The following is a 144,179-nucleotide window of genomic DNA, read 5'->3' on the forward strand; positions in this document are numbered from 1 at the left end:
GTAAACTGTGTGCTTTGGTGTTTTGTCCCACATCCCTTGGCAGCTATAGAATGGGGAGGAGGAAAAGTGAGAGTATCTCAGATTTGATGAGTGGAAATCTGGCCACTCAGGAGGTAGATTATGAGTGAGTAATTCTAAGGTTCAGGGGAAAACCCTGCTAAAGTCCTTTCTGATAGGTCCAGGCTGGGAAGGGAGCAGAGGAAGCCTGAAGGACACTGATGGATGAGGACACAAGAGAAGGATCTAGAGAATGGAGGCCCAGAGGAGGTGAGGACAGTTTTAGTAGGAATTAGAGAGCTGTAGGGTGAGAAATAAAGGAGGTTTAGGTCAGAAAAAGATTTTTCCACTTGAGTACCTTGGTGATAGAATAGTGCCCAGTGCTGAGCATATCAATAATTCTTTGTGAATTGGTTATTTACTGCATACTTGCTATCTGGAGGAAACATTAGTTGCTCTGAGCTTCAGCACAGCAGTCTCTCTATTTCATTTCCTTCTTCTTTACTTTTCTTTTTTTTTTAAATTTTATTTGTTTGTTTTGTTTGTTTGTTTGTTTGTTTTAAGTAGGCTCCATGCCCAGCTTGCCTTGAACTCATGACCCTGAGATCAAGACCTGAGCTGAGATCCAGAGTCAGAAGCTTAACCTACAGAGCCACCCAGATTCCCCTCAATTTCTTCTCTAAAAAGTGGGAATAACCAGCCTTGCAGAAGGATTATCATACATTTTATTTCATGATTTTTATTTTTTTGGCATCACAATCTCTTTATTATGTTTTCTACTATGCCCAGCCTCTGGGAGCATGAGCTCCTTCAGGAGTGAAGGCTGAGCCATGGGAAGGAGCATGCAGCTGTAGGGATGGGAAGACAAGAGCTGGGGATGTTCTCTTCAGCTTTTTGTCAAGTTACCTGCTACAGAAAAGACATGAGGGACCAGAGGGCATTGTATCCTCCAGGTAGTTGAGTGTTCCCAGAGCCCCCCTCTTCTCCGGCCCGCATAATCCTGAGTTTGGCTAGGAGACGGATCAGATCTGGACCATCTCTTCAAGAAGGCTAAACCTGAAGGCCTTTGTTTCATATGGCTTGGGAAAGGTACTGCTGCTTATACTTTGATGCCAACCCACGCTACACAAACTGGAACGTGATTGGGCTTCTTAACCACTGGCCCAGACCAGATGTGACACCCTCTCCTCAATCTGGGTCATCAGAACCCAAAGGGAGGAGGGTTTTTCTTAGTGCTAGCTGGGTCTAGTGGAAATTCCATCACCTGTTTATCTTCTTTCCTTTCAAGGTAGTCGGCAGGAAAGCAACTGTGGAGGAAATGCCCAGTCCCACCTCACCCTGGGGGCTGATTTTACAGCCCATTAATATTTTGATGCATTAATATTTTCCATTCTCCATCCATTCATCTTGCATTTTAAGAAAAGGTTCATATGAGGCGCTCATCAATTTACAAAAATCTCCAAGGATTTTGTCTAAAATCTTCGTAGTCGTTGAATCCTGCTTCTTCAAGTGCTTGCCCAGAGTTCCTTGAATGTCTGCTTTCAGACTGAGCTTTTGGTGTACAGCAGATAATGCTGCTGCTCCCTGAGGGTGGCCCAACCCCCCTCCTGTCAGTCAGCCATGACTTATATTTTCCTCAGTGAGCCAGCTGCTGCCTCTGCAGCAGCCTGTGGGGTGTTTCTCCAGAGTGGCGATTGTCATCAGCGGTGCTGTGGCTTGGCCATTGTCAGTGCCAACTGTGGTTGCATCAGCTCTCCTTTTCCATAAGGCATGCAGGCTGGCTTGGTGCTTTACCAAACTGCAGCGGGCTTTGTGAGTTCCTGTCAGCATTTCTTCCCTGTTGCCTTCCTGGTCTCAGTTGTTTCTAGGAGGGAGAAGAACTTTCTCACTGAGTCATCACTCACTGGCTGTGGTGTGGGGTATTAGAACAGCTTTTAACTTCTTGTTAATTCGTGATCCCTACTTTACACACACACCCCCACCTGGAGCTCTGAGGGTGTCTTGAGGGAGGAGATTCATAGGAAGGAATTGATTTAATGGGATATTTGATTTAATGGGACATAATTCTTCCCAGCCCAGTCTTTCTGAACCCCTGTTGGTGGGGAAGGATCCGTTCACACAGGGCCATCTCACTGGGACTTGCTCCGAGGTCTATGTAACTGCAAAAAATGCAGGAAATCAATGATGGGATTGCATTCATTCTCCAAAAAGTGCTTATTTGTGACTGGCCTACTTAGGAAAATGGAGTGGAAAAGGAAGGAAAGTTTTGATGCAGAAAGAAAAATTAGGTAGTAAAAGGTAGAAATAGAGGACCACAGTGGAAGATCAAGCAGATGGGTCATGTTGGCTCTAAAATGGTCCAGGGTGGTGCTCTTCCTTATTCTGCCCTGGATATTCCATTTTTGCTGATATTTCTAAGTCATAAATCGAAGGGATGTATTTGAAGAATTCTGCCAGTATGTGAGCATTGGGAAAACCCTCAGGATGGGGTAGGGCCTGCTGGTGCTAGAGGTGGGCAGGGCGTGAGGGGAACAGCAGAGACAGGGGTTGGATGGAGTAGCCACGCCCATGAAGCACAGGGTCTCTCCTTTTTTTTTTTTTTTTAAATTTAAATTTATTTTTTATCTTGAAGTACATTAAACAACAAATATATTAAAAATATATTTCTGAGAAATAATTCTCAGAAATAATTTCTGAAAAATCAGAAAAAAATGGGAAAATGCCTTTATGTATTAATACTTTATTTTTTTAAATTAATTTATTTATTTTCAACATAACAGTATTCATTATTTTTTCACCACACCCAGTGCTCCGTGCAATCCATGCCCTCTATAATACCCACCACCTGGTACCCCAACCCCCCCCCACCACCACTTCAAACCCCTCAGATTGTTTTTCAGAGTCCATAGTCTCTCATGATTCACCTCCCCTTCCAATTTACCCCAACTCCCTTCTCCTAACACCCCATGTCCTCCATGCTATTTGTTATGCTCCACAAATAAGTGAAACTATATGATAATTGACTCTCTCTGCTTGACTTATTTCACTCAGCATAATCTCTTCCAGTCCCATCCATGTTGCTACAGAAGTTGGGTATTCATCCTTTCTGATGGAGGCATAATACTCCATAGTGTATATGAACCACATTTTCTTTATCTATTCGTCCGTTGAAGGACATCTTGGTTCTTTCCATAGTTTGGTGACCGTGGCCATTGCTGCTATAAACATTGGGGTACAGATGGCCCTTCTTTTCACGACATCTGTATTTTTGGGGTAAATAGGGTCTCTCCTTTTTAAAAGAAACTTCAGAGTTTGGCCTGTAAAGGACAGTGCAATGCGTCACTTCTGCCCAGCTGGAGTGGGAAATTGCTACTTTTTGTTCTTTCAGGATTCCAAAAGTCTATAGGAGATGAGCAGATCTTTCTTTACCCACCCCCCCTTTTTTTAACGTCGCAGTTAACAAAACCTTCCCCATCCCCCCTTAGGAGGATCAACTCTTTTTTTTCCCCCTCATTGGGTCCACAATCATCCTGAGCATTGTCAAGGTACTTTTCAGATGAGAAAGCTGTGTATTGCCTAAATCTTTCCCCAGAGGTCAGCTTTTCCCAGACCAATTCCTGATCAACCGCTTCATAGTTTGAGTAGGTGGGGCATCGCCTTTGCGCATATGCGAACATTTGACATGGCTGTTTACCTAAAGGGCCCTCTCTTTGGAGCCCCTGAAGGACTATTCCTCCTTGCTCTGTGTCAGAGTATTTGGGCTGTGACTATGCAGCATGCTAATCTCTAGACATCCATGGTTTTATTCAATTTTTACATCCCTACGAAGTAGGCATGATCATTAATCTAATTTTATAGAGGAATAAAATGAAATCAGAAGGGTTGCATCAGGCGACCCCAAGTAATGCAGTTTCAGATTTGAACTCAAGTCAGGATTTGAACTCAATTCTGTCCTACTCCAAATCCTAAATGTCTAACCAGTCTGCTGGGAACTCTCAGTCAGTGCCCCTGTCTCCCCTAAGTTCTACCTGAGCTTTGGTGCATGGGGCTTTCTTTTTCCAGGAAGAAGGATCATGGTCTATTTTAGACTGCAGCAGTGGGGGGGTGGCGGGGGGTGAGGGAAAGCGGGGGGTGGGGGGGTGGGGGGGGATGCATGCACTGATTGGCTGAGGACTGTGTACCTACCCAGTCCTGAATCAAACCAACTGGCAGAGAGTGAGTGAGATTATTAATAAGGTCATTTTTGCCCTAACAGCATGATCCTTTCATTATGTTCAAGGGCGAAGGTGAAGTGGATGAGTAGGAGACATCCAACAATACCCAATACAGTCAGTATTTCCTCCCTTGGTGTCTTTTTTTTTTTTTTATTTTTTTTATTTAAGATTTTGTTTCTTTATTTGACAGAAAGAGAGATCACAAGTAGGCAGGCAAACAGGCAGAGAGAGGGGAAAGCAGGCTCCCCGCTGAGCAGCAAGCCCCACGTGGGGCTAGATCCCAGGACTCTGGGATCATGATCTGAGCTGAAGGCAGAGGCTTTAACCCACTGAGCCACCCTGGCACTTCCAGACCTCCTATCTTAATGGGACAGGATGAAAGCAAATTCAGCTTCTAGTAGGAAGCTTGTCATTTCTTCATTGTTCTCTTTGATTTGAGGAGTTTAATATCCTGCTTTTCCTCCACCCCCCAATCAGAGTCTATTTAGTGAGACAGGATGCTCGGACCAACTAAGAGACACTTCCTTTAGATGCAGTTCTAATTAGAGTTGCTGCTTCTGAGAAACACTTTCATTCCCTGAGTTATACATTCCTTTGGTTTATTTTCCACTTGTTTAAGAGTGCATAGTCTCAGATTCTGAGGGTGGGTAAGGAAGAGAAAGAGCATTTGAAAATGAGAATGTGAAGGAAGATGGGAGTCTTTTTATAAGAAACCAAGTGGAGTGATGACTGCCTGTGTCTGAAAATATAATTATCCTCTTTTGTTTGCTTGATAGAGTTTTGATAGATAGAATCTTGACAGCTCTATTATGAAATGTTAAAATGTAATTTAGGTTAAAAAAATCTTAATTAACTTAAATTATAGTCTGAAGTCATATTCCAGGCTTTGATCCTTTTATCGTGTGTGACCCAGCAGGGGCTGCAGGTGCAGCTAACCCAGCTGCCGTGTTTGCATAAAAGAAAGAAATTGTTAGTTGGCTCACTGGACGCCCCGGGGGGTTGAGGGTACATATGGATGCCCGGAGGGAAACCAGTGGGATTTGCTTCCTGTTCAGAAATTCCTGGCTGAGGCTTTTAAATTTAGAGCCGAGGGGGCATTGTGTATACTTCCACCCATTAGAGAAGAAAGCCCAAGCTCCTTAGGGTGACATTAAGGCTCTTCAGGACATGGCCTTCAACACCTCCTTGGGCTTAGGGAGATGTATGATGAAATGGGGAGAGCGTGGGCTTCAGAGTTGTAGGTGCAGACTTTTACCTCTGCTGCGGCTTGCTGAGTGTTCGAGGATTAACTCTTTAAGGGCTCTGAGTGTCAGTTTCCTCAGTGTGCTACAAAAGCCAAGAAGTCACACTGACCTTTCTTGTGAGGTCATATGATCCCATCACCCTTCCATACCTGCTGTACCCTTCCTCTTCCTCCCCCCCCTTCCATATATATATGTATTTAGAGAGAGGGAGAGGGAGAGAAGGGGAGAGGGAGAGAGAGAATCTTAAGCAGGCTTCATGCTCTGTGCAGAGCCCAATGCTGGGCTCGGTCTTATGACCCTGAAATCATGACCTGAGCGAAAATCAAGAGTAAGACGCTTAACCCACTGAGCCACCCAGGTGCCCCTTCCTTTCCTTATATCCTGCTACTTTTACTTCACATGGCCTTTCTCCCTCATACCTCCTGCCATCAAGCAGACTGAACATTCATGGGGTGGAGGCTGGATGTCTTCCTTGCTGCCCAGCCCCCCCTCCCCCACCCCCTGCCCTTCATCTCTGCCCTTAGTAGAATAATTTGTAACATGGTACATAGTTAAGTCCTGGATACAACTTTGCTAAGATGAATGTTTATTAACAGTTTTCATTGTCCATTTGGCTTTCTTAACAAATAGCCATTAAAAAAATGAAAAACTTTGGTGAGTCGGAAGGAGAGAGGGTAGATGAAGGTGAGAAATAGCTTTGTCGCAAAGGCACTAGATTTGAAAACCCCGAGTTCAACTCCTGGTGAACTGCTGACCTTGGGCAAGTTACTATTCTGTGTCTCAGCCTCCTTTGTAAAATGGAGATGGAAATAGGACCCACTTCATTGAGTTGTTGTGAGGAGAAAATAAGATAATGAATATAACACATACTTAAGAACTTAAGGTAGGTACTTTATTAGTGTGAACTGTTAATTGTTTTCTTAGCAGATTAGTTCTGCAAGGTAAGAACTCCACACTTTTTTTCTTTTTTTTAAAGATTTTATATATTTATTTGACAGACAGAGATCACAAGTAGTCAGAGAGGCAGGCAGAGAGAGAGAGAGAGAGAGAAAGAGGAAGCAGGCTCCCTGCTGAGCAGAGAGCCCGATGTGGGGCTTGATCCCAGGACCCTGGGATCATGATCTGAGCTGAAAGCAGAGGCTTTAACCCACTGAGCCACCCAGGTGCCCTAAGAACTCCACACTTAAGACCTTCAGAGAAGGTCTTATTCTTTCAGGAAATGAAAACTGAGCACGAGTAGAGAAAGGCTTTCTGCTCACGTTGCCAAGGTGGGAGATCAAGAGATACTTCCATAGCATGTTTCCCTTAGACAGTCTGAGCATGACGGGGGGCAGGGGGATGGTGGGCTGTGAATACTGTGCCCCAGCCCAGTCACACTGCCTGTTTCACCATGTCAGGAAGCTGCCAATGTCGCCTTTAACATTTTCAGAAGGTACCCATCATGAGGACTAAATCCTACATTGATTTTATGAGTCAGTAATAACATTTGCTAAAAATAATAATAAGTCAGTAATAACATTTGTCAAGCCCTTATGACACATCTACTGAGTATTTTTATGTAAGTAATTAATTTAATACTCACAGCAATCCCCTAAAGTAGTTCCTATGAGTATTGCCGCCTCACAGAGGAGGAAACTAATGCATGGGCGGTCAAGTCAGCTGTCTAAGGTGAGATGGGTAGGGGTGATAGAGACAGGGCGTGCACCCAGGCTGGTTCACCCTGGACCCCAGGCCCTTCACCCCTGCCCCTACTGCCTCTCCCTACTCCTGATAGCTGTACTCTACGGTCTGGCATGAGCCCACAGAACCCACCTGATTGCCCTTTCCCACGTGGGGGCTCTTCTCTTTGGTTTATTGACTCGATATCTGACCCTTTATTGAATGGTGATAAAAGGGAATGCATTTTGAACTTTAATGCCAAACAATAGCCTTTAATGTGCTATTATTTCAAAGGGGGAATCATGATTTAAAAGGGGCTTAGTGAAGTTCAATGAATTCACTTGTCCGATAGGTGACTCTCCTAAGGTTTGGGGTGAGTTGAAGAGACCTGAACACAAGCCACAGAGACCATTGTGATGCCTTGACTAGGGGCCTGCAGCAAGGGTCCAGTGTGAAGGCTGATGGAAAGGCCCAGCTGCAAAAATGGGTAGATACACATTTCCTTTCTCCCATCTCCTCATGCTCTTCCTACCCTGGGACCCTCCCCTGGCTCTCCAATACCACCCCCCCCAACCCCTGCAAGAAAATGAGAACTAGTTTTTCAGTAAACATTGCACATGCTTATTGTGACCCCCAGGGTGGGAATCAAGTTTTGGAGGAAGCAAGAGAACATGTGACTTTTATTATTCTTCAGAGCATCTTGGATTCCATTCTCTTGTCTCTGAGGAAACACTGATGGTGCTCTAGGCTGTCTCTTGTGCCTGGGGGTGCCACGGGGCGGTGGCGGTGGGGGGCATTCACTGCCTCAGGGGAAATCTCAAGAGACTGTTTCTCCTGTTTGGTTCCAGCTTTTCTTGAAATAGAGATTCTAAGTGAGGCTTAGAGGATCATTTATACAAGGTTCTTTCTTTTTGAACCTGATGGTTTAACTAAATCTGCTTTGGGGCAAGGTTTTTTTTGTTTTGTTTTGTTTTTTTTTTTTTTTTTAACTTCACTTCTTTCTGTGAACAGTTGTTTACCATGCAAAATCCCCATGTATAAACAGGAGGGGTGTTAATAATGCTTCAGAAGTTATTGTGAAAAATGACTTGGCCTCAGGCATCTGTATATAACGTGTTAGGACACACAGTAGAGTTACTCAGCCAAGGTACCAGCAGGACCTAAGGGAGTTGAGGCACCCTACCGGCCTCTGCCCCCTGCCTGTCCCAAAGCCTCCTTGTTTCCTTCCTGCTGACATGTTGGGTAATAAATATGAGAGCGTACTGAGAGGTCAGCTCTGAGAAGCGAGGTTCTGTGTAAGGCTGCATATGTAGTACTCCAGACTTGGAGCTGTTAATGTCAACAGGCATATCAGTGCTTGAAAGGCGAACAACGAAAACTATGAGCTGAAGAAAGACTCAAACAAGATGAGACAGGCCTCAGACAAATTATTCATAATTCCATTCTGATTCAGAGCAGGAGTTAAAAAGGCCTGTAAACCCCACACTGCAACTGGTTAAGTGAGCATGGTTTGTTGCCTGGTTTCCTCCGGTGAGGACAGGCCAAAGGCAGAGGCCCTTTGGGAGGGAGATCACTGCAGATAAAAATGATCCTTCGAGGCCAAATGGTCTTTTGGCGGAGCGTCTCAGAGATTTGGTAACCACGGTTAGACCATAACCAAGGAAAAGGCTAAGGAAATTCTCAGCCACAGGCCACCCCAATCAACTTTGCCCACCCACTGCAGATTGTCTCTGGAAAACGTAGCCCATTTTTTTTCTGGGTGATGAACTGTCAACTTCCAAATTACCTAGGCCACTTATTAAAATGCACGTTTCAGGTCTCTCCCCAGACCCTGTGATTCAGAGACTGTGTCCGTACAGCTGGGGAATCTGCTCTTCTAGAAACTATGCCAGATGTCTCCTCATACTTAAAAGTTTCAAAACCACTGCTGAAGCCTAATAGGCAGATACTTTCCTGGGCTCTGTCTTACTTTCACCTTTTCTTTAATTCAGGACCAGGAGGATCTGCTATGGTCTGGATTGGACATAAATTGGCAAGGACTAGAGGGATACATCTCAGTAGACTTGCCCAGTGGTTAGAACCAAGAGTTAGCAAGCATTTACTAAGCATTCTGTCATAGAAGGGGTGTTCAGTATTTGTTGTGTTTGTTGATCTGCTGTGATGTTACCAGTGAGATCTCCTCAGGTCATGTGGCAGCTTCTTGCTCTCAAAAAACTTTCACACTGGTTGAGATGTTAAGGCCGACACTGATGAAACATTTGTGAATTCTGTGAAGTAATATGTAATTTAGTACTAGATTGCTGGGTGCAAAAAGTGAAATGTTAGAGAAAAACAGGCTGGCATAGGCTAGGGAAGGCTCACAGAGGAGGTTGGATATAAGTGGGATTGTGAAGAATTGGTAGATTTGGGGCCTGAAAAAGAAGATAGGAAGTTCCTGGCAGAGGAACATGGTGTCTGGAAGCCCAGAGTAGAAGAAGCCTTGGGGGCTAGTGGCCCAGTAGGAAGATCAGGATGGCTTCAGGGAAGGGATGTACTGGGAAGGACGTGAGACTCGCTGGTCACAGAGGTCCTGAGAAGCCAAGTAAGGGAATGTAGATAAGAAAATGGAGTTACTGATGGCATTGAAGGCTGTTGAGGAGGAAAGGTAACACTATTTCCTGGGCACAGCAGGGCCAGGAGAGTTGTTACCATTTCTGGGGTGCCCAGAGCTAGGTGTCACTTGCATGCCAAAGGGGAAAATGGTGAGAAGTCAGCTGCATCTGGGGAGACTCCGTTTCGAGGCTGCATTTCAGATGTAAGGCCGAGGGCAGATGAGGCCACCCAGGGCAGTTCTGGGTCTGGCGGGGAAAGGGGTACCACGTCAGTCCAAGATGGCTGGAGGCAGAGATGGAGTTGAGTCAAGGTCACAGAGTGTGGAATCTACAGTAGACTGGGCCAGGGCTTCACAGGCAAGGCAGAAGGCCAAAGCAGACACTGAAGCTAGCAACTAAGGAAAAACTTAGCCCAGCAGAATCTGTGGAATTAGTCTGGTTATCCACGGTAAAATGGGGCTCATGGGATATGTTCTTTGGAAATCCTAAGAAAAAGTCAGTGTTGAGCCTTAAAGGGCCATCCCACACTGCATGGGCACGGGCTGGGGCCAGCTTCACCCCGATGTGGCTTACATTTAGGATCGGTTTTCCTTTGTGTGGCATGCTGGCCTCCATCCCGGAGTCTGCCCAGAGCTGCAGTATGAGAGGGTACTAGGCTGTAGTTGTGTCTGGCTGATTCTAGGAAGCCCTGATGCCCCGTTTTCTGGGGATGCTCATCAATCAGCAAATTTGTACTTTGAGGAAATTCATGTCCCAGAAGCAGAGAATGTTCAAATACTAAGGGAGATTTTAGACTGTAGCTCAAGGGGACCAAAGAGATTTTGTCGCCTGTGCCAACTCCAGTTACGGGACAGTGGCTGCCTGGAGTGCTGGGTGTAGTCTGGGTTGTGCAGGAAAGAAGGACTGACTGATCAAGGATGTTTGCCTTGAATGTTGGAGGGGTGAGTACACAAGGGCACCTGTGCCTTCTTTTTGCCATGCTTGATTTGGTCCTGACTTCCCTACCTGCTCCTCTGTGGGGGTACTCAAGCCCACAGATGTGAGATGTGTGACCCACAGCGCTTCCAGCACTGGGCCAGAGGTCGTCCAACTCCTAGTCTGGTGTGTTTCCCTCTGGATCACACAGCCTTCCTACCCTCCTACTCGCCGTGGGGTTGTCAGGCTGACTTTGTTTTCCCAGTCCCACCCTTGGCTTTTACCAGACTGTGTTAGGAACTTGGCCACGGAACTCATTTGCACAATGGCTAAACTTGTTTCACATGTGATCCGAACTCTTGGGGAGGGATTCTAGGAAGAGGAATTGCAGATTGGTTCAGGATTCCCAAGGGCTGGGCAATGCAAGTGGGAAGGGGGCCGGCAAGGAGCCGCCGGAGGGAGAAGTACGATGAAGGAGGAAGGAGAGCAGATTGCCCTTACTGTCAAGGGGTTGAAGGTCTAGCACTGAGTTGGAGAGTGGGAGGTGGTCACGGGGTGGGGAGGAGGGAACTCGATGCTTCTTGAACAACCACAGACAGAGGTAACAGGGTCCTGGAAACGTGGGCAGTGACCTTGTGGACAGGACACAGTGAACGTTAGCCAAAAAGCCCACTGGCCATCCAGTGTTTCGCCCTCACAGCCACCCTGGCTGTGTGTATGATTAGCCCACATTTTACAGAAATAGGAAGTGAGTCGGGTCTCGGATTGGTGAACTCACACGTGCACATCAGCAAGAGGCTAATCACGTGACAGATGCTTTCTCTTTCCCAGGTAGGGAGAATGCCTCCTTAGGGGCACCTGGTATTTAGGAGACAGAAAAGGGTTATCTCTTTCTGCTTCTTACCCTGCTCCCGGATGAAAAGCCATCTGCTTCTAGCGTATCCCACATAAGCCCAGCCTTATTCCTAACCCTAGAGTAGAGGCCAGCTCTGTGTGTTGTTTGCTCCTGTGTCGTGTGTGTGTTTTATCGTGGAGTTAACTTCAGAGGAAAAGGCTGTGTTTGGAACTTTATAACTGCCTCTGTCCCTTTTCCTCATCAACCTCTTCTCTCCCCTGCCCTGCTTTTTGCTAAAACGATCAGTGATAAACTGCTTAAAAAACGTTTGGCCTGCTGAGTCCAGACTGCCCTCAGTTGCATGTGGTGTTTGGAGAAATAAAATGTTATTTTCTGCACTTCAAAGAGGCTTTCAGCACATGCCCAGGCAGGGCCTCTGGCTGGGCCGAACTCAGCTTGAATGCTGGCTGCACTGGGCTAATAACAGGGTAACATGGCTCCTGTCTCACTACCAACTTCAGAAATTAAACCGGCACTTCTGGGGTCTGGCTGGAAACCATTAGCTCCTTCCCCGGCCAGGCAGGGTCTGTGTCCTCTGAGACCATCTGTGGAGCTAGTGTGGCCACTTCTGGGCACCGATAGCCAATCGACAGGTTTAAGTCCCCCATTGCTGTGAGCATTGGCTGCTGGTATTAAAGCCACAACCTAGAGGAGGCCGGTGAATTTCCCCACATCTCTAGTCTCACAACTACCCTCCAGGAGCCCACCTTATCTGTGGTTTTGCCCTCCTCCACTTCACTTACCCGCAGTCAACCGCAGTGTGGAAGTAGTGTGTGTTGTCCCCAGGCCTGTGGTGGGCCCCAGCGAAGGATGTCCTAAGGCCTGTGTCACTCCCCTCACTGCATCTCACGGCGCAGACATTTCATCACTTCTTTCATCATCATTTCTCATCACAAAAAGAAGATTGAGTCCAGTGCCGTGAGATCATTTGAGGGAGAGAGAGAGAGACAACATTTCACCTAACTTTTATTACTGTATATTGTTGTAACTGTTCTACTTTATTATTGTTGTTGTTAATCTCTCTGCCTAATTTGTCAATTCAATTTTGGTATCTATAGGTACAGGAAAAACCATAGAATTCAAAACTATCCGTGGTTTCAGGCATCCATGGTGGGGTAGGGGGTTCTTAGAATGCCGCTGATAAGGGGCAAGACCACAGTCTGTACCAACTAAATTTACTCCAATAGTCTTACAACCATGCTGGGGAGCGTGGAAGGTCCATCAAGCTCATTTAACCTGAGAAAACCAGGACATAGACTTATTAAGATTTAAGGTTACATTGAAACCCTAACTTTTTTTTCCTATTTATTTATTTACTTATTTGGTTTTTAAATTTTATTTTATTTTCCAGTTTTTCTGAGATATAATCAACATATAACATTGTAGAAGTTTAAGGTATACAACATAATGATTTGCTTTATGTCTATACTTCAAAAATGTTCCCTATGCTAGGTTTCCTGAACATCTCTCACCTCACATAGTTAAAACTTTCTTTATTGTTGAGATGAGAACTTTTAAGATCTACTCTATTAGCAACTTTCAAAAGATACAATGCAGTATTAATAATTATAGTCACTGTGCTGTATCTTCATGTACATGATATCTTCATGACTTTTTTATTTTATAACTGGAAGTTTGTACCTTTTGATCCCCTTCACCCATTTTGTCCACCTCCTCCAATCCCCACCTTTGGTAACCACCAATCTGTTCTGTTTCTAGGAGTTTAGGGTTTTTTAAGATTCCACATGGACGTGAGATCATATAGTATTTGTCTCTCTCTGTCTGACTTATTTTACTGAAGCCCTAACATTTGAAAATGGAAACCCATCCTCTATATATCTGTAGAAATAATTATTTAAGTGAATTAAAAATAATCAGATGCTATTTTAATTATACTGCTCCTTTCTGAGGAGAGATGATTCTAATGCAAGTGAAAAAAATCTTAATACTTTCCTGATTTTTTGGGGGGAGAAAAAAAGCAAACTGAAATCAAGCAAAACCACTTAACCACATAATATATCAACAGTTTCTACTGTTTTGCTTAAAAGTCTTTTCAAGTGTTACATATTTTTAACTTTTGAAAAACTAAATGCTGAATTCTTTGCTATTATGATTTTATGAATCTCATATATACATTTATTAAAATATAAGTTCATAGCAAAAACCTGGAAATTACTCTAAGAGCAGAAAACAAACGTCATCCTCTAGTAAAAATTAGAATTAACTGTTTGCATTGCTATACTTCCTTTCATTCTATTTTTCTATGCCTACATAGGTTTCTTTGAAACAAATTAACACTTTGCTCTATGTACTTTGGAGCCCTAGTTTTTTTCCCTTCACCTTATATCACCCTATTTCTGTAACATTAAGATTAAAATACATTATTTTTAATGATTGCATAATAATTCACCGTTCCCTTCTCAATACTTTTTTTTTTTTTTAATTTAGCTGCTGGGATATCTCTCTCATTCTCTCTTTGTTCTCTTCCTTAGCATCTTCTAAATCTCTTTTGTGGAACCTCTCCAATTTCCAACAGTGGGAGGTGCCCCAGGACTCAGTCCTAAGGCCTCAGGATGCTTGTCTTCTCCAGGTGTATTCACTTGCCAAGTGATTCCATCAATTACCATGGCCTCAAATACCATCCATCTACTGCCAACTCCCCAATTCTATCTTCAGAGCTACTCACCCCAAATCCTGCCTATCTGCCATCTCTGTGGCATCTCTATGACTCATGGATGTATTAAAGTTAATAGGTCCAAGTTAAACTCCTAACTAACCTGCATCCCAGATTCCCATCTCAGCAAATGGCGACTCTATCCTTGACCTACACAGATCTTCAATCTTGTCTGAAGCTTTCTTTGACTTTTAAAAAAAAAAAATTTAGGGCCCCTGGGTAGCTCAGTGGGTTACGCCGCTGCCTTCGGCCCAGGTCATGATCTCAGGGTCCTCGGATCGAGTCCCGCATCGGGCTCTCTGCTTGGCAGGGAGCCTGCTTCCCTTCCTCTCTCTCTGCCTACCTCTCTGCTTACTTGTGATCTCTCTCTGTCAAATAAATACATAAAATCTTTAAAAAAAATTTTTTTTAAGAATTTTTTAATTTTTAAAAAAGATTTTATTTATTTGAGAGAGAGGGAGAGAGCATGAGCAGGGGCAGGGGCAGAGAGAAAGGAAAAAGCAGACTCCCCACTGGGCATGGAGTCTGAAATGGAGCTCTATCTCAGGACCTGGAAATCATGACCTGAGCTGAAGTCAGTCACTTAACCGACTGAGCTATCCAGGTGCCCCTCTTTTTTAAAATTTATTTTTGAGAGAGAGAGCACATGCATGAACTGGGGGGAGGGGCAGAGGAAGAGGGAGAGAATCCTCAAGGAGACTCCCTCCTGAGCATGAAGCCCAACATGGGGCTTGATCTCACGACCCTGAGATGACAGCCCTGAGATCATGACCTGAACTGAAACCAGGGATTAGACCCTTAATGGACTTTTCCCACCAGGCGCCTCTCTTTGACTTTTTCATATCGCATATCCAGTCCTTCAGCAAAACCTACCAGCTCTGCCTCTCGACTGTGCTAGAACTTAGAACCTAAAAGAACTCACCTCTCTATCTCATCTTCATTGCAACCATCCTGGCCCAAACCACCTTCATCTTCTGGTGGGATGATTTCCATAGCTACTGAATGGGCCTTCATCCCGATTCCTTTCTGGCCCCATGACAGTTTATGCTCAGCAGAGTAACTAGATAATCACTGTTCTATCCCAAACCCTCAAAAATATTCCAATTGCTCTGCTAGTAAAAGCCCTCAGGCACCATCACTGCCTTTACACCCACCCCTCTGACCAGCATCCACTTTCTCTAGGCACATACGCATCCAGTTTGCTCTCCCTTTGGAGGTTTGCCTGTCTGTGTCCTAACTTGATAGGCTCTCCCCCAGAGATCTGCTTGTCTGGTTCCTCCTTGTTTCAAGTTTCTGTTCAAATACCATCTTAGCTGTGGTTCTCCCTGAGTAATCTTTATAAAAAGCTAGCTCCCCACCCAATACTCCCTCTCCACACTCTTACTTATTTTTATCTTTCTCTGTGTATGTAGCATGTGTATTAGTTTCCTAGGGCTGCCATAACAAAGTCCCACAAATTGGGAGGTTTGAAACGCATAAAGGTATTCTCTTCCAGTTCTAGAGGCTAGAAGTCTAGAATCAAGGTGTTGGCGGGGTCACTTCCTTCTGAGGGTTCTGAGGGAGAATCTGTTCCATGCCTGTCTTGGATTCTGGTGACATCCGGCGATCCTTGCTATTCCATAGATGTGGACACGTCACTCAATCTCTGGCTCCATCTTTACATGGCTGTCTTCCCTCTGTGTCTCTCTCCTATGTCATAAAAGGAGACCAGTCACATTAGATTAAGGCGCACTGTATTCTGCACAACCTCAATTCAATTTAACTAATCCATGTGCAATTACCTTGTGTCCAAGTAAGGTCACATTCTGAGTTAGGACTTGAACACAAAATAACCCTTAATAGCATACAATATATTTACTTGCTTATTTGATTAGTGTTTATTTTATTAGATTATTTGGGGGTCTTTAACCTCTCTTACTGGACATTTAGGTTGTTTCTGATTTGGAGCTATTATAAACAATACCATAACATATCTTCAAGCATACATTTTATTTCCTCTCATGCTGGTATTTTCTTTTCCTTAGGGCAAATTCTTAAGAGTCAAAGACCCTCAAAGAGCCAAAAAGATTAAATATTTTTATAATGTTTGATATTTCATTTGAACCACATGAGCTGAAGGGAATATTCCTACATTTTTGAAGACCATTCATAGACACATCCACCTTTTACAAAAATGGCCTTCCAACTTTTTGCCATTGGTATAGTCACTATTTAGTTCCTATTCTCTCAGGGAGTAGAATTTCCTATTAACTGGTTCCTACCTACTGGACCTGAGCCAGATTCAGAAGCTGAAGGCAATGCTGTATGGGCTTGGTGTAAGGGAACTAATCACGCTTGGGAAGGTGGGAGGGATTGTATCCATTAAATTCCTCCAACCCATGCAGTGCTACATGACCCAGTCAGGTCCCCCATTTAAACAATATATACATATAAGGGGATCAAAGAAAAGCCACTCAGCTTAAAGCTATGATCTTGTCTAGAGTAAGCGTGGGCAAATGGCCCTGATTGTTTATGAAGTTTGTGGGATGTTGCAGTCGGTCAGCAGAGACCCCTGTGTATCTATGTGGCTGATGGGCAATTCTCTCTTTTCCTGAAACTTCCCATGGTACTCTTTAATAAATCTTTATATCTGCTAGTAATTTGTGCACATATCCTGCTGGGAAGCCTAAAGAGAACTTGACTAGCAAAGCCAGGACAATGTTGCTTTATAGAAGGATGTACCCCTTGACAATCTCACCAGTAGCTATGCCTATAAGCAGCTGGGTCACTGTAACCTTACCAGTTTTGGAGTTTGTCCTGATAACCTTTTTCTGGGTATTCAGTTCAACAGCAATAAAGTGGTAGCTCAGTGTCAGTTTGCTTAATGACTGTTTCAAAAAACTCAGTGCTTAAATGGTCCTCACCTACCATGAATAAAGTTCACACTAACAAACTGAAGATTAGTTGTTAACTGTTGTTTGCCAAAATAATATTCTTCATTCACTGGGAATTTATCTAACATTGATCTCAAATTATTTACCAGTGAAATTGCAGCTTTGACAGAATTTGAGGATCCAGATTGCCAACTTGAATCTGTCATTTGATTTCTCTTGTTGTTAACTGTATGAGCTGTGGCCAACTTGAACTCTTTGATGGTCCCATGTCATATCGACCCCTATGGAGAAAACAGTAATTATCAGTTAAATAAATAAAACAATTAAGAACAGAACACTGGTACCTCTAGTAGGCACAATTTTGAGATGAGCACAGTGAGTCACACTCTTGCATAATTTCTCTCCTATTGAGTGCCAGTGGAGCCTATGAGTTGCTTTTAACAAATAAGATATGGTAAAGGTAATGGGATAGTCACCCCTGTGCTTATGTTATTGTTAAGTGGTGGCCCTTCTGGCCTTGAAGAAGTAAGCCATCACGTGGTAGTGAACTGTGGACAGCCTGTAGAGGCTGAGAGTGGCCCCTAGGTGAGAGCTAGCAAGAAAACCATGACCTCAGGTTTGCATCTACAAGGAACTGAATTTTGCTCAAAACCATGTGAGCAGGGGAAAAGGCCCCCACGTTCCAGAAAAGAATGCAGTGGGGCTGACACCTAGATTGCAGTTCTTAAAGATCCTGAGCCTATCTCCTGACCTGTAGAAACTAAGATCATAAATGGATGTGGCTTTAGCTGCAAAGCTGGGAGTAATTTGTTACTCAGCAACAGAGAATTAACATGGTCTCCTTATCAGGGTAGTATAAGAGAGTGGGTTTAAATCTCAGCTCTGCTATTTATTAGCTGTACAGCCTTGGCAAATTTTAACCCTTCTGAGACTGTTACCTTAACTATTAAGATAGTCCCTGTTTCAGTGTGTGGAGGATTGAATGAAATAATGCATATAATTTACTTAGCATGGTATATGACCCTAGTAGATTCCCAGTAAATGTTTTTCATTGCTAGCAGAGGTGGGACATTTTTAGTTCCATAATGTTAAACATTTTCATCATATCTTTTCTCCATATACCCCATGTTTTGATGATTTTTGTCTTCATTTTAACTGAATTTATTAAGTAATAATTCATTTTCTCATCTATTTCTTTCTTTCTTTTTTTTTTTTTTTAAAGATTTTATTTATTTATTTGCAGAGATCAAAGTAAGCAGAGAGGCAGGCAGAGAGAGAGAGGAGGAAGCAGGCTCCCTTGCTGAGCAGAGAGCCTGATGTGGGGCTCAATCCCAGGACCCTGGGATCAGGACCTGAGCCGAAGGCAGAGGCTTTAACCCACGGAGCCACCCAGGTGCCCCTTCTTATCTATTTCTAATTAATTAGCTATGCAGAGCTTCTAATTGGCTTAAAATAGCAACAGAACAATTATAGTTAATACAATTTGGCTAAAAGCAAAGATGTTTGATGTTATAGTTAATGCACTTTCCATTAGCCTTTGAAATATTGGAAAAGAATGGTTGAACCTTATTAGACTACCAGATTTGGAACCACAAAGTTAGTTGAGTGATGGGAAGTAGACATTGAGTGATTTTCTGTAGTTAAACAAAGGTAATCATGACTTTCCTTTATATGCCACCATCTTTGCTCAGGTAATGTTGGATGGGTGGGATTGGCTGAGAAGAAAACCAAGTTCAAGTGAAAGAAAAATATGCCAAGATATGAAGAGAAAGATATTGGATACAATATTAAAATTACTTTAGGCACTTAATTCTTGGAAATTAGCTTAAGAATGACTAAAGTTTTAGGAATTGTGCCATGTCAACATTCGAGTTGTGGTACAGTGAATAAACATATTGTATGGACATTCTGCATTTATATTTAAATGCTCTAATTTATGTTGTGTATAGCAATATTTGAAGTATGATCACTACTCTTTTATTAGTGCTTTATTTCCTCTTTGAATTTTACAAAAACCCTGCATTTCATTTATTACTGGTATGAGGCCTAATATATTCAGTTTTTAGCTGAACACTTTAAAAGAGGATTACAGACTTGATAGGAAATTGTATGTATTTAGTAGAATTTTCCTTTATGCAAGTTTACCAAAAATTCTGATAAACAAGAACTTGCAGTGTCATGATAAACTGTTTCATCTAGCCCTAAAGTATATTGATTTTTTTAAATGCAGAAAACAAAAATAAAGCTTAAGAAGTACATTTGAAAAGTTAAGATTAAATAAATAGCATTTTCCAGTGTATATTCTGCACATACCTGAAAAACATAAGTTCTATGAGACAAGACACACTCACACACACACACACACACACACACACACACACACTCACAATGTATGCAACAGGCACACAATACACACATCACCCCACAGTGTATGCACAAAACACACAAATGACAACCCATATTATCATGTTAAGGACTCTGAGAAGTCCCACCATAGAGAACTTTTGAACTTGGTTTAATCATATTTTTCTGAAATTAAGCTCAGAATCCTTCCTCCCCCTTCCCTCAAGTGATTTTGATTTCTGGTGACAATGCTTTCTGGAACACAGTTTGTGAATAACTGCACTAGGAGAGTTTCCCCAAGGAGTTAGCTATTATGTAGAAAAAGTATAAGGTGCCCTGAATATTTATGGGTACTTTTTTTTTTTAAAGATTTTATTTATTTTTTTGACACAGAGAGAGAGAGGGAACAAAGCAGGGGGAGTGGGAGAGGGAGAAGCAGGCTTCCTGTAGAGCAGGGAGCCCGAGGAGGGGCTCAATCCCAGGACCCTGGGAATCATGACCTGAGCCGAAGGCAGATGCTAACGACTGAGCCACCAGGTACCCTTTATGGGTATACTTTTTAACCATTAAAATAACTCACAAATGAGAATGAACACCTCCAAACTATGTAAAGAACATTGAGGATTGTGGAGGGTACTGAAAACCCATTACTTCCTCTGGGGTCCAGGTTCTTTCTTTTATGTACAGATGAAGCCTGGTTGAGCTGCATTGCCATTCACTGTTCACATGGGGAGAGAGGACCTGTTGAACATAAAGGTGGTCACCTTCCTGCAGACTGGGTCCGTTACCCCAGGGTGGAAGTCTCCCTCCCTTGCCCTATCAGCAGCCTTTGACTTGACAGCATGAGGTAGAGCAGTAGGCTCTTTGCATTCCTGATCAGAGGCTCAGGATCCAAAGGCAGCTCCTATCAGCTTTACCCCACCCTGTTTATTTCATGGAGAAAGACAGAGGAATACATTTCAATGTTTCAAGAATATACAGTAGGACTTGGTGAGTGCTTATTCTGAAGATTAAGAAGGTTTTATCTTCATAAGGAAGCTCTGACATTTGCTGTCAGGATGCCAGACCACAATTCTACATAAGCTTTCCTTAAGGTTCAACTGACAGTTTCTCAGGCACTGGGAACATTTATTGCCAAAATGAGAATGAAAGGCTTGCACGGTCTGAGGCAGTGATGTGTTATATTCTGGATAAAATCCCGATTTTCCACAGAGTGACTTAAATGCTATTAGATAAATAGAATATTCTGGCAACTGCCCAATAGACCCTCGATTAGTAAATTACCTGTTTAGTAAGGTACCAAGCAATGAAAGAATTCACTAAAAATTATTTTGCATCATTCACTTCACTCAGAATTTGAATACATATAAGATATTTTGCTGTATACTCTGCCTTTCTATGTGCTCCATCAGTAGAAAGTAAATATATGATACCCTCATTCTTCCAAAATAATTTCCACTCATTGGAGGTCCTATTTGATGGGCACTGCAGACGGAACATGCAACAGAGTCAACCTGTCTACTTTCTTAAGCCCACAAGCCTAAACAGGCTGGGAAGTGGCAAGTAGCCATAAATGAGGTGGGTTTCATGGGCATTTTTCCTCCCCGTGGGAATTTTTTGAATGTTAAAGGATAACATTCTCTTTAGAAATTAGTTTTTGATAAATAAAAAGTATTGCCCTATCACCAATGCTGAGAGCTTTTCTCCAGTCTCTTTAAGCCTTTTTTAGCATACTGTCTTGCATTGAAATACCAGAACTGGTGATTTGAGATACACACGTATGGTTCAGGAAACCGCCATGCTCATAGGATATTTCTGCCCTACCAGGAGTTTGGATACAGGAGCTTCTTTAGTTTTTATTCCTGAGATTGTTTCTAGAGAATTTGATCATTTCCAGAGCCTCCATCTAGGTGCTGGGATTCAGAGGGCTGCCTCCTGATCATTAGAGAATGTATTACAATGGTGAATTTTATGCGTCAACTTGGCTAGCCCATGATACCCACATATTTGGTCAACCATCATTCTAGATGTCTTTGTGAAGTTATTGTTAGTTGGTATTAACATTTCAGTGCAGAGACTTTGGCTAAAGCAGATGGCTTTCTAGAATGGGAGTGGGCCTCATTCAATCACTTAAAGACCTTAAGAGAAAAAGACTGATCTGCCCAGAAGGAAGGAGAATTCTGCAACATTTGCATTTTCCTGGCTCTGGAGCCTGCCAGCCTACCCTGCAGATTTGGGGCTAGCCAACCTCCATAATTATAGGAACACATCTCTTAAAATAAATCTTTCTCTCCATATATGTACCAACCCTATTGGTTCTGTTTCTTTGGAGAACCCTGACTAACACATGGGTGGGTCCTTTACTATGCCCCATGGTCAAACTCATGAGCTGCTTCATAAAAGCAATCTGCAATGGCAGGCAAGACTTTTGGCAATTTGTCTTGGTCTCCAGATTCGGCTTTGATCTTTTCCTGGATCTTTCCCTCTTGGCTCCTTTCTGGAAATCCTTGTACTGGCCGTCATACTGGCTCCTTATACAGCTGACTCTTTGCCTTTTGAGTAACAAAATAGGATCCCTTATGTGCATGAATCCCTTTGGCATTTTTCTCTCCAGCTAAAAGTATATGTTGTGTGCTCCTAACTTTGTGTAATTTAGAACTCTCTTCAGAATTTTAACAGTAAACACATCCGAGTTCTAATATAATACAAGGTTAATCGGTTATTTATTCTCAAAGAGCATTTCCTTGCACCTGCCCTATTCAAGTCACATAGAGATTAGCCTGTTCTAGTATAGTGTCTTTTTATGTAATTTTGTATATTTCTGCTCATCACTTTCCACTAGATCCTATGCTGGAGGATAAACCCCAAAAGCACAGTGTCATTTGTGTAAATGCAATGTTATATGTCGATGGTCTAGCTCTGAATGGTGGTGACGTAAGTGCTGTAGTTATGATGCTCATGTTTGCTGAGTGACTATTATGTGAACCAACAACCTTAACTGATGGAGGTGCTCTTATCAGCCCCATTTTGCAGATGAGGATATTGAAATGCACATAAGGGCACGGTACCTAGCAAATAATCCTTGAGACTGTTCGACTGTACTTGTTAGGAGCTGTTCAGTCTTAAACTTTTCTGGCTGATTCTCTTTTCTGAGGTCAATTCTAGTGTCTGACATTTGTCATGATTCCCTTTTTTCCCCTACCCTTCCCTTCCACAAGTGACCCCTGTTTTGCTTTGCTTCTGTGTCCTGTCCCTTTTCCAGCGGCCCTTAGGAAACATCCCAAGGGCTGTAGCTGCTCCTTCAGAGAGCTCATTCACTTCCTTCTCAGTTTCTTGGTCTGACCTGTTCCCCAAGACCGAGGGTTCTGGATAGTTGAGGTTTTCTCCTCATACAAAGAAGTACATGGACTCCTCTTGTCCAACATGTTCCTAAGATGATATATTACATACCTTGTTCTTGAACTAAAGTCCACGTTTGCAGACTTCATGTAAGTATCACTTCAATGAACTTATGACAAGTCCTCAATGGTTCTGGTTAATTTCTTTCTTAACTTTGAAAGGACAGTCTTCTCTTGCTGTGATACATTGAAAAATATTCCTGAAGCCAAAAGAGTCTTTTCCATACTTATCTCTTTGGAGCAGAGTTTGATTTCCCATTTAACATGTCCCTTCCTTTCGTGCCAAAGCATACTTGTGCTCTGTGTGTCCTTATGTCCTCTTATATAGCAGAAGCCCATCATACCTGGAACCCATGGCATCATCACTGGGAAGCAGCTTTAAACATAGTTGGCTGTTACAATCCAGTACATTAATTCCTGTTAGAATTGCAAGGGTTGAATCCTGCTAGAGCTGAGCAGCCAGGGTGCTCATGGCCAGGAGGCAGGAGTGGGCAGGGAAGAGGGGATGCACTGGGAGCTCTGAGACCCAAGAAATCCTAGAGTCAGAAATAGGCAGTTGCTCCTGACGGCCACTGACATGGACCGTGGAAAGGAGGGCAAGTTGGAAGCATGACAGCGGGGCAGGGAGCCAGAATTTGAAGTGCCAGGGACATAAGTAGAGAACTGAGAAAAGGCTGGATTTGGGTTCTGATCCTAGACTGAGAAGACACAGAATTCTGAGGCCCCTAAGCACCAGCACTGGTGTTTCCTCAGAGAGCTACAGCTCTTCTGAAGTGACAGGAAGGCTCCCATTCTCTGGGGATTCAAGGGTCCAATCATACTGGAGCTTAGACATCGGAGATCTGCATACCAATGGGGACATCCTTGATAGTATATTCATGCTCCTTTCTAGAGAAGGAATTTGAATGTTCCTGAAACACTGAGTTGAACTGAAGAGAAGGTGGGTGAGCGGGAGGAACCAAGGGAGAGAGAGACTGAAAGAGATTCAGAGAAGGCTGTAGTTGAGGTTGAGGCAACCTATCTCCGAAATTCATATTTTAAAATTTAGGCATTTGTTGATGGGCTTCTCTTCGATCATGACATTCCACTTGGGAAAGGAAAGGGCTCTGTTTTATGAGTCAGAAATTTCAATTCGACCATCTCATTTGTTATTCCTCTCACAGCAGAGGAAATCTAAGTAAATTGTGTAAGCAGAATAATTACACTTCCTATTTTGGGGCAGTACGTTTGCCAATTCTTTCTCAATAGCACTAGAACAAATTCAGTGAGAACTCATTGTGTGGTGCGAGGGCTGGGAGTGGTTAGCCTAACGTGAAGCATAGATCTACATGGATTGGAAAAGAGGCCACTCGGGTCCACGGAGGAGAGAGAGATACAGATCTAGAGAAGATAATTTTTGAAGCATCTTTAAAGATATTATTCCAACATAATCCATAAACATAATTATAGCATCCCCCACCTATTTTGCAGGTGTGTATCATTCTGAACCCCTCTTGAGAAGAATCACCTCCTTGAGAGGATAGCTCTCATTTACCTCCAGTGTGGCTGGGATTCCCACACACCAACCTACACAGTTGGAGGCCCATGGGAGATGTACATCCCTTCACTTGGTTGCCTCTCAAAAACTCTCATTCATTTTCAGTTTCCCTGAAACAGCACACATGCATTCCCTCCTTGTGCTCAGGCCCCCAGAACCCCGTCTCAGGGCAACAGACTTTCTGGAACTTTTCCCGAGACATGGCACCTCTATCTGAACGCCCTGTGGCCCGAGTTCTGGTAAACAACGAAAGGCATGTGTGGACTTGCGAGCACAGGAAGATTTTTGACTTTGTGCTTTTTGTCAGTGGGAAGCCCGGGAGGCTGGCCCTGTTTCAGCCTCTAGATCTCTCTTTTTATGATGATAATGATAATCACAGAGTCATAATATTGGCCACCCCGCAGGCACTCAGAGGCAGCCAGCCTGATGCTCTGATGTTCCTTTGCCTTTCATTATAAAAGGGCATGTAGAGACACATAGACTTGGTCAAGATGATTTTGAAAGGATCTTTGAATTTAATTAAATAATATTTAATAATAATATAGTTTGTTCATTTGCAGAGTGTAATGCGACATGGAAAGGACTTTCACACGTATTATGCCACGCACTACCTGAAACATTAGACCTGTCTTCGTGATCACACAAGTATTAAAGCAAATTCCTTTTTCCCTTTGGGGAGGATGACGGAAACTGCATATTTGCCCTTGACTCTTTTGCATATGCAGTCCTATTTTTATGCTTTTCATTATAGATTAAATCCTTTCTTAATCTAGTGGCTCTTAAAAGTCCCTTGTACTTGTCCTTCTACAGCCTTGTGCTTAAGCCAAATTTGGATTCAGGGCCATGTTTTTGTTAATTTCCTTTGTAAGAGGATGTGTTGTTAGCAATCTGTGCAGCTCGTTCTTTAGTTTGACTTGCTGCTAGTAAGCTTGCAGAGCTAGAGCAAAGGGCAGGTGGGCTGGCTTGCAGGATAATATTTCCTCTTCTTTTCTGCAGCAGCTTACCTCTGAAACAGTCTCCCAAAGGACTATTTGATGAAATTTTGACATTTGGAAAACGTAAATACACTTTGTAAAATGGTATGGATGAGCAGAGAGTTTTCTGAATGAATGTGTGAAAGGGAAAAAAAAAAAACATTGAAATGGGAGCTTGGTCCCTAAACTCCAGTTGAAGACCAACACCTCTCTTTGTCCCCAGAGCCTCCAAAATACTGGGATGGGCTTCATACCAAAAGTCTCTCAGAGGGCTATGCCATGAGTCTAGGCAAGCAAAATGAGGGATAAAATGTAGAATATTACTGGGGCACCTGGGTGGCTCAGTGGGTTAAGCCTCTGTCTTAGGCTCAGGTCATGATCCCAGGGTCCTGAGATCGAGCCCTGCATCGGGCTCTCTGCTCAGGGGGGAGCCTTCTTCCCCCACCCCCCGCCTCCACCTGGCTCTCTGCCTACTTGTGACCTCTGTCTGTCAAATAAATAAATACAATCTTTTAAAAAATGTAGAATATTACCAAAGCACCCTTTTTATTGAGTCTAACAGACATACAAAAAGTGGATACTTGTGTATGTGTGTGCATGCACACACACCTATTTCCTAGCTGTGCTCACAGAAAAGGCCTGGAAACCGTGATCATGGAGTAAATGAGGCTCTCTAGAGCCCAGATCGTAGTCTTGAAATGTCATTTCCCCCAAAGGAATCTAGAGAAATAGCTAATTCCAGGTTTGAGTGGGAAATGAATAACATATGTCTGGAACATACTAGAGGGCGTCATACTAGAGGGTGGAGAAGCCATTAAAGACCACCAGGATTAGGTAACTCCGGAGCCAACTTTGAAGAGGCTGCTGGTGACCTAGAAGGGGGAAATTTGAGCTTTAAAAAGGATAATAAATTTTAATCATTTGGAACCCATTAAATAACTTTGTTTAGTTTGTTGTTTGTTTTAAAGATTTACTTAGTTGTTTTAGAGAGAGAGAGAACCCACATGAGTGGGGTAAGAGGCAGAGGGAGAGAATATCCAGACAAACGCCTGCTCAGCAGGGAGCCCAATGTGGGACTCAGTCTCATGAGCCTGAGATCATGACCTGAGCCAAAACCAAGTCAGATGCTTAACTGACTGAGCCACCTGGCCTCCTCGAAATCATCAGATAGGTTTAAATCCATGGCTTCATAAAGATAGTTTAAAAATTTATCCCTTTTATAGTATGATGGAAAACCAACTATTTTTGTGAAAATGGTAGATGAAGGGAATCATTTATTCTGCTTTTCCTAGGTGAAATGTATCACCGAGTAACCAAATACTAGATGAAGGAAAGCTATATTTATAAAAGTGTTCCAACAGATGGCTTAATGGTAGAAAACAAAGGTTAGAATATTCTAGAAGTAGAATATTACCATTCTGCAAACGCCTCTGAATTATTAGAACATGAACAGCCGCTGCCATCCCAAAGAGACACACAGACATCAAATTGAGGAGAGAACAAATCAACACCAAACTCTTGCAAAAGATCAGACCAAGGACTGAATCTTCTCTGAATCCAATTGCCCATCTGTAGGACAGGGGGACATGGGGAACTAACTCATGCATGTACAATCAGCAAAGTCCTGAAGGTAGGAGGTCCACAGGTCAAATTTCCAGAGAAGTTGTAGGCAAAAGAAAGGGGTGGAGGAAGGAACCTGTAAAAGATAAAAGATTTCAAAGACACATGAAATTTACAAATGGCTGATGCTAGACTCTAGTATGTAGGGATGCAGGCTTACATGATGGACCTGCAAAGTAACACAAGGATATGATTCCAATCAAAGTCAGGTATGTTTGTGAAGAGGAAGGCACAGGACACATTGAGGGGCTTTAGACATGGCAAGCAAAGCTCTACTTCTTGACTTGGGGATGGCGGTTGCTAAGGTGTTCGTTCACCTTATACCAATTCATTAAGCCCTGCGTACACTTTGTGCAGTTTTTTTTTTTTTTGAATCTGTGTTCTATTGTCTAATGGGGAAGGTTGAAAGAGAAAAGAATCAGAATAGGAGTTTTCAAATTTACATTATGTGAAGGCCATAAAGGGCTCTGATGGTCAAGAGCAGTTTGTGTCAAGACATGGTATAATGCACTGATAATGAGCGTGAGGTCTGGAGACACCCCAGCAAGAACCAAATCCCAGCCCGGCCACATAGCAGCTGTGTTATCCTGAGCAAGTTACTCAGCTCCTCTGAGTCTCAGTTTTCTCATCTGTAAAATGGATGACAGTATAGTTTCTACCTCAGAGTGTCATTGTGAGGTTAAAATGAGACGATCCATTTGACTATTTGGAATATTGCCAGGCATATAGTAAGAGCTCAATACCTGTATTATTTATTTTTATTGTTTCAAAGATTTTATTAATTTATTTATTTGATGGAAAGAGACACAATGAGAGGGGGAACACATGTAGAGGGAGTGGGAGAGGGAGAAAGAGGCTTCCTGCAGAGCAGGGAGCCTGATGCAGGGCTCCATCCCAGGACCCTGGGATCATGACCTGAGCCAAAGGCAGATGCTTAATGACTGAGCCACCCAGGCGTCCCTCCATTCTGTAGTTAAAGAACCTCAAGGAGGCATCTGGCAAGACAAGGAAGGACAAATCCCAAGCGGGCAGTCAGAGTGTGTTCAGTGAGGAGAGAAGGGTTGGGGGAGGGGTTCTTATTTGCCACCGGCTCCCCAGAGTCTCGAACAGTGTATGTCACCACATAAGCATGTACTAGACGTTTGTTGAAAAGATGAATGAAATAACTTGCAGAACACAATTTAGAAAGTGCCGTTCAAATGTCTGCCTTTTGCTTGAAGAGTCTGAAACGTGCAGGGCTTTGTTTCTGCCTTCCCCTGCCTTGCTGCTCTTCTTTCCTGTTGCCCCATTTCAGTGTCCATGGCTTTGGGTGAGCCAGTCAGTCTAAACGGAGTATCTCTTCATAAAATGTGTATATCGCATTTGTCTTTGCTTCAGAAAGCTCCATGGTGACCCAGCCGTGTGCCTGCCAGCGATCTTGCTGTCCCTTGGAGCTCCTTCCTGTCCTGCAGACGTGTCCATCTTGCCCCGTCTTCCTCTGGTGCCCTTCTTGTCATCGTTCCTGTAGCTGGCTCCTTGCCGTCTGATGACCCACTGCAACAAAGCCTTCTGAAGCAGCCTCTCACAGGTAAATCTCTCAAGCTAAATCCTCTTATTTTTCTTCAAAGCACTTACACATATGGACTTGTGAATAAATATTTGTGGAATTCTTGCAGGAGTTAATGGCCGTTTCAACAAATAAGTAGATACAGGCATGGAAGCATGGGTGTGAGTTGACCTGTTCATTGTCTCTGCCCTAACTTTCATGAAGGTACTATGACTGTTAAGCTTGCTAATTTTTAGTTCTTGGTGGGTGCTCAAGCGACTCGTAGTCCTAGTGGCTTTAATTCTTTACATTGGTTTGGATATTACATGTGCCTTGTTCTCAATCATTATAGAAGTTTTAAGAAGATACTTAGAGGTATAAAATGGCCTGTTTTCCAAACTGTTCACTTCGTTTGACATAGATTTTTTTTGGGTTATTTGCTTTTTTTTTTTTTTTTTAAGATTTTATTTATTTACTTGACAGAGAGAGATCACAAGCAGGCAGAGAGAGAGGAGGAAGCAGGCTCCCCACTGAACAGAGAGCCTGACGTGGGGCTCGATCCCAGGATCCTGGGATCATGACCTGAGCTGAAGGCCGAGGTTTTAACCCACTGAGCCACCCAGGCGCCCCGGTTATTTGCTTTTTTAATTGAAGATCAGTTGACATACAATATTATATTAGTCTCAGGTGTATAATACAGTGATCTGACAATTCTGTACATTACCCAGTGCTCACCACAATAAATGTAGTCATCATCTGCCAACTTGGTCTCTCTTAACAATCCTGGCTAGAATAGTAAAGATTAGTCACCTTTATTTTTTTTTTATTTTTAAAAAAATTTTATTTATTTATTTGACAGAGAGATAAATAGCACAAGTAGGCAGAGCAGCAGGCAGAGGGAGAGGGAGAAGCAGGCTCCCTGCTCAGCAGGGAGCCTGATGTGGGGCTCGATACTAGGACTCTGGGATCAGGACCTGAGCTGAAGTCAGCTGCTTAATGACTGAGCCACCCAGGCACCCTGATTAGTCACCTTTAATAAAAATTTTAAAAAGAAATGCTGATTCAAAGATGTACATGCACCCCAATGTTTATAGTAGCATTATCAACAATAGCCAAACTATGGAAAAAGCCCAGATGTTCATTAGCAGATGAATGGATGAGGAAGTTGTGATATATATATATATAAATGTCACACACACACACACACACACACACACACACACACAGAGGAATATTACTCAGCCATTACAAAGAATGAAATCTTGCCTTTTGCAACAACATGGATGGAGCTACAGAGTATTAGGCTAAGTGAAATAAGTCAGTTACAGAAAAGCAAATACCCTTTGACTTCACTCATATGTGGAATTCAAGAAACGAAACAGATGAACATAGAGGAAGAGAAAAAAAGAGAGAGAGAGAGAGAGGCAAGCCATAAAAGACTCTTAACTACAGGGAACAAACTGAGGGTTGCTGGAGGGGAGTTAGGTGGGGGATGGGCTAGATGGGTGATGGGCATTAAGCAGGTCACTTGTTGGGATGGGTGCTGGGTATCACATGTAAGTGATGGGAATCACTAAATTGTATTCCCAAAACGAATATTACACTCTATGTTAACCAATTGGAATTTAAAGAAAAACTTGAAACAAACAAGAAGAACTACTCTGTGAATGAACAAATAAACAAGTGCATAATATGGTAGCCTCAGGCTGAGAACTGGGGTAGAAGGTTCTACAAGATGAAGGATCAGAATCTCATTGAGAAGATACAGCAAGAAGATGGGGAATCCAGGGCCAGGAATATGTGGTTTTAGTGAAGGGTCTGCCTACAGCAAGGCGGACCACCTCATGCAGAGTTGGACTGGAGGGCAGGGCTTAGGAACAGGGACTGAGGGTAATGCCGAGTACTGGGGCCCGGGGATGGTAAGCCGGATTGCTGGGCCCAGTGGGTGCCCAGTAGGCAGTCCCTGAGTCACTGACTCCAAGGGGCGTCTCTGGATTTCTGAGAGTGACTAACATCTAGGCTCCCCCAGGACATTAGCATGGCCTGCCTCTGCCAGGTGCTTTAGGTTTCGGGGGGGGGGGTGTCTACTTACAGAGTATAGCTTAGAAAGGCTTGAATTTGAGACTTCATCCTGCCCCTTCATAGCTGTGTGACCTTGGACAAGTTCTTAGCTTTTCTGAGACTTAGATTCATCCTCTATAAAATGAAGATGAAAATACCTACTTTCTGTGGTTTTTGAAGATGAAATGGCATAACGTGAAGTGCCTCATTGGGTAGCACTTCGACCGGGCTGCAGGTCACCTGACTGTTGGAGACTCTGACTCAGTAAGTCGAGGGTGGGTTCCTAGCATCCATGGTGTTAGAGAGCTTACAGGTGGGGGTGCCTGGGTGGCTCAGTTGGTTAAGCATCAGACTCCTGGTTTTGGCTCAGGTCAGGATATCAGGGTCGTGAGATGGAGCCCCGTGTGGGGCCCCACTCTCAGTGTGCAATCAGCTGGAGATTCTCTCTCTTCCTCTCCCTCTGTCCCAGCTCCCACCTCCCTGCTCATGCACTCTCTCTCATAAAACAAAACAAAACAAAACAAAACTTGCTGGTGATTATGAAACTCAAGCTGAGTTAAGCACGATTGGATTGGTGTACTACCTTGTCTTCTCATTCTTTCTCCCTTTTTTCTTTGTATTCAGTGTGGGTATTAAGGGACTCAGTCAGGAGATGGTTAGGGGAGCAGAGGCATGAAAAACAAGGCTGAGAGTGTTGATGTTGGACATCGATCCCAGCAAATGGCTAAATGAAAGTCACAAAACTAAGGCCTTGGTGCTAATTTGTCAGCTTTAAACGAACAACAAATGCAAACATGTGAAAGATGGTTCTGCTGGGGACTTCATTTGCATGAAGTAATGTTCCATTCACTTTTCTGGTTTTTCTGTATTTTAAATATTTTAAAATGGCTTTCTGCTGGAGAGCTTTAGACATTCTCAAATAAAGTACAACCCTTCTAAAAAAAAAGTGGCGGAGTGGTTTAAGTTACCTGTGCATGAAAACTTATTAAGTGCCTACTGGAGTAAAGACCATGGAGATATGATTGATTTCATTAAATATTTATTGAGCACAGCTCTAGGTGTTAGAATGTATCAGTAAAATCAGTGGGTTGAAGCCTCTGTCTTCGGCTCTGGTCATGATCCCGGGATCCTGGGATCGAGCCCTGCATCGAGGGTCTCTCTTCAGCAGGGAGCCTGCTTCCCCTCTCTCCCTGCCTGCTTCTCTGCCTACTTGTGAGCTCTCTTTCTGTGTTCCAAATAAATAAATAAAATCTTAAAAAAAAATCCCTAACTTCTTTGAGCCCACATCCCAATGGGAAAAGATAAGCAGTAAAAACTAAACATAGTAAATAAGTCATAAAATGTTAGAATATGATAAAATGCTATTTAAACATATTTTATATGAGACAGTGAAGGAGACGCATTGAGCAAGTGCTTGAAGAAGGTGCAGGAGTTTTACTGGGTGGGTATCTGGGTCAGGAACATTCCAGGCAGAGGGACCAGCCAGTGCAAGAGCCCTGAGGCACACCGGGTGTATCTGAAGAACCACAAAGAGACCAGGGTGGTCTCAGTGCAGTAAGAGAGATTGAGTAATGCGGGATGAGGTCGAAGGGAAAATGGCCAGTTATGTCAGGTCTTGAAGGACATTTCTGGACTTTGAGACTGAGAGCCACTGGGGGATCAGGCTGGTTAGGATAGGACCTCTATTGTAACAGCATCACTTTGGTTGCGGCATTGAGAATGGACTGTAGGAAAGGAGGAGACAAGTGAGGAGGCTTCTGTAAGAATCCAGGGGAGACTCTTGGCACTTGGGACTAAAATGGTGGCAGTAGAAATGGTGAGAAGTGGATATATTCTGGAGGAAAATCCAGCAGGCTTTCCTGGACAGGCTGAATTGGGTGTAGGAGAAAGAGTAGAATTATCAACTCCAAGGTTTTTGTTAAATTTTGTTTTTTGAGTTTGTTGTTGTGCTTTGGTTTTTGTTTATTTTTGCCTGAGAGACTGAAAAGACTACAGTCAGTTGTAAGATGGGAAGACTGTGGGTGAAGCTAGTTTGGAAAGGAATATTGAAGTTGGCTTTGGGTCATTTGAGTCTGTCCCCCCATGTGGAGATGTCCAAGAGGCCTTGGACTCGGAGTTAGCAGGAGTCTCTGGGATGGAAGGGCACATGTGGGCAGTTGTCAGCGTATGGGGGTGTTTAATGCCAGGCACTGGTTGGGGTGGCTGGGGAGTGCAAAATGGACAAAGTGCATGGACTGAGCTCTGGGGCTCCCCAAGAGGTCTGGGAAACAAGGAGGAGCCAGCAAAGGAGAACAATGAGGAAGGGCTGGCGAGGTGAGAGGCACTGGGCCAGGTGTTGCTTGTGGGTCCGAGTAGAGGACTGAGAAGTAGCCCCTGGGTTTCCTGATGGGGAGGCCATGAATTACCCCGACTGGGGCAGTCTGCTGTGTGGAGGTTAAAGCCAGCTTGGAGACAGAATAGAGGAATGGTGGAGAGCTGAGGAGGAGAATGAAGTCCAGAGAAGGTTTTTGTTGCTTTTTCTTATTCAATGGGATTGATTATAGTATTTTGTTGTGATGTGTGTGTTGTTTGAAGGATAAGGAAAGGAAGGATTCTTGATGCCAAAGAGTGGGGTTGGGGTGTGGGAGGAGTTGCTGGAGCAATGCCCTTGAGTAGGTGGGAAGGGAAAGATTGAGAGCACGGCTGGGAGGTGGGTGCAAGGATGGGCCATCCCTGAATTGGGTGTGAAGGCAGCACCCATGCACACTGGTGCCAGTGAGGGGGTAGTGGGTGAGTCTGTGGATTCTTTTTTTCTGATGGCTTCAGTTTTCTCAGTGAAATCGATGGGAAGGTCATCACCTGAAATTGACGATGGCAGAGCAGTTCATCTGAACTTGCAGTGGGATCCGTGAGTGTGGCTGAGCTTTTTCCCAGTCTTGTTTAGCTGTTCAGGTGCAGGCAATTTCTGGATTTAACTAGGGCTGAGGTCTTGCCAAGTGATGAAGCTAGAGGGGACAAGGGAGGCCTTATGATCATTGATCAGGTAATTGAAGCAGGTGAAAAAGGGAAGAGGGCAAGGAATGGCGAGAGGTGGTGGGATCCATGGATCTGTGGTCCCAATGGCTGAAGTCCTGTTGTAGTTGGGGCACCCAGCAGAATGAACTGGAGGATTACGGGGTGAGTGGTCAAAGGGTGAATGGCAGTGAGCATGTGGGTGGTGGGGGGCGGGGGTTCACCACCATCCGTGGCTGGACCACCTTTTTTTATTCCTCCCTGCAGTTAGATATAGCCAGTGACTACTTCTGGCCGATGGAATGGAGGTGGAAGTGATGCCCTGTTTCCAGGTCTGGCCTACAAATCCCCCCTCCCGCCCCCACCATGCAATTCCCATACCCTCCCTCGGTTCTGACAGGCAGCTGGATGCTGAGAATGCAGGCAAGGACTGTGAGTTCCTGGGGCGTGGCTGCCCCTCACGTGAAAGTCTCTCCATTCGACCCCAATAGAGTGATAGACCATGAGCCAAAAACTTATTTTGTTTGATTTTGTGATAGTTAGGGTGGGATCAGTGCTTTGTAAACTAAATCAGAGACATTGAAATTACTGGTTTGGGAGGGTATGTCCTTGGGTGTGGTTGACCGAGGGGAGAGGTCAAACAAGATGTGGCGGGGGGGGGAGTTCAAGTGACTGAGAGGACAGATGGTTGCAGGCTCCATCTGTGTGTGTTGAAATCACCAAGAAGAGGGAGGGAAGTGGTACAGGAGGACTGTGAGCAGGAGGAACCCGGAGGGGCCACAGCAACAAGGTGAGGCAGTGAGGGCTAGAAGGGGATTGCATTAGAGAGAACGCTGGGGAGTTTTAGCAAGGAGGGAGGCCGGTGGTATCATGGCAATATTTGGGTAGGGGGACAGGGAGGACACCCATTCCAGCTCCAGGCACAGGGCTTGGAAGCATGAGGGGCAAACAGGACTGCTACATGAGACCCCACAGGGGAGGCGTGCTCGCATGCAGGAGCCCTAGGGGGAAGGGACATTCGGAATCAATTTTGCAAAAGAAGGACTGTGGAGCCAGAAGGCTCACTGGAGGGCCTTGTGATTGAGAGATGGAGACAGAATGGGGGATGAGTAGAATCTTCTGGGGAGTAGAAAATCGGAGACGTGGGCCCACCAGGGAGCCAGCTTCTGTGGCCACAGACACAGTCAGGGATAAAGAACATGATGTGAGTATTCCTGCGGGATCCAAGTGAGGCAGTGGTGGCTGGTGGCAAAGGGGCTGGAGAGCATGGAGCAATTTGGGCTTCCTGGGACTCCCATCTTAACCCCTGTTGGTGGATGCCTAGAGGTCCAGAGAAACATGGAGTTAATCCTCCTCAAACACCCATCTCCAAGTCTGTAGCCTCCACCTCCAGACCTGAGGCCCGAAGGAAGAAGGCCTTGGGGAGTTCAGTCTCATGGATGGGATAAAGATGCACTCTCTCCCAGGATACTCATAGTAATAGAGAGAGGACATAGGTGTTCACGTCACTGTGCTTCAATGGGCAAATCAGAGCAAATGTCATTTAAAAGGTTGCTCTGTGCACATTGCAGAAAAGAGTCAATACGCTGCCCACTTCCTTGTGTGGTTGGGCAACTGTGCACAAGCACCACCCACCCAGGTGAAACTTAGTTAATTCCCTAAGCCCTGATGCCTTGTTTCTCGAAAGAAGGGTGGGCATCACTTGGCCACCAGCCAGCTGCCGCAGCCTCATCTGAACACCAGTTAGAAACGCAGGATTCTGCCCCACCCCAGACCTGCGGAATCCTTATCTGCCATTGGCACCAGATTCCCCAGTGATTCACAGGCACTTTCAAGTCTAGCAGTGCTGTGAATGCATTCCTTGTTATTAGTAGGAACAAAGCAGGTGCTTCCATGAAGAAAAAGGTAAGTGTAAGAAGCAGCCCCAGGAAAGATTACATGTTACTCATCAACTTTAAAATCCCAACTTCACTGCATCTTTTCCCCAACCCTGGCAGTGTATTGGATTCATGTGAACTTCATTAAAAAATAAAACAAACAAAGTTCTTACTTGCATGGCTGGAAAAACATTTCATTGTTTCTTTAGGGAGAGATAGATCAGCACAGACAAAGTTGATTATACAGAATCAGGAAAAAAACAACTCTGAACTTTTAACCTGCACGAGTAGTCATGAGAGTCTTAGAATCATAGAATTCCAGAACATGGAGCTGTAGCTCTCCATGTTGGCTGTTGATTAGCATCACCTTGGGAGCTTTCAAAAAAATAAAAAACACCCATTTGTGAGCCCCAAACCCAGGTATATTGATTTGAGTGTTCTCGAGTTTTAAAAGCTCTGAGTGATCCTAATGCAAGAAGAGTTGACCTGATGGTAGAAATAAAATTAAGTATGTAATTTTTAGTGATCTATTAGCCAAATTAAAAAGGTAGAAACTAGTGTAATTAATGTTAGTCATATGACGTACTTAACTCAATATGTTCAAAATGTTATTTCAACACATAAGCAATGGGAAAAAATAATGATGAGATATTTTATATTCTTTTTTTTAAGTAAAGCTTCAAAATCTGTTGTGGGTTTTACATGTATAGCACATCTCCACTTGGGTTAGGCATGTTTCAAAAACTCAGTAGATACCTGTGGCTAATGGTATTGTGTTGGACAGGGAAGCTTCAAGGAGTAACTGGTCATACCAGACGGCGAAAGATAGGTTTCCACGTCTTTCCATTTGGTTCTTCCAACCAAATACTGTCCATGTAAAGTAGAAGAGATGGTTTAGGAGACAATGGGGGTAGAATCCACATTATTTCCTATTTGCAAACAACCTCTAAAAGATTACTTTGGAAGTCCAATGAAGAAGTAGGTTTCTGAAGTTTGCAAAATTTCTTCCAAAAAGGGAACTGTTGTCTGGGATTGAAGTGATGTAGGCATATCCTTCCATTATGTGGTAGAGAGACACAGGGATACCGTGCTGAGTGTCTCAGCACCTTATGATAGTAGAAAGTATTGGACTTCTACCAGGTTTGATCTAGGAAAAGATAAGAGGGCAGTCATTGGCTACATTCCCTTTTTTCTCTCCTGGAATTAACCAGTATGATGTATAAGCATCTTTTGGGATTCTGGCGTCTGCATAGCTGAGTCAGTGCTAGAATCAGGGATGTGAAAGGATAAAATTTTATGGCTTGGTCTTCCTGGTCCAGTCCTCCTTCTCGTCTTAGAAAAACAAGTGTCCAGGTACCTGGGTGGCTCAGTCGGTTGAGTGCTGCCTTCGGCTCATGATCCCGGAGTCATAAGATTGAGCCCTGCATCAGGCTCCCTCCCTGCTCAACCGGGAGTCTGCTTCTCTCTCTCTCTCACTCGCCTTGCTCATGCTCTCTCTCTCTCTTAAATAAATAAATGAAATCTTTAAAAAAGACAGACAGGCAGACAGACAGACAAATAAACAAGTGTCTCGAACAGATCTCCCAAACTAGATGCTGGGTATAACAGAGATCTTCTTCCTAGTTAACATTAGATTGGATTCTCAGGATCTGATTTTTACCACAGGCTTTTTCCCCCCTTAAGAAATTAGAGGAATCACTTAGTCAATGGCTTGTGTTAAACTGTAACCAGGTCATGTAGCTCTTCTGAGCCTGAGGCAAATAAAGGGAAAAATCTTAGTGCCATGTGCTGAGAACTAGGTTAAACACATTTCCCAGGACAGATTGCAGAAGAGTTGACTAGTGCCGACAGTAGCAGTGGTGTGCACAGCCACCCGGGAGGGATGATTTCCTTCCCAACCTCCTCCTGTCCAAGTGCCTGTCCTCCTGTTAAGGCTCTTTGTCATTTTCACCAAAATGTCTTTGCTTGCACTAAAGCTATTCCTTTCCAAAGGAAAGGTTTAACCAAAGGAATGGTTTAACCAAAGAAAACACTGAGATGGGCAAGTTATCTTTTAACTTCTCCAGACACTCCGTTTTGTGCCCCTCCCTCACCTTTCCCAGCAACACCCCCTTCCATCCTGAAGGGCCTGGTGTGTGTCTCTGTTGTCGAAATCCTCAGGAGAGTCATGAACTGATTCACGCCATGGAGTAACCTGTTTACATCAAGGTGAAACATAGCGTTCCTTCTCTTCCCGTGCTTTTGTGGACAAAGAAACAAAGCACTACCAGGAGATAGTGGGCATCAGCTAGGTGGCCCGGGATTTTTAAAAGGTGGATGGAAAATTAGAATAAGTAGGCCCCTAAAATAGCACTTTGTAAGCTGTAGGGATTCTCCAGATTGAGGAAAGGATGAAGTTGGAGAACCCTTAAGGGGATTAAGCATGAACCTGCAATAATGATAGCCTGCCACCAGGGGGCACTTTGGCACCTTGGTTGTGTAGTAAAACTATGGCGTTTACCATAGAAAATAAGGTAATTTTTACGTCTTTAAAAATGCAGAATTTAAAAATTATTGCCAAAATTAGGTTTAAAGATGATTCATATGAGTAAGATATTAAACAAATCAAAGTCTAAGAAAAAACGTACTACCTGTCTCACCACTCTGTTACTGCTTTCTCCATTCAGGGTAAATCTGTTCATACCCACGCCCAACCACCCCCAGTGTCAAGATTACATTTCTTCTGACTCACACGGATTTCTATTTGGGAACCATACCCTTTTATTAGGATAAAGGAGAACAGTTAAAGGGGATTTTCACAGTTCAATAGCCCAACCGTATTCTGTAACTTTCTCTTTTCCTTTTCTACTGCTATGTGGGATGGAAGGAGCAGCTCTCTGGGTTAAAATATGGGGATTACTTTGTGAATTTGACTATGGAGAATAGTTACATGATATACTGGGGTTTTTTGTTGTTGTTGTTTTGATGAGATAATCTTAGCTGATATTTTCAAGATGTTGTTAGGGATTCGAAGGTCAAATTACTCTGAAGTCACCCATTAAGAAATGTCTGACACTGACAAAATGTGTGTGATTTAATCTGTCTAAAACCCCAGTGGTTCCCTTTGCTTAAAGAGGAGTATAAACGCTGTCTAATGTGAATGAGTATAGGATACACATAGTGGATTAACTTGAATTAATGCTGAAAGGTAGGCTGAAGACATAAATCTGAGTGTTTGACTCAGGAAGTTGCACTTAATGGGTAGCTGTAGGGAGCCATTGAAGGTTAGTTGCCTTTTGGGAAAATGGAAAGGACGGGAGGAGCCCCAAGGCTTGGTGAAAGTGGAACCTATAGGAGCATGTAGCAGATCAAATGTGGAGACTAAGGATGAAAGAGGAGTTAAAGATGATTCGGGTTTGAGGACGGGAGGAAGATAATGACCTGAAAGAATAGGGAGGCCGAAAGTTGTTGGGGAGAAATATAATAAACTTGATCTTGAACATGAAGAGTTTGAGTACAAAAAAATGCACTGAAGCACTTTCAAGAGTATACAGCACTATGTTCATATAATAAAACAGTAACAATTATACCATTGGTTGAACATGGGGTGTTCATGAATATGAACATGAATGTGAACGTGAACATGAACATGAACATGAAAAAAAATGAACGTTTTACAGGTGTTTTTTCGGAGACAGGCTGGGCCTTCATTGTCATGAAAATGATCTTTAACTCCAGGACTAGGCCCTGGGCTTATGCATCAGTTGGGACTCATGAGAAACAGCACCAAGAAAGTAGCAAAGGACACATAGGACCTCATGCAACAGGAAGTCACTCCAGGTAGTACAGCAGCTTGGATGTGTTGACCTGGATTCTTTGTTGGACAAGGGCATGGACTTTCAAATAGTATTGGCTGAATGCAAACTCAGATCCCACAACTTAACTAGCTGGGTTGTCTTGGCCAACTTAATCTGTGTACACTTCAGCTCCCCCGTCTTTAAAAGAGGTCTGTCAAAAGTATCTGCTCATAGAGTTGTTGTGAGGTTTAAGTGAGATCATACTTGAAAGTACACAGAACAACACCTGAAATACAACATAATGAAAAAACGAATGATGTTGCCAAATGCTATAGATGACTCCATGCTGATGGTGAGGAAAAAAAAAAACCATTCATCGCCTTTGGCAAAGGGAGGTTAAGTAATGATATTTGGCGGGGTAGGGAGAGTTTTCTTAGAGTGGTGGGGGAGCACAAAGTTTGTCCTCAGAATGTTAAATTTCAATCACAGCACATAGCAGTAATAGCAGTATCAACAGAATAGTAACTCCCCTGTATGTCTTTCAAAGTGGTCTTTCTCATGTACATGAATAAAGTCCAATATAGTAATAATATGCAAAAGAGTAGATGTTTAAATTTATAACATGAAGTGGCATGTTTGTTTTTTCTCAGAAGGAAATTTAACAGTATAATTTATAAAAATGAAATAATCTAATACCCATGTCTATATGGAGTACTATATTACCACACCTAAGAATTGCATTGGTGAACACTTAAAAATATTTTCTCAATGCACAGCTTCTAAAACACTGTGTACCCTGCTTTAATATTCTCTACTATAACACTTTTTCTAGGACTCATACAAGATCTAGATCAGTAATTTAATTACATTTCTCACAGATGCTTTTTCAAAGATTCTCCTGAGTCTTTAAATCAAGTTGGCTGAATATTAGTATCAAAATTTGGTTTCTTGAAGTATGATGGTTTTCTAGGCTTACTTCATTTAGAAGATGTAAAATTAGAAAAATAATACAATCACAGTTTAAAAATACTGAAAAGTAGATATATTACCATTTAATAAATCAGTCTAAGCAAATTGGAATATTTCTTTTAGACTTTAAAAAATACACTTCTTTCTACAAAGTTGTAAATATCCCATACATGCAAGGTTGGACTGCTCTTAATACAAAGTTAATAATTTTTAATTGCCTACATAGTCACCTATCTATCTCCTAATTATCACTTTAGTTATTGGATAACAATTTATCAATTAAATATACTATACTATACCTATTTATTCCCTTCTAGCTGAACATTAGTTTCTTGTTTCCATTTTTTACTGTTAAAAATAATAGTATTTCACATATTTAAGAATGTAATCTTTTCATATGTAATATTTTTCCCATTTTCTTAGAAGTTGCACTGAGGATGAAAGGGAATGTGCATTTATATAACATTTTGTATATACTCCCAGATTATTCCCCAAAGGAAGCATCCATATGTGTGTGTGCCTGCATATATGTATAATTTTGCTGATAGAAATTGATGCCTTATTTTAGTTTGTAATTCTCTGATTCCTTGTAGGTTTGAATCCTTCCATAATTGTCCCACTAAGCTTATTTGCTTATTCAAGAGCTCTTTTGTGTTGGCCTCATTTATAGGGAACCAATTTTAAAATCTGTTTAAGGTGAATGGTTACCATCAAGTTAGATTATTATTTTTAAAAAGATTTTATTATTTATTTATTTGAGAGAGAGATCACAATTAGGCAGAGAGGCAGGCTGGAGGTGGGGAGCAGACTCCCTGTTGAACAGGGAGCCCGATTTGGGTCTCGATCCCAGGACCCTGGGATCATGACCTGAGCTGAAAGCAGAGGCCTAACCCACTGAGCCACCCAGGCGCCCCCATCAAGTTAGATTATTAATTACTCTCTGATACTCTCCGCCCTCACCAACCAAAACATAGATTTCCATCTGGAGTTATGTTTTTGAAATGTAGCCGCAACAACAATGGGCTTTAACACAGCTAAATAACTTGTGTACTAAAAAGAATAAATTACCTGAAATACTTTCCTCAGGAAAAAGCTTAAGAGGTCCTTAAAAAGAGAGAGAGAGATTTAACAAGCGAAGTATGATCTATGAGTAACGTGAAGAACTTCTAGAAAACAGTCGGAAATTTGAAAGCATTTATTACAAGTAGGTTGGTAAGACTGATGTGTATTAGCCTGCCAGGAAGGAGCCCAAACCGATTCTAGCAAAAATAGTAAGATGAAAGGAGAAGGGAGAGAATGTATTGGTGGGTTGGAGGGAAATCCCAAGTCAGGGATCCAGCTGAACCTCGGGGAGAGTGGGGGGCGGGTGGGATTCTCCAAGAGTACCTCCCTTTCTCTCCAGCTCTTGTCTCAGCATCTCTTTTAATGCCACGTTTATTCTTTTTTCTTAAGGTCTTTCTGTCTTGGATCCAAAATTAATTGGCCAGGGTTAACAGAGAGCCCACCCCATGTCCTGGTCTACTACAGCTGTGTGGGCAGGGCCTCCCCAGAGCACAGAGACATGGTGCTTCCTCCTGCAACCCCTGGGGCAGTGGGGGAGAGGGTAGAAGCAGTTCCTAGAATATAGGAGCTAGGCAAAGGATTAAATAGTGTGCATGCTCTACCTGCTGCCCTGTTTTCTTTCCTGCCAGCTAACTGCAACTTTAGTTCTGCGGGAGCGCTTAGTCTACCATCACGTCACATGACCATTCCCCCAATTGGCTAGATAAACTGCACGTCCTGCAACATAAGTGTATACCTATGATATGTAATCTTTTTGTATATTTCTGTTCATATACAAACAATGTAGGGTCAGTGCGTAAGTGATTATCTTGTGTGTGTATAGATACAAAAATGGAGATATTTTTGCAATTGTGTCTGTGAGAAAATTCTAAGAAAAAAAAAACCCTAATTTTCTTTGGGCACATAAATTCTAGAAGTATGGAGCTATACAAAGATACACAATTTCTGTTTTGCATGGCTTCTCAGGGTCTTTCCTGCTTTATAAATCGTTAAGTTTAGGAAGCCAACAGTCTATCTTTCTCTCTCTCTTAAAGGTCTATAATGTACTATATACCTATTCTATATTAATTTGAGAACATCTGTAAACACCTTACATATTATGAAGAATGCGGTTTGGCAAATGCTGGCTTAGGTTCAGAGATGAAAACGAATTTCCCTTCGGAAAAGAAATGACAATTTGTGAATGTTAAAGCCTAGAGGACAAGGCAACTGGAGGAAATAATCACCTTTGGGAGAAAATCAGCCAGCGGGAGAATGTGGGTTCTAGCCCTTCTATTTTTCTATTGACTTCTAAAGCAGTGAGCTCTGCTTTCTTATATTTTCTCTTTCTATTTCTATATCCTTATGTTTTTCTATTCGTTATATTTTTCTATTGACTTCCAAAGCTGTGAGCTCTCCTTCTTCTAGTGTAAAACACTAGATTTAAATGTCTCTTTTCTGGCCCACCAACTATCTTTTTCAGTGTGTTTGTAATGACTTATGAAACACCCTGCCTTGAAATTTAGCACTATTTGGAATGTTTCTGTATAAGCTTAAGATCTGGATGTTGTTCAAAACAGCAAGAGGTCTAGCTTCTGCCTTCAATTAAAACAATTCTCTCATTAACTAGATACAGTACTCAACTAGATCTTTCAGCCTCTTTATTTCTCTCTCTCCCTTTGCTCTCCTTACCTGTATCAATTTATTTTCCTTCTACGTCAAGAGAAGCAATATTTTTTCAGAGGCTACTCTTATACCAATAAATTTTTTGATTTAAAAATTGAAATTCCTGGTTTTAATATCCTGTGAGGCTGGCTGATACTAGATACACAGAACTTTTAAAGTCTTTATTATACCTTAAAAGTTAGTTTAGCCTCACAAAGCAATTGTGAGGCTAATCATTCAGTCGCTATCTGTCATACACCTTATTATGGGTCTGGATTTCTTCTAGGTGCTAGGGCTATAGCAGTGAACAGATACCTACCCTCATAGAGCTTCCATTTGAGTGTGTGCGTGTATGTAGTCAAATGACAATATAATGCCAAATAGATAAGCACTAGAAAGAAAAATAAAGCAGAATAAAGGGATAAAGAATGACTGAAGGTGCTGTTTCAGATAGGATGGCCAGGGAAGTTCACTTTGTTCAGTTAACATGTGAGCAGAGACTTGAACTACACGTAGGTGTCAGTCATAAGGCTACATAAGGGAAGGGAGTTCCAGGCACCTGAAAAGTAAGTACAAAGGTCCTGAGGCAGGCATGTGCTAACTGTTTCAAAAGCTAAAAAGAGGCCACAGTGGCTGGAGCTCAGTGACTGAGGGGCAGAGAGATGGGAGTTGGTACATACGCGTCTGTATTTGAGTGTGTGCTGGAGGAGAGGCAGATCATGAAGAGCTCCGCAGGCCGGAGAACAACTTCTTATTTTATTCCAAGGGTGACAGGATGTAAAAACCAGGATATAAGACATCAGGGACACTATCGTGGATGTTCTTCTATTACCCATTCTTCCTTCCAACCCTATGGCCAAAAACTTCTTACATGCAAGGGAAAGAAACACAGGTACTATTTGGCAAACACTTTGGGATCAGGGCCATGGGGAAATAGCAGAACTGCCAGGGTGAAAATCGCAGTGAAAAGGCTCTTTCTAAATGGGATGGGCATCGCTGCTGCCGTTGGGTTCAATCCGTTGTCTATAAATATCACTGTTAATGCAACCCATTAACTTGGTGATGGGGTGAGGAAAGGCAAATAGCACCGGGTTGGAACTGCCTAACGGTGAGTCAGAATTGCTCTGTTTCTACCTGTAGACTTTAAATGAATAGAAAGCTATTTGTAGGTACAGAGAGGCATGCTGGCACAAGTTGGGAAGAAGCAGAAATCAGGTGACACTCAAGACTTCCTGAGTGTCAGGAGCAGAGAGAGTTATTTCTGTACCCTTAGAAATCTACTTAAGATATAGAGCGTTTAGGTCTGAGGAAGTAAGCAGCCCTCTCTCCTCCTTGTAACACACCCATCACAGTGGGTTTCATGCAACGTGCTCACGGCTAACTCCTGGAAACGTCTTTTTAATGGCACCCAGAAATGATGACAGGTTCTAGGTGCCAGGCCCTGGTGGTGCAACTCACTCATCGCCCTGCGCTTGGTAGCTTTCTGTGTGAACCCTGGCTTTGCCCTGAGGGAGTCCTCTTGTTTCTCCTCTCCCCTTCCCCATCGCAGGAGATGCAGCCAGAAAGAGACGAAGTTCCAGTTCTGGCTCCACATCTCCGTCGCCTTATGTCTTAGTTAGCACGCATAGAACCTTCCAGGGCCTCAGTTTCCTCATTTATATAATGGGGACGACAACACATACCTGTTGTATTGGGATCTAAAGTGCCCGGCATTCAGAATGCACTTGCAGTAGATTGTGCAATGCAGTAAATACTAAATTAAGTTCAAGTAGTAGTATCCTCATCCAACCGTTGAGGAAACAGAGTTTGGAGAAACAAGAATTTGTGAATTGATAAAATGGTAGGGATGGAGTTTCGGCTTATGGCTGCTTGAATCTGGAACCTGAATGCCTTCGCGGACCCTGGGTGGTCTACTGAGAGAATGTTACCATTAGCAAATACTTAGTGTTGCACTGAAAGAGTCCACTGAAAACAAAACAAGGGGCCATGGAGCCAGAGGTCTTACTTTTCTAGCCTAGCCTCCGAATCTCACAGCACTCTGAATAATCAGTGTCCCAGAAACAGACCCAATCCTGCTGCTGATGGCTAAGTAGAAACCTAATCTTGGGCAACACTATAAAAAGATGCTTCTAGCCTGGTTTTGTTTGCTTGTTTGTTTTGTTTGTTTGTTTTTAGTCAGTCCTCTTCTCAGCAGTCTGTTCTAGAATATTCCAGCTTATACAGACAAACTCATTTTGAGCCTGACGTCCCTTCACAGGGGCCACTGCCACCCCTCTAATAGTTTGACCCAGACGTGAAGACAGATCTTTAATCTCACTGTAAGCATCTCTTTTTTGGAATAAATAGCCCTAGTTCTTTTCGCTTTCTCATAAGATCTGTTTCCTTGGCCTTTTAATAATTTTCCCAACTCTTTTTCTGGATGTTTTCCAAGCTTCCCACTACTTGTCTAAATTACTGAGTCCAAAATTGGACTTTTAATTCTAACAGAGCTCTGAGAAAAATGAACTGGAGGACCTGCCCCATGGTCCTGTATGTTCTCCCCCTGCTTATATGCCCTAGGGCTGTGGTCCACGGTAATTCTATAGCACTATTGAGTCATTTTCCTTGCTGTGAAGAAATGCCAAGTTTAGTAAAAAGAAAGCAATAAATTAGGAAGCCAGGGCTTTTAATCATGTCTAATAGAGCTTCTGTTGTTACTGCAGTAATGGTCAATCTCCATACATACCCTTTTTGTTCTAAGGAAAAACATAAAAATGAGTTCTTTTTTTTTTAGCATCAGAAATTTAAAAAGCATGTCAAGCAACTGGACCAATTAAGTGCAGCATATTAGTATTTTTGGCCCAAGCACAGCAGAATCCCCAGTTAATAAAAAACTGGGGAGGGACCCATTGGAAGTAAGCAAATAAGCTAAGATAAAGACTTTACAGCACAAATTATTTTCAAGTTTTTGACCGGAATTTGGTATTTTATTTATAACTTTTTGGACACTTTTTTTTTTTTTTAAGATTTTATTTATTTGAGAGAGAGAGACAGACAGACAGAGACAGAGACAGAGACAGAGACAAAGAGACCGACAGAGAGCACAAGCAGGAGAGGGGGGAGGAGGGGGAGAAGTAGGCTTGATCCCAGGATTCTGGGATCATGACCTGAGTGGAAGGCATAAGCTTAAATGACTGAGCCACCCAGGCACCCCCTTTTGGGGGGCTTAAAAGAGAATACTTGGAATAAAGAAAGTAGCAGCTTATTGCTTTTAAAAGACTCTCATATACATCTAGCCACAGGGAAGCATGTTCATAATTTGATATTTAAACATTCAGTATTTGATTTGGTTAATTACTTTAAGAGTTATTATCATTTTCTTAAAAATTTCTTTTTTCAAAATTCTTCCAAGTGATGGTTTTATTGCATTTTTAGTCAGTGCCTTTTTCCCCTATAGGAATACATTTTTCCATTTTCATAGAGTCAATGAAAAAAAATTTCCATTTACATATTTTACATTACATATCCACTTACATAACAAAAAAAACCCCTGTTATCTAACAAATTGATTAAGCAGACAGATCAGGCTAAGATCCTGTCTCCCACACTAACCAACTGTGTGACCTCGAACAAGTGACTAAAACTCTGTGGCTTAAGTTTTTGTGAAGACAAATATACACAGAGTTTGTAATATAAACTTGGAACAATGTAACGGTTCAAAAACCATTAATGGTAGTTAACAAAGATGGAAGTTGTACTTTTAGTTCTTAACTTCTTCTATTTATTAAGTTAATTTAAATTCTGGTCTAGTCCTTTAAAGTATTAGTCATTTCCCTATTTTAATAATCTCATCACTGATAAAAACATGGAATATTGGTCAAATTAATAAACCTTTAAAAGTCCACTTGAAATGCTGCTTATGAAATTGAACTATTTTCTTGCTTTTGTTTCTCTGGCTTTACCTGAAAAGTCTTTATTATTTCTTCAAGAGGCTTTATTAACTTGTGACATTTCTATTACTTATGAAATTTGTGTGTCCTTTATGTCATGTGTGTTTTTTGCCAACCAACATGCCATAGTTTAGGCAATCATTGCCCCCCTCCCCAGTCACATGCCTACCCCTTACTTTCCTGTGGTTACAAGATAGTTTAGTTTTTTAAAATAAGAACTTCTGTTTTCCTGATTTTATATATGCAGGGCACTTTTTTTTCCTCTCATAGAGTTTGTTTGTTTCCTGATGGTTTTCCTAAGCCAGTTAAAAACTTGGGAAATGATTAGTATCATGTTTCTGGCTAACAAAACATATGCAAGCGGATGAATAACATCGATGTTCAATTTTTCTCTGCTAATGGAAACAAAAATGATCATACTCTGTGGTAGGCTGTCACTTTGGTAACCTAACAATGCCCCATGACTTCCAGTAATCATATTCTCGTGAAGCTCCCTCTTACGTTGACTCTAGACTTGGTCATGGAACTAACTGTCTTTGACCAATGGGACATTAGCAAGTGTACTACAAGTGAAAGTCTGAGAAGTGCTTTTTTTTTTTTTTTTTTTTTTTAAAGATTTTTTTATTTATTTATTTGACAGAGAGAGATCACAAGTAGGCAGAGATGCAGGCAGAGAGAGAGAGAGAGGAGGAAGCAGGCTCCCTGCTGAGCAGAGAGCCCGATGCGGGACTCGATCCCAGGACCCTGAGATCATGACCTGAGCCGAAGGCAGCGGCTCAACCCACTGAGCCACCCAGGCGCCCTGAGAAGTGCTTTGATATTAGGGCTTGTTTTCTTGGAATATTTGGTCTTGGAAGCCAGCTGCCATACTATGAAAAAGTGCAAGCAGCCATATGGGTAGGCCTAGGTAGAGGAGCACCAAGGCCCTGGCCAACAGCCCTCACTGAGATCCCAACTCACAGCCAGCTCTAACTTGCCAGCCTTGTGAGTGAGCCGTCTTGGAAGTGGGCCACCCAGGCCCAGTTGAGCTGCCACAGCTGACACAATACGGAGTAGAGACCAACTGTCCCCACTGGATCCTGACCAAATGACGGAATCGTGAGCAACTAAATGATTGCCATTGTTTTAAGTTTCTATGTTTTGGGATGGTTTCTATGTAGCCATAGATAACAAATGTGTAACCACTCTCCTTCCTGACCTTAGGTATATAGTTAAGAGAAGCTGACAGCAAACCGGCTGAGTGCTACATCAATGCTACTAGACAAGTGTAAATCTCACTCACCTAAGATGGAATTAATGAGACCTTGAGAACGAGGGGGCACCTGAGGCTTAGGTGAGCATCACATGGTACTTTTCTAGAGCGGGGAATAGTTTCATTCCTCCTACACTTCCTCCGTGGCCCCCCTGCGCTTATCGACATTCATGGAGGAGTAGGCAGTCAACAAGACAATGTTCCCGTCTGATGGAATTTGTTTATCCTCCTTCCAACTCGGTTGTTTACCAGGATGCCATACTTTTGGTAGCCTGAAGTCTGACTTACTTTCTCATCCCTTACACAGCATGAAATGTTGATAAATGTCCCCCAGGTTGCTAGCCAAGAGAATGAGCAAGTGGGTCATTAGCCCATCTTTAAGACCACAACTGACAGAGATGACAGAAAGGTTGAGATCTTACATGTGCTTCATTCATGCTTGAAAGATAATTCTTCCACATGTATATCATCTGTGGGTGGAAAAGCTCTGTCTGTTCCTTTCTGCAGTGGCCAGGGGGTCCCATGACCCCAGATTTCTTGGGAGAATGTTTAGTGGGCACCTCTTTGCCTGAGGACACTATCCTCTTCAGCACTCATCAGACTTGTGGTGGCTCTCCAGACAGCTCCCTCCTTGGTGTGGGAGGGAGTAGGTGGGTTTTAGTAGCTGAGGCGAGCCTGCAGGGTGAGGCAGTTCTTAGCGCCAGCTAGAGAGAAGATACAATGGATGGAAGGTTCCAGGTTCCTCCTCTGCTGAGCAGCTGACAAGAGGCCAAACTTTGGAAATCCTGGAGGCGTAGAAAAAAGTAAAAGAGAGTTTGTTGCACCATAAATACTTCAGTTACTCCAAAGTAGATGAATCGCTGCTCATTTCAGGACATTATGGAAAGTTAAGATGGTTTCCTTGTAGGGAGACAATGCGATGTGATAGCTGCAAGAATGGGTGCTAGGGTCGGGCTGCTCCAGGTCTTAGTTATCATTCATCGCCTCCTAATCCTGTGACCTTGGTTAGGGGATTTAAAGTTGCTATTTCTCAATTGCCTCCATCTGTAAAATAGGGAAATGATACCTGCTTCATGAATTGTTGGGAAGAGCAAATGTGCATAGTAAATGCTCAATAAACATCACCCATTAGTGTTCGCTATTCTTTCCTTAAAAACAGCACCTTCCTTCCACTGACTGTGCATATTTTTAAATCTGCAAAGCAGAAAGGACTGTTTTTCACTACTATACAGACCCACTTTTTTGGATGCATTCTATTTTCATTTTCTCATAAGAAACCTACTTGCAAGTTTGAAACTTTCCAGCTTTGGAAAACCTTTAATCTAAAAATATATTTTAAAGCCATATCTCATGAGTCTTTTCATGCATTTAGGCATTTAAATGATCTGTGTAGTCAAGAATTAAAGTAAAGCATATTCTTCACAACTCATTATAGTATATAAGTAGGATTTGTGAGGCAGCTCTGAGTGGTTTCTGGCTGCGGGAAGTATTTGATCATGCATCCTTCTTGGAGCAGTCCATTCACCAGAGAGCCTTGGGATCCCTGTTGCATGGGGAATCTTCCAAGAAGTTCTATGCTGGAGTCTTCATTGTCAAGCCAGCCAGGTTCATCTGTATGCACACAGGTCAGTTTATTGACAGAGCTTGACAAATACCACATTTTATAGTGCATTTCCTTTCTCTTTCTCTCCCTTCCCTCCCTCCCCCTCTTCCCTTCCTTTCCCTCCTTCTTCTCTTGCTCTGGCACTTTCTTGCTCTCTGTAATGTTAAGCGTTGCATTAGTTTCCTTCTGAGATACATAGGGCTGCTGATTTTTTCATAACCACAGGACAAGTGGCAATGAAGGTCATCCATGTAATCTTTAAACTTTACCTTGTAAAATGGGAATGTGTCCCTTACTCTCCATTCAAACGGTGTTTAAAGACTGGGGTGGAACTTTCTGAGGGTCTTCAATCCTCCTTCTTCCTTTGGTAATCAAGGCAATGAGAAGCATGGCTTACAGACTATGCACAAGTGTGTAAGACTCATGGACTCTGGAATTAGAATACTGTGTTCCCATTTTATAACCACTCTTTTTAAGTTACTTCTATGCCCAATATCCACTCAGTAGGGATTTACCTGTTAGTTCCCTCCTTTTGATGTTTTCCAGTCCTGTTAATTCTAGTAATGGGCTCAGCTTGGGTGCCAGATTATAGCAGAGTCATATTTCAAGTACTTGTTTTGACCAGATACCTGAAGGGCACAAATCTTTCTGTTGATTTATAGATCCATTCATAACATTATGCCCAAGTAGTGTGCGGGGGGCCTGGATCTTTCTGGCTCCCCAGACTTGAGAAGTATCCTGTTATTAGCAATGTGTCTGAGTCCTAGAATCTGGAGAAGTGCTCTATGTCTTTCGTGAATAGGTGAGAAATGTTCAGTTGGTGCCTCTGGAAGGTAAGGAAGTTTAATTATTTTCATGATGGCTTATATCAGTATTTGATAGCAGTATACCATGGCTCATTTGATATAAGGAGCATGGTAAGATGATGGACTCTTTTTTAACTATCTAATACTCTGTGAATTTCCCTCCAAGCAAGAATGGTGTCTTATTTCTTCCTGTGTTCACTTAGCACAGTATCTTGACAGCTGGTAGGCACAGAGCAAGGACTGCCTACATGCGTGCTCTGATTAAAGCTTCGTCAATTCTCATCAACTAAATGCAGTCATTTTGTGATTAAGGCTCCTGAGTTCTGATGTTGGCAGAGAATTCATCGCCAGGACAAATTCTGTGTATTTATTCATAGTAACACAAGGTCTAAGCCATGCATGCTCTTCTGCTTTCCCAGGACCAAGGGGAATGTTGCCCTGGGATGTGGAAATCTTGGTTTCCTGGATAGGAAAGTTTAGAGAGGAGACTCAAATGAAGGTCAATGGATAAGGGTCTGGGGGCTGCTCCAGAGTCCTGAGATCACTTGCCAATCATGGTACGTGCTACAGGGATAGGAATTTGGTGGAACAAAAACAGGAGTAAAGTATAGTAAAGTAAAAACTTACACTTACACCTCCCACCCCCCAACTCTGAAGTTGATCTGTTACTGACATCTGTGGAAAGGAAGAATAAAGAACTTCTTCCTTCCAGGACCACTTTGAGAAGAGATTGAGGTGGCTATCAGCTCCCTCTTCCCTTAAATTTTTTGGTATGTAGCCCAGCCCTCTCACTGTATAGATGAAGAGACCGAGGATCAGAGTGGAAAAGTCATTTCTCAAACCCTATCAGCTGTAGGGCTAGGGCTGATCCAGGGCTCTCAACTCTCTGGTGCACCACTCTTCTGTCAACTTCCCACCCCAGGCTCCACCGAGTTCCATTCTCAGATATCTGCTCCTGGCCCCTCTTGAGTTATCATAATTCCAGTACACAAGGACTCACCATGTTGCAAACACTGTGCACTTGCTCTGTATTTTATTTAATCTTAAGACTTTCATAAGGTGGGTCCAGTTATAATCCCCACATCATGGATGAACCACTAAAGTTTGGAGAGGTTAAGTAGCTTACCTAGGTTACCATAGCTAGTGCATATTTCAAAGTTCAAGCTCTTAAACCCTGTGACCCACGTCCCTCCAAGGGCCATGACTGGTTTGCCATCTCTGTTCCTGTAGAACTTACAGAGCTTGCTTTTTTTCTACTATCAGTAATTCATGTTTAAGTGGAAATAGCCTGTGTCTTAGTTTTCTAGGGCCTCCATAAGAAAGACCCACAAACTGTGCGGCTTAAATAATAGAAATTTATTTTCTCACAGTTCTGGAGGCTAGACGTCCAAGATCAAGGTGTTTTCCTCTGAGACTTCTCTTTCTGGCTGAGAGGTGGCCGCCTTCTTCCAGTGTCTTTACCTGGTCTTTCCTCTGTACATGTCTGTGTCTTGTTTTTTTCCTTTAAAGATTTTATTTATTTGACAGAGAGAGAGAGTGCAGAAGCACAGGAGAGGCAGGCAGAGGGAGAGGGAGAAGCAGACTCCCCACTGAGCAGGGAGCCCAGTGTGGGGCTCCATCCCAGGACCCTGGGATCATGACCTGAGCTGAAAGCAGACACTTAACCGACTAAGCCACCGAGGAGCCCCTCATGTCTGTGTCTTAATTTACTCTTATAATGACACCAGTCATGTTGGATAAGGCCTGCCTTAATGACCTAATTTTAACTGAACTCTCTCTTTAAAGACCCAATCTCTAAGCCCCAGTCACATTTGAAATATGGGGGGCGAGGACTTCTACATCCGAATTTGGGGGAGGACAAAATTCAGCCCATAATGGCTTGATGTGCTGTCCCTTCCCAGCCTATTTTCATTTTGAGGGAAGACTCTTACATATGTAAATGTTTCAGCCCAAAGCAATAACCTGTGGTAGGTGTTTCAAGCACCAGACCAATGCAGTATATACTGTTAAGGGGGAGGTGAAAAGAGCATAGGTTTTAACTTCACTTCATAATATTGGCCTGACTTACAGTTAGCTTGAGTGTATGAATTCTCAGATCATTTTAAGGGACATAAGAAAAACAATTCAGACTGGTAGGGCCTGTTCATCAGAACCTCATTTGACCCCATACATTTCTAATGATCATCCCTTTCTGGAAGAATCTGTAACCCTCACAATTTAATGTCATTAACAGCAATTTTCAAATTCCAGAGGTGTCTTTGGTGAATTCCCAGGGTCCGTGAATGACACGTCCCCAGAGTCATTTACTGTTAGCTTGAGAGCTATTTGCTTGGTGTGCAAATAATTCCCTGGCTCCTGCCTGAAGAGAGGCTGATTCTTCTTTCTCAGGAAAGCTCTTAAGTTCTGTTTATAAATCCTCTTTTGTCATAAAATCCAGACACAGAGAGCCTCCAGTGGCACTCTGGCTACTTCCTGCCATGGAGTGAAATCGAGGAGAGGACGTGTGGACAGTTACTATAACTGGACATCAAGCGCAGCCCATCCTTAGGCCCCAGAGTGAGGAATCAGTGAGGAAACGAGGAAGAAGCAGTGTGGGTTACAAAGCGTGGGGCCTCCTGGCTTTCTCCTTCCCTGGGTGATGTGGGACTTACACAGTGACTCTATTGTTCAGGAAAGACTGAGGTGCCAGACTCCTGCCCTGAGAAAGTGTAGGAACTTCTCCCCTCTCTCCTCTTCCGGGGCCCTCCCCCTCCCCCAGCCACCTTGGCATTTGAACCCGCCTTTCAGGTCAAGCCAGTTGGTGCAGATGGCATGCTATTGTATTGGACTGTCACACCTGTGTCAGAAAAGGTGTCTGTTTGGTGACATAAAACGCTGACTGATGTTTCCTTTTCCCCTCATGATGCCCCAAACTCCCTTGCTTTATTTTTCCTTGAAGAGTAGCTGGGTTAAAGTTGGTTCTAATCTAAACCTAGCCTTTCGATGGCAGAACATTAAAAAGGAAACCCCTGGGACACCTGGGTGGCTCAGTCGGTTAAGCTGTTGCCTTTGGCTCAGGTCATGATCCCAGGGTCCTGGGATCAAGTCCCACATCGGGCTCCTTGCTCAGCAGGGAGCCTGCTTCTCTCTCTGCCTCTGCCTGCCACAATGCCTGCTTCTGCTCTCTCTCTCTCTCTCTCTGACAAATGACAAAGAAATAAAATCTTAAAAAAACAAAAATAAGTAAAAATAAAAAGGAAACCCCCGCCCTTGGTATCTCCTCCCAGCTCTTCTGTGACTCGTGAGAGCAATAGCGAGCTGCCGACCTTGCGGAGCCTCGTCCTTCGGTAAAATCGAGTCTCTGACTGGAATAAGAACCAAGCAGTGTGGGGCAAGTGGCCAGGATGGAGGATCTGTGAGACCGAGTGGTGTTCCAATGCGGTTTGTCAGGGACTGCAGGCTGATTCATTTGGCCCCTGGGGCGGGCTGAGGGGGCAGAGGCACTGCACTGTGCGCTTAGAGGCTCCCTTCCGGAGCAACCTCCTTGGGACAAGTCCGGGCTTCACCCCGAGTGCTCAGGAAAGCAGGTCAGAGCCTGAGAGAGAGGGTGGGTGCGGGAGGAGGGGAGGCTCCCACATTTGTTTTTGAGCCTCACGACGCACCAGATGGACTCAGGATAACTGGGGATCTGTGAGCGAACATTCTTGTCAGGAGGCCAAAGAGGACAACGCCAGAGCCGCTCGCTCTGTGCCAGATTGTGCTGGAGGGTGACGCGTCCCCTCAGAGGCTGGGAGCCTGAGGGCCTGCTCTCCGCCCCAGGGAGAGGCAGAGGTGGTACAGAAAGCTCCAGCATTTCCTAGCTTTGTTCATAGCTCTCAGGCACCTTGGCTGGCAGAGAACCCTCCAGTTCTTTGCTTCCTTCCCTCCCACCACCTTCCCTTTCTCCCCTTCAAAAAAACATTCATCTTCTCTTTCCAAAGCCATCACTAAGTGTTTCTTGTTTTTAAATAAGAGGGTGAAACCACAGTGAAAAAGATGGGTTCCCACTTCTGGAAAACCTCCTTTCTCCAGGACAGTGCTGTGTATTGCGCTTGAATACCCGTCGTCGTTGTTGGGTCATCAATAACTATTTAATAAACATGACTCAGAACACCTGGAAGATAAAGATTTTTTTTTTAAGGTTCTGTATTTCTCTGCATACTTGAGAACTCTGTTCCGTGGCCCAGACATCTCTTACGCACTTACACAGTCACCAATGTACCATTAGCTTGTAAATAACACGAAATATTTGTTCATGGAGGTGGAAAGGATTTTTTACATGATTCATAACCATCTGGTTATACAGCAGGAAATGAGGTATTTGTCAAATTTCTCTTTCTCCCCTCCCCACCCCGAAGAAATTAAACATGTGTTCCGTGGCCTACAACCTGTGAGCGGTCTTGTACTATTTATCGGTATAATCCGTGGGCTTGTGGGGCGCGTGTTGCCAGGGAGCTCGTGGTGGCTGAACACAGCTGCCCAAAGTTAATGATTGCGGAACCACCATCTGCCTGAGTTCTGTCTCCGCGTCTAGCACGCAGACACATCCAGGGGTAAAGGCAGCTCTCGGTCTCACAAATTGACATCCTGCTTGTCGGAAAACTTTCCAGGTAGCAGGTCCAGCTCTCTGAATTGTAAAAGTTCAGGTGAGTCATGAGAATCTTGCACTGGGGGAACCCATAGGCCAAGTTAGTCGGCCAGCCAGTGGGACAAGTTGGACGCTAATAGGTAACTTGGCAAGCTACAAGGGTCTTACTCATCAGTTAGCTCCAACCACCTCCTTTTTTTTAATATGCAAATCCAGTTTTCTAGTTATAGTTGTGCTGAAGTGGCTATTATGTGTTCCTCTGGTGAAGACGAAGTGTTAAGCCACATCATGTGTAGAGCTGGGAGGGTTTATCCTTTGCTGTGACTGTTTGCAACTCCCCCTTCTAGAAGGGGTTGGACCTGGGAAGAGCTGGCCCTTGGGTTAGTCAGTGACGAGCAGAGTAGGGTCTGGGAGATTATATCTTATCTGCAGCAGGAGGCTGGATCATAGGCAGGCTTCCCAGGGAGTCGTCAATATGAAAGATTTGGGTGGTTCTAGGTGTCTACCAGGAAGGAAACTGAGCCAAAATAAGGAGTTTCAAGCAAAGGATGGAGTGCACACATCCCGAGAGAGTTTTCCCATTGCAGGGCACTGCTTCAGGCCCCCTTTTTTAAAGGTATCCAGGGCTTCTGCTATAGGAGGGGCAGTTAAGTATTAACAAGTTAGTTCAGATGCCTCTCCCCAGCCCCACAATATTATAGGCAGGTTCAGACTTAGAGTTTGAGGCAAGAGATGTGAAGTTTTCAGAAATTTTGAAATACTTGCAAAGTATATGTTTTATGTAGTGATGATTTGTATAGGGGGAGAAAAACAACTTTTACATAGTAATCTTTTTTTTTTTTTTTTTGCCTTCCTTCAAAAGTGAGGGCACCAATGCATTGTACTTTGTAATTTGCTTTGCTAATAAATTGGTTATGTTTGATATATTTAAAAGTGTGAAGTCCTGGGAGAAAGTTTGGAAGCAACTGAACACGGAATTTTTTTCTAGGATATAAAGAGGCAAATGACCTTAGGAGAAAGTTGTATATGTACCAGGAGACATCCAACAAGAATTCTAAAGATGAAGATTTTCTCTTAGCTTTAGAACTGATGAGGTGTGTATCTCAAAACTGGTCATTTTAAATCTTTGGTCGGTTTTCTTGCTCATGAGGTAGAGATGTTGGTCCTATGTTTAAACTGTTGGGCCATCCAGAGATAAGAAGAACAATCAGTCAAACTGTGCTCCTCCACCCAGGATCCCTCCCAGGCACACCAGCGGAAGTGGGTGTTCATTTCAGGGCACACTGCCTCAAGGTAGAAGTCATGGTCTGTAGACAAGGCAGAACTAATTTTCTTTAGTTCTATTCCTGGTGGTGGAGTGCTCTTAGCACCTTACTCAAGAATGTTAGCTATGTATAGATAGACAATTTCTCTTAAGAACATCTTCTCATCATCTATATATTAAAGGCACATTGGACATGTCACACCAATGTCAATTAAAATGGCCAACATTTATAAACTGAGCAATCTGTATATCTTTTTTGCACATTAACTACTCACTAGAAGTTCTTAGATTATGAAAAGGGCACTAAAACATCTGATAACCAGCTTTTTGAAACAAAGGAATAATGACGAGCCTAGTTTATACTTTTTTAGTTTCAAAAAGTCATATCTTACAGGCTAATAATTCTCTCTGAAGACAGCAAGTAAACAGGAACAGTGGACCCCAGCACCTTCTCACCAGTCTCTAGGTTTTCCTAACTCTAACCCGTCCTACCCACTGCTGCCTAAGAGAATGCCCCAAATCTAGGTCTGCTCACTGCTTGGCTTAAAAAATGTCAATTGCTCCCCAGTGCTTACTGAATAAAGGCCCAGCTCCTGGATATGGTCACTAAGTCTCTACACAGCGTGGCCATAGCCCCGTTCTCAGGTTCTGTTTCCCACACTTTTGCTTGTCCCCACCCCAAATAGGCACACCCTCGACTCACTGCAAACTGCTCATTGCTCCCTGGGCAAGCCCTTTTCCTCTGTGTCTGCCCTTGCTCATGTGCTTTTGTCTGCTGATGCCCTGGCCCCAGCTCTGCTCTTGGAAACCTTACCCTTCCTTCATTCCCTGAGTCAGAATTAACCACTCCCTCTTCCGTCTTCCTCACACAAAGCTTCCTTCTGCAATGTATTAACTGTATTAATATCAACCTATCTTTGTGCATTTCCCACACTAGTCTGTGGGGCTGCCACTTTGAGGAACTATTTACTCTTTCATCCCTCCTAGTTACTTGAAAATAGTAAGTGCTCAATAAACATTAACTCTAGTACTTTCCTCTGTGGTAGACATTAGCCACCATCTGGATGTACTAGATCTTTCAGTTTGGGTACATCTAGGACTAGTGAAATCTCACTAATCTAGATTAAAAATTGGGATACTAGTCTGAGTTAGAAACATATCTGATCCTTAGAATATTGTTTCCAAAGTATAAGTTTATTATTTTTGAGTACCTGCTGTTATCAGAGTTAGGCTCTAAAGTGTTGTTTCTCTTGAATTGATCCTGATGAATAATCTGAAATAATGCCATCATGATAGCCTTAACAGGGCCCCCTGTCCACCCCCACCCCGCCAAGTGCTTCAAATCCAGTCAAGTTATCAATCTTTAACTAGGTGGTCCCAAAGTGTTTTTATCTACCTAAGAGAATTTTTCTCTTTTCTGTTTTCTTAGAATTTTTATTCCAGTTCTACTTATATTGATTGATTCTCCCAGAATAAACTTTAGGTCAGCTCTTGTCAAAATCAGTGAAATTGTTGAATCAACTTAGGTAGAGTTGTGAGGTTTTATTGCATAAGGCAAAATACAGGGGAATAGGAAAGAATTGAATTTGTTTTTTCTTTTTATGCTTCAAATGTTCAGGAAATGTTGCTCTGTTGAGTTAGCAATTATTTCTTGATTATAGACCATTAGTAATTCGAACAGATTTTACAAGGGTTTGAAATTTTATGCTAGTTTTACATAATAGTGATATATCTAATAAGTACTTTATTTAAGTAAAATAAGAATGATATGTTAGAATTAGGGTATCAATGAATAGCTATCTTATTATTAATATATTTTACCATGATAATTAGTAACCAGAATTTAGTTGATTGGTGAAGCCAGCTTACATAAAACATGTAAAGTAGAAGTCGGTATTTTATAAGTGCTGATGCATACATATAGAACTAATAATAACTGACATTTAATGAATGCCCTCTGTATACCAGGCACTATTCTAGCTCTTACATTTATTAGCTCACTTAATTCTATGAGATCATTTGATTCCTGTAGAATTTAGGAGACATGATCATTGTGCTTTAGAGATGAAGTAATAGGCACAGAAAGCTTGAGCAACCTGCCTGAGGTCACGCAGCTGGAAGGTGGTAGATTCAGGGTACTAAGACGGTGCTGTCTACAGGTGGGGACTGAATGAAGCTCCATGGGAGATAAAATAGAAAACTCAGTTTATGCCTCACAATGTTATGGTCTAATAGAGAATTGAGACATATGCCCAAAGGTCCAACTGGTGAAGGATACAGAAGGCAATAGAAGGATTCAAACAAAGGCTGATGGAGGTCAGCAGAGGATGCAGTTGCTGCTGGTGGGGAGCTGAGGAAGACTGCCAGGAGAAGGTGGCACACTGGCCATGCTGTCCAGCAGGAAAGAATTTCAGCGTATGGAGACAGTAGAACAGGGAGAGTGGTGGCCCGATGTCATAGGAGTTTGGTGCAAGCCCTGAGACTCGAAAAGTGAAACCCTGGGTGCGTGGGCAAGAGTCATGTGAGATTTAAGAGGTACCAACTTTTGGTTATAAAGTAAGTTATGGGGAAAAAAGTGCAGCACAGGAATAGAGCTGATAATATTGTAATAACCTTGGTGAGAGAGTGTACCTAGACTTCTGTGGTGAGCACAAAATCATGTATAGAATGGACAAATCACTGCTGTACCCCTGAAACTAATATGTCAACTCTATTTTAATTTTTTTTAAAAAAACAGAGTAATGTGGGACAGCTGGGTGGTTCAGTCAGTTAAGCGTCTGACCTCGGTTCAGGTCATGATCTTGGGATCCTGGAGTGAAGCCCCACATCACGTTCCCTGCTCAGTGCGGAGTCTGCTTTTCCTTGTCCCTCTGCCCCTCCCCACCCTCATGTGCTCTTTCTCTCAAGTAAATAAATAAATATAAAATAAAATATAAAAAATAAACATAAATAAGTAAATAAAATCTTTAAAAAACAAAAACAGGCTAGGGGCACCTGGGTGGCTCAGTGGGTTAAAGCCTCTGCCTTCAGCTCAGGTCATGATCCCAGGGTCCTGGGATTGAGCCCCCCATTGGGCTCTCTGCTCAGCGGGGAGCCTGCTTCCCCCCCCTCCGGCCCCGCCTGCCTCTCTGCCTGCTTGTGATCTCTGTCAAATAAATAAATAAAATCTTTAAAAACAAAACAAAACAAAAAAAACAGGCTAATGTGACATTAAGGTTAGAAAGGGACTTGGGTCCACACTATGGAAAGTATTAATGCCCACATAAGAAAGTTTTACTTTCCTGGGGAGGAAATGGGGAGCTGTGGAGGATGGTGGAGCAGGGAAAGAACTCACAGAGCAATTTTTTTAAAAGATATCTCTGGCTGCCACTTTAAGGATAGACTGAAACAAAGAAAGACCAGAAGCTGGGATAGGTGTGAGGAAGGGTCCCCATGGCCTGGGAAGAGGTAGGGTTGAATTTTAGGGACAGATGAAGGAAGAGTAGGGAGGCATGGCAGCAGAGTGGGACACTGGGGCTTTTGAGACCCACCTGGGTTTTGTACCAGCACCCTGAGTCTCTAGTTGTGTGTCCTTGGGCAGCTTCTTTACCTTCTCTGAGGTGAAAATGGGGATCATACTCATGGCGCCGTTGTGAGGTAATGTAGTAAGGCCCTGGCGCTGTATGTGCGTACGGTCGACTCTCGTGATAGCCAATGACAAGGGTTGTTGTTACTGCTCTTATTACTCTTGCTGCTCCCAATGCTTGCTTGGAGGAAGAGGAGACCCTCAAAGCTGTCTCTACAACCTCAAATCTCTGATAGGAAGACGAAGCTGCCTTGAAAGAGAAATAAACACAAAAGCTGAGCAAACTTGAGGAAGGAAAGAGGAGCTCAGTTTTGTATAAGGCACTGAAGTTTATCCTTTTTGGGATACACGGAGCTCTGGAGGGAGATTGGGCAGGAGCCCGAGATCAGAAAGTCACCTAATAAGGGACAGTGTTGAACCCCTAACAGGAGGGCAGGTATCTCTCCACCTGCCGCGCAGCTCTTCGGTCTGTGGGCAAGGTCTGTGTGCCCAAAATACCTTAATCGGTATTTTGCAGCAGAGTTGGAGTCCTGTCATTCTGTGTAAACCACTGTATGCAGATAGAGATAACCAGATAGGGTTAACTTAAAAAGCCTTTGCTCTACATACTTGGGGGCTTGGAAGATGACCTAGAAAGGGAAATATTACATGATCTTCCCTATATTCACAGGAAAGAAAATGTTACTAGCCCATTCTTGGCTGTTGTTTACCCAGGAAACAACAGTTTTTCAAGTGGTACCTTTCTGATGCTGGAAAGCCCTGAATCCCCAGGAAAATTCTGGTAACCCTGGAACTGGGCTTTTGGACAAGGAGTCAGGATGACAGAGTTCTGACACTGGTGGGCTGACCTTCAATCAGTCGTTTGTTTCTCTGGGTATCAATCTTTTCCCTTTACAATGTTGAATTTGGACTGGAACCATTCTACCTGATGAATAAATCACACAACCCCTTCCCACCCTTAACCCTGGTCCTAATGTTGGCTCACCTTGGAAGTGGTTTTCTAAAACCAGGGTGAAAACCCCTAATATCATTCTTCTATCCTGCCTCATCTCTTCTGGTAGAAAATGGCCAAATATCTTCTTGTCCTAATGATCTAAGGACTTAAGCTGAATCAGAAGGAAACTGCCATTTTAGGACAAAGAACAGAAACTCTGAAATTCTACATGTATGTAGTTAATTCTTTGTTATTTTCAAGTCTGCTAGGTACTACATATATTTATACCTGCTATTTAGCAATCGGTCAACAATTGAAGCCCCCCTGTGAGCCTGAAGTGACTTTAGGCACATTTCAAATAAAAAAAGATCCCGTACAACATAGAAATTGAAGTATTTCACATTGGAGGGATCTTGGATAATCTTTTCTCCAACCCCATCCAGGTTATAGATGAGGAAACTGAAGTCCAGGGAGGTTAATGGTTTTGCCTAAGATCACAGAGCAAATTGAAGTCAGAACCAGGGGCAGAATCCAGTTAATGACATAGAGTCACACCTGAGAGATGAGGTAATGTTCTTTGGTTGCACGGTGGTTCTCAAACTTTAATGCACAGCAGACTCCTGCTAAAAGCTTATAAAAATACAGCTGAGTTGATTCAGTAGGCCTGGAGTGAGGTCCAGGAGTCAGCATTGAATAAGGTCCCCCATTCGTTCTGCTGGAGAAGCCCCAAGGACAACTCTCAAGGAAAATACTGAATTCACTCAGCTTATTATATTCCTAGTGAAGTTCAGATGGGTCAGTTAAGCCCAACCGAGGCTAACTACAGAGAGCCTCAATCCTAGGCCCAGGGCAACATGCCTATCCCATGTAATGAGGATGAACTATTGGTGTCAAACAAGGACCCATGACATTGGTCAGTGCTTTGGTCCCATCTTGACAAGCCATAGGCCCTGCTCTCAAGTTGCTGGGGGCATCCTGGGTGGTTCTTCCAGACCTTGAGAAGGGCTTTCACACTTTCTTAGGTTTTTCTGGTCAGATTCAAGATGAACGCTTATGAGGGAACGGACCTTTCCCTCATAATGGTGCATCGGGGGCATGGTATTATTAATGAACTCTCAGAGACCGAGATAACCCAAATTTTAGGTGTGTGCCCTTGTTTTTAAAAGTAAGTCTATTTATTAGCAAATTCTTTGCTGCTGTAACAGAAACCAAGTTTAGGAAAACTAGCTTAAGCAAAAATGAGGAATTAGTAATATGGGTGTCTTAGGGAACCATAGCCAAGAATGTTCCCAGGCCTCAGAAAAATGCTGGAACCCATCACTAAGCAATGAAAATGGAAGCAGAAAGCTGTTAGTAATCCCTTTGCATCTTTTATTTTGTCAGACTTCTCTGTTTTGTTTACCTTCCTCCATCCCCCTGTAGACTGCTAAATATGGCCTTCATGATATCCCATAGCCAGCCACACCTTCCCAGAGTGACCACCCAGAGATGATCACTGGTACCATTTTAGAATATGTCTGTTAGAGTTTTTCTTATGCATAAATGTATACTTTTAAATGAAATCATGATCATATTTAATATATTCTTCTATGACTTATTTGCTGTACCTATTACTAAATGTACCACAAATGTTTTTCCATTTTATCACCTACTCTTCTGCATACTCATTTGTAATAGCTGACTAATACTCTACCATATCATTTTCTAGTAGATTCTGTCCACTCCAACTTGATCAGAGTAACTGAAATCTTTTTAAAATTTATTTTATTTATTTATTTGACAGAGAGAGAGAGATCACAAGTAGGCACAGAGCCAGGCAGAGAGGGGGGAGGGAAGCAGGCTCCCCGCTAAGCAGAGAGCCCAATGCGGGGCTCCATCCCAGGACCCTGAGATCATGACCTTGCCTGAAGGCAGAGGCTTAACCCACTGTGCCTCCCAGGTGCCCCTGAAACCTTTTAACTTAAAACCTATCCTAAGCCATGTATTTTAGGTGAAAATATATTTGCCAATCCAGAAAAAAAAGCCTTTGGCATCATGACAGTTTCTCCCTTAATATTTTACAGCTGTCTGTTGTCACTTAATTCAATGTTATTTTGTTTTTATTTTTGTTGTTTTGTTTTGGCAGCTTACTTAATCCAGTCTTTTTAAAAGATTTTATTTCTTTATTTGACAGAGAGAGAGAGATCACAAGTAGGTAGAGAGGCAGTCAGAGAGAAAAAGGGGGAAGTAGGCTTCCTGCTGAGCAGAGAGCCTGATTCGAGGCTCGATCCCAGGACCCTGAGATTATGACCTTAGCCAAAGGCAGAGGCTTTAACCCACTGAGCCACCCAGGCGCCACAATCCAGTCTTTTTAAAAACATTCAGTCCAGAGTTTGGAGAAATAAAAATCTTTTTGTCATTTCATTGATGTACCTACTACTTAATCAAATTACATAATTATAATCAAAACGATTAGCATAAACAGGTTTGGGAACGAACACAACTGATTCCTGGTGAGCATACGACTCACCTAGTGGGAGTGTAAGTGTGTGGGTTAACTCAGGAGAGCCTGCTGCCTGCACTCGGCATGATGGGGCATTCGACAATAAGATTATGTAAAGAAGAGAGAGTTACGGTTACTCCAGGGACCTGTAGAGCTTTGCAAGGAGTCTTCCATACAGTAATTTATTTAGCCAGTTTCCTGTGTGGGGCATCTAAAGTTGTCTTTTTATTTTTGTTTTTGTTTCTCCTCACTGTTAAAAGTGATACAGCATTAACTTTCCATGCAGATAATTCTTTGGGGGCACTTTCCTAATTATTTCCAGAACTGGCACTACTGAGTAAAATTGTATGCATCTTAAACACTTTAAATTCACGTTTTCAAACTTTTTTAGAAAAGCTTCCCTGGACATGGTTTCTTAAAAGAGAATTGAAAATAATGAGAGACCTTTTAACAGGGAATCTAGTTAAGCAACCAGCTTCACTCTTCTGCCTGTGGCAGGAACGTCAGTTTTACCTTTGATCCTAAAACAGTGACTTCACCTCCTCCAAGACATGGCAGGGAAGCCCCTTCCCTTTGTTTTCTGTGACAATAGCAACAGTTCCCACGGATGAAATTTATTTCTCATCCAGTAATTCAACCCATTTGGTTTGAGGATGTGGCCAGGCAAAATAAGCCAAAAATGCAAGATTAAGGCAACTTGATTTTTTAGACTTTGTATATAGTTGCGCTTTGGGTTTGGCCAGCTACAAACAGTTTCCATGGTTTGGGAGTTTTTGTTGTAGCAACAAGTTCCTTGGGCAGTAGTCTGTAAAACGCAAGGTCCCTCAGTGAGGAACATCTTGAACTCTGAGAGTAAGAGGATCAGATCAGGTGGTGTCTTGGAGGGCTTCTCTGGAATGCCCGCCCTACCCTAAGCTCACGCCAACAGTAAAACAGTCATCAGTTTCTCCAGAGAGTTTTTCCGTTGTTTGGAACATCCAGTGGTCATATTCAATTTGCTAATGTCAACAGGGCTGGAATGGGGAACACTGGCAGAGGTACACGAGTGAGACTAATACGAAATCACTATATTTGAGTGATTTTTGAAGCAGCTGCTCTCTTCACACTTCCTTCCCACAGTATTTGGGGTGGTGATGCAGGCGCCTGATGGGGCTGGACTTATTCCTTTTGAGGGTGTTTGTCTGTGGAGGTCGCTGGGTCATGAGGCCTGAGGATGAATGTCTGACAACCAGGCTGGGGCTGGGGGGAATGCAGGAGGCGGGGCCAAAACACGTGGCCCAGCCAGGTTACCCACCCTTGAGCTGAGCAAAAGGCAGGAGCCAAGGAATGGGGCCAAAATGAGGGCCTTGAGTAACCAGAAAACTCAGTGGTTGAGGTCTGGGTAAATTCTGCTGAGGCTAAATGGCACTTACATCTGTGTTTGGCAAACTTGCACGGGTAAACTGTGTTCATTTAAAAAGACTGGAGTAAAATGGGCCGCTATAGCCTTGGAAAGAATGCAAGAATGCAAAAGGCGGTAGGAGAGTGGGAGAGTGTATCTGAACTCCGGGTTTTAAAAAGAGGGAGAGAACTGTCTCTGGCAAGGCAGACCTTCCTCGTGCCCATAGGCTGGGGGGACAAGAAGGTTCTCTGAGTCCCTTTTATTTATTTATTTAAGATGCTATTTATTTGAGAGAGAGCACTTATTTGAGAGAGGGCACAAGAGAGCACAAGTTGGGAGTGGGGAGGGAGAGGGAGAGGGGAGGCGGGAGAAGCAGACTTCAGGCTGAGCAGGGTTGGTGGGGGGGCACTCCATCCCAGAATCCTGGCATCATGACCTAAGCCCAGGACAGATGCTTAACTGACTGAGCCACCCAGATGCCCTAAATCCCTTTTAAATCTTTCTCCTAATTGCTTATAAAATTTGAAATACCCTAATAGAGATTCACTTTGTTGAAGAGTGTATCATAGCAGAAAGTGGTTTCAAATGAAAGATAAACTAGTATACAAAGCATGTATAAGATAAAATAAATAATGATACCAAGCATCTGGTTTGAAAAATAATTTGTCATTATCCTTAAAGTCCTTTGCAGGCTCTTCCCCCTTCAGAGAAAACTGTAGTCCCTATTTTCCTGTTGAAAATAGGAATTTTTAATTTTTGGTTTTCTGGTAGGCATGAAATACTACTGTACTGTAGTTTTAATTTGCATTTTTCTTACTATAGGTAAGCTACTATTTCCAAGTTCATTAGTATATTTTCTGTATAGTAATGTTTGTTCAAGCTTTGACTGTTTTTCTTTTTTTTTAATTTGTAAAATTTCTTTATGTAGTCTGGACATTAAATTTTTATCTGTTGTATTTGTCACAAATACCTTCTTCTGGTTGATGGCTTACATCTTTATTTTCTTTTTGGTGTCCTTCAATACATGGAAGTACTTAATATAGTTGTATTTGCCAAGGCTTTTCTTTATGGCTGATGCTTTTTAGCATCCTGTTTTTCTCTCTCACAATCATAAAGATAGTCTCCTATTTTTTTCTATAATGTTAAAGTATTGTCTTTCTCACATGAGTCTTCCTAATTTACCTGGAATTGATTTTCACATAAGCTGTGAAGAAGAGATGCCATTTGATTGGTTTTCCTTATGGGTAACCAAATACTCCAGGACCATTTTTTTTAAAAGTCCATCCTTTCTTTTCTGTTCTGTGATCCCTCTCTGCCATAAACAACAGGTGCACTCAGTTCTGATTTATCCCTGATTCATATTCCAGTGTTTTAATTGATATAGCTATGTAATAATTCTTGACATCTGATTGGGGACATTCTTCTACTTCCAGCCCAATTTTTTTTATCAAGATGACCCTCAGTACTATTGGTTCCTTTTCCCACATGTATTTTAAATACAGCTTGTCTAGTTATATACAGTTATATACATATACATGTATATGTATATGTATATGTATATACATGTATATACATATACATGTATATAACTGTATATAACTAGACAAGCTGTGTGTATATATATATATATACACACACATACATACATATACACACACACAAAAGGGAAAATTTAAAGTAAATCTTTTGAGATTTTGATTTTTACTGCATCAAACTTATAGGTTTTAGGATAATGGCCTCTTTACAGTATTGAATTGACCAATTCATAATGTGATCTTAGCTTTATATTTATTTATTTTTTATCTTTGAAATAACGATTTATAATTTATAATTTTTCCTATGGAGGCCTTGCACATTTTTTTTTTTTGGTTGGATGTATAGCTCTACATTTTTGATGCTTTTGTAAAATCATTTTAAGATCATGCTTTAGAATTCTTTGTTCACATATATCTAAAATTGTGAGCCCAAACATATAATACAGGTGACAGATAATGATAATTTGAACTAGGGTGAGGGAGGTGAAGATGGAGATGGTGAAATTGTGCTTATATGTTAAAGACCAAGCCATCAGGATTTGTTGATACAGTAGGATAGTATGATATTGACATCTTCTCTATTTGTATATATAGGAGGGATTTTTATATGAGCCCATATTTTGAAAACTATCTTTGCCAGTTTTTTGCATGTGGGTCAAAAATGGTTTCCTGTGTGGCTTTTTTTTTTTTTTTTTTTTTTTTTTTTTTTTTAGTAGACTCCATTTTCAAGTTAGGGCTTGAACTCATGACCCTGATCAAGAGTCGCATGTTCTACTGACTGAGTCAGCCAGGTGCCCCCAAAATAGTTTCCATCCCAGAGAATTTTCTCTTTGCTTCTGTCTGGCTCCTGGTCAACTACTAACCCCAAACCGCTTTAATCCCAATATTCACCTTAAGACATTTGGGATGACCTAGATAGCATAAGCCACATAAAATATGGCTTGTGGTTAAGGATATCCCAAGGGGACATTTTCTCCTTCCGACCATCCCCACAGTTTGAGGAAGGTACTTTTCTTCACACTATCCAGCAATGAGGGCAGTTTTTTTTCCCTAGGCTACTTAACTGAGGAGCCCTGATGAACCCCAGCGTCAGTGGAGATCTCTTATTTAGAATCCCCGCTATCTTTCTGTAAAGAACTTTGTCTCTTCTACCCTGAACCCCTTTGTGGATAAGAACTAATGCTTAGTTTCCCCTGGGTTTGACAAATCCTTCAGGGCAAAAGTGAACCTATATGCTCTGGTTCTCCTGGCTTCTTGGTTGGTTTTTTTTTTTTTTTTTTTGGTCTCAGAGAAAAGTCTTGCTCTCTGAACAGTTTAAAAAGATGCTAAAAGACATCTTATGCAGGATTTTTGTGTTTTTTTTTTTTTCTCCACTATGCTGCCAGAAATTGATATCAACTTCATTCCTCTAAGCTGAGGCTTTGGTTCTTGTTAAAATGTAAATGTCTGTGCTTGAGACAGCATGTTAAGGCAGTATTTCTCACAGTGTCATCTTAAAACCACTGCCATAAAATTCATCTGGCATGCTTGTTAAAATGCTGATCATGGGTCACATCTCAAGCTTTCTGATACACATCTTGGGATGGAGGGAGGAGGAATTTGTATTAAGTATACAGTGGAGAATCACATTGTTGTTATGTGTCTTTTATGCTTTTGAAAAAATTAGTTTCAAATTCTTTTCCAAAACGAATTTTCATAACAAAAAAAGCTTAGGAATACTTGATATCTGGAAAAAGAAGTGTCTTCCTGATACTGGCATGAGAAAAATTGCTTTTCTCTGTAAAGAATCGAGCATTCACTGAGTCTGTTTCCCTGACCATGCCATGGGGGTATTCTCGCTTATATCTTTAGGTTATTTGGTCTCAAAACCAGTGGTTAGCTTGTTTTACTGAATTTTCTTCAGACCAGTCAAGGAAATGTAAAGGCTCATTTTTCAGCCACATTTATAGACAAACTGTGGAGCCTTGAAAGGTTAAATAGCTTCTCCTTTTAGAAAGGGCGGGAGAACCCTTTAAGTGTTCTTATAAAAATATGTTTGAGCATAACTCCAATTATTCTCTTAGGAGAAGTTCTTTGAAATGGATTTACTACTAGGTCAAAAGGTATGCATATTTTAAGGCTTCCCATCCCATAATAAAAATAGCTTTATTATCCTGATTGTAAAAAAAAAAAAAATACCAGTGTAAACTTAATATTAGATATGTGCAGACACTTCAGAAAGATTTAGGAAGAAATTAAAATTACCCCAAACCTGCTACCGAGAGAATACCATGACTGAACGTTTTCGTATTTCATATATCTTATTGGATTTTTTTTCTTATGCATACAAATACTTTATTTTTCAGAGAACAGAATAATCCTGTTTTGCAATCGGATATTTTAAATCACCATTATATCGTGGGTCTCACTCCATGTCTGTAAATGTGAATTTTGGAAAACGGCATGGTATTTTATAGGTGTCGCAGACAATGTGTATATCATCTAGCCAAACGCCTCATCCTAGCAGTTTCTTCATTTGTTCATTAAACAAATTATTATCCAGTTTGCACTCTGCCCCTGTCTTTTCAGAAAGGGCAGCATTCAGGCATCCAGTTTTATACTCTCCTCTCTCTTTGCTTATTGGGTGCGGAGTACTTAGGGGCCCCCGAGAGTCCACAGGCCAGCCAGGGACTGAAGGTGGGGTCTCCTAAACAAAGGATGTGCTAGTTAATGAGATTCCATTTCTTAAGAATTTGAACTAAAAAATCCTCAGAGTTAGAGACAGCCCGAGGAACAATATGGAAGCCCTCTTGAAGTGCAGGAATGGAGAGGTTATAAAAGCAATTAGCACATTCATTAACAAAGCAGAAACTGTGAGATAAAGGCAAGATACGGAGAGAGAGGACGCCAGTTGGTGGAGGGCAGGAAGAAACAGCCGGTGGAAGACAGCTGAGTTGGTTCATGCTGGAGAACTAGAGCAAGAGCCACATGGTGAGTCTGCCAGCCCCTTGCTTAGGTCACCTCCTGCCTATGCTGGAGGACCCCCAATTCTAGCTTTGCTCCTGTTGGTGTGTTTCTGTTAGATTCCACTTCCCTGGTACTCCGTGTATTACAAGTCCATCCGCCAGTTCAACCACCCACAGACTGATCGTTTGAGTGAGTCTCTGTTCCCTGAGGCCTAAAGAATATAAATCACACAATAGTTTTGATCATTTAGACCAACAGTTACTTAAGGGAGTGATTTTTGGTTTAACTTTATTCAATACATTGTTCAAATACCCCATATCTTTGTTTTTGGCTTCCTCATCTACCAGGAACAAAAACGCAGACTGTTGAACACTTTACTAGTATAATACATCGGACCATCTTTTTTCTTACACTGCCAGTTATCACTTTATAGAGTCTGATGCAGATCACTTCCTCAAGTGCTTTTTCTGTTTAATTTCAATTGCCTTGTTACCTTTAATCTGATGCTAGGAAGGCCCCCTTGCTTTCTTTTTGTATGTATACTTTTTTGATATGTCTGTAGTCACCCTTGTCTCTTTGAACTTTTCTGTATCACTTTTCTTTTTCAATTTAACTGTCTCTTATTGAAAATCTAGAGATTTTGCCAATATTTTCATTGAGACCTATCTGAAAATCTCTGGAATTAATAGGATGAGTTCACACACTGTGTAGCCATCTCCGTGCCCCTTTGGTTCTCTTGCTGGATTTGCAGTTTCCCTTGGTGTCAGCGTGGGCACGTGACTTGAGTTCTAACAGAATATGGTGACAGTGAAGTTCTTGCACTTCAAAGCCATGACCCCTTAGCTCTATCTGATCTGCAGACAATTTCCACGGCAGCCTTGTTTTTTTTTTTTTTTTAAGATTTATTTATTTATTTATTTGACAGATCACAAGTAGGCAGAGAGGCAGGCAGAGAGAGAGAGAGAGAGGAGGAGGAGGAAGCAGGCTCCCCGCTGAGCAGAGAGCCCTATATGGGGCTTGATCCCAGGACTCTGGGATCATGACCTGAGCTGAAGGCAGAGGCTTTAACCCATTGAGCCACCCAGGTGCCCCTTCCACGGCAGCCTTGTAAACCACAGCTGAAATGGCAGGCTCTATAGTCTGAGTCCCCGAATTACTACGTGGAGCAGAGCCCCACTACTGCCCACCGGACTATATATGAGAGAGAAATAAATTTGGGCTATGTAAAGCCACTCAGATGCAAATGTCATGACAGCTAGCGTGTATGAATGCAAGAAATGGTAAAGAAAGAGGGTTCTACCATAACCCCAAGCTAAACCATATCGTACTGTTTTTATAGCTGGGGAGTGGGCACTGAGCTCTTAGTTCTATGAGAAGAAATTGACTAAAAGAATGTGAGTACTGGGTGGTAGTTGACAGGGGCTACATTTTGTAAGGTTTTAGCAAAAATCCCAAGTAATAACTGCCTGGCTTGAAAGAAAAGAAGAAAACAGAGACTAGAATTTAGGTGCTTTTAAGTAGGAAAAGCTGATTGCCTTTGCGCTCAAAAGTTGAAAGACGATTTTGAGGAGTTAAAGTCCTTCAAGACTCAGTCCAAGGCAAAGAACTCCTTAAAGGTGTGGTATTTCCTCCCAGCTTCCCCAAATTGCCACCATTAAATTGAGAAAGAGTGGGAAAAAATAAATTAGGTTTGGGAATTATGAGTAGGAAAGAGATTTAGGTATGATTATTGACATGCAGAACTTCCTCAAAACAAACACATTAGACGTTTACTAAGGGTTTGGAAAAATTATGTAGCCAAAGATCCCTTAGAGCCTGGCTATCATTAGAAACCTCTTCTCTGATCACAAACCAGGGGACTGTGTGAATGGAGGTAACACATCTGTGTCATCATACACTAGCTAAAGACTGTTAAATAGTGGCCAAAGACTCAGGCCATGGTCAATCCCAAGTGAGACTCTTTCCAGTAGTTTCTGCCCTGTTTTTTAAAGCAACTGCACAAGAAGCCAGCTTCTGAACATTGTTTGCTCTTTGGCCCAGCCTTCTGCCCTGCCTCTTGCCTACACATCAGAAAGAGTTCCACAGCGTTAGAGAGGTAGCCTGGATTGGTACGCTTCCTCTTTGCTCTGGCTGTACTTGGCCCCAGGCCTTCTGTGTAGTTGCTGTCGAATGCTCTTCATCTGCATCAGGAAGGTTTCAAGGGAGCTGGCTTCATCTATCCTACAGCTGCCTTTTACCCTCAGCCAGACTTAGAAGTATCGCTAAGGTTTCTTGAGGCTCCCTTCCCTTCCTCCTTAATTTTTAACAGCTTTGTTAAAATATAATTCGTATACCATGTACTTTACCCATTTAAGATATAGAATTCCATGATTTTTAGTCTATGCATAGAGATGTGCAACCGTCACTACTGCCAGTTTTAAAACATTTTCATCATCTCAAAAAGAAACATGTACCCTTTAGCTATTTTCCCCTCTTCCCCCCACCAATTTCTAAAGCAACAACTAATTTACTTTCCATGTCCATAGATTTCCCTATTCTGGACTTTTCACATGAATGGAGTCACATAGTGAATGGCCTCTTTCACTTAGCATAGTGTTTTAAAAGTTCACCCATGCTTAGCATGTATCAATACTTCATTTTCTTTATGGTCAAATAATATTTCATTTTATGAATACTACATTTTGTTTATCCGTTTGTCTGTTAATGGACACTTGAACTGTTTCTGTCTTTTGGCTAGTATGAGTAATGTTGCTATGAACATTTGGGTACAAGTTCCCTTCACTTATTTCTTCTTTTCAAGAAGGAAGTTTCCAAGTCACCACCCAGGGCTTTCCTTTAATTTGCTTCTATCTGCAACCCATTAGAAATTCAATGAAGTCTTGATGATACTCTTTCCTGCTTTCCAGGGCTGATGTGGGTTTTCTGTATTTTAATTTTTTTTTAAGATTTATTTGTTTATTTGAAAGTCAGGGGAAGGGCAGTGGAGGAGGGAGAGAGACTCTCAAGCAGGCTTTTCCCTGAATGTGGTCATTACCCTGAGATCATGATCTGAGCTGAAGTCAAGAGTCCGATGCTTAACTAACTGAGCCACCCATGCTCCCCAATATTCTTTTGATACTTCTAGTCACTATAGGGAACGGAGAGATTTTGCTGGGTCTGCAGGACCTGGATGACCACAGTCTATTCTTGTACCCTTTACAGGAGGATATTGAGTGTAAAACTTTTTATTTTTTTTTTTTAAGTAACTCAACTTCATCATAAACTAATTCATTTAGTGAATAATTCAGGTTTCAGCGACATACATAATTCTGTTTGTTTTTCCATGAAATGGCCTTAGAAAACTGTTTTCCCTTATATTTACTATCCTCATCAGCCTGGTAGTAATCATGATTTATTGAGTACTCTACCAGTATGTAATGAGCCAAGGATGGCAATTTTTTTTTTTTTTGAATCCTCCTTCTCTTTTCCAACTTTAGAGATTTTATTTATTTATTTGACAGGCAGAGATCACAAGTACGTGGAGATGCAGTCAGAGAGAGAGGAGGAAGCAGGCTCTCTGCTGAGCAGAGAGCCCGATGCGGGGCTCGATCCCAGGACCCTGGGATCATGACCTGAGCTGAAGGCAGAGGCTTTAACCCACTGAGCCACCCAGGTGTCCCCAAGGATGGCAAATTTAGAGAGTGATATTTAGAGAGTGATATTTTTATATTTTAGATCTTCTGTAATTAGGACAAGATTTACACCAATATTACTTATTGAAAATTTTTAAACAAATGAGTACATAGAAAAATGAGTAGTTACAAATGTTGGTAAAGTCTATGAAGGGAATTACAGGATAAAATGAGAGTGGACAAGAGGGCTACCTACTTAGAGAGTTCTGGGAAGAATTAGTTAAGGAGAATTTACAATTTAACCATTTATTGTAGTAAAATTTACGAATAAGATTAAAACATGTTTTAAATCCAAATCTTTTCATTTAATATTTGGTGATAGTCAATGGTGGTATGAAATCAAGCAGGCAATCAGTTTTCGTTACACTTCTGGAGAAAAGATTTTCACCATGCTGAAAAGGTAGGTCAATGCTTTGGGGGGAAACTGGTATTTTCCATGGTATCAGTGGGTTCATTACTGTTGTTCACAAATAGCTCCCCACTCCTGCCACCACGTGATAGGACTGTACTCACTGCCCTTCTAAAATTAGCTTTGGCCACATGATTTACCTTGACCAATGAGATGTGAGCAAAAGTGACATGCATCACTTCCAGGAGGAACATATACGAGCCAGTATACAGTTCCTATAATTCCCTTCCCAGCATTGGGTGAGCTTTGAAGTGTGTGGGGAGATGAACCCTTTATCAGCCTTGCTGCCTGAGTGAACACAGCAGGCAGAGCCCGTGGCCAACCTGCTTTGGAAACTGTGGTATGAGTGGCCGAGAAGCTTTTGTTATGATAGGCCACTGAAATTCTGAAGTTTAGCTTATCCTGACCTGATTAGTCCCTTGAGTTTCAGGATAGGTCACTTTATAAGATCAAGATAAACCAATCATTCCAAGGAATTTCCTCCTCCTCACATCTTTGCAAGTCTCCAAGTTTCATATCTCAATGTGGCGCCTCAGTGGCTATTTCCTTATCTGGCCACAACATGGCTACTGCAGTGTGAAGAAGCCATGCCCAGCAGCCCTCCTGGCCTGGAAAGTCCACCTGCCATGGAGGGGACTGCTTATCACCTCTACTATAACTCTTCTTGCATGTGGACCTTGAGACCAGGCCCCTTCTACTACTTAGTAGGACCACAAGCATTTGTCCTGGAGTACGAACTGAGCACCCGAGGTGGCTGACTTTCCTTCCACTTGAGAGAAACTTTCCTTCTTTTCCTCTTCACTTCTTAGTGGACACCCCTTCCAGATCGTTAAACACATCTTTTTCAGAATCTTCTGAAAATCACTTATCCTACTGTATCCTAGGCCTCTTTTGAAGGTTCTGTATTTTGTCCCTACCATCTTAATGAACTAGAGGATGGTTCTGACAAAGCCCCTCCCCTTTTTTTCATATCAGCAATGGGGGAGGAGAGGTGACTGCTTCACCAATTTTACCAGTTTAACTTCTTTGCCCTCCTTTTTTGTTCTCATTAGCTACTTCTTAAAGATTTAGTGATAAGTTTACTTACATCTGGAGAACTGGGCTACTTCCCTGTGTAAAAATGATCTAGCACTCTCTTGGGGCTTGATATAGGAAAACTTAAAAAGTAAAATGTATAACCCTTGAGTATAAAATGTTTCCAATGTAATTAGGGAAAGAACTTGTTTATGTGAAATAATGTGTGAGTGAAAGAGTATTACATTTTAGCATTATGTATGGTTAAAGTAATTAAGCAAGGGGGCTGTTAGTTTGAGGTAACTCTAATGCCTGGTGGCCTATATAAGCAAACCAAAACCTAAGCCCGTAAATGCCTCAAAGTTATGGCATTGAAAGCTGAGGACAAGCAATCACAAACAGCCAACTTGACTTAAACATAGAGCCAGTCAATAATTTCCTTACTTTGCTTCTGCCCTTTCTCTGTAAAGTTCTTCATTGAGCTTCTGTTGGTAGAGTGCTCCTAACCAATTCTGGTTCGGTGCTGCCCTGCTGGAATTGATTTTTGCTCATATAAACTCTTGAAATTTTTACTATGCCTCAGGTTATCTTTTGACAATTTACATCAGTAAATTCTATTTCATATTGTTTAGAAGTTGAAAAATTGGGTAGCCATTGATTGGGTACAAACTGCATAGTGCTTGATTTTATTAATAAGGTAAGTAAACCTTGATGAAGTGTTGAAGATAAAGACTGCTGCATTCTCTCTCATCCTCTGGGATGGGAAAGAACAGTAGTTAAAGTTACTGATTAGACTTCAGAAAATATATGGAAACAGAACATTTTTGCTTCATAGGGGGACAGGAGCTGTGCGGAGAGGATGTCTTCAAGATGGCGACATAGGTCATTCCTGACTTCACTCCCCTCACAAGAACAATGACTAATAACTATCCATGAACAAGGTAGCATCCTAGAACATGGAGGTAAAGCAGAAGCATCCCCTATTACCACAGAGACCAAGAAAGACCACAGTAGAAACTTAAGAGGAGCAGCTATACGCTGACCATATTCCTCCTCCCCGCGAGCCCCCACAGATTAACATCATAAATACTCACTGGTAATGGAAAATATGTAGTCAAAGTTAGATTTTGTGATATGGTAATGGGTAGTGCATAATTTGCTTACATTCATGAATGTAGTAAAAATAACCATAACTACAAGAATCTGTTATTAGTTACACAATATGAAAAATATGTAGATTGTAACAGTGATAACCTAAATTGTGAGGGGGAGGAGAAGTAAAATGTAAAGTTTAGGAATTCTTTGGAATTGAAATTTAAGTTGTTATCAGCTTAAAATAAGGTGTTACGGTTTTAAGATATTTTATGAACTGAGACAAACCCCCCAAGTCCACATGTGGATACAGACCAGCTAAGTACTTAGTGACATTGTTTTCTCCAGTTTCTATAAGAATTTCCGATAGCACAATGAAAGTAAAAAATGTGACGGTATCATTTAAGTTCAGATTCTTAATCTGCGTTGTATGGAAATCACAGTCTGTGCATCAGGGTGCTTCCATTGAAAGAGGGGGCAACCATCACTGGGGGCGCCTGGGTGGCTCAGTTGGCTGAGCTGCCTTAGGCTCAGGTCATGATCCTGGGTCACAGGATCGAGTCCCACATCAAGCTTTCTGCTCAGTGGGAGTCTGCTTCTCCCTCTGACCTCTTCCCTCTCATGCTCTCTCTCATTCTCTCTCTCTCTCAAATAAATAAATAAAATCTTAAAAAAAAAGAAAAAGGCAACCATTTCTGTTAGCCTTCTGTGGCTCCCCAAATATATTCCAGAAATGATCTCTTTTAAAGATACTTGACTTTTGGTACGCCTCCTCTTCAGGGAGTCCCACACGTGTCACGCCGTTAAATTCCTCCTCATGACTTTGTTGTCGTCTAAAGCGCTGTGCCAAAGAGGAATTTCTATTTCTTTTTCTTCCAGATTTAAAAGTTTGCGTGTGTTGTGTTGTTCTTTAGCAACAATCAGTAAAGCTTATGGGAAAAGTGTGTCTCCAAGAACAGGAAAGAAAAGTGTGAGAAAAAGCAGCTGTCATCATACTCCTAGCCTTTTTGAACCTTTAATGTAGTGGTAGATTTCTCCAGAACAACTCCCTTCTCTATCCCTGCTCTGCTCACTCATGGGAGAACAAAAGGTCAGCATTTTCTGTGAACACATCATGCATTTGGAGTTGGGCAGGACTAGCTTTCATACAAAACAGCTGAAATAGGGAATTCCAGCTCACGTCCCTCACCACCAGAGCCATCTGTGTCCACTTTAGCCTGGGCAGCATCTGGCCCTGCCCCTTCCTCCTTTTATTGCCTGAGGCTCTCTATCCTTTGCTCTTGCTGGTGCCAAGCAGTGCTTCCCCTGGCTCTGGTGCAGTAGATGGTGAGGCTGAACTAGATGCTGCTGCTTGACCTCATTCCCTGCCCTGGTCTTGTGCCCTCTCCAAGTATCTTCACCTCCAGTATCCCCCCATGAACTTGTCTATTAGCAGCTCTCTATCCTCTGTCACCTTGATCCTGTTCCTCAGCTCACACACTGGACCCCGTGGCCCCTCAGGACTCCCAGAACTGACTCTGCACACCCACCCCAGGGTTCTGTGTGTCCAGTTCCAATGTCATATGTGCTGATGACCCTTCCATCCCTCCCCGGAGCACTCCCCACCTCATGCACTTCTTCCCCTGTTGCCTCCATGCAGGTGATCCTCTCATCTGAGCTCACCACTTGGGATATTGGGTGCTTTATCTTTCCATTGTCTGTGCTCTGAATTCCTGACTAGATTATAGACTCCATAAGGCAGGATTGTATATGTTTTATTCAGTACTAAGTACTCTTGAGAGCCATGCCTGGCACAGAGCAAGCGTGTAATGATTATGTGATGAATGGACGGATGGTTTTTCCTGCCACCTGGTCCCTGAACTTCAGATTCATATAGACTTTTTCGCTCGCTCTCCAAATCCGGTCTGAAGTCTGTGAACTCTCTTGCTTAAAATCAAGCCCTAATTTCTAGATTATTATAATTGTCTCCTCTGCTATCTTTGTGACTCATTACTGCCTGGTGTCTTTTACTGACACATTTGTCATAACTATCACTTCTTTTTTTTTTTTTTTAATTTATTTGACAGACAGAGATCACAAGTAGGCAGAGAGGCAGGCAGAGAGAGAGGAAGGAAAGCAGGCTCCTCTGTGGAGCAGGGAGCCTGATGCGGGGCTCGATCCCAGGACCCTGGGATCATGACCTGAGCCTAAAGCAGAGGCTTTAACCCACTGAGCCACCCAGGCACCCCGTAACTATCACTTTTCATGTTTAAAAATCTTTTACCTGTCTTGTACCTTAGCCTGGCATTTAAGATTTCCTGATTTTTTCAACCACATCCCCTGCCATTCCCTCTACCTACTCAGTCCGCATCTCAGCTGCGTCCTTCACTCTCTGTTGACCTACCCATGTGCCCATGTGATTCTGTCACCTGTACTCCCTCTGCCTTCTCCTACCAACTCCAAGCCCCCATTCCTGCCGTCAGCTGGAATTAGATCCCATTCTCTTGGAATTCTCTGAAGATTATTTGGGAAGTTCTTTAATAAAACATCACTTTCAACCTTACATGCGGTTGTTTATATAAGTGCTGTTTTTCCTAAGCAGATTGCAAACTCCTCAATACAAAGGTGTGTGTGTGTTTGTGTGTGTGTGTGTGTGTGTGTGTGTGTGTGTTGCACTTTATTTACGCAGTGCCTAGGAAATTTGAAAATTCAGTATTTCCTGAGCGATGGTACACATGGTATATAATCTCTAAAGCAGATAAGCTACACTAAGTAGGAAAAGAGATGCCAGGTACTGTGAAATGTGGCTGCAGAACAGATAAGAATTCCATCGTTTAGGACCATTATCGCTCTTCTATGAAAGGGGGCTTGTCTCCTCCGGAGAGCTTTCTCTTGAGGTGCAAGGCTTCTCTGCTACATTCCCCTGTGGACCCTGTACTGGCCATGGGGACCTGAGCTCAGAGGCTGGTGTCAGGGATAGATCTGGTGCCTGGCTTCATGTCCCCTTGTTTCATCCCACTATCTTAGCTTAGAGCTGATAGAGCCAAATTTGGCTGAGACCAAAATCACCACAGGATAATTGGATGTGGATTGGAATTACTCTTCTGGAGGATGGAATAGTTACCAGTTATTCCTTTATCTTCTTTTTCCTCTCCTCTTCAGGCCTTACCGTCCAAGTCCTATCAAAATTATAAAACATGATTTTCTTTTTCAGCAGAGCAGTTAATGTAGTTGGTTTCTGAGCCCTGGTTGCTCTATTTTTTTTTTTTTTTTTTTTTTTTTTTTTTTTTTTTGAGGCTCAGGATCCTTTATTGGCAGAGTTTATGACAAGGTGGAAAATAGGTTCATGGGAAGTGCTAGTTCCAGCTTATTGGGTAGTGGCTCCCTACAGTGCAATTTTCTGAAATAACTTGTCATCTAGTAGCCAAGTATTATGATTTGTTATTAATGTCTGCCATGGGTGAAGAAGGGAAGAATAGACACATAATGTCCTTTATTTGGTCAACATGTGATTATTGAGCCCTTCCTATAATCCCAGGAACTTTGCTGATCACTGGAGATAGGAGTCCAAAAGCAAGGAAGGGCTCTGCTTTATGTAGCTCGCAGTAGTGTGAAGAAGGCAGGTGATTAAGTCAGTGTGAATATGGAATGTCTTGTAATAGAGGAAATATGGAGTGCTTTGAGAATACATGATTGGGAAAAAGAGGGGAAACTTAACCCATTAAAGTGGTATTATTGTCTCCACTTTACTTATGCAAAACTTGGGTCTTAGAAAACTAACTTGTCCAGGGTCATGCAACAAATAAGTTGCAGAACCAGAATTTTTATTCAAGATAGCCTTCCTTTGAAGCTTCTGGTCCTGTGTTGTCACTGTGGTTTTTCACTTCATGTCAAATGTGAGCCATGGTACACTAGAGTCAGCTAGTGCTGTCTCATGAAAGGTCATTTTATATGTTCAGAAATTTTGCAAGTTTGTGATGTCATGTTGCACATGAAATAACCACTGCGGGCATATTTACACCAGAGAAATTGGCATTCACTACAAATACAGCATTTTTCTTTCCTGAAGATCTGGTTGTTAAACATTTATCACCCACTGCAGGATGTGCAACATCACCACATTCTTTTAAAAATTACAAAATGGGAGAGGAGTCAAGATGGCAAAGAAGTAGCAGGCTGAGACTACTTTAGCTAGCAGGAGAGCAGCTAGATAGCTTATCTAAAGATTGCAAACACCTACAAATCCAACGGGAGATTGAAGAGAAGAAGAACAGAAAATCAACCACTTTCTGAAAGGTAGGACTGGCGGTGAAGTGAATCCAAAGCGACGGGAAGATAGACCCCAGGGGGAGGGGCCGGCTCCCGGCAAGCGGCGGAGCAACGGAGCACAAAATCAGGACTTTTAAAAGTCTGTTCCGCTGAGGGACATCGTTCGAGAGGCTAAACCGGGGTGAAGCCCACGCGGGGTCAGCGTGGCCTCAGGTCCCGCAGGGTCACAGAAGGACCGGGGATGACTGAGTGTCGCAGAGCTTACAGGTATTAGAATGGGAAAGCCGGCTACAGAGAAGGAGCCGAGGAGTGAGCTCCCAGCTCGGAGTTACCTTGAACTGGTCGCAGGCTTGGTGAACTCGGAGACGGCCGGAGGCCAAGGAGACAGGAAAAATTGGGCGCTGTTCTCTGAGGGCGCACTGAGGAGTGGGGCCTCGGGCTCTCGGCTCCTCCGGGCTGGAGATCAGGAGGCTGCCATTTTCATTCCCGTCCTCCAGAACTCTATGGAAAGCGCTCAGGGGACAAAAGCTCCTGAAAGCAAACCCAAGCGGATTACTCAGCCCAGCCCCTGGTCAGGGTGGCGCAATTCTGCCTGGAGCAAAGACACTTGAGAATCACTACACCAGGCCCCTCCCCCAGAAGATCAACAAGAAATCCAGCCAGGACCAAGTTCACCTACCAAGGAGTGCGGTTTCAATACCAAGGAGAGCAGTGGAATTCCAGAGGAGGAGAAAGCCAAGCACAGAACTCATGGCTTTCTCCCCATGATTCTTCAGTCTTGCAGTTAATTTAATTTTTTCTTCTTTTTCAGTTTTTTTTCTTTTTTTCTCTTCTGCTAAATTTTTTAAAACTTTTACCCTTTTCTTTTTTAACTTTTTAAACAAGCTTATCTAATATATATATATATATATATAGTCTCCCAAATATATGGAGACTAAACAGCATCCTAATATATATATATATTAGATAAGCTTGTTTAAAAAGTTAAAGAAAACAAGAAATATATATATATGTATATGTATATATGTATATATATGTATATGTATATATGTATATATATGTATATATATGTATATATATGTATATGTATATATGTATATATATGTATATATATATATATATTTCTTGTTTTCTTTTTTTAATTGTTTCTTTTCTTTTTTTTCCTTTCTGAACCTCTTTTTACCCCCTTTCTCCCCCCTCACGATTTGGGATCTCTTCTGATTTGGTTAAAGCATATTTTCCTGGGGTTGTTGGCACCCTTTTAGTATTTTACTTGCTCCTTCATACACTCTTATCTGGACAAAATGACAAGGCGGAAAAATTCACCACAAAAAAAAGAACAAGAGGAAGTACCAAAGGCTAGGGACCTAATCAATACAGACATTGGTAATATGTCAGATCTAGAGTTCAGAATGACGATTCTCAAGGTTCTAGCCGAGCTCAAAAAAGGCATGGAAGATATTAGGGAAACCCTCTTGGGAGATATAAAAGCCCTTTCTGGAGAAATAAAAGAACTAAAATCTAACCAACTTGAAATCAGAAAAGTTATTAATGAGGTGCAATAAGAAATGGAGGCTCTCACTGCTAGGATAAATGAGGAAGAAGAAAGAGTTAGCGATATAGAAGACCAAATGACAGAGAATAAAGAAGCTGAGCAAAAGAGGGACAAACAGCTACTGGACCACGAGGGGAGAATTAGATAAGTGACACCATAAGACAAAACAACATTAGAATAATTGGGATTCCAGAAGAAGAAGAAAGAGAGAGGGGAGCAGAAGGTATATTGGAGAGAATTATTGGAGAGAATTTCCCCAATATGGCAAAGGGAACAAGTCTCAAAATCCAGGAGGTGCAGAGAACCCCCCTCAAAATCAATAAGAATAGGCCCACACCCCATCACCTAATAGTAAAATTTACAAGTCTTAGTGACAAAGAGAAAATCCTGAAAGCAGCCCAGGAAAAGAAGTCTGTAACATACAATGGTAAAAATATTAGATTGGCAGCAGACTTATCCACAGAGACCTGGCAGGCCAGAAAGAGCTGGCATGATATATTCAGAGCACTAAACGAGAAAAACATGCAGCCAAGAATACTATATCCAGCGAGGCTATCATTGAAAATAGAAGGAGAGATAAAAAGCCTCCAGGACAAACAAAAACTGAAAGAATTTGCAAGCACCAAACCAGCTCTACAGAAAATATTGAAAGGGGTCCTCTAAGCAAAGAGAGAGCCTAAAAGTAGTAGATCAAAAAGGAACAGAGACAAGATACAGTAACAGTCACCTTATAGGCAATACAATGGCACTAAATTCATATCTCTCAATAGTTACCCTGAATGTTAATGGGCTAAATGCCCCAATCAAAAGACACAGGGTAATCAGAATGAATAAAAAAACAAAAACCATCTATATGTTGCCTACAAGAAACTCATTTTAAACCTGAAGACACCTCCAGATTTAGAGTGAGGGGGTGGAAAAGAATTTACCATGCTAATGGACATCAGAAGAAAGCAGGAGTGGCAATCCTTATATCAGATCAATTATATTTTAAGCCAAAGACTATAGTAAGAGATGAGGAAGGACACTATATCATACTCAAAGGGTCTGTCCAACAAGAAGATCTAACAATTTTAAATATCTATGCCTCTAACGTGGGAGCAGCCAACTATATAAACCAATTAATAACAAAATCAAAGAAACACATCAACAACAATACAATAATAGTAGGGGACTTTAACACTCCCCTCACTGAAATGGACAGATCATCCAAGCAAAAGATCAACAAGGAAATAAAGGCCTTAAATGACACCCTGGACCAGATGGACATCACAGATATATTCAGAACATTTCATCCCAAAGCAACAGAATACACATTCTTCTCTAGTGCACATGGAACATTCTCCAGAATAGATCACATCCTCGGTCCTAAATCAGGTTTCAACCGGTATCAAAAGATTGGGATCATTCCCTGCATATTTTCAGACCACAATTCTCTGAAGCTAGAACTCAATCACAAGAGGAAATTTGGAAAGAACCCAAATATATGGAGACTAAACAGCATCCTTCTAAAGAATGAATGGGTCAACCAGGAAATTAAAGAAGAATTGAAAAAATTCGTGGAAACAAATGATAATGAAAACACAACGGTTCAAAACCTGTGGGACACAACAAAGGCAGTCCTGAGAGTATAGGGTTTCAAGCCTTTCTCAAGAAACAAGAAAGGTCTCAGGTACACAACCTACCCTTAAACCTAAAGGAGCTGGAGAAAGAACAAGAAAGAAACCCTAAAACCAGCAGGAGAAGAGAAATCATAAAGATCAGAGCAGAAATCAATGAAATAGAAACCAAAAAAGCAATAGAACAAATCAACGAAACTAGGAGCTGGCTCTTTGAAATAATTAATAAGATTGATAAACCCCTGGCCAGACTTATCAAAAAGAAAAGAGAAAGGACCCAAATAAATAAAATCATTAATGAAAGAAGAGAGATCACAACTAACACCAAAGAAATACAGACAATTATAAGAACATACTATGAGCAACTTTATGCCAACAAATTTAACAATCTGGAAGAAATGGATACATTCCTAGAGACATATAAACTACCACAACTGAATCAGGAAGAAATAGAAAGCCTGAACGGACCCATAACCAGTAAGGAGATTGAAACAGTCATTAAAAATCTCCAAACAAACAAAAGCCCAGGGCCAGACGGCTTCCCAGGGGAATTCTATCAAACATTTAAAGAAGAAATAATTCCTATTCTCCTGAAACTGTTCCAAAAAGTAGACATGGAAGGAAAACTTCCAAACTCATTTTATAAGGCCAGCATCATCTTGATCCCAAAACCAGACAAGGATCCCATCAAAAAAGAGAACTACAGACCAATATCCTTGATAAACACAGATGCGAAAATTCTCACTAAAATACTAGCCAATAGGATTCAACAGTACATTAAAAGGATTATTCACCATGACCAAGTGGGATTTATTCCAGGGCTGCAAGGTTGGTTCAACATTTGCAAATCAATCAGTGTGATACTACACATTAATAAAAGAAAGAACAAGAACCATATGATACTCTCAATAGGTGCTGAAAAAGCATTTGACAAAGTACAGCATCCCTTCCTGATCAAAACTCTTCAAAGTGCAGGGATAGGGGGCACATACCTCAATATCATCAAATCCATCTATGAAAAACCCACTGCAAATACCATTCTCAATGGAGAAAAACTGAAAGCTTTTCCGCTAAGGTCAGGAACACAGCAGGGATGTGGCGAGGATGCGGAGAAAGGGGAACTCTCCTACACTGTTGGTGGGAATGCAAGCTGGTGCAACCACTTTGGAAAACAGCATGGAGGTTCCTCAAAATGTTGAAAATAGAATTACCCTATGACCCAGCGATTGCACTACTGGGTATTTACCCCAAAGATACAAACGTAGTGATCCAAAGTGGCACGTGCACCCAACTGTTTATAGCTGCAGTGTCTACAATAGCCAAACTATGGAAAGAACCTAGATGCCCATCTACAGATGAATGGATAAAGAAGATGTGGTTTAAAAAAAAAATGTGGTATATATACACAATGGAATACTATGCAGCCATCAAAAGAAACAAAATCTTGCCATTTGTGATGACATGGATGGAACTAGAGGGTATCATGCTTAGCGAAGTAAGTCAATCAGAGAAAGACAACTATCATATGATCTCCCTGATATGAGGAAGTGGAGATGCAACATGGGGGGTTTGGGGGATAGGAAAAGAAAAAATGAAAGAAGATGGGATTGGGAGGGAGACAAAACATAAATGACTCTTAATCTCACAAAACAAACTGAGGGTTGCTGGGGGGAGGGGGGTTGGTAGAAGGAGGGTGGGGTTATGGACATTGGGGAGGGTATGTGCTATGGTGAGTGCTGTGAAGTGTGTAAACCTGGTGATTCACAGACCTGTACCCCTGGGGATAAAAATATATTATATGTTTATAAAAAATAAATTAAAAAAAAGAAAAAAAATTACAAAATATAGTTGGCTTTATAAAGAGGTAAATCCAATGGGTTTAAACTTTTAATAGCATGGAAATCATTGGAGAAGGTGGCAGGCTTATTACAAGGATTTTGAGTTTGGTAGATCTAGTCTGAGGGCAGAAATCTGCATTTTTATAAAAGATGAGATGCTGCCAGAAATGAGAGCACACTTAAACTTTTCAAGTATTTCCCCTTTTTTCCACACTAAAAATGCCAGATGAACTCCCTAGGTCAGTCCTTCCAGCTCTGTCTCCCCATTCGAATCACCTGGGGAGCCAGTGCAAAATACCAGTATGTGGGCTCTACTCCAGACCCAGTTAAATCAGGACCCATTCAAGGAATTCGTGACTTGTGGCCAATTGTATTTCATACTTATGGACAAGGTACTTCTCTGTGGGTCTTATTGTCCTTCTTCCCACTTCTGAATTTGAATGTCTCCTGTGATTTTCTATTTCAGTGTGATCATTTATGTTGGGTATATGAGATAGGAAACTTGGCTTTTTGGCTGACAGGTCTTTAGATGGAGAGAATCACATCTGAGTAACCATATTGTTCCTTAAACATGATTTAAAAGATCTCCAATCTCAGCCTGTTGCTTTAATGAGATAAAGCTCTTGGAGGTCATGGGTAAGAGGGAGTGTGTATTGTATGTGGGAGGAATAGAAATAATTAGTGGTTAGAGGATGGGTTGTGGTAGATTAAAGATGGCCACAAAGCCTTTGATACACCCCCCACCAAGAGATGGGATCTATTTCCTCTCCCTTTGGGTTTGGGTTGTCTATGACCACTCTGACTGATAGAGAATGACAGAAACAAAATCAGGCCAGCTCTGGGCCTAGTTTTTAAAAGCAATGTCAGTTTCTATCTATTCCTGAATGCTGAGCTACCATGTAAAAAAACTATGTAGAGATCCCCAGTGACTGCATGGGAAGAGAGAGACTGGCTGAGTCCAGACTCCCTTATATTCCCTCAATGAATCAAACAAGTGAGTGAAGCCATTTTTCATCCTCCGAACTGCCAGTCCAGTTGCCAGCTAAATACCACCAAGTCATTCTAGTTCCATGCCACATGGAATAGAAGAATCACTGGGTCAAGCCTCTCTCAAATTCCTGTCCCTCAAAACTGTGAAATCCAAGAAAATGACTGTTGTCTTCCACTCCTGAGTTTTGTGATAGTTTGTTGCAGCACACTGGATAACCAGAACTCTCCCCCAGGTGACTCTAATGTGCAGTGTGGCCATTCAGAAATAGTTCCCGCTGGGTCACTACAAATGCTGTTTTTCCCCCAGCCCCTATTCACACGTTATACAATATTTGCTTCATTTTCCACCTAAGTAAACTACTTTATGTGGCAAAAAGACATCTTATGCATTTCAGAGAAATAATTCATACCATTCAACAAAGTGTCATAGATGTTTAAAGAGACCAAACACTGGAATATGAATCAGGAAACCTTGACTTTATTCCCAGCTTTGACATCCCTGGCTTTCATGACCTTCAGTGAGTCATATATCTTTCCCAGTCTTATTTTTGATATTTGTAAAATGAGGAAGTTAGACTACATTGTCTCCAAGTTCCCTTTCACTTGTGGGATTTTGTGACAGTCAGTGTAATGATGTGTGGAATAGTAACTATCAACCGGAAGGTACTGTTTTCACAAAAAAACCCATATAACCCATCAATCTACTCTTGATCACCACAGACTCAGTCTAGGTTTATACCCACCAGCTAGGGATGAAAAGCTCTGTGTCGACGCCACTAGGAACTTCCTCTGTCACTTAGCTTCCTGAGTATGCACGCCTGTTTTAAATGCACAAAGTTCAAGAGGAAAGAAAAAAAAAAAAAGCTCGATATCCATTCTTTCATTCCGTGAAATTCTGTAGATGCTTTGTATTTAGTGTGATTATACCAGGCCGAAGACTTTCCGTGCCATAGGCTATTCTGGTAGAATGAGGGATAGAGTCATGAAATTTATGACATGTGAATTTGGATTTACAATTTGGCAACAAATCCCTCTGTGAGTCCTCAGAACCTACCCATCTCGCCTTAGTGACATGTTAAAAGCTGAAAGAAAGCGTCCTTTGTGTGGAAAGCTGAAATAGGCTTCATTCTAGGACTGTAAATATAGTCACTCACTTCCTCCAGCTCTGGCTAAGCCCTGGTGACCTTACCCAAATGTTCTTTTCTGGTATCCATTAATAGCAGAGGATCTAACCCATGGCTGCTGAGGGTACACATGATAGTTGTGGATCGGTTCTAAAACCTGAAAAGTGCTATCTCCATGCGAATTGGAACCATTTCCCAATTCTTTTAGCTTCAAAATTCACACATGACCTTGTATAGAAGCTCACGTATTCCTGGGAACTAAAATCAAAGTCAAACATTTTGCATGCCACAGGGAATCATCAAAAGAATTGTTCCTTCCTCTCATAAATCAGACCAAAAGGAGTCCCCAGTAAGAACATTTCTCTTATCTTTCCCTTGGCACAGAAAGTAGTGCTACAAAACATGAACTGCAGGGGTTCACTACCCTTGGGTGGCAGCTGTTAGAATGTAACATTGCCATCTGTATTCAAGGGACCTTTTATTCCCAGCTGCATAAGCCAAGCCACAGGACTTGTGAGAATGCTTGGGATGCTTCCTGTGAACTTAAGAGCACAAAGAGTCTGTGGTGTGGCTCTGAAATGGGAACTGAAGAGAGAGAAAAACTGAAAGAGACTTTTATTATGCTAGTAAGGACATTGCTATTCATGTATAGAGTATGGACGCATGCAGAAAACAGCTCATGTGTGTGTGTATGTGTGTGTGTGTGTGTTTGAGAATATGTACATGCTGACATATAGGTTTGTGTATGTATATAGATAGATAGAGGGAGACACACACAGGCACACACACACAATTGAGATTATTGTTTTCAATGTCTAACCCAGAATGGTGTTGGAATGGTTTAGTGGGCGTTGAGCCATCATACCTGTGATTGGCCAAGTTCAACAAGGGCACTGTAGAATTAGAGAAGAAGCCCGTGTTTTTCTTATTAATGGTTAAGCCATTGCCTCAGATAAGGGATTTTCAAAGTTTACCAATAGAAAAATGGTCACTCAAGCTGGCAATCCTTCTAAAATAGACTCTCTGTTTCACTCAACATTGAACAATTTTGGTATGCCAGGGGCTCCAAGAGACTTCTATGAAACATTAATATTAACATGCTTCCAACTCACTCTGTCTCTCCTCAAAGGGCTGTGGAAAACTTACCAGTAATACCAGCTAGCATAGAAAATGAAAAGCTCAAAACATTTTCTTTTATACCAAATTCAGAGAAACCGTCACACATGCCAAAGGTTTTTGAGATGATTAATGCCTGCATTCGTAGCTTCTCTTTCTTAACCAATGTTGCAGTGAAAAGTGAACTTGAGTTTATAGTTCATGGTCTTTAACCGAAGGATCATAGATTGACGTGTACAGAAATATAGCTGTAATACAAGCAAGACCTTGAATTTTACCTGATGTCTGTGATAGATTGTTAGCTATTTTCCCCTTATCTATTTTTTCCAAATTATAGATGGATTTATTAGCAGTTCGGAGTAAAGGGAACCCTGAGGATGGCTTAATTTTTCTTAATCTCATCTAATAACAAATAGAGGTCATATGCAAGCAGGCTGATTTTTAGATGTCAGTGTGGATTTCTTGGTGGGATTACTTATGTGGAAAGGAAGTATGCCTTTCAAATGCACCTGCTTTGTGAGGGTGCCTAGAAGCTATGTGATCTGAATAAGGCTTATACTACCTTACTTCCCTTCCATCCCTGGAGGGTATTACCAAAGTAAGATACTCCCTTGTTTAATTTGATAATGGTGCTAAATTAAAATAACATCAACTCTTCTGATTTAGAATATCAAAAGAAGACAAGATAGAGCAGAAAATATTGAAATTAAGACACAGTAATGGCAGTTTCATTCAAATTGATCAGTTCTTAATGATCCAACATTGGAAAGACAGAGAATGGCAGAAATGCTGCCTTTGGTAAAGGTGTGCCCACCGGTGAATGAAACCCAGCTCCCTTTCAGGCCTGACCACATGCACATAGATAATACCTCAGGAGTAGATCCCTAGGCAGTTAAGGGAAACTTGTGATTTTAACAGCTCCCCCAAGAGCTGTTAAATGTGATTAATTCAGATGAAATGTGGGAAAATTCCATTTTTCTTCTGCAAACAAAAGGGTAAAGGAATTTACGATGATCTGGAACACAAAACTGGCAGTCCTGAGGTCATTCCTCTGCTTTGACCTTTGTGAATGGTGAGTTCAATGACTTTTCCCAGGATGAAACATGAGTACTAAAGCCTGGAACTCAAATTTGAAGACCCTTGGGGCCCATGTTAATTATTAACTTCATGATTTCTACACGAAATACATGGATTGCTCTAAAGCATTTACAAAAGCAGTTTTTATTGACACAGGAAACCTAAAAATAACCATAGCCTTGAATAACCAGATCACTGAGCCTGGTTAGGATACCAACGAAACTACAGGAAAACTCTATTTTGAGTATGTACTATAACACTGAAGACAAAAATAACTGTACACAATTACCATACACAAGGTTGGCAAATGTGTTTTTATGGAGAGAAATAAGGACTAAGAATTCCATTAAGAAATAAAGATTACTGGACTAGTCTCAAAGTTTCACTCCTAAAGATTCACAAAGGAAAAATAATGTCTTTAGAGAGGAAAAATCTGTCTGCCACTATCATAACTGAATCACCAAAATTTCCACCACCAGTAATGATGTAGGGATGTGTGTACCCCTTGACATGGTACATTGGGAAGGGCATAAAATAACCTCTGTGGTTTTCTACAAAAAAAAAAAAAAAAAAAAGTGATTATGAGAAATCATCAAATGAATGAAAATAGAAGGACATGCCACCAATAACTGACCAATACACTTCAGAAGTGTCCAGACGATGAAAGACAGAAAAGGATAAGGAAGTGTCACAGATTAGAAGAGACTTAGATGTGACAACTAGATGCAACACCCATGGAATCCAGGAGTAGATCCTGAACAAGATCTTATTTGAATTTTGCCATTTGCCCACTGATCTGAATATTAGTGAGTAGTAGTATATGAATGGTGATTTTCTGGTTTGATCACTGTAGTATGGTTATGTGAGATGGGAATGTTAGGGAAGCTGGCTGAAGGAGATCAGGGAACTCTGAACTATTTTTACAACTTTTGTTAATGTATTTCAAAATAAAAAAATTAAAAAGAAAAAGCTGGCTAAAGAGGAATAAGAGGAGACATAAGTAACCGTTTTTGCCTTTTATTAGAAACCTTAAGAGGCCAAGTCTTGAATTTTTACAACTGAAAAGAATACCAGCCACATACAGTCATATTTACTTTAACCTCAATTATATGAAAAATTAATCATCCTAAGAGAATATCCTTTAAAAAAAAAAGACCCTAAAAAAAAAGACTGGTTCATTTTTCCTCACCTGGTGAAACACAGCTAGAAATAAGAGATAAACCAGAGACAATTTTATGCTCATGTCTCAACTTTTATGCACGGAAGTCCTTATACTTTATTCCAAGGAGATGCCCTTAATCTTAATTCAGAGCCCATTCATTCTTTCTTCATACATAGCTCTGGTTCAAGCTCTGTCTGGTTTTTTAGCTCATAATAGGCAAGAAGAGAGTAGTACTACATCTGATCACTACAGAGGCAGATCTGTAGTAAGCAACCCCAGAAATGTGTTCACCAGATCTTAAGGTTTTGTGAAATTTGTGAAGGTAATTTCGGCCACAATTGGTTGGGACTGCCTGTTGCCACTCTGACTTGCCCTCCAGCACCTTTCACCTCCTGTTACATGGCGCTGGAGTGGCTGCAGGCGTTTTTGAGCTCCAGCTAACTGAAGTAAATTAGGGTTTATTGGAATATATTTGTATATTTTACAGTCACTTCCGTGTATCGTTAAATCATTGGTAGCTGACCCAGAGCAGGATGTCTTCCAGGAGTACTCCCACTCTCCAACTTGGAATCTGATTTTGTATTTGTCATTTTGTATTCTTAAAAAGCTCTCCCGTTCCCCCCTGCTCAATAGCATGGTTTTCAATCCCCTACAAATTTTAATCTACTCTTGGCAATGACAGTAATGTTTGAGGAAGGACCTGGGTAGAGAGGTTATAACAAGGAATTAAGTAAGGAAAAAACCCCTATTAATTAATGTAAACAAAAAATTAAAAAAAAATAGTGCTCCAGGGCTATTTAGTGTATGGATTAAGAGTCAACAAACGTCAGTAGATCCTAAGGCCATCAATGTATTGAAGCATATATGATAATTGACATTAGCTGTAATGATCCTGAATCATGAAGTAAACCTTAAACTGTTTTATATACTCCGTTAAAAAAAAATACAGGGAAGTATATAATTCATTTAAGGAAGATTTTCTTTTTAATTGTTTAAAGTTTTGATCCTTATGCATCTAAATCTTCAATGATCCAGAAGATACACCCATAAGCAATTGTTTATTTGAGGATTCAGATGGCCTGGGTTTCACTTTAATTTAGTTAGGTAAAGCTGGAAGTGTGGGTTATGATCCTTACTCTAAATATCAGAGTGGTGTGTTAGACCAATCAGTTGGATCATATTTCCCAGGATGGTGACCTGAACCTTTCCGGCATGCATTTTTAGCACTTTTCTCATGGAAGAGTTGTGAATGAAGTAGGCCATTGTTAGAAAGTCCTGGAGAACTGACATTTTGCTTAAGATGCTTTGTAGAAGCAGAATGGTATCAAAAAGTGGCTATAGGTCATACAACTAAACAAATGAACTTGTACTTGCAGGGGGAAAAAAGCCAGACAAAATAGGACAAATACTGTATAATTTCACTTATATAAAGTATCTAGAGTAGTCAGATCCATAAAGACAGATAGTAGAATGGTGGTTGCCAGGGATTGGGGGAAGAGAGAATGGGAAGTTACTGTTTAATTGGTACAGAGTTTCACTTCAGAATGATGGAAAGAGTTCTGGAAGTAGATGGTGGTGATTAGTTGCACAACAATGTGAATGTACTTAATGTCCCTGAACCATACACTTAAAAAGGTTAACATAGCAAATTCTATGATATGTATGTCTTACCACAATGAAAAAAGTAAATAAAGCAACAGTCATTTGCCATCGTTAAGTCAACAGTGTGAAGTGTCAAGCAGAATAACTCAATAAAATAAGAATTCACTCCTATTTTCCAAGTGAGGAAACTAAGGCCCGGAAAGGTAAAGTAACTTGGTGAAGGTCAGAGACCAAGTGATGTGACCAGGAGTCAACACCAACCTGTAGAATGTCCAAATTTTAGGATGTCAAAATGTGACATAGGTGTGATCACCAGGTCTATGCTTGGCATAGAGTAGGTATCTGGTAAATGTTTTTTAAAAAAATTATTCTCAGACAACTGACAGAATGAGAGAAGATATTTGCAAACAACATATCAGATAAAGGGCTAGTATCCAAAATCTATGCAAAACTTATCAAACGCAACACCCAAAAAACAAATCATCCAATCAAGAAATGGGTAGAAGAGATGAACAGACATTTCTGCAAGGAAGACATCCAGATGGCCAACAGACACATGAAAAAGTGCTTAACATCACTTGGCATCTGGGAAATACAAATCAAAACCACAATGAGATACTACCTCACACCACTTAGAATGGCTAAAATTAACCAATCAGGAAATGACAGATGTTGGAGAGGATGCAGGGACAAGGAAACCCTCTTACATTGTTGGTGGGAATGCAAGCTGGTGTAGCCACTCTGGAAAACAGTATAGAGGTTTCTTGAAAAGTGGAAAATAGAGCTACCCTATGACCCAGCAATCACACTACTGGGTATTTACCCCAAAGATACAAATGTAGTGATCCAAAGGGGTATGTGCTCCCCAATGTTTATAGCAGCAATGTCTATAACAGCCAAACTGTGGAAGACCCTAGATGTCCATCAACAGATGAATGGGTAAAGAAGATGTGAGATATATCTATATCTATATTTATATAGATATAGATACTTATGCAGCCATCAAAAAATGAAATCTTGCCATTTGCAATGATGTGGATGGAACTAGAGGGTATTATGCTAAGTGAAATAAGTCAACTGGAGAAAGACAATCATCATATAATCTCACTGATATGAGGAATTCGAAGGCCGGGTGGGGGCCATGGGGGAGAAGTGAGGGGAAAAATGAAACAAGATGAAACCAGAGAGGGAGACAAACCATGAGAGACTCTTAACTACAGGAAACAAACTGAGGGTTGCTGGAGTGGAGAGGGATTGGGGGGGTGGGGTGGCTAGATGATGGACATTGAGGAGGGTATGTGCTATGGTGAATGCTGTGAATTGTGTAAGACTGATGAATCACAGACCTGTACCCCTGAAACTAGTAATACATTATATGTTAATAAAAAAGATTATAATTCTCAGTATGTAGGCTGCGCATTAGAATTTGGGTTTTTCCTTATTACCTCTTACCCTACAGTTTGGTGACTTTTTTTCCTTGTCTGTCATGGAGGCTCAAAAGAATCAACATGAAACAAGCCTGCAGTTGAGGCAACATGGGAAAGAGTTGGTTTTCAGAGATAACTCAAATGAAAGGGCCAACCCTTTTTTCCCTGCAGTGAGCTTATAGACTGGAGTCACCTGAAACTGGCTCTTAACAGCCTTTCAAACTGGGCATCAGGCAGGCCTCCACACATATTTGGACTGCATTTTGATGACTCAGGTTTACTGGAAAGTTCTTGGGGGGACATTTAAAAGGGACATTCTTGAACCACAGAGTTGATCTCAAGCATTCCGGAGCAGAAAACAAAAACAAAAACACAGCTATAAAGGCAGCTTCGGCATTTGCATCCTGCTCTCCTGTCTTCAGACCTAGGAAGACATCCCCACAGATTCCTGGGCTAGAGGCAGAGACTCTATGTGATAACCTGCAGATTCAGCGAACCTGGCCACAAACAAGAGCTCTTCAAATGGTGAGGCTTCCTGAAAACTTGTTTCTCTTGGCCAACCCCTGACGATTGCCTTTCATTAGGCTCAACCTTTGATAAAAGCTAGTTATTTTCTCACAGAGCTGCCAGGAAGACTTCTGAAGTGTTGGAGCCCAGGTCTTTCAAATTTTAAACCTCAGGCTCGAAATCAATGGCTTTCAAGTTTTTTGCATGTCGATTTCCTTTTGATCATCTTAATTTTGAATAGAGGCTTTTCTCCCCAAGCCAGTTGTTTACTAAAGAACTATTATGTTATAGTGGTAGGGAATGAAGTCGGGGTAGCAGCCACGTCAGTTTAAGTATGTTGTTTCGAAAGACTTCCCATCAAATACACTGAGTCCTGAGAACACCCTCAGGGGTAAAGCTCTGCTCAGGGATCCAAAATCTCCCTTTCCAGGCCAGCAAGAGGTGCATATGGCTCCAGGCTTCCCTGGATCCTGTGCTATCTGGGGAATAGCACAGGGCTTCTCAACTCTGCAACTGTTAATATGTTGGGTTGGATCACTGAAAGGGAGGTCCTGCACATTTTAGACGTTTAGTGGCATCTTTTGCTTCTCTCCACATCTCTTTTGCTTTTTGCTTCTCCCCATATCTTTTGCTTCTGCTCTACAGTCTGGAATAAGACTCAGGGGAACTTCTGGCCCTGCCCATGTTCCTAATTCCTGACACTTCAGTGAGATCACTGGGCCACTCTACCCTCTTGGAGACCTCAATGTCCCATGACGGACATGTCCATCCTTACCTCTCTCCTCAGGTCCTAATGCCACTCTCACGGCATCCATTCCTCAGAGCCTATGGTCTAGAGTTGTGGCTGTCATCTGTCTTCTAGTTTCATTATGGCAGAGTTTATGTTTCTGTGTTCCATTCTTTTAAAATTTTATTTTTTTATTTAAGGAAGGGAGTTGAACTGAAATATCCCTGTTCTGGAGACGCTGATCCAATTTTACTCCCTATATCATCATAGCACTATGAGAAACTGAGAGAGAGAGAGAGCGCGCACACTCCAGCACACTAGAGAGAGCGAGCAAGAGACTATGAATGTCTGAATTTAATCCAGTATGCTTAGAGCTTTGATATAATCTGCCCCTTCTCCTATATTGGTGGTGGAATTAAGGTAAAGAAGGTATGTGGAGGGTCTCCTGGGTGGCTCAGTTGGTTGGGCATCTGACTCTTGGTTTCAGCTCAGGTCATGACCTCAGGGCCCAAGATGGAGACCTGCATCAGGCTCCCTGCTCAGGGGGAAGTCTGCTTGAGATTTTCTCCCTCCCCCTCTGTCCCTCTACCTTGCTCATACATGCTCTCTCTCAAATAAAATAAATAAAATCTTCAAAGAAGGTACATGGAGCTCCTTGTAGAACTATTGAATTTGAAAAAAAAATTTAAAAAATCTTAGTTGTGGGAATAATTTAATAATGTAAAATTGCTTTAGAAAATTACCATAAATATACACTGCATTAAATGTGCCTGATAATTATATACTACTTAGTGGCATAATTAATCTTTCCTATCTCTATCAGCTCAGATGCACACTTCTCTGTTCTCTTTCTGAGCACCTGAAAAGTCAGGGTTCTTGAGGCCCTGCCCTGAGGCAGGCTTGCTGTCTTCTCCCTGTGTGAGTGCTCAGAACTTCCTGCATCAGACAACCCAGGGGGAGTCCCGTGGCTCCAGGTGCAAGAATCATTTTAATTTAGCTTGTTCTGTAAAGCACATTAAAGGCTTCTCATGCATTTAGATAACCTAAAAGCATGTGTGGATGGCAGTGACTAATAATTCTGATATTGGCTTAAAGTGCTTAGTGTTTTGGTTTGGGGGAGCAATGACCTAAGTTGGTTATCTCTTCTTCCCTCAGTTATCTTCCTCCCCTCCTTTACTTTCTCTTATTCTTTCTTTCCCTCCTAATCCTCCTCTCTCTCCTTTTCCCACCTTTCCCTTCCTTTCCTTTTTCTTCTCTCCCTCATTCTCTCTTGCTCTCTCTCTCACACACACACAGGCACTCAAACACACACACAAACACACAGGCTCCTCTTTTTTTTCTAAGCTGTATCAAGGGTTTCTATACCTGGAGAAGTAATAATTTTAGCAATTGCCAAGTATAGTATTAGTTAATTAGACATCCAGAAAGAAAGACTAATCTTGAGACTTCCACATAAGAGACTAGAGATCCGTTGAGGTTTTTTTTTTTTTCTTTTTCTGCCTGTGATTTCACTCCGGCAAACTCCTAGATAGCCTCTGGCCTTACTTGCCTCAAGTTTCACTGTCTTCGAGTTGTTAAATATTTATCTCTTCCTCCTCCCACCCCAACGCATGTTATAAGCTCCCCAGGGCAGGAAGTCCGCCTTTTAAATTTACACTATTCTAGTGACTGCTAAAGAAATATTTGTTGACATATTTGACATGTTGACTATCCCAGGTCACTTAATTTCTGTGGCTTGTAACTAAGTGTTGCTGGTCAATTGTCCCTCCTCTGGGGCAGCCTCCTTCAGGGTAACTCTATGCCCGACTTCTCTAGTGTAATTAGTTTGGTATAAAACATGGTGAAACTTTATGTTTCACCTCAAAAGAACAGCAAGAAAGTGGACAAAGTCATGCATCATTTTGTCAGGAAACCACAGAGTACAAAAGAGAAAAATTAGCAGTATCTGGCCTTTTACCTTGATGCGTTCTGAGCTTGAACTCCTGGTGTAGGAATCTCTGTGTGACTCTGGCTTGCCCATACTAATGAGCTCATGAAAGCACCAGAATGGGATTAGCTCCCTAGGACTTCAAGCTGATGCCCATTGCCCATGAGCTTTTCTCCCTTCTCCCCACCCCTGGCTTAGGATATTCTACCTAGTTCTAAGAAATAAAGCATGCTTGGCTCGTTCAAGCAAACCCTCCCAATCCAGGGTGTCAAAGATATTCAAAAGTTTGAACAAAGATTCTTCTTCTGACTTTATTTTATCGCAGCCAAGACTGCTAGGAAAAATGGCACATGCTAGCAAGAAGAGTTTGGAAGAATCCAAGATATGGATTTCTTATTTCTTCTCCCCAGATCTTTCTATTTATATCCTCTGAGTGTCAAAATGCATGTGACTCAGCTGTGATACACCAAAGGATTAGGCAGCATGTAATTCAACCCTCATTCTCAGCATATGGCAAGCTTTGTGACTGCCAAAAGCTGCACGGACTTTTGCCTCCAAAAATATAATGAACATAAAAACCTGTGTTGTGTGAAACCAAAGGCTGCACCTTTACCAGTTTGCAGTGCCTGTGTAGCCCTTGTGGACCTGATGAGTCTGAAGCTCCAAATGACATACCAGTAGTTGGTTTTTCTATGTGCACATCATGCCTCGCCCTTCTCTTCCAAAAGCCTGTCTCGATAGGACTTCTGTCCCCATCTTTCAAGAGAAACCATGCAAAATCTCTCTCCTGAATTCCTTGGAAGCAGTCTCCCCCTTAGAAAACAAACAGGGAAGCATTTCTTCCACATTTTCCAGAATGCTAGAGCCTGCCTTACCTCCCACTAGCAGAGAATAGCAAAGATGATTGCTTTCACGGAGAAAGCTTCGTGTGTGAATGTTTAGGGAGGAGAGGGAAGAAAATGTGTCATCCCCTTCAAGCTGTGAGTTTTTATATGACAGAATATTTTTCCTTGTCAGTGCTGGTCCCACCATCAAGGGACTTAATGATCATTTTGTGGCCATCAGACCCCCTTGAGTGTCCTCTTGAGGACTGGCAGAGGCCAGGGAGGGGAGAGGCATATTCCCATGTTGACGGATCAAGAGTTGTTTGTTTTACAGGGTTGCCATGATATGATTTGGGATTATGCCTCAATTCAGTTTTTCCTCTCAGTTTCCTGCTCAGTTTTTCCTGGGTAATATGTTACAATTCCATTTTAGCAATATAAGTGGTCAGTTATTTCATAAAATGCCAGCCTGCGTTTGTGGGGCTGATGAAGAATGGGAGAGAACAAGGGAATTTGGACTCATAGCTCATCTGGGTTAAGTACTTCAGAGTCCCTTTCTCCGTCAGGTGGTGAGGATAAGAGCCAGCTTCTCCTTTGGCTCTGGCAAAGTGTTGCTGAACCCCAGTCTACCTTAGAGTTTTGTTCTCCAGATTTCTAAAAATTTTTCTAATTTGCTTTAGCAAACCCCCCTGTGCAACTGCTGGGGTGTGGAGGCATTTTCATGTTTGAGTTCTCACAGCTGTCAGTGTCATTTTCTAGGGAGCCCACAGCCTGGTCCATTCCCATCTGGCCTCAGATAAAGCCACTCCTCAGAGATGTTCCCTTTAAGTAACCCCCCCCCCACCACCACCACAATGCACTGTGCTTGAAAGCTTCAGAGATAATGTAATGATCATTGAACTACATCAGGAGCCTGGAGGTAGCTCAACGTTGACTATTTATTTTTCAGTTTAATGGACCTAGGAAGAAGGTGAGGGTCTGTGGCCATCCAATTGACTATCAAGCTTCAGTGAGTCTCTGCACAGCTTTGCTTCCTGCCAGAAGAAGCTGGACTATTGTGTGATACAGTGAGAATCTGGGCGGCTCCTTCCTTAGGTGCCAGCCTGAAAGTATCTCTTTATTTCCCATCTGATTTGCGTGTCCCCATAGCCAGGCTGATTTGTGTGAGGATTACAGCTGGGCCCCCCAGAGAGCCCTCAGGCCCACCTACCTCATGGAGAATCATATGCCAGCTTCCTGGGTCTGCAGAGAGTTCTCCTCCCTCTCCACTTGGTCATCAAAGCCAGTGGTTGGGTCTAGGTTGAGGGGTTTGGATGCTTCCTCTTCTGTGACCTCAAAAACGAGTCCCCTGTATGCTTATAGGAAAGCCGCAAGCCCATGAGAAGGAGAATGGGGCAAAAAAATCTGCTGAAATGGAGGTGAGAGTTTTTAACAAACCACCAACCCCCCATGATTATAAAATTCTACACAGTGAGAGCTTGAAGGAGCCTTAAAGATCAACTAACCCAATCATCTGGTTTTTGAAATGTAGAAAATAGACCCACAAGGATTAAGGGACTTGCTTAAAAAAGATTTTTTGACACCTGCTAACTAACGCCTTCTTAGAGACTCCTTACAGCTTCAAACATAATAGGGAGAAGGTGAGAAAAGAATAGCTTCCCAGGTGACATCATCTCAGGTGCTCTTTGCCTCTGTACACTCAGCAGCTTGCTCAAAGAAGGTTCTATACATGCTTTCTATTGATATGAAGAAGTATGTACCTAGCAAAGGATCGTCCAGTGCTGTGATTTTGCATGTGTGCATAATTAACTCAATAAATATGTATTAAATAGTGATTATTATGATAGTGAGCAATTCTTATATTTACTACATACCAGAAATTTGCGGGTTTTTAAAAGATATTTATTTATTTATTTGAGAGAGAGGGATCACAAGTAGGCAGAGAGGCAGGCGGGGCGGGGTGGGGGGGAAGCAGGCTCCTTGCTCAGCAGAGAGCCCAATGTGGGGCTTGATCCCAGGACCCCAAGATCATGACCTGAGCCTAAGGCAGAGGCTTAACCCACTGAGCCACCCAGGTGCCCCCATACCAGATATTTGTAACATATTTTCTCATTTACTCTTCACACCAGTCCTAATGTAGCAGATAACATCACTACCTCCATTTTAGAGATACTGGGGCAAGAACATTGAGAGGTTTGGTATTTACCCACTGCCACAGAACCGAGTAATTGTGTGAAGATTCAGACTCAGTCAGGTCTCAGTCTTGCAGAGCTCAGTCTTAATTTCTACATTGTCTCACAGAAATCAGTTGTGTGCTTTACACTGTGCCCCGAGTTGTAGAATATGGTCAGTTTTCCTGACATGCTTACGTTTTCTGGGGAAAAAAACAGGATCTGCACAGCAGCAGAGACTTGAGTCAGGGCAGTGGTAGAGGGAGGGATCACGGGAGTGACTGGGGTGGTTTTCCCAATGTACTTGCTTCTCATTTCTGTCTTTGGGAAAATTTACCCCATGAAAGAGGAACGAGTAGAGATGGGCTTGAAAATTGACTTAGAGGCCATTGCTACCCAAAGGAATAATATAAGGAAGAAAAGAGTAGAAAATGCGGGGCACCTGGGTGGCTCAGTGGGTTAAAGCCTCTGCCTTTGGCTCAGGTCATGATCCCAGGGTTCTGGGATTGAGCCCCACATCGGGCTCTCTGCTCAGCAGGGAGCCTGCTTCCCTTCCTCTCTCTTTGCCTGCCTCTCTGCCTACTTGTGCTCTCTGTCTGTCAAATAAATAAATAAAATCTTTAAAAAAAAAAAAAGAAAAGAGCAGAAATGCTATTGCTAGAGTAGACCAGTGCTTCTCTGTACTCCTATATGTGGAGGTTGGGGTTGCCTGCTTTGGTTCTGGATTTCATGGTTTTCTGAGTCTGGGGCATATCCAAAGAAAGTTGAATTAGATGGTCTAGAAGCCATGCAACACAGTTATAACTTTACTTATTCTTTCAGAAATAATTTAGTGAGAATCTACTATGTTTCCAATAGTGCCTCGGACCCTGTGGATTTTGTCAATGAGCAATGGTCCTCACTCTCAAGCGAAGGCTCTAGGGAAGGCAGTTATACTATAGAGGGATTAAACCTCAGACTGGCATGAGGGCAGGCACTGTGCCAAATCCTAACAGTATTAAGATGATTGTGGAGCATTCCCTTAATGAAAAGACTGAGGGGAAGACAAATATATGGAGGAAATGATACTTGACTCCTTGGAGAGAAGGGCCATCTTAGGGAAGTATGTCGTGAGCCTGTGTTCCTGGGAGAGTTTGGGCAGGCTCTGGTCATTGACATAGGACTGGAAATTTTACACTGCCTGTAAAGAAGTACTTTTGAAAAAGGTAGTTGGCTCCTCCAGTGTTTGTTTATTGTTGTTTTTTTTAATACTCTGTCCCCATATGACTAGGCAAATGGGGCAGAGACCCAGGACTTGCAAGGAGGGTGGAAAGGATTTATGGTAGCTTCTAACTCTTTGCATTTCCCCTGGTATGGAGCAGCAAAGTATGGATGAACAGAGTGCCCACAGGGACTGTAGGGAGCAACCGCAAGGCCTTGTCAGGGCATGAGGAGAAGCAGAGGAACTTGTATAACTGAGCTTGACCTCCTTAGGCTCAGAATTCTGATAGGTCCCTTGGAAATCACATACATTGTATTCTAGAATGGCCTCATAGCCTTGAAACTCTGAATTAGCTTTCTCATTTTGTTGTCTCTTCTGCCCACAGAGATAGGTATTCTTTTGCATAATCCATGCACAAGATTGAACACCAGGAAGAAGTGTTCTTTTTTTTTTTTTAAATTTTATTTATTTATTTGACAGAGAGAGATCACAAGTAGGCAGAGAGGCAGGCAGAGAGTGAGAGAGGAGGAAGCAGGCTCCCTGCTGAGCAGAGAGCCCGATGCGGGGCTCCATGCCAGGACTCTGAGATCATGACCTGAGCCGAAGGCAGCGGCTTAACCCACTGAGCCACCCAGGCGCCCCATGAGAAGTGTTCTTTCTGTACTGACTGTTTGCAGAAACTAGAGACTTTCCATTATTTTCTATCATCTGAACATTCTAGAACATCCATGTATACCTCTAGAGGACTTTACTCAGATTGCTCTGTTTAGAGAACCTCTCTACAGGACATCAAGACACCCATGTATTTGGTGAGGGATCAAGGGAAGGCTGAAGAATCAAGGGAGGGCTGGCATTCCAGCCCTAGTGCTTCCAGCCTGCATTTTGGGCACTGTGGGTGGAACCTCATGGACTTAGAGGTAGGGCCTTTTCCTCATTTGAACAAAGGATCCTATAGCTCACTGCCTTGCATACCTATCCCCCAGCTATCTAAATCTTACTATCTGTCAGGATCCAAATCCGGTTAAATACCATTTATTCCATTCACCACCCCTCAATGCTACTACTATCATGCAGAATTGATTTTTCCTTCCTTAGCTTTCTCAGATCACCTTATTTATAACTCTATTACAATTCTTATCACAGCCAAAATTGTTTTATTATTGTTTTGAGGGCTTATAATGCTAGGTTGACAGTTATGTACTACTTGAAGATATTACTTCCCTGTTTTTTCTGGCTTCCAATATCGCTGTAGGGAGGCTAGCTTCCTTCTGATTGCCCTTCCTTCATACTGTGTCTTCTCTCTCAGATGTTTTTGAGATTATCTCTCCAGAGATCTCATTATAATGGGATTATTTGCACCTTTCCTTTTATTTATTCTATTATATTGGGATTTATTCTATTATAATGGGATTATTTGCACCTTTCCTTTTATTTATTCTATTTGGAAGATTTCAGTATTCCTGATGTTTGGAAAATCCTTAGCTATTATCTCTTTAAATATTGCCTTTTCATTATTCCCTCTATCCAGAAGGAGCTCTTTCTGGATTTCCAAATAGATATATGTTAGATGTTCTTTATTCTTCATATGTATTTAACTGTGTAAAAAATATTTTCATTGCTATATATCTCTGGGTTGCTTTTGGAATATTTACCTCCATATTTTAGTTTGCTAACCTGTGTTTAGCTGTGTGTGTGTGTGTGTGTGTGTCCAATTCCCCACAGTGAATCTGTGAACTCCTTGAGGTCAAGGACTGTTTGTATTCTATCTTACTTTAGTGTCTGGGACACAGCTAGTGAGCAGTAAGTGTTTGCTGAAATTAATTGGTTGGCATATCTGAGGGATTATCATTGGCTTGGTCTTCTTATTCAATCCAAGGTATAAATACATGCTAAAATACAAATTGGTTATCTGTTGGCAGGGAAAGAGGAACCGTGAGAGCTCCCTGCTCACGGTAATGACATACGGGACCCGTTGGACTATACCCCCTCTCTCTGTAAGGGGCAAGGTTGGCCAGGCAGGAGCACAGGGCAGGCTTGTCTACCAACCATGGCCAAGCCAGGCTCTCTTTTTCAAACAGGAACTCCCAAATATCATCCTGCTTATGCAACAAAATTGGGGCAGGAAATGAGCCATAATGCCAGGTTACAAGCCTCAGGAAAAAAAAAAAAACACTTTTGAATTGGGTTACCTCACCCCAGTTTGATGTAGGTATAATCTTGACATTCTGTCCCACCGAGAAACACATGAAGGAAGGTTACCATCCAGAAAAAGGAGTTCAGTAAGTCTCAGAAGGCTTGTTCAGACTAGTCACGGTCTGTCATCGCAGGCAGCAGGTAAGTGGGACAAGGTGTAGGCCAACAGTGTATGCAGTCTGCCCTCAGAGATCCCTGCTGCTGTGCTTAAATCAGAACCACCACTTTTGAAGCCTCATTAGAAGGACAAGCTGTCCGTGCCATCTTTCTGGAACAGATGTCTGCCCCTTACTTGCCGTACCCAGCTGCTGATGACCACAGTCATGCCCAGGCAGGGTCACAGTCCAGAAAAGATATGCATGACTTCAGAGGGAGTTTCCCAGGGTGTTTTTGGCAAGGTGATTAGGGAGAGTGGGAAGGGTGAGTCTCTCCCTGTGGCATTCAGGGCCTGGCATCTGGCCATTGTTCAGTGGGAGGTTCTCGTGGAGAACACAAATACCCGTCTTCAGGGCAGTTCTACCAAAGGGCGTGTGGCTGCTGATTTGGAGATTCTACCCAATAAAAAGGCATTTCAGAGTACAATGAACTTCTCCTTCACAGTTTCTGTGATTATCAGACTAAGGCACATCTTCTCCTGCTTGTTGCTTGCTCCAAGAGAACAGTTCCAAAGCAGCAAAGAAAACACCAGCCTGCTCTCCCAGAACAGGCCCTCTAAAATGGTCAGAGGCTCTGTCATCCCTGATCTGAAACCTGGATGTGGGCATGATTAGCAGTACACACAGTGATCCCCCCAAAAGTCATCAAATTATTATAATTAGAGTCAGTTATAAGGAAGTCAGTATGTCTTAAAAAGCATATAGTAGAGGTGTCTAATAGGAGCAGACCTTGTAGGATGATTGGCAAGCCTGGAATTCAGGGACAGTCACAGAATGCAGAATGCAATCCAAGTAAAACAAAACTACAGCTGGATGATCCTCCAGGCCCTGAGGGAGCCTCCCAGTTCTCAGGTCAGCTCAGAGGAACAGATGGCAACACCAGTAGGTCCAATCTTGATTTCCTCTGCCTAGAAATCTTTTGCTTTATCTCACCCAGGGATTTCAGCTACTCCGGATGGCAGCGATTTCCATCTGGGCCTGTGGTGAAAAATAAACTTATTCTGAACCATTAAAATTCATAAGGCTGTTAACACTTCAGATGTAGAAAGCTCTTGATATGTCTTTGTGCATGTGATTGTCGTCTGTTTTGGGTGAAAACAATCATACTTGGGGTGAAAATTCAGTAGTATACTTATAAACCTTAATGTCTTGTGCCAAGACCCTGTGACTTATTGTCCCAGAGGTGAGGTTAGGCATTAAATGAGAGAGCAGTGGTGACAGCGTGAATTTGGAGATGATAATGTCACTATCATCTTCCCTTACAGCTCCCTAGGGGAAAAGATATGGAAGGAAATTTGAGATGAAATGTTTTGAATTTCAAAAATTGAACTAGGATCTATGGTATAATGATTTTGATACTAATGGAAATCTAGAAAGACAGAAAACCAGAGCAGAAGTTACTGGCTATGATTGACTTCTTGCTCACCCTAAATTGTTCTAGGACAACCAAGGCTGTCTCTGACCATTTCTTCACTCTTTAAGCAAAAACAACCATGTGCCTGCTTTGGACAGCCTCTGGCCGCTCCTCCAGGTGCAGCCCAATCAAAAAGTCCCCCCACCCCCAGACACCTCTTTGGGCACAAATGAAGAGCCTGCCCCACAAATGAGGGAGCCAGCTCCCTCCAGGGTCCAGGAGTGATGTAGGCTCAGAGTAAGTGAGGTCAGTACCACAGAAAAACCTGAACCTAATGTTTCCAGATAGTTAAACTTCTTAAGAAATTCCAAAACTTCAGATTTTTACATGAGGTCTCCTGATTTTTAAACACTGATATTTTTCAAAAATAGCTCTCATATGGTTCAAATAAACCAGGTGACTGTGGACTGGATCTGACCTACCAGCTAACCAGTTTGCATCCCAAATGGAAAAGTTCCATGAATTACTGTCTACCTCATGCCAGGCATTGTCCTAGAGACTATGGACATCAAGGTGAGGGGAGCCCTGGATCCGCTCCTGGGAAGCTCATGACCCAGAAGGGAAGAAAGACTGAGGTGCGAATTGATCATCTGGGTCCACCATGGAGAGCGATTGGGACATGCACAGGAGGGACAGCTAGCTCAGATGGAGAGTGAAACTGACCGAGAAGGAACAGTCCAAGGAGTGTAAGAACAGACAAACTGTGCAGTCTTGGAAGCCAAGTGAGCAGAGAGGATCTGGAGGCCTGAGCCATTGTCATGCTCATGAGCAATTCGTGTCCAGGACGATGACGAGAAAGGATGGCCTCGTCATTGTTGGCCTTCTCTTCAACCTTCTTAGTGATTTCATGGGTAGAGGCCAGGATAGTCCTGGGGAGGAGTAGATGTGAACTGAGAAAATGGAGACAGTGAGGACAGTCTCACCACCCAAGAAACTTGAGGGAAGGGCAATAGCCAGAACACCATGTGTGGTCAAGGGGGAGCCATTCTCTTTAAGATGGGTGAAAACTGGGGGCGCTTTGGTGGCTCAGTGAGTTGGGCCTTGGCCTGCGGCTCAGGTCATGGTCTCGGGGTCCTGGGATCTAGTGCTGCATTGGGCTCTCTGCTGGGTGGGGAGCCTGTTTCTCCCCACCCCCCCCACCTCTCTGCCTACTTGTGATCTCTCTTAAGTGAATAAATAAAACCTTTAAAAAAAAAAAAAAAGATGGGTGAAAACTGGATAAACTTATAAAGCTTATAGAGTTACAAAGTAAACATATAAAGCTTATAAACTGAGAGGGAAAAATTGGTAAGAAGAAGAAAATTAAAGATACAGTGACCAAGAGAAGTAATTAATGGATCAGTGCCCACAGGGAGATGAAACGCCCACAGGGAGATGTTGGCCATTGGCTAAGCAAGGGAGGGAGGGACACCACACCCTCTGGGACTGGGAGGGAAGGCAGGTTAGAGTAGTGTTGAAGGCAGGAAGGAGTGACAGCCTGGGAATCGGGAGGCATATAACAAAGCGAATGAGAGTGGCTCTGAAGACCTACCCGAGTTGCTACATTGAAGAATGATGCTTCTCTAAAGATTCAGGGTATTTTCAGATAACAGTGGACTTAACAGTTTTTGGAAAGCTTCAGTGAACAGAGATTCCAGAAGTGACTGAATGCATGTTATTTGGCTGAAAGGATTATCCAGTCATTCCCTTTAGCACTAAAGAATCTGAGTCAAGCTCAAATAGCACACATGCGCACTGCTGGACACTGGAAGTTTGCGTTCTCCCCCATATGTTGAAACCCTGTCCCCAGTGTGATGGTAGGAGGAGGCGGGGCCTTTGGGAGGTGCTTACATTATGAGGGGGCATCCTCCTGAATGGGACTAGTGCCTTTATGGAAGAGACCCCAGAGAGCTCCCTTGCCCCTTCCATCATGTGAGGTCACAGCAAAAAGACATGCATCTAGGAGGTGGGCCTTCTCTAGATACAGAATCTTCTGGAGCTATGATCTTGGACTTCTCAGGCTCCAAAACTGTGAGAAATAAATGGCTATTGTCTATACGCCTCCCAGTCTCTAATATTTCTGTATAGCAGCCTGAAAGCACGAAGGCAAATACACACACACAAACACATACCTATGTGCTTTATAAATAAACAATTTACGAATGGGATGCCTAGGTGGCTCAGTCGGTTATGCGTCTGCCTTCGGCTCTGGTCATGGTCCCAGCATCCTGGGATCGAGCCCCACATTGGGCTCTCTGCTCACTGGGAAGCCTGCTACCACTCCCCCTGCTTGTGTTCCCTCTCTCGCTGTGTCTCTTTTTCTCTCTGTCAAATAAAATCTCCAAGACAGGGGTTAAATCTCTAAAAGTATTGTGTTCAGACCACTTCGGGCTGAAGAGAAGTTTCTACTAGGTGGGAGGCCAGAGTAAAAGTACAGGAAAAAAACAAAGTGAAAAAAATTTTTCTAATTAGATTTGTGTGCTCGGTGAATGTGAACTTGGAAATCATCGAGGAGTCATTCAAAGCCCATCTCGAGACACGGGCTTGAAGAGGAAATGACCATAGGCAGGGAAGCAGGGCTCTGCTCCTTGCCAGTCTGTGGGTGAAGACACAGCAACGTAGGGCTTCTGAGGGAGAGCCGCTGGCCCATGGGCAGCTAGTGGGGGGGGGTCTCCCCACTGCCTCCGTGAGTCATCCTTGCTCACAGCCTGGTGCCTCCCCAGCACAGGGAAATGCCATGGCATTTTATTAGTTCTGCTTATTTTGATCAACCCCTAGGAGCCACGTAGAGGATGCTTTCCAGGGTACGTTCTTTACTTTACCTTCTGCTTTTTTTTCCCCTTCGTTTTTAAAGGAATGTTGTTTTCTGGCATAAAAGCAGTAGATTCCCTTTGGAAATGTTTTGGCCAATGCAGAAAAATGGAATTAAGACCAAAATGTCATCTCTTTGTCAGGCAGTGTTCGCATTGTGGCATAGCTCCTTCTTGTCTTTCTACTGTGGTTTTCAGGATGAAAAGGATGGATCTCTTCCTTTCTGAGAAAAGCTGATACTTCCAGGACAAGAAAAACTTCCTGGCAGGGGCACCAAAAGATCTGGGTTCTAATCCCTGCTTCACCACTGAGTAGCTTGTGGTCTTGGTGGCTGCCAACCCTCCCGAGGCTGCTTTCTGGTTAGGAGATGACCACATCGATTGGCCAACCTCTAGGACCTCTTCCAGCTGGGGCCTGGGATGTTCTGACTCCCCAAATGATGTGCTTTTGGACACAAATTCTTCATGAGCAGTGAGAGCTCCCACTCAGACATCCTCAGTCCTCTGAAGCTAGGAGGGACTTCAGAGGAAGGCTTTTTGAAGTGTTGTAACTACTTTCCCATCCTTTTCTTAAATTCTGGAAATTAAAAGAAAAAAAAAAAAACAACAACGCACTGAATAAGGATGCACTTCCATGCAGGGCTCATGTCAGAGAAGTTCCAAGGACAGAAGGTTTACGATTATCTGCTGAACTGGGTAAAGCCAGTGCCCTGCTTCACTCTAGCTAGCAATTGAATCAAATCAAATTAAATTAAATTGAATTTTAAAAATCAGGAGTTAAATAAACCCATGAACTAACTCTGGCTCAGAATTTCCCAAACAGTCCTCAGAATGAATAGGTATACTCTAGACAAAGAGAACAGTGGTCAGGTAAGATTAGAAAATATTAGGTCAAATCAGATGTAAGGGGTTTCTTTACATTATAGAGCTTGAAATAGCTTAAATGCACTGGGAATACCAAGAGGGGGATACAGAGGATGCATCCTAAACTAATGGGATCGTGAACTATTTTGTCAAGGCACACTAATTCACATCCCAAGATGCCAGTCTTCCAGAGAACACAGCTTGAGTCATACTGTTCTAGCTCCTTCTACCAGTCCCCAAAGATGTGATTTTTTTTTTAAAGGCACCATTACAGATCTTTTTTTTTTTTTTTTAAGATTTTATGGATTTGACAGAGAGAGACACAGTGAGAGAGGGAACAGAAGCAGGGGGAGTAGAAGAGGAAGAAGCAGTCTTCCCGCTGAGCAGGGAGCCAGGATACGGGGCTTGATCCCAGGACGCTGGGATCACAACCTGAGCCCAAAGGCAGAGGCTTAACAACTGAGCCACCCGAGCATCCCCATGATGGATCTTTTTTATAATTATGCCTGACTGGCTGTGGTCATTGTGGTGATAGCCTGAGCTGAATTTTTAAAACCCATAACCTTCTTGAGCCTGTATACTATGTTTTATAAGTTCTTGCATTTGCAGAAGAGTTTTGAAATTTTCTGAAATGCATATTTATCCCCTGAGAGGTAGCCTGCCCCTGACACTGTGCCAGCATTCTTAGCTCTGAGCCCTACCTCTGTTCATCTGTATCATCTTGACGAGCTGTTTACCTTTTCTAAAGGGCCGGGTGATTTAGCTGGGGTGCAGGAGCAGGGAATGCCCAGCAGACAACCGCTTCAGGAACTAACAGGCTCAGTGTTGAGATTCACAGGATTTGTGGGAGTTAAAGGAGAAGCCAAGTGCTGATGCGAGCTCTCCGTTGCCATCACTGGGCCGCTTTCTCAGGGCCAGATCAACGCAAAGATGGAAAAGGCGAAGTTCAGGATCTGCAGGGGCCTTGCCTTAGTAGGGGGAGATGAGGAATCAAAATTCAGGCTAGATCTCGGGCCTGGGCCTGGGCCTGGGCCTGATCTGCCAGCTGTTGTCTGGACGAGCAGGAAACAGGCTGATGTAGTGGGTTGACTGTGCCTGTAGACCTGAGCACTAAGGATCAAGGAGGGTGGCAGCTCCTGGGTAGAAAGCTTTGGAAGCACTGGATTTGCAGGGGCTCTGGGTGTGGAGTTTATTTCCGACTAGTTCATCATCTTAGGGGAGCATCTCTTCATAGATTGCATAAGCCACTCCTAGATAAGGTCTGAGTCTAGCCTGGAGTAGAGTCATGCTAATGTGATTTTTTTTTTTAATCGCAAGTGTCTTTATCAAGAGCCTTTTGGGAAATAAGTGATAGAAAAAAAGAGGCTTCCATGAATAACTAGCAAAAATAAAAAATTATTCTTCCCTTTCCCTCTTCCTCCTCTCACTTCTCTTCCTGTTCTGTTGCCTCCTTCCTGCCTTGGGCCATGAACTCACTTCCCACTTATCTAACTGGGGAGAAGTATCCGGTATTTTCCAGGGATGTTGACTCAGTTTCATGTCATTTTGCTGTTGCCCAAACTTTCTGGTTGTTCTTAGCCCCTAAATAACCAGACCTCCTGGCTTGAGCTTCTGAATGCCCTCCATCCCTTTCTTTCTTACCCTAACGACCTGCTATAAGGTGGCCGCTATGGCACAAGGTGGGTGGGACAGACACAGCCCCCGACTTGAGACCCAGGCTCTCTGACTCTTGGTTCCCCAGGCTCCTGGAGTCATGGGATGTGCCCCAGGTGCCTGACCCCACTGAACTCTGGCCTTCTTGCCTGCCTTGATTCAGCCAGTTTGTCCAGTCTTTGGCCTATTGGACTGAGCTCCAGATCATCTGTCCTAGGACACCTGGTGCTTCCTTCCCTCCCCATCAGGTCTTTCCTCTCCTCCTCTCCCTCTTTCCTGCCTGTTCTCACTGACTCACCCTCTCTGCAGGCCGCCTGGATGTCAGAGCTCCAGCCCATCCTGCCCTCTGTGGCCCAGTGGGCCTCTGCCAATCCCACTCGTCTTGTTGTATGAGGACTTGTGGCTGGATTTTTTTCCTGGAGGGAGGGGGGCTGTTTGCTCAAGGGGAAGTCCATCATGCTTTCTGTTCCACTCTGAAAAGTAGCAGTTTTTTGCAAAAACTGCAAAAATGAGCCACCTCAGCTCCTTTGCAACCTTCACGTATTTAAGAGTTTTTACTATAAGGATGATTGAAAACCTTCAGAGACAATTAAAAAAAAAAAAAAAGACTGTAAATCATCCAAGTGTATGATGAATAGATAAAAAATAAAACCTGGCATAAAGGGGGTTTTTTGGGTGCCTGGATGGCCCAGTTGGTTAAATGTCCATTTAACTCTTGATTTTTGCCTCTGGTCATAATTTCAGGGTCGTGAGATCAAGCCCCACATTGGGCTCCTCACTTAGTATGGAGTCTGCTAGAGAGTCTCTCTTTCCCTCTCCTTCTGCCCCTCCCCTGTTCACATACTTTTTCTCTCTCTAAAGAAATACATAAAATCTTTAAAAAAAAAGAGAGAAAAAGAAAGGTGGGTGTGTGGTCAACAAAGCATTTTTGTAAAAAGCAAATTCGAGAAGCTACAAGTCCCTGTGATTCCAGGTCTTTTGTTTTGTACTACATCTATGAGAGCCATTTGGGACCCTTATTGTCCGTTTGAAGCTAATGATGTAGCACAGTGTCAAAGAGATGTTCCTTGCACACTTTCTAAACATCCATCCTTTTTTTTTTTAAAAAGGATGATTTTATTAATTAATTAATTTATTTATTTATATGACAGGAGAGAGAGAGAGAGATCACAAGTAGGCAGAGAGGCAGGCAGGGGGGGGGGAGCAGGCACCCCTATGAGCAGAGAGCTCGATGCAGGGCTCAATCCCAGGAACCTGAGATCATGACTTGAGCCAAAGGCAGAGGCTTTAACCCACTGAGCCACCCAGGCACCCCTAAACATCCATCATTCTTAAACAGCACCAGTAAATTGTGCTTTATAAGACACCCTGGTCCTACAGTGGGTCCCAGTGTGGGGAGTTGGAAAAATTCTACCATAGCTCCAATGAAGGGCTTAATCTGTGAATAAAAAAAGAACCTTCTTGGGAGCTTTTAATAGGGTAAAATGGCTGATTTATAAAAGGCATGAGTGCCTTGACATAGAACAAATGTTTATTAATATGGAACAAATGGATGAAATCCGGAATGTTCAGTGAATCATGGGCTCCGGTATAGAAGAGGACCTTGAGAACTCAGTCTGTGCTTGCTCTGAGATATGCTTGGCTTCTGACATGATTGTTTGTTTAGTAACCTTTCTAAGATGTCTTGGAATGTGGGCCAGATAAAGTGGGTAAAAAGCAGACTTGCATTCCATAGGACTAACTTGAGTCCTTTGTTTTGAAATTCAGCTGTTTGCTCTTTGACCTATTTTGTTTCCTATGTCCTAATTTTTAATAATTTTTGAAGAGGGAAGAGAGCTGTATTGTTATGATAGGAGCAATCGATACCAGTAATTAATTGCCCCGGTTTCTTGCAAAGCCCCTCTGCTATCTCCCCTCACCCGCTCTAATCTCTTATCTGTCCAGGGAAATGTTTGCCAAATGACTGATTAGACTTTCACAGTAAATTGCATTTTTTGGAGATGATCCTGATAGCATTTTCACAGCTTCCATAGAAGGTTCTGAGATTATGTATCTTATCTTCAAGCTGTTTGGTGTCTTTAGTCTAAACTGCTTGCTATCTCTCGGGCTTTTTGGTGTGTTTTAAAAGAGTAAATCCTTTGAAGTTTGGGAGACAGTTTTTCCTGGTCTTTCTAAACCCCCGTCAATACCACAGTACTATCTTTCCAGACCATTAGTGATGCAATTCCAGAACCAATTGGATGATTGATGATTTATAATTAGGAAAACTAGAAGATAAACAAGGTGGAGAAAAAAAGAACTGAAAGGGAACCTGGACTGTGTTCTAGTCTGAATCCTGACTTTCTTGGTTGAACTGCTATTGGGGTGAGCAAAGGGTAGATTGTGTACTCTCCAGTTTTTCCCTGAGCAACCATCCCCCTGGTTGCCTTCTGATTCCCATGCTTTGATGTACTCTTGGTCTTTTTCGTGAGAAGTCTGCAGCTGTTTTAAGCTGCACAGAGGGCGGGAGATGGAAACGAGGGGAGTGTCTTATAGAAATACTCCAGCTCACGGGTTTTGAAATCATGGCCGTGACTTTGTGCCTTGGGATGCCAGAGAGAATGAGATAGCTTGAGTTAGCAAGGATGGCAGAGGTCTTCTATAAACACCCCAGCCCAGTCCTTCCCCATCATCTCTGTCAGGTCACGGAGTGCCTGGGGCATACAAGGCAGCACAGGGAAGCATTCACTGAATGGTGTCTGTAACTGGTTGAAGGGTTTTCCCCTTATGTTGACCCTTATGTCCATTTACCTCCCACTGAAATCCTCTGGTTTTCCTTTGGTCTCTAAAGCAACAAAGAGCAAACATTATTTTCTCCAAAAATCCTGCATCGTCCTCAGCATTCTGTTATTTTATTTTTTGGTGCTTCCTATAATCTCTATAATCGCTTCCTATAATCACTGTCAGTGACTCTGCAATTCCTTTAGGCCCTGGAATCTAATTCATACAGGTTCGGATTGTTGAGGCCACTAGCTCATGCCTATCTGGAACTGAAATTCCCTCTGCATTGTTCTGCCCTCTTTAGGTTGAAGACTGGGCTCCCTTGTTGAATAGAAAAGTCAAACGGGCACTTCTCCTTTCTCTCTTCCCTCCATGAACACTGCACCAACCCTCCCAAGCAAAGTCCCTTGCTTTTTTCCTTATTTCAGACATACCTTAAAAAAGCAATTGCTGACTTGAATATTTTTTAATTAACATATAGCGTATGTGATTCATCAGTCTTACCCAATTCACAGCACACCCCGTAGCACATATCTTCTCCATTTTTATAAGTCTCGGCTAATGCTTTTCTATAGTGCTTTAGTTTTCCCGACACTATTCTAACAAGTTCTTGCTAAATGGCATAAAATGGTTTACTTAGGAGGAGCTTAGCTACTCTTGTTTTTCTGTTAATTTAACTCCTAATATTTTCACTTTATGTCATATCACGAGAATCTCTCCAAGTCATCCAGTCCATTTGTACATACTGTTTTCCTCCACTCAGTCTGCATTTATTGAGCAGATACTATGTGCCAGAAACCATCGTAAGTGTTGAAGTCCTACTAGTGAGTGACACAAAGGAAGCACAGGTGGACCGTGGTGGGACATACATAGGGGACCTTGGCCTAGTCTGTCACATGAGAGAAACTTCTCTGGGCAGCATGGAACATAATTTGCTCCACGATTCCCCCTATTTGGGGACTTTATGCTATTTCCAAGGTTGGCTATTTTTTAATAAGCCTGCAATTAACACCTCTGTGCCTAAGTGCTATTATTTCCTTAGGGTAGACTCATAGACATGTAATTACTGGGTCAGGAATGTGAGTATTTTATGGCTCTTGATACATATTATTAAAAAGCTTTCTAGAAGCAGCAATGCAGAGCTTTGTAGCCGGTAAGGGATGTGGGCCCCCACATATCCAACTACCTTCATGAAAATAATGAGTTAACTTTAAGAAATCAAAAAAATTATAGTAAAAACAATTGGTATGTTTCTCTTTTCTCCCCCCTTAGATTTATTTATTCATTTTAGAGAGAGCAAGTGAGCACAAGTGGGAGGGATAGAGGGAGAGAGAGAAAGAATCTCTAGCAGACTCTGCAATGAGTGCAGAAACCAGTGCAGGGCTCAATCTCATGACCCTGAGATCAAGACCTGAGCTGAAACCAAGAGTTGGACCCTTAACTGACTGAGCCACCCAGGTGCCCTGCTTGGTATGTTTCTTTCACACATTATAAACTGAGGCTATTCAAAGTAGAGTCCTCCGATTGGCATAGGTCCTAGAGATGTTGATTAGTATAGAAATTGAGAATGAAACATTTAAAAACCTTATGACAATATGATAAAATGATTTTATGTTAAAAAATTGGGCACGTATATTGTATGCTTCTTTTTCACTCTGTATTTTTTTAGTAGTTTATTATAATTATTATAACTATAATAATTATTAATATTATTATTATTATTTATAGTGGAAGCATTTGTTCATGATAAATGGTGAGGAAACAAGTCCTTCCCCACACAGTTTGTGCGAAAGATAGTGGAACCCCCTTGATGAAATTTCCTTTTGATAGACCCAAAGTCCCCCAATGCTGTATAGTGATTCCCCCCCTTCTTATGGGAAACCAACGGGATTAGCAAATTTTGACAACAAACACATGTATTTAAGTTAAGCCACACAAGATCTATGAAAACCTTTCCCAGAAAGATAAAGCACACCTGTTTCAACAATTGGGACAGGTATTGTTCAAAGAATTCTGTGAGAAATTTCTTGGTCCAGGAATTAGAACTGCTTACTGTTTTATTTTTACCCTCGGAATGCAGCAAGGTACCTGACCACTGGACCGGCCTGGTTTGAGACAGTGGAATTATGATTAGATGCTGCCACTGCCTCTGTTTCTTCCCAGAGGAAGTAATGAACGGTGTCAAAAAGCTTCCCATCTCTGAAACCTTTTGCCAGTTGTGTCCACAGAGTTTAGCTTAAAAACTAATTTGTGTTCTTATCCCCAATAACAGAGATCAGAGCTTTTAAGATGTTTGATAGGATGAAGAAATCTCACCAGTCAAGGGTTGAAACTAGTGAGGTCTGAACATGTGAGAACTGTGTTTTCCTAAAAACTCTGCCTACCACCAGTTTCCTGGTCAATGTAAGAATCAAGCTTTCTTTCTTTCTTTTTTTTTCCTTCTTGTTTTACATTAAAGGAAAAGAAGGTGGTAATGAGTTGAAGTGTTGACTCTTAAGCTAGACTGCCTGGGTTTAAATCCTAGACTCTGCATTTTAGTAGCTGGTGACCTAGTTTGAGTTGCTTCCCTCTCAGTGCCCCAGCTTTTTCATCTACATATTGGAGATAATAACAGTAAAGAGAAACCCCATGTAAGGTATCCACCACACACAACTCCTGAACACAGCAGACACTCAATAGATATTAGCTGTTCCTATTCTTATGATAAAGTTCATGGGAAGAAATTCTGTTAAAAAAGGAAGGAAGGGGGGGAAAAAAAGAGGAAGGAAGGAAGGGAGGGTCTCAAAGCAATGGATCCCTTGTCACAGACTTTTTCCTGTGGAATGTTAGAAAAGAGCATAGGGTGTGGGTCCAGGTGACTTGGACTCTGGGCCTGGCTGTGCTATTCCTTAGCTGTGTGATCCAAAGAATCATGTGATATCACTGAACCTCAGGGTCCTTGTGTCTTCTGTAGGTGGAATGATGTTAAGAATACCTGCCTCATGGGGTGGTTGTGAGTGAGAACGAACTAATGCACAGGTAGGAGCCCTGTAAGCGTGATAGGGGTACAGATTATCTCACTCAGCAGTTCTTCCCTTGGTATGGCTTTCCTTGGTCATGTGCCTGCTTGGACAGGCTCTTGGAGGAGATAGAACCTTTGTGAGTCTGGGGCTTTAGGGCTGGGGCTTTCCCCTTCTTCAGGGCTTCTGTGCAGCAAGTGTTCATTGAGACCAGATGAACCCTGCCTACCCGGTTCCTGGTATGAGAGAGCGAGGGTTACTGCTAGATATCAGTGTGTGTGTTTTCTGAATTGCTTCATCAGAACAATGTGCCCATAGATGAGGAAAAGCTTGGTCTTGGGCCATTCTGCATTTGGTCTGTCAGTGTAACCTTTTTTGGAAATGGAATGGTGAGGACCAATAAGTCAAGTCTCTTTAAAAAAAAAAAATGTAAAGGATGATTCATAGAAGAAGAAACAAACTAAAAACCCAGAGGCCAAGAGTTCCAGTCCCATCTGTGCCATGACTTGTTAGTGACATTGGGCAAGTAGCTTCATCACTTGGTGGCTTCAGTTCTTTGTCTATAAAATATGATAGTACTAACCTACCTTGCTAGAGTATTATAGAAATGAAATTAATATTTTCCATGTATATATATGTATTTCAGCTATGCACTGCTTCCAGGATTCCCTGGTTTGGGGCAAGTTGGAAACATGAAAATGGCAACTTTTCCTACTGCATTTCAGCTAGCTCTTTTCTTCATGAGTGTTCTCAATTCCATTCTGTTAGCTGTTTACTAAATAACACTACTCTCTTGACTGAAAGTATTTGTTTCTTTTGCCTCTAAAGGCCACACTGTTTCCACATTAAAAATAAATGCCCAGAATGAATCCACAAGAAAGGTCCTGGGAGGCACTAGGGAAAAACTGAAATAAGACATGGTGTTGACAGTGCCAGCAACTCTGAATAATGGCCTTAAAATAGGGATTGGCGAGGAGTGTCTGTGAGGCCTGATGCTTATAGACTGGCTTCAGGGCTTCTAACAACCAACAACTCCACTGGGCACATTGCAGGCCTTCCCAGAAGATACATGATTTGGTTGCCCACAATAGCCTTTTGTATTTCATTATTAAAATACAGTCTTCATTTTCTTCCCAGGGCTTTAGTTGAGAACAATTATACCCCTATTTATCTCTGCTCTGACTAAAACCTCAACTTTACTGGCTGTAAAAGAATATAGTCTCTGTGAACCCAGCACAAGGAGAACAGAAGAGACAATAGTCAATGAGAAGATAAATTTTGGGAAGACAGAAAACAGATGCAGTGATATCTAACTTTGAACAGAGAAAGTGGAATGTGTGCTGAAAGCCAAGTAATATGTGCTGGAGAACCTGAGGAGGACTGGAGAAGTCAAGAGTCCAGTTTTCCTGTCAGCAGGGTTGAAGGTAGAGCTGAAAATTGGTGAACTGGGTTAGCAAAAACTACTCTGTTCCTTCACCTTGTAACTGGCCTTCCCCATCACAGTCAAAGGCAGGAATCCTACCTCAAGGGGTGCGATCCGAAGGACTCAGGGTGTGGGGGCTTCAGGTAGGACATAGGGAGGTAGTGAGGTAGGGGGTCCATAAACAGGAAGGAAGAGCTGCATACTGAATGATAAAGTTTCCTATCCAATGTAGCCCCCCACTGCTGGCAGCCAGGCTTACACACCTAAAGCAGGAAGCTGGAGGATTCCTCTTTAGGGAAATGGACAAGCTCAAGAGACTTGGCTTGCAGAAACAAATTTAGGAATCCTCCTACAAAAAAAGCTGGATCTCTGCTAGATCACCCAAAGATGAAATCTACCTGTAATATCAAACTAATTCCCTGCCACATAGGCAAAACTCCCAATCAACCAAGAACCACCAGAAATTGAAAGAATTACTCAGTATCAAAACCACATTGAGATACCACCTTACACCAGTTAGAATGGCCAAAATCAACAAGACAGTAAACAACAAGTGTTGGAGAGGATGTGGAAAAAGGGGAACCCTCTTACACTGTTGGTGGGAATGCAAGTTGGTGCAGCCACTTTGGAAAACAGTGTGGAGATTCCTTAAGAAATTAAAAATAGAGCTTCCTTATGACTTGCAATTGCACTATTGGGCATTTACCCCAAAGATACAGATGTAGTGAAAAAAAGGGCCATCTGTACCCCAATGTTCATATCAGCAATGGTCACAGTCACCAAACTGTGGAAAGAACCAAGATGCCCTTCAACAGATGAATGGATAAAGAAGATATGGTCCTTGTATACTATGGAGTATTATGCTTCCATCAGAAAGGATGAATACCCAACTTTTGTATTAACATGGACGGGACTAGAAGAGATTATGCTGAGTGAAATAAATCAAGCAGAGAGAGTCAATTATCATACAGTTTCACTTATTTGGGAGCATAAGTAATAACATGGAGGACATGGGGAGATGGAGAGGAGAAGGGAGTTGGGGGAAATTGGAGGGGGAGATGAACCATGAGAATAGATGTTTCTGGTTTTGTTTTCATTGTTTTAAAATATATTTAACTATTATATATTGAATTCAAAATATATTAAACTATAACTGATTAACTATAAACTACATATATTAAAATATAAAATTTGATTAGTTTTGACATTTGTATGCACACACAAATCTGTTGTGATGATCAAGAAAATATGTTTCTATCATTACCCCAAATTTCTTCACACCCCCCTTTTTAAAAATTTTTTTAATTGTGTAATATTTGTCACCATGCAGTACATCATTAGGTTTTGATGTAGTGTTCCAAGATTCATTGTTTATGTATAACACCCAGGGCTCCATGCAATACCTGCCCCCCTTAATACCCATCACAGGGCCAACCCATTCCCCACTCTAAAATCCTAGGTTTGTTTCTCAGAGTCCATAGTCTTTCATGGTTCATCTCCCCCTCCGATTTCACCTCTTCAATTTTCCCTTCCTTCTCCTAATGTCCTCCATGCTATTCCTTATGTTCCACAAGTAAGTAAAACCATATGATAACTGACTTTTTCTACTTGATTTATTTAACTTAGCATAATCTCCTCCAGTCCCGTCCATGTTGATACAAAAGTTGGGTATTCATCTTTTCTGATGGCTGAGTAATATTCCATTGTATATATGGACCACATCTTCTTTATCCATTTGTCTGTTGAAGGGCATCTCGGCTCTTTCCACAGTTTGGCTATTGTGGACATTGCTGCTATGAACTTTGGGGTGCAGATGGCCCTTCTTTTCACTACATCTGTATCTTGGGATAAATACCCAGGAGTGAAATTGCCAGGTCATAGGGTAGCTCTATTTTAATTTTTGAGGAATCTCCACACTGTTTTCCAAAGTGGTTGCACCAACTTGATTCCTACCAACAGTGTAAGAAGGTTCCCCATTCTCCACATCCCCTTCAACATTTGTTGTCTTGCCTTGCTAATTTTTGCCATTCTAACTGGTGTAAGGTGGTATCTCAATATGGTTTTGTTTTGAATTTCCCTGACGGTAAGGATGATGAACTTATCTGTCTGTCAACCATTATCTGTCTGTCAATCTGTATCTCTTCTTTGGAGAAGTGTCTGTTCATATCTTCCACCCTTTTTTTGACGTGATTATCTGTCTTTTGGGTGTTGAGTTTGAGAAGTTCTTCATAGATCTTGGATATCAGCCCTTTGTCTGTAGTGTCATTTGCAAATATCTTCTTCCATTCCATCCTCACACCCCTTTGTACTCCCATTCCCCATCTATATCCATCTTCAGGTAACCATGATTTTTTTTTTAACTGAAACTACAAATTAACTTTCACTTTCTAGAATTCTAAGTAAATGGAGTCCTACAAGTACTCTTTTTTGGTGGTATCTGGCTTCTTTTGCTCAGCATGATGATTTTAGAATCATTGATGTTGCTGCATGTATTGATAGTTTTTTCCCCTTTGATTGGGTAGTATTACATCATATGGATATCCACAATCTGTTTATCCAGTCACAATATGGATGGATATCTGGACATTTCTAGTTTGGGGCAATTACAGAAAAGTTGCAATGAAAATACACATCTTTGTGTAGACATACTATCATTTCTCTTTGGTAAATATCTAAGGGTGGAATAGCTGGTTGTATGATAGGTACATATTTAACCTTCCAAGAAATGGTCAAACTGTTTTCTAAAGTGATTGTAAGATTTTACATTCCATCAGTTGTCTATGAGAGTTCCAGCTGTTCTGTATCTTCACCAGTGGTAGATATGGACAGCTTTTCAATTTTAGTCATTCTAACGGGTGTGTAAAACTTTATTGTAGTTTTAGTTTTCATTAGCCTGGTGAATAAGGAACTTGAGCATCTTTCCCTGTGCTTCCTGGTTATTTGCATATCATATTTGTAAAGAGTTCAAATCTTTTATCCATTTTTAAAAGTACGTTGTCTTATTATTGATTTTTATAAGAATTCTTTATATATTTTGGATACAAGTATTTGATATGGGTCACAAATATTTTCTTTCTTCCATTATGAGTAGGTGTTACACTTTTCAAATAGATTTTCTGCATCTATTAAAATGGTCATATGGTTTTTCTTCTTTATTCTGCTGATATGGTGGATTATACTGTTTTTTTTTTTTTTTTTTTTTTTTTTAGTGTTAAGACAACCTGGCATTTTGGGATAGAATCCACTTGGACATGATGTAGTATTCTTTTAAAGTATTTCTGAATTTAATTTACTAATATTTTATTAAGAAATTTTTGTCTATACTCATGAAGACTAAAGTCTATACTCTTCATTTTTTTTTCTGTGATATTTTTGTCAGATTTTGGTATTAGGGTTATGCTGGCCTCATAAAATAAGCCGAGCAATATTTCCTCTTCCTCTGTAGTCTGAAAATGTTTGTATAAGATTGGTATTACTTTCTCCATGAAGGCTTTAAGTGCATTGAATTTACTACTAAATGCTTTGAATTTACTACTAAAATCATCTGCACCTGGTGTTTTATTTTTGAAAGGACTTTTATAACAAATTCCATTTTTATACAGATAAAGGGCTATTCAAATATTCTGCTTCTTTTGTATCAATTTTGGTAAGTTGTATTTTTCAAGAATTTTCATTTAATCTAAATAGTTGATTTTATTAGCATAAATTTTAATATCATTCTTTTTATCCTTTAAATGTCTATAGGACCTGTGGTGATAACTCCCCTTTTATTCTTCATCTTGGCAATTTATATTCTTTCTCTCTTACTCTCAATCAGTCTAGCTTGGGATTTGTCAAGTTTGTTGATCTTTTTGAAAACCAGCTTTTGGCTTTGATAATTTTCTATTTTATCTGCCTGTTTTCTAGTCCACTAATTTCTATTGTAATCTTTATCATTCTCTGACTTTTAAACATTTCTTCCTTATGTAACATACACATTTTAAAGCTATTTTAGCTTAATTCATTTTGATTTAGCTGAAAATATTTCCTAGTTGTCCTTGTGATTTTTTTCTTTCACTCATGAATTATTTAGACATCTAGAAAGGTGTTTAATTTCCAGGCATTTGGGGTATCCCTAGATACCATATTGTTATTGATTTCTTATTTAATTCCATTGTGACCAAAAAATAAATGTTTTGTATTTCAGCCCTTTAACATTCATTGACCTATTTATTGCCCAGCATATGGTTGGTCTTTGGGCACTTGAAGAGAATATGTATTCTGCAGCTGTTAGATATTGTGTTCCTTAAATGTCAATTAGATGGTGATTAATACTGTTGTTCACATCTTCTCTGTCTATGGAGATGTCTTGCTTTGCTCTGAATTGCTTATTAATGGGTGTTAATGTCTCTTGGTATAATTTTGGAACTGTTACTCCTTAATACTGTCAGGTTTTTTTTTTCATGTATCTTGTTATTAAATGCACACATGTTTGTGATTATGTCTTCCTAATAAATTATTTCTTTTATCATTATAAAATACCTATTGCTTTTTTTTTTTAAGATTTTATTTATTCATTTGACAGAGATCACAAGTAGGCAGAGAAGCAGGCAGAGAGAGGAGGAAGGCTTGACCCCAGGATCCTGGGATCTCAACCCAAGCCAAAGGCAGAGGCCTTAACCCACTGAGCCATCCAGGCATCCACCTATTGCTTTTTTAAAAAGCTCTTGAAAAATGAAGATATGATGATGAAATTTTTGAAATGTGTATGTTAAAAGAAGGTTCAGAAGGGAAAATTATAGAGAACCCTGCCCCCCAGCAGGTAGAACAACAAAAACCAAGAAAACAACAGTGATGGAAAATGGTAGATAAATAATAAGGACCCAACAGAAGCCCTCAAGGAGTTCCAGCATATAAATAGGAAGAGTTAAAAACAAAATAAAACAAAACAGTATATGCAGAAATTACCCAAGAAATAATATAAGAATGTTTCCCATAAGTGAGGGACACAGTTTACCAGATTCAAAGGGGCTTCCTAAGATACATCATAGTGGAGGTTGAAGTGACACACCAAGGCACATATGTGAAACTTCAGAATGTCTGGGTGTTTTAGAGACCCCTTTTGTTTCACTCAACTGCTTTTAGCAGGGATGATTTTAGCCATTATAGAAATACCCTCTTTTCAGTTTCTGAGCCTTGTCCCCAGTTCACCTGAAATTAGACTCATAGCTGAAGTAGTCATGCCAAGAATTCAAAGCTGCCCTCTTCCCCTCACCCAGGTTTCTGGTTTGACTTGAGTCATGTAAATCTTTGAAATGTTCTTAGTCCTCAAGCACTGAGGCGCCAGGAATCTTTGTTTAACCACTTTAGCAAGTTAATCCCCAGGTTGTGCTGGAAGTCTGTTACCAGATTCAATTAAGAATAATGTACTGTATGCTTCTTGAAGAGAACATTTGCCCCTACATATGACAAGACCTAATGGTTACCCCAGACCACTTATTAGTTAATACCCTTAAGCATTTAGGAAAACAGTTTTAAAATTAGGTGTAATGAGTTAAATTATTTGGGAGGGCATCCTAATGAGGGTACCTAGGCCAGCCGTGAAGATGCTGGGAAGATGTGAGGGCCTAGGATTATGGCTCTGCCAGCCCTGCTGCTGCTCCTTTTCCCCAGGCCTTGGATAATTGTTCACAGCCAGGGTCTTCTGGGGCCATCCCATGAGGGACAATCAGGACTTGGCCTTACCTCACACTTCCATGTGGCTGACTCTCAGCCTCTTCTCAGTTTTCTGTTGGCTCAAAGTCATAGCCCTTTCAGGGCAGGGCCATCTTTACCTAGCCAGCTGTGGGTTTCTGCTGCTAATTCCAACTCCAACCTCCTGAGGCCACCACTACTACTGCTCCTCGACTGCACCAGCTGCCTCAGAACCTGACAGACTCTTTCTCCAGTGATCACAGCTTCTGATCACCACCTAGAATGGTAAGTGAGCACAGCTCTTCCCACTTTCAGAGGTAGTCTTGTTCTTCCTGTTTTACACACCTTCAGCTGAGGACATTTGACAGGTTGGAACCAGTACTCATTTCACTTGAAGACACTATCTGTAATGTCCCTAAGCACCTTCCTTGCTGATTCTGGACCGATGCCCCAGGTTAGGGCCCAGGCTTTTGGCCCTATCTCAGAGAGTTTTCTGCCTTTCTGGAGCAGTACTCCTCCCCACCCCTTCATCCCTTCCTTTTGCTCCCAGTCACCCACATCTGAGACAGGAGCATCTTTGTCTCCCACTCATTACTAAGGATTGATACTCCTAGTCTTGGAAATAATTTTGATGCTTTCATTACTTTTTTATCCTAATGTGCCTTAAGATCTTGTATAATACAATTTCTCTTATTTCTGAGCCATCCAGAGTTATCAAGGGAATGATGCAGATGAAGGCATCCTTTTGGAACTCTTCTTACTAATCAAGAGTTGACATTTACTCAGCACCTTCCACATGTGAGGCGCTATGCTAAACATGTCACTTACACGATCTCCTTTAATCTTCACCAAAACCCAATGAATTCATTTTACAGGTGAGAAAATCCTGGCTTAGAGACTCTAAGAAAAATGTGTAGGAAAAATAGCCAAGCAGAGATGAGAGTCCAGGTTTCTCAGAAACCAGATTCTTAATCACTGTACCATTTGGTCTCACACAGGAAAAACCTAGAATACTCACAATTTCGATGCAGAGAGACACACAGTTGTCCACATTCAGATCTGTGTGGACTGATTTACATTTTGCTTCAATTCAGGTAAATGCTAGGGTGCTTATTCCTTATCATCCCTGTGATTATCAGAGTGAGGATAGAGAGGGGATTTCAGAAATTTCTCTGCCCTTAGAAATGTGAGAGACTAGACACATACACAAATAGTTAAATACTACATAATAAAATTTCATTAAGCTTAGATAGCACAGAAGAAGACAGAGTAGTGACAAACTCGAGAGGAATCTACCATTGGTGATTTAGGGCTGGCACAGAAGAGTTAGGCCTGAGAATGTTACATAGTACAGCTGATATGCGGAAATCAGTGGCTTGGTGTAGCTGAAAAGGTTTTCATGGAGATGAGTGGACTTGAACTTACCCTGAACCAAGGAGATTTTGGTTAATGGAAAGGAAGAGAGGAAATTCTAAGTAAGGAAAATATGATCAAAGGCAGGGTGAAGGGAATGAGTGTGGGCATTTGGGAAGGCATCAAGATGGGCCAGATTGGAAAGTAGCCTGTGTTGGGGAATGGTGGAGGATAAATTTGGAAAGGATCTTCAGTGTCATATTCAAAAGTTTAGAATTAAATTAGAAAGAAGTGAGGGATCACAGAAGACATGTGGATATAAGAAAGCCCCCCCACAAAAAAAAATCACATGGAATGTTTTTTTCATAGCATGGGTTGTTTCACCATATCAAAGAGGTTAGAGTCAAGATGTTAGCACTGAACTCCAGGAAAAATAGGTTCTGTTATCCATTTAGGATTAGAGCCACATTCCTTCCTGCCCAGATTTTTCCTAAAATGAGGGAAAACCTTACGTGGAAAGTGAGAGCTTGCTCACTGGCTCAGAGTAAAGGAGCTAGAGGACTTCAGAAATACAAATCATCAGTTACGATAATGCCCCTGACCAATATAGGGATGTACCTGCCAAAAGAATGACAATGCTTGTTTCAGCTAGCCAGAACATGCTCTTTCTCTTAGGCAGTGTTAGAGACTCACTGACAAAGTCCTGTTCTTTGCTTCCCCTTTTCCTAGATTCCAAGCAGACTGTATATTTTTACATTATTTCCTCAGTCAGGAGACTTTGTAATTTACTTAGTTATAAATTGATTTATGTGAACAACTTTCATACCCTAAGGGTGCAGACAGGTCAACCCAACTCTTTGAAATACTTTGTTTTTCTAGATTCAGTTGGACGGCCAGCTGTTCTCCTTGCTGTAGAGTCATGAAACACTATAATCTCAGGAGTCACTTTTGCTGGAAGCTGATTTCACCCATTCTAAGTCGATAATGCTTTCCACTTCAGAGAACATTCTTATTCCCAAGTTCTGGAAGGGGTGGGGCGACTCTGAACCTTGGAACTTCCTTTGCTTCTCTACATAAAATATGAGCCATGATGGTGCTATTAGCATAATTTGTGGTTTTTCTGTCCCATGAATCTATGAGTAGCATGAGAAAATGTCTTTGTTTTTCCCTTGTGTTGCATTCAGAACCTAATATAGATATGCTATTTTAGACTACCTGTATCATTCTAGCTAGTAATATTTAAAATTTTCATTTACAAACTTTCCAGATCATCATAGCAGAGACAGGTGATATCTGAGACACTTCTTCCCAAACTTTTCACCAAAATACCCATAAAACAATACCAAAAGTGAAAAAAGGAAGGCTAATACATAGTAAATTTAAGATGGAGAAAGGCCACACGCTGAGGTCCACAGGGAATGTCTACTAATGTAATTGTCAGTGGGATGGGTTGAGAAGCATATTCTTAGGTTTATAAAACATGCATACCATCCATTGAACCTGAGAAGCCCAAATGGTGCTGTAAGAGAAAAAAAAAAAAGGTACCTTGCCCCTATCATTTGCACTTGACTATTTCAGGACCTTGGAGCTGCACTGGCTGGGAAAGCAAATGCTCCAACTGGTAAGAAACTGTCTTCTGAGCTAGCCAGAGTCAAATCCAGAGCCGTGCCTCCTACCCAAACTATCAATTTCTTTTTTTCTATATCCACTTAAATATGTGGCTAGCAGACCACAACCAAGGAAGAGGTAGATGGAGACAAGCAGAGAGTGTTTTGTGTTCTTGAATGGCTAATTGCATGATATAAAGTACCACACACAATAGGGAAGAGGCAAGGAGAAGGCAGAAGACAATGCATGCTGGGAGGACATATGATCTTTTATGTACTCCCCTCTTTAAAAACAAAAACAAAACCCAAAACCAGTAGATTGCCTCTTAGTCTCTTTCATCCTAGTCAGAAATTATAACAGAGAGAGCAGGAGAAACCCCATTCAGAGAGCTGCAATCGCTAAATATCTGGTAGACCCTGAAAACTGAGGTAGGTACTGTGTGGGTGAGTTTGCCCTTGAGATCTGCTTTGCTGGTGCCCAAGAGGAAAATGAGGGCATATTAAGGCTCTTCACCAGTACTATCTGTTGGCAAGTGCTAGACTTGAACATACTGTTCTCTTTTCTGTCTATGAATAGATGGAAAGATGCCCAAAGGGGACTTAAGAAAAGAATACTGCAGGATAAGAGACAGGAAGCTTCTCCATTAAAACTTGAAGCAAGATTATATATTTGGAAATAAATTCTCCAGGAAAGAGAAAAACATCTTAACTGAAATATTTTTGGTATTCTCAAAAAGATGCGAGAAGGTAGAACCACCATAAGATAGGAATCAGGGGCCATCAGAAGAAAGATTGGGATGAAAGATGATTTTCACAGGCGAAATAGTAGTGTAAGAGGAATTTAAGGCTGTACTAAGGAATTTAAGGCTGTAAATATAGAGAAGACTCTACAGAAATCAAACCAGCAAAGTAGAAGGCAAAATAAGGAACAGAAGGACCAAGACGAAAATGTTGAGAGAAAGAAACATAGATTTTATCTAAGAACTTAATTTATTTCCAATGAAAAATGGAACAAAATACTGGAAACAAAGGTCAAACATCTGTCAGAAGAAATCTTTTCTGAGCCAAAAAAGATCTGAGATAAAATTAAAATTAATAGACCCAAATAGATATGTATCTTTTAAAAGGTTTGTGTTTCCAGGTTAAGGAATCTTTCAGGCATTTGGACAGAAATGAACAGGTTATTAATGAGACAAATATCCATCTGGGGTCAGACTTCTCAACCCTGATGGCTAAAAGACTGTTCTAGAAGACAAGATTGTGTCTCAAGAATGTCATATTCACCTAATGTGATGTTTATGTGCAAACACTGTAGGAACTCATTTCTAGATTTACCAGGAGGTGGAAAATATAGCCTACATGGCCCCTTCTTTAAAAAAAATTATTTTAAGTTGCAGTCCAGTTGATCAAGAGGTAAATTGGTATGAGTACACACAATTAAAAGTACAGAATGACTTGCAGTGAGCAACTGGAAATTATTTTAAAAAAATTTTTAAGGTTTTGAATATGATTACAAAACTGCATACAAAAGCTAATACCAATTGTTGAAAAAAAGATTTACTTAGGTCTAAAAACTTTAAATTAGATGAGCAAAGACTGATAAAAGAGGAAGGGGGAATATATTCCAGCTTTTCCATGGTGAGTTGATGTTTTTTCTATAATTAGGGAGAAAATATAAAATATTATTATTTAATGTGAGATGATGTTTTCTCTGACCAAGTGGCTTTAGCCTGAAAACCAGCTTCTCCAGGAGAATGCTCTTCAAGCCAGCTTATCCCTAAAACTGAAATTATTATAGGATCAGATGGGCCATGTATCTGGCTTCAGTTGGCAATGAAGGAAATCCTGGTAAGCTGAAGCTTTAAAAAAGTACATAAAGAGACAAGATATATAAATGGTTTTCTTTCTTCTTCTTTAATTTTTTTTTTCAATTGAAGAAAAATGCTGGCATCAGTAAAAGTGAGCAGTAGTTAGTATAAGCTAAAAGTAGGTTGAGTTTGGTGAGATAAGTTTTCTCACTTGATATGTTGGCTAAAAAAAAATGTTCTTTATTGCTTATGAGAGTTTCCTCAGAAATTCACGAGATACAGTTGTATCTTTTCTACAGTTGAACAAATGTAAAAAATTTTTAAGTAATTTTTTTTCTTTACGGTCTTGGCTTTGTTGAAGCTTTGATTTGAAATGAGAGGAAAAGAGGAATCTTGTGAATTTTTAAATGTCATGTTCTTTATAGAATAGGTAATGAGAAACTGGAAATTTTGCCTATGATGAATGTAAGAAATAATTGTGACTTTAGGAGAAGTGAGTTGGGGGAAATCGGAAGGGGAGACAAACCATGAGAGACTGTGGACTCTGAGAAACAAACTGAGGGTTTGGGAGGAGGATTGGGTGAGCCTGGTGGTGAATATTATGGAAGGCACGTTTTGCATGGAGCACTGGGTGTGGTGGGTGCAGAAACAGTGAATTCTAGAACACTGAAAAGAATAAAATAAAATTAGAAAAAAGAAAAAAATACTAAAGCTTAGTCTAAATCATTATTTTTCCCCATCCTTACTGTGGTACTTATCTTTTCTGAATATATCTATATATATCTATAATAACCATGGTTGTTAAAAGAAAAAAAAAGATCCGGAGAAAATTCATAGTATTGTGGTGCAAATACTTGATTATTTGGGAAAATCTCCCTGCAACCTAATTTTTAATAAAAAACGGAAGACCTAGTTCTTGGCCAGGATGGAATTAACAACCTCCCCTACCCTCTAATCCTCCAAAACTTCTAATTAATTTTGTCATTGATTGCTGACAGCTCCCCTGTGGCTTCCCGTCTTTAAGATGTTTCAAGCATGTAGAGGATGCAGAGGATGGATATCGTAAGGGTAGTAGAGAATCACACACGGCCATTTGTAGACTATGAGTTGTCCCAAACCAGTCATCATTGTACTTGAAAGGGTTTTTTTTTTTTTTTTTAGCATGTATTTGTGCATTGTACAAACATGGTGCAAGTCTTGCAGGGTAGGAATTTAAAAGATGTGTACCAAGGGCCAACAGTTATGGTAACTTGCAATGCACACAGACTCCACTAGTTGTGTGGACAGACACAGAATAAATATGAATCCCAGCCTTTGGTCTCAGTGAAGTGGGAAATGTGTTAGGAAGATCACCGTAACACAAAGGAGCTGAATGATAAATGTCATGTGTAAAGCTGAGTTGTATTGCCTTCCCCGTGCCTGTGCTTACTCCCCTGCAAAGCAGGAATGATAAAACTACTTATCCCCATAGGGCCTGGTACATACAAAGTATTCATAGATGTTAGCCCATCATTACTAGTATTTATATTATTATGGATCTGTAAGTGTAATAGGAGGTAAGAGAAAGACATGGTCCATATGTGCTGCCGCAGGGAAGGAAATTTACTTAAACAATTGAGATCTAAGCTGGGCCTTTGAATGATGGTTAAAAGTTAGCGAGTCAGCAACCTGAGCAATGCAAAGGTCATCTGAGGTGGGCAGGTAGCTGTGGAGACATGTGGGCTCAGATGACAGCCTGACGGGTTGAGTGGCGATGTATTGGTCTTTGTGGGAAAGGAAATTGACTCGATAGGGTGGAGTAAGATTATGCAGGCTTTACAAGTCAGACAGAAGAGTTTGGGTTGTGATATGCTCAGCAATGAAGAAGAGAGAGAGAGGCCAGAGAGAAGAGAAGGCTGCTAGAACAGCTCAGCTGAGCCATACTCAGGGTGGGCCTGGCAGAATGAGGAGGTGGCTACAGCCAGAAAACTATGGAAGAAGTGACAAGCTGGGGGGAAACAGCAGAGTAATGAAAGAGAAGACTGTTTTGAGATCTGGTGCTACATTTTCTGAGCCCAACACCAGGATGCAGGGTGATACCGACATATGTATTTACAGAACAATCGAGGCTGAATAACTGAAAAGGTCACTGAAAATGAAACTTATGGGACCATAAGTACATGGCCAGGTGGAGAGCAAAGACTTATAATAAAGTGGGAAAGAATATGAAGAGGAGGATGTCTGTCCTCTTCGATGTTCTTGTAGCTTTATTATGTATCTGTATTCCTACTCTGTAGAAAATTAAGACTTAGGAAATAACCTTTGGTTTAAAAACCCAGGGCTGTAATGATCCATTTTGCATATGTATATTCTCCATTAGTGTACATGGTGCTTGAGAGTGAGCTTGCGTTGTGTTTACATATATAAATTGGGATGTCTGTTGTCCTATCCAGGACCTTGGTGCAAATTCTGGCATCAGCACGTCTAGCTGCATGCCCCTGAATGAACCTCTCTATGCTATAGCTTCCTCAGGAGTAAAATGGAATAATAATATCTAACTCACAAAGTGATATGGTGAGGCTTATGAGAGATAATACATGCTAAGTGCTTAAGACAGTGCCCGGTGAGTATGAGATGTTATCTGGGAGGGTCGTGGTTGCCGTGGTGGGTTGTGTGCTATTGGCGAGGATAGGAGTTCACTTTGTCCCAGTGAATGCAAACATTATAGCCCATTGTCAAGCATTGTTTCTCCAACCAGTATGTTGAAAGTGCGGTTGTCAAAGACAATCCTGTGAAACCACATCCAATACTAAAAGTAAAGACCAAATGTTGGGGGGAGGATAGGTATCAGGGAGCACCTACTAGGGCCAATATCTTATTTTCAGAGAGTGTTTCCTTGATTCATCATTATGCAATGAACATTTAAATAAAACAACGCTATGCAGATTACATTCTTAGACATACGGCACTTGACAGGTAAGAATGAAAGTACTAGGTACTATTTGCAAGAGTATGAGGTGTAAGGATACAGACATTTCACAAGTTAATATCACTTGAACTCCAGTTTGAGTTCCCTTAGATCATGATTTCCCTGATCGTACAAGTTGGCTTTTATTGTAGCTTTTATACTGCAGACAAGCTATATCCTGGGTCCCAAAAAGTGGCCAGGTTACAATAAGCATGTACAGTCAGAGGAGAACTCCCAGTCACTTGACTGAAAACTGGAAAGCATTAGAGTGTTTTCTGGCATGGGGCTCCTCCAAATGCTTTCTGGAGTGGACCATTCAGCCAATAAATCAGTTACAGAGATTAGGGCATATGTAGAACTGACTTTTTTTCCCCCCAGGAACTGGTCCTAATTGGTATTATGTTTTATTTTGTTTGTTTCAGTTCATGCTTTATAATTGCATTTTCCCTTGGGTGTACCTGAAAGCGGGCAGTATGGTGATGGGAACCTCAGCTCGTGCTATTTTTTAAAGGAATTGGAAGTTCCAGGGATTGGAGAATGGGGATTGTTTCAGTATAGAAAAGAAAAACAGGTCTAGCAAAAGATGACAATCTGAACTTGGTTAGTGCTTTTCATGACACAAAAGAGAGGCTGCCTCCAGTAGAATTATCTGGCTTTACCTATTTTGGGCTCAAATCCAGATGTTCCCTAGAGCTATTTGCTGACCGCCTGAAATGTTGACTGGGGCTTATGTCATGGCACATGGGCCGGATGCAGCCCCTTTTTTCTGGAACCCGCCCGGGCACATGGAGTCCTGGAGACTGCAGAAGCCCACACCCTCATTTGGCTGTGGGCCATGTACTCCCTCCTGGGCCAGTGAAGAGGTTTCTCATTTCATGTTTCTAGAACAAAGCTTGAAATGCCTTAGAGCAGCCTGGAAGGTCTCTGTAGGTGTTCCCAGGCTCTGACTTTACCAGGGAGTTGGAATTATGTCTTTCACTCCCTTTTATTCCCTCATTGAGAATCACAGGGACTAGTAAACTTCAGGAATGCCACAAAAATTCCTTTTTTTTTTTTTTAAGATTATTTATTTATTTATTTGACAGAGATCACAAGTAGGCAGAGAGGCAGGCAGAGAGAGAGAGGAAGGGAAGTAGGCTCCCCGCTGAGCAGAGAGCCCTATGCGGGCCTCGATCCCGGGATCCTGGGATCATGATCTGAGCTAAAGGCAGAGGCTTTAACCCACTGAACCACCCAGGTACCCTGCCACAAAAATTCTTACAAAGTGGGAGAATCTGTCTGAAGAACAGAAATAAGCACAGTGCAGCTATATCTGGTGACCAGGGAGATACAGTTGAGGGAGGAACTTTGAAGAGACATACAGTATCTGGTTGATTTTTAATGATTCTAGTGATGTTGCCTCCTGTTCTGGTTAAAAAAATTTTTTTGAAAGCTAAATGTATTTAGGATAGTTGCACACTGGAATACTACTATTATTACCAATATTTTGCTTTATAAATATTTTTCTTTAAGCCATAATCTTCAGGGATATTTGATTGCAAGCTTCATTCATTCTTTCAATAAATACTTATTGCATGTTTTAATTCATTAGACACTGTTTTGAAAGACAGGGGAAGTCATTGCGAATAAGATAGTGGGGCTCCCTACTCATGTGATACTTAACATTCTAACTGAGGGGTACAAATAAGACACAAATAAAGGACAAAACCAGAAATCAACTACTTGTAAGGAGGGTGCGCTATTACCATTATGCCATGTTGTCTTGATCTTTGGGTATCTAGCACCATGCCTCAAATGTAGAAGACATTCAATAAATCTTTGTTAAATATATGGAAAGAGTAAACATGTCAGTTTAAAAAGTCTACCTTTATTTTAAACACCAAATCCAGAAATAATGACCTAAGGTAAGAGGTAAATGAAAACAACAGCATTAGCCCTGCTTTAATGAGGGTCTGAACAATTTTAGAAACAATCCAGGAACTCTCAGGACTTGTGTTTGAATTAGAGCGTCTGTCAGGTGTCAGTCATGGGAAACAATCCACTTTGCTTTCTTAAGCAAAAAGAAATGTAATACAGGGAATCAAACATATTCTAAATTCTTGGAGAGTCAAACCTGACCTCCTACAGATTGTGAACAAAGCATGAGGAGTCATGGTGCCTGAATTATCTGATAAATATGTAGAGAATGATATCAGCAAGATGGCGAACTATGTGGTTCCTGACTTCAGTCCCCTTCATGGGAAGAACAGCTCACAACTATCCATAGACAAAACCCCTTTGTGAAGATCTCAACATTGCTGGAGGGACTGGAAGAGGGGTTCCTAGGTTGGGACTCCTGGATGACTCCCAGAATAAATTCCTAATCCCACCTGCTGGGAGGAACCCCTCTGCCACCTTCTGCTGCATTCAGGAACAGGGTGTCAATTAGAAGTTCACTGATCAAGCTGTTGACTTCAAGAACACATCCCCTGAGCAGCAGGGAAACAATCAGGAAAACTCCACTCAGCAGTTACATATCTGGAGACTGGAGGCTGGAACACTGCTGCAGAAAGCTCCTGCCTCCACACACCTATTTCCAAAAGCAACAGTAGAGGCAGCAGGGAAAAGAGTCCCTCCCTCACATTTGCTACACGTGCATCTAATTGGGAGTTTTGATTTGCCAACCAAATTCTGGCTGCAAGGATCCTGGGGAAATAGTTCTTAGATTTCTAAGAAAGCCTTTCTAGAAAGAAAGTAGAATGGATGATGGGTACCAGTTTCTCATAGCCACAGTCCTCCCCCTTTTTACCCAAGTACAGTGTTCACCACTTGGCAAAGCAATTTGGAAACTTAGAAATGAAGCTAATGAGGGAGAGTTTTTGGTTGACATTAGTCAAATATAGTGATCCTCTGAGCAATGACAGGCTGTGTTAGAGGCTTCCTGTGTGAGAGGCTTCCTGGGCCTGTGTTTGTCCCATGATGCTTCTGTCCTCAAAGAGAAAGGACTGATGATTAGATTATGCCCTGGGTGGTCCTTGGAAGAATGCAGTGGAACCAAGCTTGCGAGCATCAGTGAAGAGTAGGCTTTTAAGATGCCTGAGATTGTGCATCTTAGGGGGCCTTCACCAGCCAGCAGTTCCAGAAGATGAAGGATGCCCCCAGGGCCTTTCCTCTGCATCACAGTGCACTCACATGAAAAGTTTATTCGCAGTGTTGACATGAGATTTAGATTAGCCAAGGCAGGTTTGAAGGTTATTTTATTTTTCAGAAATTTGAGCTGAGAAACTTGAGAGCATTCCATGCCAGTTGAAAACAATATTTTCCATGAGTTCTCACAGAAAGACTCTGGCTTGACTCTTGGATTTAAACATGGATATTTATTGACACAATTCTCAGTCAGTAGGTGTGTATTTCATGTAGGTACTCATCACCAGTCAGGTTTCTAGAGTAAGGATACATGCTAGAAGGTCTCAAAAGGTCTTGAAACCATAGATTCCTCATCTGTAATGTGGGCATTAAAAATGGTGATATCATGGGACACCTGGGTGGCTCAGTCGGTTGGGCATCTGACTCTTGATTTCAGCTCAGGTCATGATGTCAGGGATGTGAGATTGAGCTCCACATTAGGCTGTGGGCTGCACATGGAGCTTGCTTAAGATCTCTCTCTCCCTCTCTCTCTGCCCCTTCCCCCCTTTTTCTTTGTCTCCCTTGGGGGGAAAAATTATATCACAAGGAGGTTGGAAGATTGCATGAGAACACATATGAAAGCACTTAGTATATTTCCTAGTATGTACTTACCACTTAGTAAATGAAAACTTTGATCCCTTATCTGCATGATTCTTCTCTTGATGGATAGTGTGGTGACCAGATTTGGGTGGGCCACCAAATACTCTGCCTCCATCTGTGTCTGCACTTTTCTACCCTTTTCTTTTGAAAACTCAAGACACTGTAACAAAGGTATTAGCAATGATTAATGGCCATACTATGGGAAGAGATTAAATCATTTTAGTATAATTTGTTTTTGAAGGCAGACTTCCATGTGAAATGATTAAAATCAAACATTTACAGGAATATTTTTAATTTGTGCCATAGGAAATTTACTTGTGTAGAAGAACTCCTTTGTGACAATAGCTGATAATCTTTGTTTCTTTCTTCCTCTCTCTCCTTTCCTTCCTTCCTCCCTCCCTCCTTTCTTTCTTTCTTTTCTTTCTTGTTTTAGTCCAAGACGATTCCCTAGAGACAGCATGGTAGTGGCTTCATGGTCCCATGGAAAATCCTGAGAGTAGGACTAAGAAAATCTGGTTTCTATATCTGCCTCCAACATTTATTATTAGCTGTGTAACCTTCACACAATTGCCTAATGTCTATAAACTTAAGTTTCTGCATCTGTAAGATGGAGATAATAATAGCCATTTTTCTATTTTCCAGAATTCTATTGAATGTGAGTGGCACCTAATACCCCTACTTTCTAGATTTACCCTGCTGTGAGACCCTATCTTGGCTTATTATCCCAAGAACATTCCTCCCTTCTTCAGACCTGTCTTCAGACCCATGTTCCAATTCCACAGGGCCTTGCTATGAGTGAATCCTAAAATGTGTGAACCTGACTTGATATAGCATTGTTTCCAATCAAACAGATTAAAGCCCACCCCCAAAAAACTAAACTAATAGTGCAATTTCAAGAAAATGTGTGCCAAAGGGATTTGGGGGGCTTTATTATTTTTCTAGGGATGCCACAGACTGTGGCTCAAAACAACAGAAATTTAGTCTCTGACAAATCTGGAGGCTTAGAAGCCTCTAGTCAGGGCATTGACAGGGCCATGCTCTTTCTTTCTTTCATTTTTAAAAATTTTTTAAAAATATTTCATTTATTTATTTGACAGACAGAGATCACAAGCAGGCAGAGAGGCAGGCAGAGAGAGAGAGCAGAGAGCCCAATGCAGGACTCAATCCCAGGGCCCTGAGATCATGACCTGAGCTGAAAGCAGAGGCTCAACCCACTGAGCCACCCAGGTGCCCCGGCCATGATCTTTCTGAAGGCTCTAGGGAAGAATCCTTCTTTGCCCCTTCCTAGCTTCTGGTAGCTCCTAGCAATTTTGTATTCCTTTGCTACTAGCCATAGCACTCCAATCTATGTAGGTGTCTTCATATGGGTTTCTTCTTTGTGTCTCTTTGTGTTCTCTCTTCTTTCTCATAAGGACAGCACTCATTGGATTTAGAGTTAACTCTGTTCCAGTATAACCTCATCTTAACTGTATCTGCAAGACCTTATTTCCAAATAAGGTTATTTCTGAGGTCCTGAGTAGATATGAGTTTTGGGGAGATACTATTGACCCCACTATAGGGAACCTTCCCACTGCACACTAATGAGGAGATAGGACATTTTCTTGGCAAGATAGACCCTAGATCCAGTACATGCTTGTTTGAAGAGCAATGCTGCCTTATCATCCCACATCCCATTCTTACCCCCAGTTCAGTCCTTCCAAATTCTTAGTCTCTGTTGGATTTCTACCCTAACCATAACCCTGAGCATCCCCTTGGGCTCATTCCTTGCCGTCATTGTTACCTGCCCCCAAATCCATTCCAACCAATCATCAAGGCTATGGCATTCTTTCTTGGAAGTCCCCATTGAATCTCTCCCCATACCTTTGTTTTCCATAGCCAGCACCAGCTCCCATTGTTTATACCAACAATGTTTTGTTTCTTAAATTCCACATATAAATTCCACATATAAATGAAGTGGTATTTGCCTTTCTCTGACTTATTTCACTTAGCATAATACACTCTATTTTATCCATGTCATTGCAAACGGTAAGATTTCATTGATGGCTGAGTAATATTCCAATATAACACATCTGCATCTTTGCCAACATCTTTTGTTTCCTGGCTTGTTAATTTTAGCCATTCTGACTGGTGTGAGGTGGTATCGCACTGTGGTTTTGATTTGTATTTCCCTGATGCCAAGTGATGTTGAACACTTTTTCATGTGTCTGTTGGCCATTTGGATGTGTTCTTTGCAGAAATGTCTTTTCATGTCTTCTGCCCATTTCTTTTTTTTTTTTTTTAAAGATTTTATTTATTTATTTGACAGAGAGAGATCACAGTAGGAGAGAGGAAGGGAAGAGATCAGAGAGAGAGAGGAAGGGAAGCAGGCCCCCTGCTGAGCAGAGAGCCCGATGTGGGACTCGATCCCAGGACCCTGAGATCATGACCTGAGCCGAAGGCAGCGGCTTAACCCACTGAGCCACCCAGGCGCCCTTCTGCCCATTTCTTGATTGGATTATTTGTTCTTTGGGAGTTGAGTTTGAGAAGTTATTTATAGGTTTTAGATACTAGCCCTTTATCTGATATGTCATTTGCAAATATCTTCTCCCATTCCATAGGTTGCCTTATAGTTTTGTCGATTATTTCCTTTGCTGTGCAGAAGCTTTTTGTCTTGATGAAGCCCCAATAATTTGATTTTGCTGTTGTTTGCCTTGCCTCTGGAGATGGTCTAGTAAGAAGTTCCGGTGACTGAGGTCAAAGATGTTGTGCTTATGTTCCCTTCTAGGATTCTGATGGATTCCTGTCTCCCATGTAGGTCTTTCATCCATTTTGAACTTATTTTTGTGTGTGGTGTAGGAAAGTAGTCCAGTTTCATTCTTCTGCATGTGGCTGTCCATTTTTCCCAAAACCATTTGTGAAAAAGCCCGTCTTTTTTCCACTGGATATTCTTTCCTGCTTTGTCAAAGATGAGTTGATCATAGAGTTGAGGGTCTATTTCTGGGTTATCTATTCTGTTCCACTGATTTATGTGTCTGTTTTCATGCCAGTACCATTCTGTCCTGATGAAAACAGCTTTGTAATACAGTTTGAAGTCTGGAATTGTGATGCTTCTGGCTTTGGTCTTTTTCAACATTACTTGGGCTATTCAGGGTCTTTTCTGGTTACATACAAATTTTAGAATTGTTCGTTTCAGCTCTGTGAAAAATGCTGGTATTATTTTGATAGGAATTGCACCAAATGTGTAGATTGCTTTGTGTAGTGTAGACATTTTCACGGTATTTGTTCTTCTAATTCACGAGTACGTGCCCACTTCTAAAGAAGCCTGGGGGTGATGTAGCTTCAACCAAACCAGCTGAGAGGAAGGGGTGACTTCCCAAAGAAGAACAGAAGAGTTGATACAAGAACAAGGTGAGATAGATGTGGAAGTGAGAGGTGGTATTCTATTATTGTGCAGATCTTCCAGGCCCAGTCTTCTCATTTGACTTCTTTGGAAACCAGATTGAATGATCTGTCCAAGGGCACAATAATAAACAGCAGAGCCAAGATTTTCCAGTTTCTGCCTTTCTGTTCTGTCCTCTCTACTGTGTTACATCTACCTTCTTGAAAACTGGGAATGAATCGAATGTGAAGATTCTATGACACTTGATTATCATTGAAATGCCTTCTTAAACACTGCATTTCATGATATTAAACTTAAAGGAACTGTAATTGCACATCTATCATCTTTGACGCTCCTATATTAACTGCCCAGAGTAAGAAAACCACATTCCTTCTGTGATAGTAATCCTTGCTATTCCTTTCCTCTTTGGGGAAACAAGTCAAAGCTTGACAAACTCTAGCTGCTGATCTCCTTGGAAGAAGTTCGAACCCTAACCAGGTGATTCCATGAGTGAGGTGGATGCCCTATGGACAGAGGGGCTCACACCAGCCTCTGATCTTCGTTTGCGGCATATATTATCCCAAGAACTTGATTAATAGTCTAGACAAGGTCCTCCCTTTGGGCGGGCTTGTTGCTCTCCCAATTTTCCCAGGCACAGCGATATCCCTGTGGACAGGTATGGGCATGCATCGTGAATCTGGAGGCTGGCCCAAAAAGTATGTCTGCTGTTTGTGAAGGGGCAATGTAGCAATTACCTGTGAGTAATGCAGTGGCAGATCTTCTATGAGAAATTAAAGCTGAAAAAGAGGGCTTTCCTCTCCTTGAAGGAAGGGTATTGGATGAACTAACTCTTGCCTTGGGAACTCTTTCTTCTCCTTTCCCCAAATTCAATCCCTTTCCCCCAAAACATCCATCCTTTCATAGGCATGCCACTTTGGCACTCCACAAGCCATGGGAATAAGAAAGAACTGGCTAGAAGCAAACCATCTGCTTGCTCTTAGCAATTGAAAGTTTTCCTTTGATGGTTCTGGTTCCAGGAGGGAGAGCCGAAGATTCGATTCTGGAGTCTGCCCCCTTCAAGGAACAGCAGCCTGGCTTCTGGTGGCTACAGCAGCAGGTAGGAAAAGAACGGTTGTTCTTACCTTTTGTTTTTCATAAAATGGAATTTTAAGGCAGTGTTCAATGTTAACTGTCAGTATATTAGACATAGCAAAATCACCAAAGGATTTAAATAATGCGATTTCCATCTGTAAACCACCCTCAACTAATGAGAGGATTGGTCCTGCTGGTGGTGAACCTATTTCAGGATTTCTTTTGGGGGCAGGGGGAGCCTTGGGCTGTTCCATATGATAGCCATTGTGGTCAGTGCCAGAAAGAAACTCATGTCTTGATGAGTTTGATATCATCTGTGTTCTCTGGATTTTCACTTGTAATGTGCATGTTTATAAAGGTCTGTGCTCCAGACACAATCACCTCTGTTAAGAATATTCCTCAAAACACAGATGATGATCTGGCCAGAAATGGGCCCCCTTCTAATGCATTGTTTTATTCTAAGTTTTCCAAGAACTCATCAATTGACTTCTTGAAAGACAGTACCATGAGCTGTTTAGAAGGAAGTTTTTAGGAGTCTGAGAAATAGTGAATAGGTGTCAGTTACATTAGTATGGTTCCTTGTTCACCCTCTGGATCACAGAAGAAGACTTTTATATATTTTGGGGCCACTGACTTCTTTATAAGGAATATAACTTAGTAAAACTAGAAAAAAAAAAAAAAACCCAAAGTGAAGATGATGAGCCGTTACAGAGTTTGTCATAACCAGTTCCCAAGTGTGGCAAAAAGTCAAATATAATGCATGTGTGATAGAAGGCAGTAATAAAGGGAACATGGAAAAGAACAAGATGGAGTTTTATGAGAATTTTTAAGTCTACTTTTTAAAAGCAAACTGAACGTGTGTGTCAGCAACCAGAGAATCAATTCTCAGAGAAAATACTTGTGCATTGTGTGATTACCTCTCTTTAAAACATGATCAAATACTGAGGTTGTTTCTTGCTTGCTTTGGGGATAGGTGAGGGGAGGAGGAGGAAGATGGGGGGAAGGAGGAGGGGAGGGAGGAGACACTGTCCTTCTGTACTAGGTTATGGACTGGTTTGTTTTAAATGTACCTCAGCAACCACTTATTCTGCAATTGGGACTTTCTGTGTTCTGGGCACTGTGCTAGGCTCTGGACTACACGCGTCACACTCAGTTTCTTCTTCAGTAAATTTTTCCTCCCCCTTATCAGTGTCACCAACAAATAGACAGCCACAGACATTTAGTACAATGACTTTAACTGGACTCCTCGGGCGACCTGGTGACCTGAACTGCTTGTATATCGATGTGCTAAAAAAAATCCATATTGTCTTCTAGCTGGAAATGACACCCTGTTGAAAACAAACAGGAATTCCCAAGCTTCCTTAAAATCCAGCTCTCTGAGGCCAAGAAATAGTAGCGCACTACTATTACATTTGTGTTCTGTTTGTGAATCCCGAGTTTTCTGTATAAGAGAGGTGCTGATCCTTGGCTAGAAGTTTGACCTAGAGCCATGCAGGCTCTAATACAGGGGCAGTGCCTTGTCTGCCAGGCTTTCTCCCCAAAACCCTGTGGGCTTGAGGAGTGGGGTGGAAGTGGGGACTCAGTCCCTTTGGGTGTCTCTCAGGACACCTTCTTCTTCATGATACCTGCGCCCTCAGCAAACTGATTGAACCTCCTTGCCTGTTAGCCCTGGGCCCCATCCTGCTGGTGGAGGCTGGCTCCTCAGTTGATTTGAGGCAGACCCAGAGGCAAGGCAGAAAGGTGTAAACGTTGCTTCATTACCACACTTGCTCTTCCTTTTCCCTTCTTCCCTATGGCTGCATCTTCTCTTAGTTGCTATAAATAGTGCCATTCCCCCACTCTGGAAAATGTCCAGCTCTGTTACCGGTGGTCGCTGAGCTCTGCATGGCTCCCAGTTCTGGTGAAAAATGTTGCCATGCGTGAAATAACAAAGCAGAGGATGAAATTTACAACAATGCAAAAATAGTAATAATAGCACTTAACATCCATGAGAACTGGATGTGTGCTAAAAGCTTTATATACAGGATCTCATTTATTCTTTACAACCACCTACGAGGTGGAGACTCTTGGTATCCCCATCATACAGCCCAAGATACTGAGGCTTAACCATTTACTTGCTGCTAGCAGTTCAGACCTACGTGTCTGACTCCAAAGCATTTAACTACAGCCTGTGATGAGCGTGGCAATGGAATTTAGCTTGAATGCTGGCCGATAGAAGACAGTGCAGAGCGGTGAGCAGGGTGCTTAGGCAGATGCCCTTTTCTGGCCTTCTTTGCTCTCCTGCTCTTCCGTGATGCCTCTGGAAAGGTCTGTTGGAGACCACCAGGGAGACCAAAGGGATTGCTCTGCGGCCTGTGGCTTCTCTCTCACAAGTGGCTTGTCATACCTCCCTTTGAGGTCTGGCAACCAGCATTTATCTTAGTCTTTGTTTACAAACAGGAGCCATGCATCCTGCTCTTTCCTTGCTATTTGGGGCTGACTTTAATTTTAAAGGAGCATGTGTTCTGCTTCCGCTCTGCTGGTGTTTTTGGACACAGACTTTAGCCTTAAGACGCATGAGGGTATGATCACAACCAGTTCTTTTCGTTTCCTTGGCTTCAGCTCATATATTCCCCAGGGCCTACCTAGAACCAAAGGGGGTGTTCCTTTAGGGATGGTCTTTGTTTTGTCAATTACCACTCTTCCTACCTGTTTGAAACCACTCTGGGGAAGAGTTTGGAAAGTCTCCAGGCTGTTTACCCGGGGTTCCCTGATTCATAAGTCATGTCATAAGCTCATTTCTGAGGGGTGCCTTCACATTTTGACCTCCTTCCTATTTTTAATCTATAGGCAAATTCTTCTGTAATATGGATCTTGTCCAAAGAGACTAGGGAAGGGCTCTCAGATCAGCCTCCACCCTAAGCCCACTGGGTGGCCCTTTGGTTAACTTGAGCAATGCATCACAACCCATCCACTTAGACCTCTCACAAGCTATTTTTATTGTGTGATTTGGCAACGAGTTAGTGAAGTATCACCTTCTTTGAAATCTGGCCTTAACTTGCTTATTTCTGGTTTCAAACAGTTTCCATTATTGTGTGTTTATTGGAAGAGCATGAAAGAGGTGGAGGTTTGAGGCAGCAGAAAAGGAGGGGACTAAGACGAATGATCACCTACTGTGTGCTGGGTACTCTACTAGCCTCTCTACATATAATATGATATTTAATCCTGACAGAACCTGGTAAGGTAGAAGGACCCACTTACAGTTGAAGAAACTAAAGTTTCAAAGAAGTTAAGCTACTCGGTGGGAGTGTAACCCAAAGGTGGGGCAAAAGTCAAAGCCAAGGTTGCTTCCCTTTATTCCCTACTGCCTCCACTGTGTCACATCTGTTGCGAACCCTTTTCCGGTAGACAGAGTGTACTCAGACCTTTGTGATCCTGGGACTGAGGTACATGATACATATTTGGTAGATGAGAAAACCAAGACTAAAGGATACTGCTTGGATTAATGGAGATCAGTTCCTATTAAGCCTGATCATTACCTCCTCATCTCTGACAGTGGACTTCCTGCGGCAATGGTGTTCACATGAAAAATGTTAACCCCCGAGGTCCTAATTAACAGTTAGCTATTTGTATCACTTTTGATTTTTTCAAACCTTGATCTTAGCAATGTGTATTTGCTTCCATATGCCCTACTCCATTTCTCACATAATTTTATTTCAGAAATGCTACTCAATGTTAGTGAGATTAAATACTGTCCTTCCACTGTTCACGAAACAGTTTTCTGTCCTGTTAGCCCAATTCCTTGTTTTTGAGCATCTGAGATGATCCAAAGAATACAACTTCATTTCTTCCCTTTGGAAGTTGTGATTTCCAAAGAGGACATCGCTAAGCCACATAATAAAACAAATCTTATATCTCTTACAAGAAATTTCCAGACTGCCTTCCTCAGAAACCTCACATTGTCACCAGCAACAAACAAATATCAGGACTTATTTTCCTCCCATTTCAGGCTGGTCTGCTCTTTATTATTTATTATTGAGCCGAATTTATTATTATTTTTTATTTATAAGTTATTAATGAATTATTATTTATTATTTATTATTGAGCTGAATTTATTTATATTTCTCTTCTCCAAAAATGTTGGGAGTACTGGTCTTAAGTGTCGTTCTTCTCATCGTTGAACCTTCTACCTGAAGACTGACACTGAGCAAGATAACCACACAGTTGCTTCCAGTCAGAGTAGTGAAGACCTGGAATGCCATGTGCTATGGCCTAACAAAGTTAGAGAGGGGAATGACAGATATGGAATGAGCTGAGAAGTAAAGAGAAATAGTAAAGAACCCATGATAAGGGTGCTTGGGTGGCTCAGAGTGTTAAGCCTCTGCCCTCAGCTCAGGTCATGATCTCAGGGTCCTGGGATTAAGCCCCGCACTGGGCTCTCTGCTGAGTGGTGAGCTTGCTTCACCCTCTCTCTCTGCCTGCCTCTCTGCCTATTTATGATCTCTCTCTCTCTCTCTCGTTCTCTGTTAAAAAAAAAAAAAAAAGAACCCATACTAAATAAATAGGATAGAGAAATAGTAGAGGATATGGGAAAATTATCTTCTTAGGGATTCTTAAAGACTAGTATGTGAAATACTTTTATTCATTTGTTGGTTTAGGTGGTAGCCAGCCTCCAAGATGGCCCCTAATGATCCCTGTCCCTGATGATTAGTATCTTGTGTAGTCCCTTCCCACATCGTGTCAGAGTTGGTCTTGGTGTCCAACAGGATACAGGACAAGTGATGGTACGGTGTTTCTGATATTAAGTTATAAAAGATGTTGTGGCCTTCATTTTGGTCACTTTCTCCCTCCCTTGGGTCCCTCCTTCTGAGGGAAGCCAGCTACCATGTTGTGAGCAGCACTCTGGAGAGGCTCATGTAATGAAGAACATGGTGGTGACAGCATTCCAACTCCAGTGAAATCCCAAGTCACACCTCTGTCAGGAAACCTGAACCATCTGCTCAACTCTTCATTCCCTGTTAGACCATAAATAGACATCAGTTATCTGTTGCTGCAGAACAAACCACCCCCCAAATAAGAGTGATACTCTCATGTTTGGGCTTGCAAATAGGAATGATAAGAACAGTTGGGATGACTAGGACTCTCCATATAGCCTTTCACTGTGGGCTTTATCACAGTACAATATTCTCCCAGTACCAGTAGGACAAGGACAGAAGCTGTGAACTTCCTGAGTTCTGGGCTCAGAAGCTGCACAACATCACTTCTTCCATATTCTATTGGATGAAGCAAGTAGAAAGACCAGTCCAAATTCAAAGGGTAGGAGGAATAAGTGTTGCCTCTTCATGAGAGCATTTGTAATATGTGATCATATTTCAATCCATCAAGTCTACCTTCTGGCCATAACGATTTAAATTTCTCCCATATGCAAAATATACTCCTCTCTCCTAAAACCCCTGAAGTCTTATCCAGTGATCACACCAGGCTTGTAGTCCATGATCTTGTCATCTGCATCTGGTCCAGACAGAGAAAGAGTTTCTTGTGTGTAGCTCCTCTTCAACCAGAGATCAAGTTTGCTGTCCATCCTAGCAAACCTTGGACTCTGTTTATGTCCTCTAAATTCTGTTTGTAAACTAAATCACACACCCAACTGCAGTGTTGAAACATGGACCTGATAATTCCAGTAGTTATCCCCATTCAAAAATAGAGTAATAGGAAGAAGAAATAGCAGTACTTTGTCCAGAACAATTCTGAAATTGACCTAGGCTCATGGATATCAGGTTCTCCTACTCTAGCTGGCAGGGTTCCTTGATTATGGTCTGGTTCTGCTCTTGACTCAACTCCTCTGGGTTCTTGGTTCCATCTTCTGAGATGTCTTTTCTTTTTGAGAATAAATAGCTTGTGTTT

At 41.9% G+C, this 144,179-nt stretch overlaps 1 long non-coding RNA gene across 1 annotated transcript; it reads right to left on the reverse strand.

Moving 5' to 3' along the window:
- Nucleotides 1-14,901: 14,901 nt before the first annotated feature.
- Nucleotides 14,902-80,046, reverse strand: LOC106005790. The gene is made up of 3 exons (XR_006603468.1): nucleotides 79,909-80,046; nucleotides 17,209-17,343; nucleotides 14,902-15,878 (listed from the first exon to the last, which is right to left on the reverse strand). It is a non-coding gene; the product is annotated as an uncharacterized LOC106005790 (long non-coding RNA).
- Nucleotides 80,047-144,179: the final 64,133 nt, after the last annotated feature.

Source organism: Mustela putorius, unplaced genomic scaffold (genome assembly GCF_011764305.1).
Source record: "Mustela putorius furo isolate JIRA1106 unplaced genomic scaffold, ASM1176430v1.1 tig00000129_pilon_pilon_pilon, whole genome shotgun sequence".
In the NCBI taxonomy this organism is placed as follows: Eukaryota; Metazoa; Chordata; class Mammalia; order Carnivora; family Mustelidae; genus Mustela; species Mustela putorius.